At 38.5% G+C, this 144,179-nt stretch overlaps 2 protein-coding genes and 1 pseudogene across 5 annotated transcripts; 1 reads left to right on the forward strand and 2 right to left on the reverse strand.

Annotated features, from left to right (window-relative positions):
• Nucleotides 1-26,774: 26,774 nt before the first annotated feature.
• On the reverse strand, nucleotides 26,775-66,806 carry NXPE3 (neurexophilin and PC-esterase domain family member 3). 4 transcript variants are annotated; one of them, XM_036746898.1, is made up of 8 exons: nucleotides 66,650-66,806; nucleotides 63,209-63,343; nucleotides 61,830-61,908; nucleotides 57,718-57,995; nucleotides 47,718-48,472; nucleotides 46,223-46,296; nucleotides 33,403-33,609; nucleotides 26,775-27,407 (listed from the first exon to the last, which is right to left on the reverse strand). In XM_036746898.1, exons 4-8 carry the CDS (start codon nucleotides 57,808-57,810, stop codon nucleotides 26,857-26,859), a joined length of 1,680 nt encoding a protein of 559 aa, XP_036602793.1. In that variant the 5' UTR covers nucleotides 57,811-57,995; nucleotides 61,830-61,908; nucleotides 63,209-63,343; nucleotides 66,650-66,806; the 3' UTR covers nucleotides 26,775-26,856. The 4 variants fall into 4 exon arrangements, with proteins under 4 accessions (XP_036602793.1, XP_036602795.1, XP_036602792.1 ...); XM_036746900.1 differs by having other exon boundaries at nucleotides 33,403-33,606; nucleotides 61,788-61,908; XM_036746897.1 differs by having other exon boundaries at nucleotides 61,788-61,908.
• An 11,592-nt stretch (nucleotides 66,807-78,398) lies between these two features.
• CEP97 (centrosomal protein 97) lies at nucleotides 78,399-109,036 on the reverse strand. The gene is made up of 11 exons (XM_036744845.1): nucleotides 108,951-109,036; nucleotides 103,087-103,229; nucleotides 102,296-102,454; nucleotides 100,880-100,981; nucleotides 98,894-99,007; nucleotides 98,149-98,315; nucleotides 91,466-91,630; nucleotides 90,657-90,790; nucleotides 88,313-89,090; nucleotides 86,483-86,558; nucleotides 78,399-84,570 (listed from the first exon to the last, which is right to left on the reverse strand). The coding sequence occupies exons 1-11, from the start codon at nucleotides 108,994-108,996 to the stop codon at nucleotides 83,863-83,865; spliced, it is 2,592 nt and encodes an 863-aa protein (XP_036600740.1). The 5' UTR covers nucleotides 108,997-109,036; the 3' UTR covers nucleotides 78,399-83,862.
• A 15,588-nt stretch (nucleotides 109,037-124,624) lies between these two features.
• LOC118837174 lies at nucleotides 124,625-130,820 on the forward strand (annotated as a pseudogene).
• The last annotated feature ends 13,359 nt before the right edge of the window (nucleotides 130,821-144,179 follow it).

The raw sequence follows: 144,179 nt of genomic DNA on the forward strand, positions 1-144,179 counted from the left end.
AATATTTCATATAGTTTGTGGTTAAATAGAATTTATCTTTTGGTCTTATCCTATTGGGCTTTGTTGATAATTTACAGAAAAGAGGACAACTTGTATGGATCTACTTTTTTCAATCAATTTTTGAGTTGAATCTCTAAGGATTTCTAGATAGATAATTATATCATCTTCAAAAGTAACAATTTTGTTTCTCCTTTGCCTAAGCTTGTTCCTTCAACTTCTTATTAATGTCTTATCTTATTATTCATTCTTGTCTTTCTTCTCTTGTCTTATGGCTAGCCTTTGTAATAATACAGCAAATAATAGTGGTGATAATAAACATTCTTGCTTTAACGTGTATGCTATCAGAAAGGAGTTTAGCATTTCTCCATCACCTATAATGCTGTCTTTTGGTTTTAGATAGATACTATTTGTCATATCATAAAAAGATCTATTTATTCCTATGTATTTTGATATTTTGCATTTTTTGTCTAAGGCTTTTTCTGCATATATTGGTATGATTTTGCAGTTTTAATTTTTAATAATATAGTCTATTATGTTTACAATCTTTGGAATAGTGAACACACCCTGCATTCCTGGTATAAAGCCAACCTAATCATAATGTACGAACTTTTTGATATGTCGTTGTTGCTAATATTTTATTCAGTATTTTTGCACTGGTATTCATTGGCAATGTAGGTCTATAATTTTCTTTCTCTGACTTGTCTAGGTATTACTACTAAATTTGTCTAATAGAAGGAAATTGATAGCATCATTTCTTTATCAATTTTTGCAAATAGTTTATATAATATTGGAATTAATCACTCTTTTAATACTTGGTAGAATTTATTTGTAAACCCATCTGGCCCTTGAGTTTTTCTCTTTGACAGTAATCAATTTTGTTGGCATTTAACTGGGCAAAAGAGTTTATAATAATTTCCTTCATTTCATTTTCATTTGTTGCAGATTCTGCCTTTTTATTTTTGATACTAATAAATTGGTCTTCCGTTCTCTTTTTTCAAATCTGAGTAGGTAATGATTTATCTATTTTTTTTCAAAAAAATCTCCTAGTATTATTTGTGGGTCTAATGACTTTTTTGTTTTTAAACATCTTATTGTTTTACAATTTTCTATTTTGACGTTCTATTTGGGGCTTTTCATTTTTCGTTTTTCTAATTTACTAGTTATATACAACCTGGACAAGTCATTTCACCTTTCTATACCTCTGTTTCCTCATTTATACAATGAAGGTCTGGATTTGGTGACTTCCATGGTCCCTCCAGCTCTAAATCTATGATCCTATGAATTGAGTCAAGAATGGTCACTTCTTACTTTGAAATGTCTCTAATATTATCTCAAACACTTCCCTCTGCCAAAGAATAAAATCATTCTATTTGGTTATAGATTGTACTGGTTTACTACTGAAAATTAATTATATGTCCCCCCACTTCTGCTTTAAAAGACTTTTAAAAAAACTTCTTGATTTGCTATCTGTGAGTCAGACATCTATAAGTTTTAGATATGTAGTTTTATGCTTTAATAGCTTTTAAAGCTTAAAACTGCACTAAGACCTTTGGGACACCTTGTATAAACATTGTGGGGGAGGTCAAGAACAAACAATAAGTGTTGGACCAGTGTTTTTAGGAATTATTATTTTCTGCAGATCTAACTATAAATATTGTACCATATTAGCAAGAGAATTCTAGGAATCTCCTTTGCAGGTACTCTCATCACCACTAAAGATTACACTCCATCCATGCTTTCTCTGGCATGGTTCTTGTCCATGACCTTCTATAAATCTCCAGAGAGGATCTACCCAATATATTTGAGTCTTCTTCTAGATTCTTGAATGTTTTGTAGATATCAGTGCAATGCTCAGCCTGTCCAAAGGTGAATTCTCACTCTTATTACATGACCTCCTTTTCTGGTCACACATGAATCCTGTTATGTTTTTTATACCACTTCTTGCCTACACATCATTGCTAATTTGTTGTAGCCTACCCCTATCACATGTCTTCCCACCACCATTTGGGACTCCCACAGTTTTGATTCTTATAAGATTGTGATTTTCCAGGATAGAATCACATAGCAGCCCTTGGGTAACATTCATATTTGATGTTTTGGTGACAGTCCTGAAGTGTCATAGAGCTCCAGTCCCTGATATCCATCCAGCTGCTCACAGGACAGCTCAATGTCATTTCAAACATAAATTTCTAAATCAAATCCAATCCAAATACCCTTTTATGATTACTAAATAATCTCTGAAAATGACAAATAATTATAGATATTTAATCCTCTATCATGAATTTTAAGAAAAGACAGCTCTAAAATGAGAAAGCTCTCCATTCTGATTACACTTAAAATACATAAAATAAATTCCATTTTTTTCTTTTTGATTCCCAAAAACACTACAAAATGCTATCATTGCATGCTATCATGTAGTGCTGTCATTAGCATTACACATATACACACACGATTGTGCAGTGGAGTTAAGGAAAACTTGTGGCTCACTCAAAAACAATTTTTGCACTGTTATTTATTTATAATTTATAAAAGTTGGAGTTTTAATTAACATCAATACTCAAGTTTATTTTTTATCATAGTAGTTCTAGCCTCAAGTAAAAATGTGAGGTAAGCTAAATATTTTTGACCACCCTTAGTCTTCACATTCTTAGTACAAGAGCATGGGACATGGAATTGAAAGACCTAGGTTTGAGTCCTGGTTCCAATATTTACTTAGCTGTGTACCCTCGAACAAGTATTTACCCTCTCTAAGCCTCAGATTCCTTATAGGAAAAATGGGTATAATAATATTTATACTATCTTGAAGCTGTTGTGAAGATTAAATAAAATAGCATGTACAGAAGCACTTTCTTACCATAAAGCACTATGTAAATGCAAATGATCATTATTAATATCATCATCATTATGTGGTACCATTTCCTTTTTCCAGATTATAGTCTTATTCCATCTGGTCCTGAACATTGTCCAATATTCTTATATCTTTTTATATTAATACATTGTGTAAGCATTTATGTTAATGTTGAAAGCCTTTCAATAGGAGCTCAGAATAAAGTCCCTTCTTTCTGAAATAAAAAAAAATCATAGGAATGAAAAGGTCCCTGAAAAGTTATTTAGTACAGTGATGTCAAGCATATAGAAACAGATCCCTGAGGACTGTAGATTGGCTTTGAAAAACACAAATTAATATTTTCTATGTTGTATTGTGTTTTTATTTCTTTTGTTAAACAATTCCCAATGCCTGGCACCTCTGATCTAGTAAAATGCACCCATCTTTGGGCAAGGACTCAAATACAGGAAACACCAGACCCCAGAGAAGTCAGGAGTGTTGCAGGGAAAGATTCATATTTCAAGTAGAAGTTGGAGTAGATAGCATCCATGGCCTCTTCCAGTTCTTGAATTCTCTACTCTTTATAACCTTTATTATTGAGAATCACAGAACAATAGAATCTCCGAGTTGGAAGGCACATCATAGTCATCTAGCATGGAAAGTGGTTATCAAGACTGTACTTGAAAACCCCTCATGAAAGGAAAGCAATTCTCTTCCAAGGAAATTCATTCCAATATTGGAGAGTTCTGATTATTAAGGATTTTTTTTCCTTATATCAAGCCTAAATCGACCCTTCTAGAACTTGCATCCATTGTTCCTAGCTCTGTCCTCTGGGGCTAAACACGACAAACCTAATAATTCCTATTTCACATCTCAGCCTTTCAAATGCTTAAAGCTTACAATCACATCCCTACCTCTGCCAAGCCTTCTCTTCTTCAGGCTAAGCATTCTTAATTCTTTCAATGAATGTTTCTATTCTAGGACTCTAATCCCCTGGTGAAATTCTTCTGGACATGCCTAGGCTTGTCAATGTCTCTCCTAAAATGTAGCTCCCAGAACAAGTCAAAATAACTCCAAATGTGCTCTGACCAGAAGAGACTGCAGCACGACCACAATCTCCCTAATTCTGAACATCATGCAGGCTATGACTGGTCAGCTTTGAGCTGCTATGTCACACTGTTACTTCATAATGAATTTGCAGTCCACTCAAATACCAAGATATTTTTCACACAAAGAAAATCACAAGACTTTGCCAAATACTTTGCTAAAAAACTAGTATTCTATGTATATGTCATTCAACAATCATTTATTATAGTAACCCTCCCTAACCTAAAAGGAAATGAAGTCAGTCTGCCAGGACCTGTTCTTGATTTTTAAAACTTTTTTCCAACTAAAATCATTTATTTTCTCTCCTTCCCATATTCCCAACCCTCCTGCTCAGGGAAAATTTTTTTGAAAAACCACGTAACAAATATGCAGTCAAGCAAACTAAATTCCCATACTGACCACATCCAAAAAATGTATGTTTCATTCTGCATCTTGAGTCCATCACTTCTATGTCAGGAGGTGAGTAACACTGGTTGGACCTCTTCTTGGTTTAGTCATAACCTCTTGCTTCCTAGTCGTAAATCCTTGTTAGACTAACCATAAGGACCTGCTTCTGGGCCCAAGGAGCTGGCGCATGATCCCATTTCCTCTCCCTAAAGAAGCTATCTGTTCTGAACCCAGGCATGCAATTTGCCTGCATTCAATAATGGGAGAGCTACCCGCTAATGATAGGGAGTATGGACTCTCTTTTCTCACACTCTTAGATTCATTAAGACCCCCTACAGTGCAGGAAAAATTGCTTAAGCTTCAGGTTTAGGTTCATGTCTAGGGTTTCCTCAGAAGAGGAGTTTAAAAGGCACTCAATATATGTACAGTATGACTCAGGTATGGGACAAGGATTTATACACAGAAGGAATGCTAAACACGGAACATTCACAGAGTGTTACCTTTGGCAAAAACAAACTTAAAACGGGATTCAGTAACACCTCGTAAATACTGTTAAAATCCACTGACAGAGTGAGACTTAATCCTCATCAGAAAGTTAGGTGGTCTATGGGACTGATGGTCAGGCATTTTACTTTTCATCTCAGCTTTATGATCTTCATGGACTCCATTAGGTAAGCTTATACCTGGTCCCAAATTCCTGGTAAAATAGCCAAGCTTGGACTAAGGCTCCTATTGATGGCTGGCTTCTCTAACACAAAAGCTTCCCCTGACATAACACCCACCAGTTACATTCCTCTGATAACCAAGCAATCAATCAACATTTATGAAGCACCTACCAGGTGCCAGGCACTGTGATCAGCACTGGAATGATGTCTACCCAGTCACATCCAACAGCTCTGTGGGTGCCAACGCCATCGAGTGTAGTTTGTCTGTGCCTGGTGACTTGAATCGAATGAGGACAGCAATGTGCTCTAATCCTGAGTTTCAGTTCCCTACTAATCGTTGTTGTTCTATCCTTCTAGGGGAACAACGAATTTTCTTTGGCAGAGAAAATGGAGAAAAATTGAGTGGTTCTACCATCATGTCATCCACTGCGAGCAACGCCCCTTCTTCAATTTTTCCCCTTGCCTCCAAAATAGCCACACACACACACACACACACACACACACACAATTTTTATTTAAATCTCCCTCCTTCTTTGTCCTTTGTGTATTTAGGCTCTATCAGATGAGTGACACCTTGTGTCTACACTAGATAGAATCATATATGGTAAATGGCAGACAAAGTGGAATACGGACACAAAGTTCTAGCTCAGGATGAAGCAGTCCTTCAGAGGTTGTATGTAAAGACATCATTTTTTTCACTTCCCCATTCTCCTTCATAAATAGAAAACTGGGAATCAGGAGCAAGGATTGGGTAAGCCACCCACAATTTATGCATAAGGAAGCTACTATGGGAGGTGGCCCAGTCAAACCTGCTACCAGAACTCTCTGAAGAAACTCTCTCCCAAGCTTGTCATTCCTCAGAGAGAAGCAAATGGCTGTAAGGGTAGTAGAGCAAACACCTCTGTCTACAATTCTAGCAGTTATGCCCCAGCCTGTACTTAAAAAAAGTGGTCCCTAATCAAACCAGTCAAACAATCAAGTATTAATCACAAGCATTTATTGAGCTCTTCCTATGTGCCAGGCTGGAGATATAAAGAAAAAGAGGAAACAATCCCTTCCCTCAAGGAGTTTACATTCTAATAGAGGAGACAACATGTACATAAGTTAGTACATAGACAACAAAAAACGTAGCTGTAAGATCCAAAAATATCAAGCCACAGCAAGCATTATACCATCATCATTTCAACCATTTGGGTCTTAATGGCTTACCTATATTAAAAGTCCCCTTTAATAATGTGGGCACTAGGGGGAAGCTAGGTGGCAGCTAGATGACACAGTGAGTAGAGCACCGGCCCTGGAGTCAGGAGGACCTGAGTTCAAATCTGGCCTCAGACACTTGACACACTTATTAGCTGTGTAACCTTAGATATCACTTAACCCCAATTGCCCTGCCTTCCCCCTGGGGGAAAAAAATAATGTGGGCACTAATCTGTCAAAAATCAATATATGTACTTTGGTGAATCGGATTATCAATCAGTAAATAATAGTAGTTGCAGTCATTTACAATTTCTTAGTGGGTATTTTTGCTTCCTCTTGCATGCTTCTTTTTCTTACTTTTCTTATGCTGTTTATACTACTAAAATCCTACTCTGTTCCTTGATTGTGATATGAGGTGACCCTGGATTTTTTGAAGGCTGTGCCAGCAAAGCACAAGATATGGCAGATTCTGCTATGCTAGAAAGACTTCAAATGTGGTCCCTGAACCCCTTCTTCCTAACTTCTCTTCTTATATGGAAGGCATCTCCTCATCCATGCTTACAGTCTGAGAGGCATCTTCACTCCTCACTCTCCCTCAGCCCTCAGCAATTGCCATTGTCTGTCCCTCATGCCTGAAATGCACTTCTTCCTCATCTCTACCTTACAGATCCTCTAGCTTCCTTCAAGGATCAGCTTGTCCTGCCTACACAAGACCTTTTCTGATCCTCCAGCACCTAGTTCCCCTCCCTGATCCACTGAAATAATCCTGTGTTTACTGAGTATATATTTTGTATTTGTTTATACGTACATATATTGTTTTTGAGGACAAGAACTGTCTAGTTTTTATATTCATAACCCCAGTACCTAGCACAATGCCTGGTGCAAGGCAGGCATTTGATAAAGTAGGCTTGTTGATGGATTGATTAATTTACTTTGATTACCAGAATAGCTAAGTACACAGAAAGGCTCGGCGCCAGTAAGCCAACCTCTAAGTGACAAATCCTCAGGCCATGGCAGTTTGCAACCAAGGAGTCACCCTCACTCTTCACTTTCCCTCAGACTAATCAGTTGCCACATCTTATGCATTCTGCCCCCATCACGTTCCATATCTGTCCCCTTCTCTCCACTTACGCAGTCACCACTCTGATTCAGGCCCTCATCACTCATCACCAGGACTACTGCAATTACATCCTAATTGATCTCCTTGTCTTGGGCCTCTCCTCTCTCCAATCCAATCTCCAGTTTCCAAACTGAGATTCCTAAAGCAAAGGTCTCACCATGTCGCTTCTCTGCTCAACAAGTGCCAGCATCTCACCACTGTTTCTAGGATAAAATATGACTCTGACATTTAAAGCCCTTTATCATCTGCCTTCCCTTCCAGGCTTATGACAAATTACTCCCCTTTATATACTCTCTTCTAGTCAATCTGGTCTGCTCACTGTCCTTCAAACACAACATTCCATTTCCCATCTTTCAGTGCAGCGTGTAGCTTTGCAAAATCTGCCCTCCAATGGGGATGGGGCCGTGGATAGTAAGACGGGTTTGGCAGTCAGAGGGCCTGGGTTCAAATCTATTTACTACCTATGTGATCTCAGTCAAGTTGCTTCACTCTCTAGGGCTTGGTTTCCTCATCTGTAAAATGAGAGGCTTGGACTTGATGGCCTTGAGGTTCCCTTCCAGCTCTAAATGCATCATGCAGTCCTTGAAGTGCAGCCTTTCCTTGCTTCCACCACCTAGAATCCCTCTTATTGTTGTAGTAGTAGTTCAGTCATTCAGTTGCATCCAATTCTTCATGACTCCATGGACTTTTCCATGGGGTTTTTTTGGCAAAGACACTGGAATGGTTTGCCATTTCCTTCTCCAAGGTGTTCCCATTTTTACAGATGAGGAACTGAGGCAAATAGGGGTTAAATGATTTGCCCAGAGTCACACAGCTAGTAAGTGTGTGAAACCAGATTTGAACTCAGATCTTCCCATCTCCAGGCCCAGTGCTCCATCCACTGTACCACCTAACTGCCCCCCTTAGAATCCTTAGCTTCCTTCAAACCTGAGCTCAAGTGCCACCTCCAACATGACGCCTTCCCTGATCTCCTGTTGCCAGTGCCCTCCCCTCCCAAAAAAAACTACTCTGTATACATACTATATGTATGTAAACATATCATTTTCCCCCAGTAGAATGTAGGTTCCTTGAAAAGAGGGACTGTTTTGTTTTTGTCTCTATATCCCAAGCACCCACAATGCCTAGTACTTAGTATACGTTTAATGAATGCTTGTTAAGTAAATGAAGGTATGAAATGAAGAAAAAATAGAAGATGGCCTTTTGTCCTGTGTAGTTCCCTTCCATTCCTGCTAGGAGTGAGGCAGAAAAGGAGACAGAGGGTACTAAGAATCACATAGTGTTTAGATCATCTATAACTGTTGGCACTCTAAATATAACATGGAACCAATGAGTTGACATACTACTGGAAGAACCCTCACATGTCTTGACCTTCTCATGATCAATGAAACTAGAAGACAAAAGGAAGATGCAGCTAAATGGAAAGAATAAATAAAAGGACTGGTAAAGTTGGCTGTATCATTTGTCCAAAATCAAAAAGAAAAATAATTTCAAGAGATATTTAGTGGTCTCATACTTCCAAGATCACATTGAACATTATCAAAAGCTTTACCATCATAATAATCTCAACTTGTACACCAACATCTATTGCCTAGGTCAACAGTCGAAAAGATAAGAGAAATGCTACAAAAAGCTGTTAAACCCTCCCAATTAAATCAACATAGACTTTAATTCTCAGAGACTTCATCGTAAACTTACACATAAGGAAAGGTGGCAAAAGTATGTTTGAAAATATGTCTTGTCTTTAGGAAATGAGAGACCAGGGAGTTAGAAACTATGCAGAAGCCTCATATTTATATATCATAAACACTTTCTTCTAGAAAAGGATTGAGGTGCTGGACGTGGCAAGCATCAATAACATTATCTTCAAAAATGAAATTGACTACATCTTAAGAAACAGGAAATGATTAGTCATTGAGAAGGGAGTAATTTCTGAATCATTTGTTTGTGCACTGGAAGGCCATCTACTTGCTTAGGAAAAACTGAAATGAATGCCAAATTAGAAGAGAATTAAAAATCAGAATCCATAACATGAAATTAAAACTGCCCCAAAACTGATCTTTTAAAACAAGTTATTGTTGCTGAACAATGGGAAATGGATAAAAGAACAGGCACCAAAATGGACTATCGCTTCTTCCATAAGAAATTTAACCAGTGTTCACAATGAGATTTTTAAAAGCCTGGAAACAACCACAGCCAACAAACACTTGCTCTCCTTGCCAGACAGAAAGTTATAGCACCAAAAAGCAAGTCCAATTTAAAATATGAACTCTTGTTAAATCTTATAAAAGTGGAAAACTATGAGTAATACTGCCTCATAAAATAGTCAGAAGTAAAAGAGGGGAAAGAATTTACTGAAAACTTCCTGAGAGTTCCAATTATGTCAGGTCGTCCCAACAGCATTTAAGGATGAAACTGGAAGGAGAACACAGAAAATTAAAAAGATCTTTCAATATACCTATGGCTGTTTTGTCTAACTATGCCAGTAAAGACACCTCATTGGGATTATAACATCATAGTCCCAAATATGTTGTATGAGGAAACAGAAAGGGCAGTAAAGACAACAGATACAGTAGAAGCAGCTAAACCAGATGAAGTTTACACAGAGGATATCCTCATAGTAGAGGATATAATCAGGAGCTAATTCAAGGGCCAATTTTCAAGATATCTGAAAAGGAGAAAGATAAAAAATGCTTGGAAAAAATGGATCTCATTACTACCAACAAAAGGTGATTGAAGAAATATCAATAACAGACCCATATGCCTACTTTCTTATCTCTACAAAACCTTTATGATGGTGTCAAATTCAAATAGAAACAGAGGCCACTAAACCATATATGAGGATCCCAACAGTCACATATTGACTTAGAAAACCACTTATTAACATTATCTATATTCTACTGAATTTTTAATTATTTTGTGAAATATTTCCTAATTACATTTTAATTTGGTTCTGGGCAAGGATGGAGCCATGGTATCAGACAGACACCTCCAAAGTATATATTGGGAGCATATTTGATGAAGATATGGGAAGGAAACAAGTAAGATTTTGTCAACAAAATTCAACAGTAGACCACATCTTTATTGTCACACAATTGACCAAAAGGAAGAAACTATGAATCCCACTGTGTTAGTAGTTCAGTTTTTTTAAAAAATTGATTTGATGGAGCAAAATATCACCTTAGAGCTTTTCCAATAAGGCATCTTCAATGTATATATTAACATCATACCAGTTTCCTTGATAGACATTACAACAAAAATAATGTTGCTTTGACTGCCCTATGGTTATCCATATCGAATAAGGCATAAGTCAGGGAAATATAGCTTCAACAAAAGTATTTGCCATGCTCATAGGGAAGGTCCAGCACAGAATCCAAATCAAACAGGGATTTCCTTAATTCTCACTCATCTTCCCATATCTAATCAGTTGCCAAGTCTTGTCTATTCTACCTCCACAACATTTCTCACATCTGTTCCCTTCTCTACACTCTCACAAGTCTAATTCAGGCCCTCATCATCTCTCAACCAGACATTTTAACAGCTCTCTAATAGATATCCCTGGGGCAGCTAGGTGGTGCAGTGGATAGAGCGCTGGGCCTAGAGTCAGGAAGACCTAAGGTCAAATCCAGCCTCAGACACTTACTAGCTGTGTGACCCTGGGCAAGTCACATAACCCTATTTGCCTCAGTTTCCTCATCTATAAAATGAGCTGGAGAAGGAAATGGCAAACCCCTCCAGTATCTTTGCTAAGAAAACACCAAATAGGGTCTCAAAGAGTTGGATATGACTAAAACAACTGAACAACAACAATAAAACTGATATCCCTGCAAACAATCTCTCCCTTTTCCCCTTTCTAATCTATCCTCCACACAGCTGCTCCAGAAGCTTCAGCAGCTCCCTGCTGCCTCCAGGTTAAAATACAGACTCCTCTGTTTGGCATTTAAAGCCCTTCACAACCTGGCTCCAACCTATCTCTCCAAGCTGACTCTCCCTCATATGTTCTTTCTGCTAGCCTAACTGCCCCACCAGCTGTTCTTGCATACATGACATTTGAACTCTCATCTCTGCATCTTCATACACGCTATTATTCCCTGCGCCTGCAATGTTCTCCCTCCTCACCACCACCTCTTGGAACCTGTGACCCATCAAGATTTATTTCAAGTACCATCTCCTAAAAGAGGCCTTTCCTTATTCCTTATTCTCTCTAATCCTACATCCAGAAATTACTTTGTATACATTTAACTCTGTACATGTCATTTCCTCCAATAAAATATAAGGTCTTTGAGGGAAGGGATTGTTTAGTTTTTCAATTGTGTACCCTCAGAGCTTGGCATAGTAGCTGACACATAGTAGGTGTTTCCTGAATTGAATTCAACTGAACACCACAAATGTCAGTAACTCAAATTAATGAGACAACCTGAGGTGGGTTGAAATGGTTAGGGATCAAAGAGCATCACAAGTGAAGATGGAGAGGAAATTTATTAAATACTCATGTGCTGGACAGTATGCTAAGCACTTCATAAATAATGGTTCAATTGATTCCCACAACAACCCTCTGAGGAAGGTTGCTGTTATTATCCCTACTTATCCCTATTATCCCCATTCGACTATATAGTTGAAGAAACTGAGGCACACAAGTTAAGTGGCTTGCCCAAGCCACACAGATAGTGTGTTTCTGAGGCCACATTTGCACTCAGGTCTTCCTGACTCCAGACCCAGTGCTCTACGCCTAACTGCCTCCAAAAAGAGGCGCTGATAAGAAAGGTTTTTTTTAAAAAGCATGTTAGACATTGACTTCACAGTTTTGCCTGAGGGCAGCTTTGGTTACAGCATTGTGAGTTTCAGAACAACAGAAAGCATGGCTTTTCAAAATTTTTCATCTCCTCCCAGGACCTAACACAACGTTTTCTTTACACACTCAAAGACTCTGCTGGATCCATGATCTCATCAATTCAGGACTTTCTTCCAATAAAGCAGATAGCAATCCATCCCTGCCCACCCTTTCTACATGATTCTTTTCCATTTCCTCCTCTAAATTCTCTAGAAGAGGTCCATTCAATATGCTGGAGGCCTTACTTTCTTCTGACATTTTGAGAGTACCAATGGAATACTCAGGCTATCCAACTGACAGCCCTTACTATTATTGATACAAGCAGGCTATCTTCTATTCCTATCATATAGTTCCCTGATAAAATCTTTTTTTTTTTTTCTGATGACATCTCCTCCTCTTCTTTGGAGTTCCAGTTTGATGTTTCAGCCTTTATTCAACCCAGCCGGTACTTAATACATGTTTATTGAATGAGCTGAATTGAATTTCACAGGCACTCATACCATAGGCTATAGCTTCCATGATCCTTGCATTTTATTATAAACTATGTTTCAACAATAAAACAATAACAGCACCAAGGAATGGGAAATTAGTTCATCAGAAACAAGATGAGTGAGGAAGACTGGTATTTAACAAGCATTGGTAGAGATGAAAGTGTCACCTTCATCTCACTCTCACACAAGAGTAGTAAATGTTTAACAACCTGCTCTCTGGAAGATAAACTTTTAAATTTAAGTTGCATTATTAATGTTTTCTCTATCACTTTAAGGCCAGGCAATCAACAAAACAATAAACCAAGCTCTGATTTGTAGCATTTGCAAATGCTCACAATGAAATTTTAACAATCAGCTCTCCTGCACCACTTCACACTGACTCTAGCTGCCTCCCCACTCCCCATATACAATCAGTTGCCAGACCTTGTTGATTCTACCTTCACCATATCTATAGTATACATCCCCTTTTCTCTTTTGACACTGCCACTACTCTGGTACAGGCCCTCATCTTCTCAGGCCTGGACTATTGCAATAGCCTGCCCATGGGTCTCCTTGTCACAAGTCTCTCCCCACTCCAGTCCATCCTTCACTCAGCTAGCAAAGAGACTTTCCTAAAGCACAGGCTGGACCATGTCATCCCCCTCCTGAATAAACTCCAGTGGCTCCCTATCACCTTCTCTGTTTGGCATTCGAAGCCCTTCATGATCTAGCTCCCTCCTACCTTTCCAGTCTTCTTACACTTTACACCCCACCATGCATCTTTCTTCAATCCCTGGACTGGCTTCCTTGCAGTTCTACCAACAAGACACTCCATTTCTCAGCTGTGGGCATTTTCTCTGGCCGTCCCTCTTCCTCTTTATCTCTGCCTCCTGGCTTCCCCAGCTTCCTTTGAGTCCCAACTAAAATCCCACCTTCTAAAGAAAGCCTTTCCCAACACTTCTTAATTGCTTCCCCTGCTTAATGATTTCCTATTTATCCTACAGATAGCTTGTTTGTACACATTTGTTTGCTCGATGTCTCTCCCATTCGATTGTGAGCTCCCTGAGGGGAGGGATTGTCTTTTGTCTCTTATTTGGTATCCTCAGTCCCTAGCATAGTGCCTCATATAGAGTAGGTGCTTAATAAATGCTTATTGACTGGCTGACTGACACACAGTAAGCACTTAGACACATAGTAAGCACAAGCTAGGTGGTTCAGTGGATAGAGTGCAAGACTTGGAATCTTAATAGCTGCATGACCCTGAGTCAGTCACTTAACTACTCTGTGCCTCTGTCAACTTCCTCATCTCCAAAAAGAATGATAGCACCTAACTCACAGAGTGGTCGTGAGGACCAAATGAGTTAATAGATGCCATGTGTTTTACCAACCTTAAAGGTGCTCCATAAATGAGAGCTATTAATATTGTTGACATGGCACCTCCATAGAAGATACTGAATTCCATGTTCACGTGTGCACATATGTGTACTGCTCCCACTGAGAGGAGTAACTAAGAACATACATCCCAGAGTAAAAACATAACCAGTGTTAAATGAAAGAACAAAATCATGTTAAGTTAATTTATGTCTTATTAAAAGTTTTAACTTTCCAGAAAATACAGAATTTTGGAGCTGAAAGGGACCTCAGCAGACATCTAGTCCAACCCAGACCCCAAAGAAATCCCTGTTATAACATCCTGGGGGAGCAGTCGTTCAGTTTCCACTTAAAAATCTCCAATGAGAAAGAACCCTCCCCCTCTCAAGGCATCTCATTCTACCTGTGAACAACTCTAATTTTTAAGAAGTCTTTCACGGGATCAAGCTAGAATTCTTCTTTCAATTTCCATCAGCTAATCTTGGTCCTACCTTCTAGGGGAGGGAAGAGAAAAGGGAATAAGCTTTTATGTGGTACCTACTATGTGCCAGGCATGTCCAATAAGGCAGAGAGCAGTCCCTCCCTGCCTGCCTTTTCTCTTTGACACTTTTCCCTGTCCTCCCCTAAGTTCTCCAGAAGGGGTCCATCCAATACGCTAGAAGCCTTACTTTCCTCTGACATTTTGAGAGTGTCAATGGAACACTCAGGCTGTCCAGCTGATATCCCTTGTTTTTGATATGAACAGTCTCTCTTCTATTCCTATTGTGTCCCTGATGCACTTTTTATTTTTTACAAATATTATCTTACTTGATCCTCACAAGAACCCCGCAAGATAGAAACTATCATCATCTCCATTTTACAATTGAGGAATCTGAGGTGAAGTGACTTGCCCAAGGTCAGACAGTAAGTATCTGAGGCTAGATTTGAACTCAGGCCTTCTTGACACCAGGTCCTATACTCTATCTACTACATCATCAGTTGCCTGAATCTCTCTAGGGCTAAACAGACCAAGTTTAGTATCTCTCCCATCTCTATCTGTATCTGAAGATAGCTATCATATCCTCACCCTGCCACACCCCTCATCAACACTTCTTTGAACTGATCCTCATATGACATGGATTTAGGGCCTTTCACCATTCTGGATGCTCTCTGGCTTCTCAATGCTATCTTAAGCTGCGGCTTAAGAACAGAACTGAACACAATACCCCAGGTGTAGTCTGACCAGGGCAATGTACAGAGTAACCACATCTTTATTCTTGAAAGCTAAGCTGCCCTTAATGCAGACCAAGATCCCGTTAGGTTTTTTTTTTTTGGTTTTGGTTTTTGTTACCACCACATGCTAACTCAGACTAACTGTGCAGTCCACCCAAAACCCCAGAATTTTTTTTCAAATTGCTGTCTAACTATTTCTTGCCTATCCCTTTACCAAGGTAGCCTCTAGGTCTGGGATGGCTAAGGGAAGATAGTGTTCATGGGGGGTGGGACCAAGAAAGCTCCTTCTCTCTCCACATTCCTTCTTCCCCTTCCTTTCTACTACTGCTCAACCTTCATGCCAACACACTTTCAGCTTTCCCCCTCTTGAATGTATGCCAACCCCCATCCCCACCCTTGTGGGAAGGAGCCTAGAGTAGGTGCTGACCCTCTGCCCTTCTCTCCCTTCCTAATAGTCATGGGCCTAGACCCCTTTACCCCTTTGACTCTGGTTTATATCTACACAGAAGCTGGCAAAATGGGAACTAGCCACAATGAACCTTTCTGTTGAGGTGGGAGCCACCAACTATAATTACTTATTCATGATGGTCACCCTTCAGACACCTGGGTCTTACCATCCACTCTGCAGCTATGTCGTAGAAACCTAGGTTGCCACCCGCCCTCTCACTCTGCTCCCCAAACTGCCAGGTCATGCCCTCTCCCCTGAAGTAGAACTTCCTGGGAACCAGGCCTTGGCATTGTGCCCTCCAAACTACTGTGTTCTGCCATCCATGCTAACCATGCATACTAAGTACCTCTGGGCCTTGCCATTTATCTACCCTGCAGCTGGACCCTCCTATATCTACTGTCTTTCCCTATTAGAATATAAGATCCTTGAAGGCAGGAACTATCTTACTTTTGTATTTGTATACCCAGGACATAACACAATGCAGTAAGCATTTAATAAACACTTTCTCATTCATTCTTTCATCCTATACATCTGAAGCCAATTTTTTAACCCAGATGTAAAACTGTATGTACATTTCTCTCTATTGATTATATTCAGTCAAATACTCCAAGCTGTCAAGATGTTTTTGGATCCAGTGTGTGGTTATCTATCCATTCTAGCTTTGTGTCATAAGCAAATTTGATAAGCATATCATCCTTGCCTTTATCCAAGTCACTGATTAAAGTGTTAAATGGGTACAAAGCCAAGTACAGATCTCTAGAGCACTCCACTAGAGACCTTCTGGCAAGCTGACATTGAAACAATCACAAGTACTCTTTGGGCCCATGCCATTCAACCAGTGTTGAATCCATCTACATGCATTAATTGTCTGATCTATAACATTTCTGAAAGAGTAGTATGAGATATTTTATCAAGTGCTTTGCTAAAACCTATAGCATGCCCCTGATTGATCTCTTGGTTTAGTAAACAAACCTACTAGAAAAGAAAATAAGGTAACTCTAATCATGGCCTATCATGATATCACCACTTCCTTTTCTAGGCATTCACTAATCACCTCTTGGAAGGGTATTTTTAAACACACGCAGTAAAATTTATAACTATGATTTTTAAAAAATCCATGATTTGTTAAAAAACTATTTCCAGTGTTCATTTGGAGGACTAGACCAACAGATACCCAGGAAGTGACCTACTCTGGCCTGAAAGAAACCATCCACTGCTTTCATCCTCAGGAGTTCAGCAACAGGCCAATCAAGCCACAAGATCTACTACTGCCTCATAAGCTTCCTGTAAACCTGGGGGGAAGCCACCCTGTGAAAAGCAATAGCCAGCTGTTAACCCAAGGGAAACAGCTCTTATTTCTCAGAAACAATCAATGGTTGGTCTAGGAACAGTCTGGAAAAAAAAATTCTCCTCGATCTCATTGTTCTCCCATTTTTTCCTGTCCCTTTAGCTTCTTAAATTCCAGAAATCCAAATAGAGGGGATTCCAACTGTGGGATTATCTTCTATCGATAAACAACTAAGCTACCCTGGAGATCCTCAGCATCTATGTTCTAAAAGTAAAGCTGCAAAAAAAATTATTGTTATAGGATGTGTTCGGAGAATTGGGCAACTTCAGCATGAGAAAGGCCTCCCCTCAAAGATCATCTGCTTAAAGTGCAGGAACCCAACTCTGGAATATCCATGAAGTTCACTTGCCTCGTGGATTGATTATTCAGCTAACTTTCCATCCCAGGATGATTTTGTCCCCTGCCCTATAACCAGAATTGTCCTGGGCCATTCATTGATATCCACTGTCTATACGTTCATTAGTTTAAATAAGATATTATTAGAGAGATCAAAATGCTGCCCAAAAAAAGCTTATCATGCTATTTACATTCAAATTTAAATGATTTTTGCATAATCTACAGATTCAAATAATAACTATGATTTCTCTCCTCTATTAATGTGACTAAGGCCTTAGAAATTCTCTTCCTCCTTTAAACCCCCAAATTACTTATTGCCTGCTTTCATGAAGGAATAATACTTTACCTAGTCAGGAAACTTCTCTTTAGTTGCCAGTTTTAACATTAGCTTGTGTTTGTTACTAGTGGTGGTAGTGTTGTAGGTTGTGGTTGTTGTTGCTGTTATGGCAGCCAGGTGGCATAGTAAACGGAGCAGTGGCACTGGAATCAGAAAATTTGATTTCAGATCTGACCTCAGGCACTATACGACCTTGGGCAAGTCACTAACCCTCTGTCTGCCTCAATTTTCTCAACTGTGAAATGGGGATAATAATAGCAACTACTTCCCAGGGTTGTTGTGAGGCTCAAATCAGATGTTATTTATAAAGCACAGTGGCTAGCACATAGTAGGTACTTATTAAATGCTTGCTCCCCATCTTCCCCCCTGCCTTGTTGTTTAAATAAACAATTTTCATTTCTTGAGTAAGAATCTTCAAAGTCAGTTCCATCCAGGAAATTCTTCCTTATTTTATGTCCTTATTATAAAGGCATCTAGGTGATACAGTGGACAGAGTACTTAACATGGAAATAAGAAGACCTGAGTTCAAATCCAGCCTCAGAGATTTATTGGCTAAGAGATCCGGAGCAAATTACTTAACTTCTATCTTCCTCAGTTTCCACATCTGTAAAATGGGGTTAATAACGTACATACCTCCCAGGATTGTTGTAAGGATGAGATAGTATTTGTAAAGCACTTCGCAAACCTTAAAGTACTATATAAATATTGGCTATTATTATTTTTTCAAAGGATAATTTAATGAACATTTTCATATAGATCATTTTTATGAGTCTGTGAACTAGTAAGTCACAATCACCCTCATTTATAAAATTATCATGGAGACACTTGTCTCCAACTTCACAGGATTACAAGATTTACCTAATAATGCTTGTAAAGAATGTACTCTGAACGACTCCATTTAAAAAATTCTCTAAAATTTCACACTTTTTCAAATTAATACACACTGTGTAATAAACAGATGTCTTCCTGTATGGCTGTGTCTAAAGACATTAATTATATCACTGATTACAAACAAACTGTTACCCTAGAGATACTGTACAATCATCACTTTTTCTTTCGCCCAGCTTCCACCAGTCAGTCCCCTCGGTCTTCCCTTAGCCAATAGGAGCAGACACAATTCACAACAGAATCCAAAAGGTGAACTCATTCATTAAGTATTTCCTACAAGTCTGCCTCCCTTAAATCTTCGTCCCATGATCACACACACATGCACGCGCACACAAATCAGAGAGTTGCTCTCTACAAGTAACCACTGTCATCACAGGAAAAGGTAGAAAAACATTAGCATTTAAGATACTTTTAAATACTCTCTCGATATAAAAATAAAACAATACCTTCATGTCTGAAGAGTCAAGTCACACACATACCTAAAAACAAAGAATTTGTTTCCAGGTATAATCAGCGTTAATAAGCCAAATATGAGCCAGTGTAAGACGATCTGAGTTTCCCTTTGAGGTTACATGCTAAGCGGCAGCTGAGCTCTTTCTACTAGCCTGCTCCGTTGCCTAACCTTGTGTCAAGAAGAGAGCGATCTCTCTGTGACTCTTTGTATTCAAGAACTATCTTAATTCACCAGAAGATGTAAGATCGGGTGGGGGTGGGGGAAGCTCAGGGTTAGTCCGTACAACAGGGGGCATCCACTTATGTATATGTGACTGCGTGGGCAAACAGGAGGGTAGGGAAGGGGGGAGGGGATGCGATAGATTCTTGGACTTTTTCAGCTAAGTGGAAATTCCCAAGCTAGTACTGAATGAGTCTTGGACATTCCCCGGTGGGGCTTGCTAGAAAACCTGGACTGGAACACGCTACAAGGGAGTCAGAGAGCTATTTTTTTTAAATGTATTTTAAACAGTCAAAATTTGATGGTGTTAAATCGTCACTACTTCATTGGGATTCACATTCATTTTAAGTTTCATTCTTCTGGGAGGCTACCACCTACATAGTGTTACCATAAAAAAAATGTAAATATGAGGAAAGGTTAATGATAAGCATATAGGACCTCCTTGTATGCCTTAATTGACAATAATAGCTAGCCTTTATATAGAGCTTTAAGGTTTGGAAAGCACTTTTGTCATTTTCACATATATTACAGGTGGTGCAGTAGATAGGAGCATTGGGCCTGGAGTCAGCAAGACCTGAGTTCATATCTGGTCTCATACACTTACAAGCTGTGTGACCCTGGGCAAGTCACTTAACCTGTTTCCTCAACTGTAAAATGGGGATCAGAATAGCACCTGCTTCATGGGTTGTAAGGATCAAATGAGATAATATTTGTAAAAGTATTTTACACAGTGTCTGGCACATAATAGGTGCTTATTCCCTTCCCCTTATCTCATTTGTTCTTCATGGTGACACCCTGAAGTAGGTGCTTTACTTTTTCCTGCTACTACTTACTCTATTATTACTATTCCCATTTCACACATAGGAAACTGAGGCTGAGGGAGGTTAAAAAGTAGAAGACCAAGAACTTTTTAAGCAAGTCATTCATAAATCGATATAGTTTGTGATACATAATAAAAATCATGTTCTTCAATAGAACCCATTTTTCAAAGTAACATCAAATATCAGCTGGGACTTGATTTTGCAAACACATTAGACCTGGGAAGGGATTTCTTGTTAAATTTCTTTCAGTGCTAATTCTTTTTCCTTTTGCAGAGGGAAGGGGTGGGGTGAGACAGGCTGATACTGTAATATATTTTGTATTTCCCCCTTTTTTTTAAAGGGTCCTTTTCATGTTGCAATCAGGCTTTGTAACCACACAGGAAATGATGCTGTGTCCTTGTACAGAAACGGTCATCAGGCTTCCTTTATACTTGAAAGGGGCCAGTTTCCTCTTATTTAGCCCAGGAATTTTAAAGCAAAAATGGATTAAACTGTTTTCATTCTCTAAGTAAAAAATATTTCAGTTGCACTCTTGGTCAACAGGTTAAACTAAAAGGTGAAGTTTTTGACTTTGCCCTTCTCCACAATCCTTTTCTGTGCCCCTCCCTAATACATTCCCCACTTCTCCCCCTCCTTCTCATACCCTCACACTGTTGTCCCTATTCGGGCTACTGATGGGGAAAGTCAAAATTAATTTATACTAAGGTGCTAATAACTATGTGTTACCTCTACCAGGTATACACCCATTTTAAAATAATAGGAAGAGACCAATGTTTAGCACAACTCTTCAGTGTAGAATTTCAAGTATCAGAAACAAGATAATAGAAAAGATGCTTTATAATTGGAGTCTGTCTGCCTGGTAGCCCCCTCAGTTCTAATCTGGTCTCTGTCACACCCTAGCTGATCATTCCATATGCCTCAATATCATGATTTAAAGGATGTAAAAATAGATTTTTTTTCAAAATATGGTTTGAGAAAGATACTATACTTGAAAAAACTCTCATATTTTCAATGTTTAGATGACAGCTTAAGCAATGTTCTTTGAACTTGTAACGTTTTTTTTTCTTTTCACAGTTTCCCTACTAGAGGTAAAAAAAAAATTAGAGGCATAAAATATTAGAACTGGAAGGGCCTACAGAATTCATGAAGTCCAACCCCTTTATCTGAGAGAAGAGAAGAACTGAGTCCTGGAGAGGAAATTTAAATGACATACCCAAGGACACACAGGTAGTGGTAAGACTAGGCTCAGAACTCAGTTCTTTTAATTCCTAATGAACTATACTTTCAATGATTGAAGAATACCTAAAAGAAATTGGAAGTAGTCAAATCTCTGTGGCCTGATATCACAGAATCAGTACTGAGTTAAAAAAAAATCTTCAAGTTGCATCTAGAGGAGCAAATGAATATCTAAATGACACGAGAAAGACAATACAAAGTCTACTTTCATCTTAAATCTCCTCAGGGAAAGATGCCAAATCCATTCCAGTGTTATTTCTCACTAAATCAAGAAGTTCTTAAGTCAAAATAAATCTCTTAAATCACGATTTAAGTCCATTTTGAAGATGTAAAGAACTGATGTAGAATGAAGTGAGCAGAATCAGGAAAACCATATGCACAAGGACCACACAGTGATACAAGACATTCCATCTCCTAACTCCAGGCATTTTCACTGGCTGTTCCCTATTCTTGGGATTCTCTCCCTCCTGGCTTCTTTTAAATTCCAGCTAAAATCCCACCTTCTACGGGAAGCCTTTCCCGATCCCCTTTAATTCCATAATTGCTGATTATTTCCAGCAAATAATTGCTGATTATTTCCATTTATCCTGAATATAGCTTGTTTGTACATAGTTGTTCCTATGTCATGTCTCCCATTAGCTGTGTGCTCCTTGAAAACAGAGACTGTCTTTGCCTTTCTTTATACACCCCTCCTTTCTCCTCCCCCAGTTCTTAGCACAGAGCTTAGCACATAGTAGCTGCCCAATAAATGTTTATTGATTGACTAGTTGACTACCACATAAATAGAAAGAACAAAGAAACAAACAAAAAAGTGAAACTGAATGATGTATAATTATAATGACCAAGATTTTCCCCAAAGAAGTGATAAGAAAACCCCCCTTCTCTCTTATTTGCTGAGGTGGCTGACCTGTAGAGGTATGGAACTGTTCATATCGTCAAAACTGGTAATGTGCTGATTAGTTTTGCTAAACTATTTTTCCCCCCTCTTTCTTTTTTATTCATTACAAGGAATGGATTGCTGAGTAAGGGATGGGGAAAATATTTGGAAATAAAGGTGGTGTCAAAATAAAATATATATCACTAATTTTTTTGATTTTAAAAATAAAATATGTTTATTCTTAAAAATAATATTAATTTAAGTCTATCCTAATTGAAATCTCTTCTGATATAAGTACATTCTTGACTTAAATCCTTTTGTTTAGTTCTCAGCAGGCAGGGTGATCAGTAACACCCTCTTCATATGCTCTATTAATTAAATAACTTTTTTTTACTCTAACAACCCCCATTCCTCCAACTTTTCTTCACAAGAACTATTAAGAAGAAATATTACTTTGCAAACCCGAAAACATTATACAAAAGTCAGATACTATTATTCATGTTTTAATTTAAGTAATTATTTTATGTACTCTTTCTAGTTTCCCCATATCTTTTAAATGCAAGGTTATAAGTAATATTATAATGAAGGTTGGAGATTAATTCCTAACCTTTACACAATCATTGTCTTTTCACTATCAGTATCTTGGTACGTTTGCTGACCTTTCCCCCAGAAGTACTATGTTGCTTACTGTAAAAAGATGGTCTATCTTGCATAGCATTTAAAGGACACAGCCCAGAAGGTTACTGGCCCCAAATGAGTTTATCTCATTAATTTAAAAAGTCACTATATGTCAGTGTTATAATTCATATGACTCAATGATTAAAAAAACCCAATTAGTGATAAGCTGAAATAGCAGCCTTTTATTGCCAAACAACAGAGTGTATATGGCAGGTACATTAAATTTTCTGCTTCAGAAGAGACTGTAGTTTCAAACTTTAATATGGCATCCAAAATAATAGTAATAATTAAAAAATATACAGTTTTTTAATCTATGGAATTTGTCATCACAACTTTATGTGAATCATTAAATCTTTAATAGTCTAATAGTTTAAATCTTTAAAAAGTCTAAAACTTGAGAACATTAATAATAAACAGCAGTCATTGGTAATTTGTTGAGTAAATTATTGTAGCAAATTTAACTGAATCTATCAAATTAGACACAATCATACAGCGCAAGCATCAATTTAGAGTATTTGCTTTACAATCACTGCCTTCACACCATCAACTTTCTTTTGCTTCAGTTCTCTGATAATAGTGTATCCTGCATAACAAAAAAGCATAAAATTGTGTATGTGTGTAAATATACATTTTCTTATTTAAAAGATCATTAAATAAAATTTTGACTGAGTATAATGGCTTTTTCAAGGCATTTTACTAAGATCAAGAAGAGGATCTCTCAACACAATGTAGCCCAATGTTCTCCAGCATGCTCAGAAGATACAGAAATCATATCTTAGCCTAATCTTCTGAGATACTGGAGAAGAACATTCACTCATTTCATTTGGAGGTGCTCAACTATCCCTGATGCTGAGATTAGAAATACTCCTTTTGCAACCAAAGTTGTCTGTTCATCACCTAGACCAATTTACATATTACACTCTTGAGAATAGCAGTCCTCTGCAAAAGATTTTCTGAACAAATATATTATCTTCTTGGTTCTTAACTTGGGGTCAGTGACTTTTCTATATTTTGATAACTATTTCTGTACAATTGGTTTCCTTTGTAATCTTATGTATTTTATTTTTTACACTTATAAACATCATTCTGGCAATGGATCCATACACTTCACCAGACTGCTAGAGGGATCCATCTCTCTCTCTCTCTCTCTCTCTCTCTCTCTCTCTATCTCTCTCTCTCTCTCTCTCACACACACACACACACACACACACACACACACACACACAGAGTTAAGAAACCCTACTCTTTGGTCACAATATTGATGTGGTGAATGGATATTTCTGACATTATTGCCATTACTTTGAGATGGTATTCCCATGGCTAAGGAGGTACAAATTAAGACCTGAATTTATTAAAGCCCTCTCCTTGCTATCATATAAAGCTATCACATAAAGTAGAGCCTTTTTAGTCAATTCTCCAACTGTAGATTCCATATGGAGTGAAGGATGAAAAGGAAATCTTCATTCAATTTAATGCCAAGGAGGGAACAACATACAAACTCAGCTGGGTGTAAAAATCTATCTTACCTTATAGGGAAGTAGGAGGGGAGGGGGGACAAGAAAAGTGGGGGTGCTGATAGAAGGGAGGCAGATTGAGGGAGGCAGTCAATGGCCACAAGCAAGACACTGGTGAGGAGGGATAGGGTGAAAGGAGAGAGAGACAAAAGTATAAATGGGGTAAAATAGGATGAAGGAAAATACAGAGTTAGCAATCATAATTGTGAATGTGAATGGGATGAACTCTCCCATAAAATGGAAGCAGATAGCAGAATGGATTAAAAACAAGAATCCTACAATATTTTGTTTACAAGAAACACATCGGAAGCAGAGAGACACACACAGAATAAAGGCAAAAGGGTGGAGCAGAATATATTATGCTTCAGCTGAAGTAAAAAAAGGAGGAGTAGCAATCATGATCTCAGACAAAGCAAAAGCAAAAATAGGTCTAATTAAAAGAGACAAAGAAAGAAATTACATCTTGCTAAAAGGTACCATAGACAATGTATTAATAACAATACTAAATATATATGCACCAAATGGTATAACATCCAAATTTCTAAAGGAGAAGTTAAATGAGTTACAGGAGAAAATAGACAGAAACACTATACTAGTGGGGGACCTCAACTTTACCCTCTCAGAACTAATAAGTCTAACCAAAAATTAAATGAGAAGGAAGTTAAGGAGGGGCATAGAATTTTAGAAAAGTTAGATATGATAGACCACTAGAGAAATCTGAATGGGGATAGAAATGAATATACATTTTTCTCAGTGGTACATGGCACCTACACAAAAAAATGACCATGTACTAGGACACGAAACTTCATAATCAAATGCAGAAAGACAGAATTATTAACTGCATTCTTTTCAGGTCATGATGCAATAAAAATTATATTTAACAAAGGGCCATGGAAAGACAGATTAAAAATTAATTGGAAACTAAATAAACTTTGAGTGGGTCAAAAACAAATCATAGAAACAATCAATAATTTCATCAAAGAGAATGACAATAATGAGACAATATACCAAATTTATGGGATGCAGCCAAGACAGTACTTAGGGGAAAATTTATATTTCTCAATAAAATAGAGAAAGAGCAGATCAATGAATTTGGCATGCAACTTTAAAAAAACTAGAAAAAAATTTTAAATACTTAATTAAACAACAAATTGGAAGTCCTGAAAACCAAAGGTGAGAGTAATAAAACTGAAAATATTGAACTAATTGAAATGAACTAAATGAAACCACTGAACCAATAAATAAAATTAAGATGTAATTTTAAGGAAAACAACAATAAAAAAGATAAACCTTTGGCCAATTTTTAAAAAAAAAAAGAAGAAGAAAACCAAATCAGCATCAAAAATGAAAAAAAAGTGACTTCACCACCAAAGAGAAAATTAAAGCAGTAACGAGGAGCTATTTTTGCCAAATCGTATGCCAATAAATCTGACAATCTAAGTGAAATGTATGAATTTTTTAAAAAATGTAAATTGTGCAGATTAACAGAAGAGGAAATAGAATACTTAACTCCATTTTAGAAAAAGAAATTGAACAAATCATCAATGAACCCTAAGAAAAAATCCCTGGGGTCAGATGGATTTACAAGCAAATTTTACCAAACATTTAAAACAATTAATTCCAATACCATATAAACTATTTGGGAAAATAGGCAGAGCCCTACCAAATTCCTCTTAGGACACAGATATGGTGCTGATACCTAAGCCTGCAAGAGCAAGAACAGAGAAGGAAAACTATAGGCCAATTTCCCTAATGAATATTGATGCAAAAGTTTTAAATAAAATATGAGCAAGGAGATTACAGCAATATATCACCAGGATCATACACTATGACCAGGTGGGATTTATACCAGGAATGCAGGGCTGGTTCAATATTAGGAAAACTATCGGCATAATTGACCATGTCAATAACAAAACCAATAGAAATTATATGATAATCTCAATAGAAACACTAGAGATCATAGGCATAAATGGAGGTTTCCTTAAAATGATAAGTAGTATCTATTCAAAACCATCAGTAAGCATTATCTGTAATAAGGATAAGCTACAAGCCTTCCCAATAAGATCAGGGGTGAAACAAGGATGCCCATTATCACTTCTATTATTCAATAGTGTGATGGAAATGTTAGCTTTAACAATGAGAAGAAAAATAAAATGAAGGAATTAAAATAAACAGCGAGGAAACAAAACTGTCACCCTTTGCAGATGACATGATGATATACTTAAAGAATCCTAGAGAATCAACTAAAAAATTACTTGAAACAACTAACAACTTTAGCAAAGTTGCAGGACATAAATAAACCCACATAAATCATCAGCATTTCTATATATTACCAACAAAGTTCTTAAGTAAGAGATAGAAAGAGAAATTCCATTTAAAATAACCGTAGACAATATAAAATACTTGAAAGTCTACCTGCCAGACAAATCCAGGAACTATATGAAGACAAGTACAAAACATTTTTCACACGATTTAATGCAAACAATCCCCCTAGAAAGACTCCCCAAAGGGCAAAGCTAAGTTTTTGCTGGACACACAAAAGACAAGAACATGTCAAGCTGGTTCTTGACAATTACTACATCTGGATGCAGTTTGTGTGGCAGGTAGTGGGCGAGTGTCATCTCCCAGGCATCCACTAAGTACACGCCTACACCAGAGAACATCTTCCTTAGAATGGTGTCAAGCTGAAAGGAGAACCAGTCACTGTTGAAAAGGCTAACCTCAGGCCCCAGTTCCTGGACATTGGCTGTTCGGATAACTACCACAGTCTTTGGGCTCCGGTCTAGGAGTCGGATAACTGCCCGACGAATGTTCCTCAACCGCCGGATGTAAACTTCTAAGGGAAAGGTGCTGAAGTGAGACCATATGGCTATGGCCACCACGGTGCTCCTCCCTCCCACAATCCTGTTCAGTTCATTGGCCACATAGTGTAGCTCGTTGCTTAAGACAGTAGTGAATCGGATGGGAGGTCCATGACAGCGGTACCGCAGCAAAATGTTGTGTTTCAAGTCCACTGCGAGGTAGGGGCCCACATTTTTAGGACTGCCAAGGTTAAACTCCACCAAATCTGAAACATATATTTGCATAAAGATGTTCAACGACAAAAATAGAAGACTTTTCTCTCTTACCCCACTGACCTAAAGGAATCAAAGAACATCTATCTAAATAAAAGCAAAACAAAAGTTATCAGCTAGGAACCTCTAAAATGTAAATAGGAAGGATTTGTTTAAATAGTATGCATTTATTTACAAAGGAAATGGAAAGAGGAAACACTTCACCTGACTGGTATAGTTGAAAGAATATTTAATTTGGAGTGAAACAGCCTGCTTTGAAATACCAGTTCTGCCACTTATTACTTATTACCTTAGGTGAGTCATGTGACTTCCATGAGCCTCAGTTTCCTTATATGTAAAAAAAAATTAGTGGGCTGGCATCATCAATAAATCTCTGAGGTCCCTTACAGTTCTAAATTTATTATGCTATTACCTTATTACTCTAGCATAGTTGAGGACTGAACTTGCTTTAAAAAAAAAAGTTCAGTTGCTGGAAATGTGACCACTGAGGTTTTCTGCATCCATGGCTCCTCCTTAGAGGGAAAAAAAAAAACCTCATTTCAGTGTAACATTGTCCACCAGACCAAGAAATCTTGCTGTATTTGGTGGTTACTGTATTCAAGAAAACCAGCCTGGTACTTTCATTTTATTGTCCCAAGAAGCAAAATGAAAACTTTGTAAGTCAGATAGTCAACGAGCATTTATTAAGAGCCTGCTATGTTCTAGGTGCCATGCTAAGCACTAGGGAAACAAAAACAGGCAAGGAACAATCCCTGCTTTCAAGATGCTCACAATATAATGGGGGAAACAACATGCACACAAGATGAATGTACAGGACAAACTGGAAATAATCAACAGAGGCACAAGGACAGAGAATTAGTGCTGGGCACACAATAAATGCTAAGGAACTGCTCATTGAACTGAAAATGGAGGAAAGTATAAACTGGAGAATGACTAAACAAATCATGGTACATTAATGTAATGGAATATTACTGTCATAAAATATAATGAACATGATGAATTCAGAGAAGCAAAGGGAGATATGAAGTGGAATAAACAGAGCCAGAAAAATAAGACAAAGAATGATTACAATCATGTAAATGGAAAGAACAATGAAAATGAATACTACCCAACTGTACCTGATAAGCTTGGCCCTAGAGAACAGTTGAGAAAATGGACCTCCTTCCCTTCACTGCAAAGGTAAGGGACTATGGGTATGGACTACTGCATATACTGGTAGACATGGTCAATGTCTGATGGGTTGTGCTGAACTGCTTTTTTTTCTCTTTCTCTTTTATTCTTTGTTATAAGGGCTGGCTTGCTGGGTGCTGGGGGGAAGGTTCTATTCAAAAATGAAAGGGATATAAAAACAAAAGACTAATAAAGAAAAAAGAAAATGGAGCAAGGAAGCAATGACACATCTTTCATCTGTTGGTTTCATCCTATGGCCTGGTCAATTTCCCTAAAGGGAAATCTGTCTCTCAAGCAGGTGCAAAAAGACTAGCAACTCTCAAGCTAAAAGAAATATTTTCCTCCTTCCAGTCTCCTTATCTAAACCCTACCCTTTAGTAATAGTCCAGCTCACATACTACCTCCTCTTTAAAACCTCAGATTTTCCCAGCCCTCAGCAATGTCATAATACTCCTCCTCTGAACACCTACACACAGGAGTTCTTAGTCTAGGGTCTGTGACTTTCTCATTGTTTTAATATATTTCAATAACTGTATTTCAATACAGTTGCTTTCCTTTGTAATCCTAGGTATTTTGTTTAATGCATTTAAGAAGGGGTCCATAATAACAATATTTAGTACCTACATCAATTGAAGGGGGGATGGTCATTGAAAATAGACTTCATTTCCTCTATTATGCTTTCAAAATTAGCCAGCCACCCCATTTGATTTGTGGAATCTTCCGTACTCTCAGTCTCCTGGATCAATATTTATTAAGTCAATTTCAAGCCCAACAGTGTTCTGCCGCCAAATTAGTTTAGAAAATCTTGTCTTGGGCAATCCTTGGCCTCTCCTAATCCTCCCACCTAATTCGTTACTATTTACCTTCCAGCCACACTTAAACGGAATAAAAGTTGAACTCCTCCAAAACTAATAAATCCCAGTCTTCCTTCTGAATGGATCATGTCTGATTACCCGGATTACGTTTTACTTCGATAACAATTGGTGTCTATAGAACACGAAACCAATCAAGACAGTTCTGATGCCTTTCAGTGGTCAAAGAAAAGACCAACCAGTTTTGGAAGAAAGTTAAAGGCTAAATAGCCATAACCTTCTACCAGGCCTGGGCTATGACAATCTACTTTGTTCAGTACCTGGCATCTGTACTATAAGCTAACTTCCAGTGCAGATAGTTAATGTTTCTTGGTGGTTTTGATTCATGTTTTCAATCATTCGACAAATAGTGCCTATGCTAGGTAGTGGGGAGAAATACACTTGCCAAAGAAGATGCTGTGGAATAGCAGAACAAATACTGGCTCTGAAACCAAGGCACCTGGGTTCAAATGCTACCTTCAAAGCTTTTTTAACCCGTGTTACTTTGGACAAGTCACTTAACTACTTCCCTGGGCCTCTGTTTTCTCATCTGCAAAAGTAAGTTGCTGTACTAATCTCAGATTTCTTCCAGCTTTGGATCTGTGATCATATGGGCCTCCATAGGATAACCTATTTATTATCCTGATAATTACGATAATCTATCACACAGAGCTGAGACACGTGGCACAGTTAAATTTAAAACAAATTAAAATATGAAGTTTTTACAAGGTGTTTTGAGATCAGGTATTGGAGAAAATGCAATCAGCTCTGTAAATCAGAAAAAAGCCTCACTGAGGAGAAGGCATTTGGGCTGGGCTTCGAAGTACGGGTAAGCTGCCAACAGACAGAAATGAGGAAGCAGGTAGGGAATTCCACAGGTAGAGAACAGGATGAGCAGAGGTGGGAAAACATGGAATGTCTTAGAAAGATGGTAGGAGCCTAGAGCCTTGTTGTTGTTCAGTCATTTCAGTCATGTCCGACTCTCTGTGACCCCATTTGGGGTTTTCTTGGCAAAAAGACTGAGTGGTTTGCCATTTCCTTCTCCAGCTCATTTTACAGATGAGGAAACTGAGGCAAACAGGGTTAAGTGACTTGCCCAGGGTCACACAGCTAGTAAATGTCTGAGGCCAGATTTGAACTCAGGAAGATGAGTCTTCCTGACTCCAGGCCTGGCGCTCTGTGCACTGTTGCTACTTAGCTGTCCAGAGGCCTAGAGTTTCTAAGAGTTAAGTCTGAAATAACAGGTCACAGCCAGATTGTGAAAAGTATAGAATATAAGGTAAAGGATTCTGCTATATATCTGCTAAGTAATGGGGAGCCGCTGAAGGCTGATAAGCAGTGGAGTAATGATAGTGCTCCTGCACCAAGTGTCATTTGGGCAGCTAGGTGACACAGATCAAGCTCTAGACCTGGAGACAGAAATCTGACTTCAGATACTTACTAGCTATGTGACCCTAGAAGAGTTACTTAACCTCTCTTTGACTTAGTTTCTTCAACTGTAAAAATGCTATTATTTTATAGCACCTACCTTCCAGGGTTATTGTGAGGATAATATGCGATAATATTTGTAAAGTGCTTAGCATAGTGCCTGGCGCACAGTAAGTGCAATATAGTAGGTCCTATATAAATGCTTATTCCCTTCACCCTCTTCAACCCCACAGCCCTTGTGCCCAGAAATCTGTGTGTAAATGGATTAGAGAAAGATGAGACAGGAGACAGGGAAACCACTTAGGAGACTTGCAACAATTCAAGTGAGACTGAAAGGCTGATCTCTGATGGTACCAGTGGAGTGGAAAAGACAGATGGAAAAGTGATTAGTGATTGATTAAGCAAATGAATGTGTGGGAGGGAAAACAGGGAGGAATCACACTGTTTTCCCCAGCTCTGAACTCTCGATTTTGTGCTCACTGAAACTAGACTAGGCTCTATCACTGTAAAAAAAAAAAAAAGAAAGCCTGAGTTTCTTTCTCCTTTTATGGTAGCATCTACTTCTTCCTTCCCTTTGCAAAAATAAATTAGTAATTGCAGCTTTTCCCCCCCAAGCAACAGAGAGTATGCTTCTTTTAATAAGCATTCTGATGCAATAAATTAAGTGATGACCATATGCAATCAGACTAGAAAGAGGTTCATAACTAACCTTGGAATTCACAATACCCCCAATCTATCCCCATATTCATTCTCTACACACAGAGCTCTCCTAAACCATTTAGCATTTTACTTAATGGAGGGCATGGTTTCCACTCACCCAAAGCACCATGAAGCAAGAAGTAAAAAAAAACATGTGGCTGGCAAATAAAAAAAAAAGTTACTGTGTTTAGTCCTGATCCTGGATAGATGCTCTGGGGCTTTTAGTAGAGTGCAGAGGTCAGAAAGATTCCTCTAGTACATGTTAGTCCTCTCGCTAGCTGATCTACAGCATTAGGGCAGTTGAAAAAGACAACATGGCGGTGGTGGGCCATGCTGGGAGCTTTACTATATCACTTCCACCACGAAACTATGCCAATCAATCAATAAACATTTATTAAGCACCTACTATGCACCAGGCACTATGCTAAGGACTGGGATACAAAAAGAGTCAAAAGACAATCCCTGCCCTCACGAAGCTCACAAATCTAATGTCAATCCTTTTCCCTACTTGCTTCCCAGGTAAAGATGTAAACCAAAGGTCTAGAAGATGCCAACCTTTTGCATAATCGAATCACACAAACTTGGACCAAGAGATCATCTGAGAGGCAATGGAGTACAGAAGTAAGGGCACAGGACATGCAGCTGGAAAGTTTAAGTTCCTATCCTGACCGCCATTTACCAGCTATGACCATGCATGAATCATATAACATTTCTATGCCTCAGTTTCTTCTCTTGTAAAATGAGGAAAATGCCCTGACTACCTCACAGGGTTATTGTTGTGGGGAAGAAATTGGGTAGGTATAAGTTAACCCTCCACACTCTCACAACACTGGACAGCAATGTTGTGAGCAAGAAAGTTGTGACTGCAGACCTGGGACAACTGGGCATAACTTTGCTTCCAGGTGGATTGATCTAACACCTAGCTGTGTGCCCTTTGGGCAATAGAAGTGTCAAAGGGGTTTTTGAGACTTTGGTGAAAAGCTACTGAGACCCCCAGGGAACCTCCTTAATGACTGCTTTTTTTTTAAACTTTCTTGTCAGTGGTTTTTATTAGTTTTTAACTATTGGACTGTTTTTAAAAGCACCTTGAAAATTCCTTCTACCTGAGGGTACTGGACTGATTTTAGTAAAAGAGCTGTTTGATTAAAAGCTCTGGGTCGGAGGAGTCCACTGCACCAGAAGTAGGCTCCTAACCAACCCTCCCCCCAGTCCTCCCCACCACAGTTGTTATGAGAAAAGCATTTATATCCAATGGAGAACTATATGCATGTGAGGAACTATCATTACTCTTATAACGTTTTCGTTTCATCTCCTCACTTAAAAGAGGAAGAAATTGACTTTTTCAAGGTCACAGATTTAGTTAGTGGCAGAGTTAGAATCAGAACCCTGGTCTCTGACTCAGAGACCATATTCTCTGAGTCTCTGAGTTCTCTGCAAACCCACAGTTCCCTGCAAATCATTGTATTTTCCCCTTGTAACATCAGCTGCCAAATATTTTTCCTTGAACTAAGACTAGATAGCTGCCAACTACTGTCTGTTTTTTTAAACATTTTATTGATGCCTTTTGTTTTTATATCACAATCACTTCCCAATATTCTCTTCTCCCCCTCTCACCCCAAGAACCTTCTCCTGTATCAAATCAGTTAAGCAATACCAACTAAGACCTAAGACATCAATCTCTTCTGACAGCATGCACAACATTCTGTAGCCACAGTTCCCTTCCTCTCTAGTGAGGAGAGAAGGCCGGGTGCTTTCCCCACCCTACCCCTAAACACCTGGGTATATGTACAATTATTCCCTATATATCAGAAGAATTCGTTAGAAAAACCAAAGTACCAACCTGGAACAAATGTGATCAGATAGTCAAACCACTGTCTTATGGTAGAGTCACCAAATAAATAGATCATTTTTCCCTGTAAGCATTCTGTAATGTTGTCAGGTTCATTAAACTGGTGCATCTTGAACTTTCTAGGCCTCCACTGGTTTTTGTAATAATAACCAGAAGGAAAGTTTTCCATGCTTTGAGAGGGTTCAGTGTCACTTGCTTCTGGAAAGACAAAAGAAAATCGTTGAAAATCTCCTAGACACCAGAACAAGAAAATTCCCAGGGTGATGACATAAATGTAGCGATATACATGTAACTTTTTATTCCTGCTCTAACACCTAAAAGAATTCCCCCTTACTTTGACCAATGACACACAGAAGGCTCTGTACTGCACACAAGTATTGTTCTTACAGGTGTGAAGGTGATGATGCTCTGGGGAGAAAGGAAGATAAAAGCAGCTGAATTTTTCCTCTCAGTATGTACATTCTCATTATGGTTGAAGGAAATGGAAGAAGATCAAAAGAAGCAATTATGTGAATATAAGCATCAGATTCAAAACACTTGACAAGCACTGTTTCACTTCTCACCAGGGGCAGATGCCACCTTACACAGGCACTTTATAAATAGAGAAGCTGAATCACAGAAAAAAAATATAACTAGACCATAGTACACCAGTGATGAGGGCATAGAGATGTCTCTCATAGCCCGTCTGTTGTTCAATGTTTTATACATATGTAGCCTCTCTAGCTCCAGAGATCAATGGTCTCTTATCTAGTCTATATGCTTCCAGTCCAGCCTAAATCTAATCTATACCACACGCACCTTACATATTGGTCCTTCTGATGGACAAGAGGGATCATATCACTCCACTGCTCAAAACCATTCAAAGACCCTCCATTGTCCAACAAATATACATCAAACTCCTCAGACCGAGATTCAAAACCCTCCACAATCTATCCTCAGATTGTCTTTACAACCTAATTTCATTGTACTTCTCTTCAAATACTCTATGTTCCAGAGAAGCTGAACAACTCATGCCCTCGCCATATATATCCCATGCTTTCCTCTCTTTGCTCATCCAGCTTTATGTAACATCCTTTCTCCTTCCTCTATCTATATCCTACTCATCCCTTGAGGTCCAGATCAACTATCCTCCTTCAGAAAATTTTTCCTAACTAGAACCAAGTAAGTTTCTAGCTTCAGGTGACTGAAGGAGAGTGTGAATAGGATAAATTTCAAAGTACTTTGAAAACAATTTCTCTTGGATTTTTGTTGCAGGTTTACACTTGATTGCTTATATTACTCATCCAAATAGTTGTGTTTTTTAATGGGCAATTTTGAATTCTTTTACATCACTCCCTTCCAGAATCTGAGTTCGACATTTAAAAACACACTGAATGTCCACCCACTGTCTAGTGTTTGAAATCCAAATTCTTAAAAGTCGGCAAATAAAATGTAAATATATCTTCTTTCATAGAAACAAATGTATAACTGCTAAACTATTATCTAGAGCTCCTGGTATCATCCGCTTCTGTTTCTCATCCTTTCCAAAGAACTTTAGCTAAAAATGTCCCATGTGCCAGGTATAGAGTTAAACATCCTCCTTAGACATGTCACAATTTTTCATGGACTCAGAATCTAAATGTACATCTCTAAGGCACTAAGGTTCCATACAGGTTAACTACAGGCATTATTCAGGAACAAGGCTTACTCTTCTGTTATATATCAGATGCATTATTTTTAAGAATACTGCATTTCACATTGGAAACAGTAATTATTTCAATTCAATGTTAATTATATTTACTCTCAGAAGTAAGTCAAGCAAATCAATTCAATTACTGTACATGACACTCATTCTTAAGGGATGTGACAATAACAGAAAAGTGAAAACATATGCCTACATCGCCCCCCAATGGTCATCTGATGCAGGAGCCATATTCTGGATGCAACATCATTGTATCAGTCAAACTATAATTAGGCTGTGATTCATTTGTAAGTCAGCTGCTTAGAACTCAGGGGGAAATTTCCCAGAGTAAAGTTTTTGATGCAATCAGGGTTAAGTGACTCGCTCAGGATCATACAGCTAACAAGTACCCAAAGTCTAATTCAAACTCAGGACCTTCTGACTCCAGACCCAGTGCTCTATCCACTAAGCCACCTAGTTGCCCAAAAGAACAAGGTTTTAACTAACGGTTGGGTTCCCAAGCTATCCCACAAAATCCTATTTAACACATAATATAACTGAAATATAGATAAATGTATTTTGTGGAAGAAAAAATCAGTATTCTGCATTTCAAGCATATTTTCCCAGAGGCAAACATATTAACTAAATTAATTAGATGTGCAGAATGAGACTTTTTTTGGACATGGCCAATATGAAAATCTGTTTTACTTGACTATACATGCTCATAATAGGTCTTGTTTTTCTTGCTTTCTCAACAGTACAGAGAGGGGAGAAAGAGAATGCAGATTTGAATATAAAATAAAATTTAAGAAATTAATTCTTAGTATCTGTGCTTAGAGGGATAAAAATCAAAAGGGAAAGAGGTTCATCTTGCCTTTAAAAAGCTATGGGTTTTGTTTTGTTTTTTTTAAACTCTCTACCCAAACCATTTTTAAATTACCATTTTTAAGGTTCAAGAACAAAGATAAATTTCACTATCAAGATTAAGCATGAAGACAAAATCCAAGCAACGGTTTTGTCACAAAAGTGACAACTTTGGGTGCATCCTGGAGAATTATCTCTGCAACCTGGTCAAGACATGGATAAAGGGAAGCAAGTAGTGCTAGGACCACTGTATACCATGGGTCCTCCTCACCTCCTCTGCCAACATGGGTTGGGCTGGTATCTACCCCACCTCCCAACCTGAAACTTGATTGGGGATGGGAGGTGTTAAGGCATAAGCTATACCTCCCTTCATACAGCTTTCTGGAGCCACTGACTAAATTAACACATCTTCCTAATCATTTAAGACATAGAAAAGGGCCACGTTGGACTGAAGTCCCAAGAAACACCTTGCGCTGCTGATCAGATGATCTGTTTCCAATGGGAGAAGAGGGATATCTACCAGCTAAGTGCTGGGATATCTTTATTGGATATCCTTTCTATGCTATAGCTACGTAAACCTTCTTTTGTTAACTCTTGGACGATGTAGGAGTGTCTCATTTTATTCCAGTACAGGGTGTAAAGCCTAAATCAGGTCCACCACTCACTAGATTACATATTTTAAGTGGATTAATCAAGGCCTTCCAGTCCTTGTTGTTGTTCTGATATGTCCCACTCTTTGGGACTCTGTGGACCACACTGTTCACAAAGTTTTCTTGGCAAAGATACTGGAGTGATTTGCCATTTCCTTCTCCAGTAGATTAAGGCAAAGAGAGGTTAAGCAACTTGCCCAGGGTCACACAGCTGATAAGTGGCTAGATTTGAACTTAGGTCTTCCTGAATCCAGGCCCAGAGCTCTAACCACCAAGTCATCTAGCTGCCCCAGTCCTTGTCTTAATGTTACCTGGTCCTCTGTAAGAATGAAGGACATATAACAATTCTGTCTTGAGGGAGAATAAAGTTCCTCCTTGAACTATGATTTATTTTCCTTTTAGAAAGCGATTTAAAAAGAATATCAAAAAAAAAACCTTCAGATGAAGATATCAATTAAGTATTGAAAAAAGGTTTTCTATTCTGGTGGGACCAAAGACTTTAAAGGAAAACTGAGAAAATATGGCTTCTTAATGTTTTTAAAAGAGAGAAGCAGCAAGAAATTGAGTGTGCTTTAAGAGTTTCCATGTGCATGTACATATAGGCATATATATGTGTGTATGTCTATATAGACTTATACATAAATATATATATATATATACTGTAATTTGTAATAAAACATGGTAGAAAACAAAATTGATATAATACTGTCTCCCTTTCTTTCATGCCCTCTTCCCTCTATCTCATTCACATTTTGCCTTAACCTTACAGCACATGTAACGTGCCCCTCAAGGTGAGTCAGGATATCTAGCCACAGTCTAGAGTTGTTCCAAGAAGGATCCAGAAGACAGAATCAAAGGATCTTGGAATACTGTAACTGGAAGAGACATTAGAATGAATCCTGGCCAAGATGGCGGCTGGAAAGCAGGGACTAGCATGACCTCCCTGCCGAATCCCTCCAAAAACCTATGAAAAATGGCTCTGAACCAATTCTACAATGGCAGAACCCACAAAACGGCAGAGGGAAGCAGGGCTCCAGCCCAGGACAGCCTGGATGGTCTCTGGGTGAGGTCTATCCCACACGGAGCTGGGAGCCGGGAGGGGATCGGAGAAGAGCCCAGTGTGAGCGGCGCGGACCAACCAGACCAGGAGCTGGGCGGAATGTGCCCTACCACCCTGAATCAGTGAGCTGCGGCAGTTACCAGACTTCTCAACCCACAAACACCAAAGACAGCACAGAAGGTTAGTGGGAAAAGCTATGGGAGTGGAAGGTGTTCGAGGTTCAGCTACCAGCCCCGGGGGCAGCAGAGGTGGGGCAGCTACAGTTGTTGTTTCGGGCCCCAGGCCCACCTGGTGGGAGGAATTAAGTGGCAGATCAGAGCAGGAGTGCACAGCATGCTGAAGATCTAAGCCCAGTTCGGGTTGGGAGATCTTGGGGAAGGAGCAGTGCTGGTGTGGCAGAGCTGACACATTCCCCCCAAACGTGGAACATAGAACTCTTTAGTCTACAAGCAGTCATACCCTGCTGAAAAACTCAAGGGTCAAGTTAGTTGGTTGGGAATATGGCCAGGCAGAGAAAACGCACCCAGATTCAGTCTCAGACTTTGCATTCTTTCTTTGGTGACAAAGAAGATCAAAACATACAGCCAGAAGAAGTCAACAAAGTGCAAGAGCCTACACCAAAAGCCTCCAAGAAAAACATGAACTGGTCCCAGGCCATGGAAGAGCTCAAAAAGGAGTTGGAAAAGCAAGTTAGAGAAGTAGAGGAAAAATTGGGAAGAGAAATGAGAAGGATGCAAGAAAACCATGAAAAACAAATCAATGAATTGCTAAAGGAGACCCAAAAAAAATACTGAAAAATACACTGAAGAAAACAACACCTTAAAAAATAGACTAAATCAAATGGCAAAAGAGCTCCAAAAAGCCAATGAGGAGAAGAATGCCTTGAAAGGCAGAATTACCTAAATGGAAAAGGAGGTTCAAAAGACCACTGAAGAAAATACTACTTTAAAAATTAGATTGGAGCAAGTGGAAGCTAGTGACTTTATGAGAAATCGAGACATTATAAAACAGAACCAAAGGAATGAAAAAATGGAAGACAATGTGAAATATCTCATTGGAAAAACCACTGACCTGGAAAATAGATCCAGGAGAGATAATTTAAAAATTATTGGATTACCTGAAAGCCATGATCAAAAAAAGAGCCTAGATATGATCTTTCAAGAAATTATCAAGGAGAACTGCCCTGATATTCTAGAGCCACAGGGCAAAATAGAAATTGAAAGAATCCACAGATCGCCTCCTCAAATAGATCCCAAAAAGAAATCTCCTAGGAATATTGTCGCCAAATTCCAGAGCTCCCAGATCAAGGAGAAAATACTGCAAGCAGCCAGAAAGAAACAATTTGAGTATTGTGGAAACACAACCAGAATAACCCAAGATCTGGCAGCTTCTACATTAAGAAATCGAAGGGCTTGGAATACGATATTCCGGAGGTCAATGGAGTTAGGATTAAAACCAAGAATCACCTACCCAGCAAAACTGAGTATCATGCTCCAAGGCAAAATATTGACTTTCAATAAAATAGCGGACTTTCAAGCTTTCTCAGTGAAAAGACCAGAACTGAATGGAAAATCTGACTTACAAACACAAGAATCAAGAGAAGCATGAAAAGGTAATTAAGAAACAGAAATTGCAAGGGACCGACTAAAGTTGAACTGTTTTGTTTACATTCCTACATGGAAAGATGACATGTATGATTCATGAGACCTCAGTATTAGGGTAGCTGAATGGAATACGTATATATATATACATATGTTTATGTATATATGTAAGTGAATGTGTATGTATGTATATATCTATGTGTATATATATATATACATATATATACATAAAAGAGAGAGAGAGAGCAGACACAGGGTGAGTTGAAGATGAAGGGAAGATATCTAAAAGAAATAAAATCAAATTAAGGGATGAGAGAGGAACATACTGAGAGAGGGAGACAGGGAGAGATAGAATGGGGTGGATTATCTCCCATAAAGGTGGCAAGAGGAAGCAGTTCTGTGGGAGGAGGGGAGAGGGCAGGTGAGGGGGGAATGAGTGAACCTTGCTCTCATCAGATTTGGCCTGAGGAGGGAATACCATACATACCCAATTGGGTATCTTACCCCACAGGAAAGAAGAGGGAGGAAGATAAAAAAGGGGGGGTGATGATGGAGGGGAGGGCAGATGGGGGTAGAGGTAATCAAAAACAAACACTTTCGAAAGGGGACAGGGTCAAGGGAGAAAATTCAATAAAGCAGGATGGGTTGGGAAGGAGCAAAATATAGTTAGTCTTTCACAACATGAGTATTGTGGAAGGGTTATACACAATGATACACATGTGGCCTATGTTGAATTTCTTGACTTCCTGGGGAGGGTGGGTGGGAAGGGAGGAGGGGGGAGAATTTGGAACTCAAAGTTTTTAAAAACAGACGTCCAAAAAACAAAAAAAAAAAATTTGCATGCAAGTAAAAAGTAAGATACACAGGCAATGGGGTGTAGAAATTTATCTTGCCCTACAAGTAAGGAAGGAAAAAGGGGATGGGAGGGGAGTGGGGTGACAGAAGGGAGGGCTGACTGGGGCACAGAGCAACCAGAATATACGCCTTCTCGGAGTGGGGGGGAGGGTAGAAATGGGGAGAAAATTTGTAATTCAAACTCTTGTGAAAATCAATGCTGAAAACTAAATATGTTAAATAAATAAATTTAAGAAAAAAAAAAGAATGAATCCTTTTCATGGATGGCCTGTATCCCATCAGTTCCCAAGACCAATGGATCACAATGTCTTTGCACTAGTTCGTGGACAGAAAGTTGCTAACTGCCAATCAAAAACAGTTGAGCAAATTAACTTGGGAAATTTTCCTTGGGAAAGTCAAGAAAATAGACATAAACAGAGTAAAAGCAAAGAAGGAAAGACAAGCTAAACAAGCAGAAGGAAATCCTGATCTATGTCATGAAGTAGGAAGGTAGAAAATTTAACAAGGAAGAAAAAGCTAAGAGGGACAATTAAACACAAAAATCTAAGTAATATCTGAGGCTCTTCTTGAGGAATTGAATACTCTGAAGAGGAAACTGCTACTTAAGAGTCAAACCATCCTCATATAATCCACAGAAATCAACCAATAAGGGTCAAAAGAATAAAAGATAAGTAGGGATGGTGGAAGGTACCCACTGAAGGGGTTTGTTGTTAAGTTGTTCTTCAGTTATGTCTGACTCTTTGTGACCCATTTGGGATTTTCTTGGCAAAGATACTGGAGTGATCTGTCATTTCCTTCTCCAGCTCATTTTACAAATGAGGAAACTGAGGCAAACAGGGTTAAATGACTTGTCTGGACTCACGCAGCTAATAAGTGTCTGAGGTCAGATTTGAACTCAGGAAAATGAATCTTACTGACTTGAAGCCTGGCACTCTATCCACTGTACCACCTAGCTGCCCGTGGCTTTTCTTGCTGGTGTTGAGAGGTGCAAAGAGTAGCTATTGCACTAATAATAGAGAGGATGCTATCTTTCCAGGGCATGTATCTAATAGATGACAGAGAACCTCCCAACACTTGCTAAACTGGGCAATACATGTTTCTGGTGATACAAGAGAAAGATCACGGTGATCATACCAAAAGGAACCTAGGAACCATTGGTAAGGAATATGAAATCCTGGACTGAAATCTACAGATCTAAGGGGCACTGGTGGTGTGTATTCATCACTGCTACCAAGGGAAAACAAGGGGCTTCCTAAGAGTAATTCAGATTCAGGAAATAAGTAGCTGGCTAAGATGATGGTGGCTGAGAATAGGATTTGGATCCATGGAGCATGGCTTAAGAATGGCAATGATAGGCTTTTGACCACTGATGCTGCAGCTGGCAAATTCACTTAACCTCTCCCAGACTCAGTTTCCTCATTTGCAAAATGAGTGGATTATATAATAATAGCTAGAATTTATGTAATACTTTAAGGGTTTGTAAAGCACTTTACATGTATAATTAATATGGGCTAGTCAAAAATGTATTTACCTGGAGTCTTGCACATCCAAGCAAAAGGACTTTAAGGTGAAAAGATAGGTGGAAGGAAACTGCCTATATATTTGCCAATGTCAATATCAAACAATTACTATAACATAAAAAGAAGAATAGCAGCAAAGATGGTCAGTAAATACCAGAAGACAAAATTCAAGAAAAGAGCTAGGAATGAGACCAAGATCTTAATTAAAGAAGACAAGTTTAACCTCGATGTTCACTGAAATTTGGTAAGCCTGGACCCCAGGACTGGAATACGGCTCTGGAAGGATACATAGTATTTCCAAGGAACAGAATAACTAAAAAGAATAGCACTGTAAATGAAACAGATGTATTCACAAGAAAAATTCTAGGAACCAAAGGATGACTGCATGGGCGAAACCTATGGAAAAGAATTTGGACTATCTGGTACTGGCAAAAAGTACAAAACTTGATCAGTGAAACAGACTAGATAAACAAGACCCCCCCAAAAAATAACTGAAGAGTTTTATAGATCCCAGAATACAAGCTAATGGGGGAAAGACTTCCTATTTAACATGAATTACTAAGAAAACCACAAAGCAGTTTGGCACATAGTTAATATATGATTATCATTCCTGCTTTTCCTTTTTTGGTGTTTAGTTACCTGGAAGATTGAAACACTGAATCAATCATTAAATCAATAAACATAGCTCTAAATTTACAGAGGAACTCTCTTTACCCGTGCAAAGCAACACTTTCTTTGCAACACTGTAGTCTCAGAGAATTGTCTGAGGTACTGAGGACTTAATCTGTTTGCCCAAGGTCTCACAGCCAATATATGTCAGAGGGAGGATTTGCACTCAGGAGTTTCTGGCCTCAGTTATTACTAGTGTTATGACAAGTTTAAATCGTTTCTTGATCAAAATCTAGCTATGGATGTACAGATTCAGTCTGAGTCCTCTTGAGGACTTAGTGCTCTCTTCCCCTCTCAAACTACAATGTATTTATTTACCTGGATAAAAGTTATATGGGGCAGCTAGGTGGCACAGTGGATAGAGTGCCAGGCCTGAAGACAGAAAGACTCATCTTCATGAGTTCAAATCTGGCCTTAGACACTTCTAGCTGTGTGACCCTGGGCAAGTCACTTAACCCTATATGCCTCAGTTTCATCATCTGCAAAATGAGATGGAAAAGGAAATGGCAAACTACTCCAGAATCTTTGCCAAGAAAATCCCAAATGGGGTCACGAAGAGTCAGATACAACTGAAAAACAAAAACTTGTACCCTCCCAATAGAATGTAAGCTCACTGGGGACAAGGACTGTCTTTCATTTTGTCTTTGTTTCCCAAGCACAGTAGTTCTCAAACTTCTTTTGTATGTGGCACAACATTCTTTCCATGAAGAATTGTGGCACATTTAATATTTAAGTTGGCAGGAGAACCCTCTGGGGATAAAGCTGCAATGGTGAACTTTCCAACACCAGGCCAGGAAAAGCAGGCAGCAAATTTCAGCTCAGGGTGGGGTGGGGTGGAGGCTGAGGAACGTGGAAGTCTTCTGGAGAGGGGTTTTTGTGGCACATCTTTTAGGAATCACTGTCCTAATGCCTAGTACATTACCTTGCCCAGAGCACATAGCAAGTACTTTGTAAATTCGAACTGAATTGAATTAAATGCAGGCCCCCACCCCATGCTGAAGATCAGACACTCCACAGAAACCTTTGACAGGCAGTGTAGCAAGAGCATTGGACTTGCAGGGGAGGGAACAATACTTATTTATTAAGTATGCACCATATGCCAGGAACTGTGCCAAGCACTTTACAAACGATCTCATTTGATCCTCACAACAACTCTTCAAAGTAGAAACTATTATGATTCCCAGTTTACGGATGAAGAAACTGAGGCAAAGGTTAAGTGACTTGCCCAAGGTCACACAGCTAGTACTGCCTGAGGCTAAATATGAACTCAGGTCTTCCTTACTAGAAGTCCCAGCATTCTATCCACTGTACCACCTAGCTGCCTCAAGGAAAACTGACTGTTAATCCCTCCTCCACCACTAATTGTGTAGGCAAGTAACCCATCTGAATTTCCACAGCTGTGAAAGGAAAAAGGCCCACTCTAATGTTCCTTCCCAGTTACAGTATTCTAGGATCTTATGACCCTGTATTCTGGGGCCTTTCTTGGAACAACTCCAGACTGTGGCTAGTCATCCTGATCTACCTTGAGGGGAACATTAGGTGTGCCCAAAGGTTAAGGCCAAACGTGAAAGATGTGGCTATAAAAAAAAGTTGTGATCCTAGAAACACTATGCTAGATTGTTAGTGTCTTCAAAATCACTACTTTGTAAGTATACCTTAGTTTGAGCTACAGTGCTCCCTGGTGGTCAGTAGAACATATGTCATGCAGGTAATCCCAATCAAGCTCCTTCATGCTAAAATTTACTATTATAATGCAGTGCTTATACTTTGCACTTGCTCGCTCTGTTTATATTTACTATCAACTTCTCCTTTACAAAACTTTCCTATTTATCCTCATCCAGGGTTTGGTTCCTTCTCAAAATTCCCACTATCATCTTCACCAGTTCTTGAGATCATTTCTATCCCTCCTAATACTTCAAATACATGGTAGACTCAGTGTCGGAAACCTATAGATATTCCTATCATAAAACATCAAATCATTCCAATATTTAGACTCCTCTCAGGGGCTTTCCTCACAAAGGAAATCAAGGAAAGATGGCAGTCTGTTTCAAACTAAAGAGAGCAGAGAGCTTACTCATATAATCATAGGAAATCAGAGCTGGAAGAGATCTTAGGAAACCTCTAATTTGACTGCTTTATTTTATAGAGTACGTGGTGGAGAGAACAGTAAGTATGCATGACTGTTAGGCAATGCCGTCTCATTTTGGAACTTCTCTGGAAAGTAGCAAGGAGAAGATGTTTCCAAAAAACACTTACAAGCTAGGTACTGCTGGAAGGAGAAGGTGAAAGAGGGGATGGAGACAGTCAAAGAAGTGAGACAAGGGGTCTGCATACCGCGTGCGTGCATGCGTGTGTGCGTGTGTGCGTGCGTGCGTGCGTGCGTGCGTGTGTGTGTGTGTGTGTGTGTGTGTGTGTGTGTTAGGGAAGTCCTGTAAGCAGGAGGACAAGAAACCCAATTAGTGAGTGAGTCTGAGGCAGGGAAGGTCTTTGAGAGAGGGGACTGTTAGAGATCCTATTAGTGAGGGGAAACACTGAAGAACCCTGTTAGAGAAGGCATTTGAAGGATCTGTCATTAATCATATCATGTGGGAAGTGAACAGCATTCAAGGGAAATAAGACGAAGAAAGCATCTTAATGAGGGGAGAGATTAGGCTGAACCCTCTGAGCAAAGATACCAAGTGTGAGAAGAGAGAAATGTTGTTCTCCAATGGCCTTTTCCAAGGAGCTTCATTAATGCCATGCCAATCACTAATCACTTTTTCAAGATCCCAATTAAGCTCTCATCTAAGACAGACTGGATCTGGATTTCCTGAGTCCTTCGCACACCAGTCCCCCCCACCCCAAAGAAGAATACTAACCGATTCTCATTAATGGTAAGTTTTATTTGAATAACTCCTTTTTCAACAGAGCATACATTGATGTATAATAATTTTCCAACAAGCCAAAAGTTGCTACTCATTAGTAAACAGCTGAGAGCAACCCATAGATCTTATCTGAAAACTGGCCCCTGCCAATCAATCAGTTATTGTTTCCATGTTCACTTGAATATTTACGGATACTTGGGTAGTGGGACAAACCTGTTCTGAATTCAGAGAACCGTACCTGTTCACTCTCCCCCTTCAAACTTGGAAAGTCTCCAATCTTTCATCCAGTTAGAAGTCAGATTACCTAATGTTATATTGTTTCCTTTTAATTAATTGGCTCTATTTGATTGTTTTTAATTTATAAAAGTCTTACTCCTCACTGAATTTGGGGTCAAGGACTAAGCTGAAGAAGTCTGGCCCCAGTTTGTTGGACAACTGGAATACATTACTAAATAAATTGATATGCTCAGAAGGTTGGGGCGGGAGGAAGAAACGGCTGAGGATCCTTGTTACATGTGATATCGTGCACGATACTATTACTCATTTGTCCTCTTGCACAATGAAGTTTGCCACTTCTAATATATATGGAAGCTCCCTGGATAATATCCATGCATTCCTCTTCAAAGTCTCTACAACTAATAATATCTATTTTGCATTAACACATTTAATTTGTTAGCGTCTTTGGGGTTATTTTTCTTTCACTAGTTAATACTCACATTTTAGATACCACTTTTCCTTGGAAAATTTCCATTCTCCCACATATCTCATGAGCACCTTCAGATGCTCATGTGGAACAGAAGAAATTAAGTTACTTTCATATAAATAGAGAAAACAAAACCCAGGAGTTTACCCTAAACTGGTTTGTTCTGTTTAATCCTAAATGCTCTTTCAGTATCTTCATTTGTATCTTTATTTGTGCCCAGGGAACAAACAAATTAACAGAGGGAAAAAAGTTTTAACAGCAGTGAAAAAAGAGCCCCAAGTAAGTTAAATTAAAAATACATATTCCATTTTCTGCGTTCAATTTAACAATTAAAAGTAGTGTCACTGGACTCATTCCTTCTTTACCTTTTATTCCTAGGGGAATCACAGTCACCCAATCAGGTCCACTGGAGTGAATTGGCATTTTGATATTGACATCACTTGAAGAGGAAAAGAAATAATTATGAGCTGAGAATGGCAAACATTTGTTTTTTTCCAGTTGCTTATCTTCAATTGCAAAAGTATGGATATGAATTCATAGAACCTAATTTACTTTCAAATAAACTTACAAATGAAATATTAAAACAAAGCTCAAAGTAATACACTGTTCTCAATAATCAGCTAGTTTTTAGGATGCATTTAAAAAATAATTTGCCCACAGTCAGATAAAGAAAGCACTTTTCACACCAGGGATTTGAACCCAAGATTAAAGCCCACTTGTTTCCAGCAATAACTATTATAATGATCAAGTTTTCCATGTGCTTTCCCATCACACAGTACATAAAGCCAAGCAGTCTTTTAGAAATATTTAATTCAATTTTCAAGCTGCAAAAACAGTTTTTTAATTTACATGGAGAGATATAATTGAAAGGATAATAGTTTTGGAATCAAAGGACCTGGCGTCAAATTCCATCTTTGTGATTTAATATCTGTGATTTCAGCCAAGTCTCTTAAGCAATGTGGGCCTCAGTTTCTCATCTGCAAAATGGGAAGGAAGAGGGAACTAGATGATCCCTAAGTATCCATCTAGTTCCCAATCCATGATCCTATGAGTATCGCTCTCCCTATCAACTTTACATCATCATAGAATGAGACACTATATATCTTAGCAGCTAGCAGGAATTTGTTTTGCATATTTGTTACAAGGTATTGTTTTCCATTTTTTTCAGTAGGGGTGAGGCGGAAGGGACAGAAAATTAATGCCTGATGATTAGAAAAAAAGAAAATTTAATTTTAAAAAAGAAGCTGACAGGAGTAAAATGCAACTCTATTTTTTCTTAAGTAAGTGTGATTTTATTTTAGTGAATAGCTTTCTCCAGCTACCACCAAAGTCAATCTTCCTTCTCCCTTCCCACCCTTAAACAATGAAGGGAGGATGAAGGAATATTCACCTATCTCTTAGCAAAAATCAATATCAATATGCTCTGCAGACATTATTTTTGTAAGGACAAATATCAAAGCAGGAGGTATATATAGTGACAAAAAAACAGCAAATGGATTTACCAGGATCCACTTAATTTTTATGCAAATAGATAATACACATATGTAAAGCACATATATATAGATATGCATATGTACATATTCGTATACATGTGTGTACATATGTGTGTATGTATATAGTGACAACTATAAATCTGGATGCTCCTCCATGCTTACCTTTTATTTTAAGCTATATATGGTAAGATTCAAAGAAAACGTAACCATAGCAGGAAAACTATTATTAATAGTTATTACTAATAATTATTACTATATTCATGTAATAATATATTAATAATCAATTCTAATAGCAAAGGATGGAAAGGGTAGATTTATGAAGAACTGGCCCAAATCAGAAGCGATTACTCTGATTTATACCACATACCTTTGGAAGAAAGCACTCTCTGCAGTAGTTAGAAGACCCTTGAGGTACCCTCCTTTGTAATGGTTGATTCTGCTGCTACAAGGGAGCTTTTTCGGTTGGAAACAAAACCAGGGCTCCCCAGTGTAGAGATCTGTGAAGTTACACACAGGAAGGTTTCCTGGTAGACATACATTGCATATGGTGGTCTCTGAAATCCTCCCTGACCGGAAGAGACTTTTAAAATAGACCCTATCTGGCCTCACCTCCTGTAGATGCTGAAGGACTTGGACTGCTTCACTAGGGTGAACCAGAACTATAGACACGGTCACCTTGCCTGGCCAAAGCAAAGTAAAAAAAACTTTGTAGAATCCATTTTGGTAGTCTACAACTCTCCCCACTGCACCAGCCTGCAGTTTGGGTGAGTGGATTCTGGCCTGTAAGTAGTCTCCACCATACTTTTTGGGCCTCCCTTGGAAATCCTGTACTTGAACTAGCACCTCAAGCTGGCTTCCCACCTTGAAGAATGCTCCAGAGTTCAATATCACAAAATAGCTAGAGGAGGGGTCAGTGCTCTTCACAAACGGGACCAAATCCGTATATGGCTCATGGCTCTGCAAGGCTGCCAACAAAGAGTCCTCTTCCAAACGCTCCCTCTTAGACAAGGTTTGATGTTCATAGCCGCAGTATGGCTTTCTGCCAACTCCTGTTGCTTGAGGGGAACTCTCCTGCCCACTGCTATCAATGACGGTAGCTACAATGCTGTCATGATCCAAGTGCTAAAGAGCAAAACACAAAGAAACAAAACAAAAAAAAATTTCCTTCTATTCAGTCAAGTAAACCTCTAACATTGTGGAGGTTAAATTTTAAAGTAATATTAATGAATTTTTGGAAAAAAACTATCGTGTTTAAAAAGACGGTTGTTGGTTTGAATAAAAGGTGTCCCCTGAGTTTATGTTTTATGAGGATAGCTAATATATTACTATTAATTCAAGATGGGAGAAAAGGAATGGAATATCTGCTACCACCCTTATACTGGACATCTGTAGAATAAGAGAAAGTTGAAACAGAGGTTAAATGACTTGTTCAAGGTTATAGAGGTAATAAATGACAGAAGTGGCATTTAAACCTAGGTCATCTCATTCCAAATCCTGTGTTACTAACTATATATGCCATGGTGCTTTAAACCTACCAGGGTCATTTTCAGTTGTGATCTATGATTTGATGTTTTATCGACATACAGTTTAGTTTTTTGCTGCTTAGGAATTACTTCTCTCATAAAGGGAATGCAGAGCTTGTTCTGATCAAATGCAAACCCTGGTACTTTTTTTTCCTGGCCTCACTTTTCTTGTGAAAGACTATCTCTGCTCTAATTACAATTTTCTATACTATAAACTTCCATGTCCCTTGATCAACAGCAGGGAGCCATCCCTTGGCCACTACTTCCTAGATCCCTGTCTGTGACATCAGAGGTAAATGATTAGTTAATCATAACCCAACTTGCCCTCTCACACAGTTTTTCAGAGTGACAGAGCCCTAGCTAATACCAAGGTCTTTACATTCCAATGTGAATATTATTATCATTAATAATCTTTCATAAATACATCTAGAAGCTAAATGATTATAATCAAAAGAGAAACAGCATGAATACGGCATTGGACTTGGAGTGAAGAAGACCTGGGTTCAAAACCTACCTCAGATGCTCAGTAGCTATATGACCCTGGCCAAGTACTTCACCTCTCTTTACCTCAGTTTCCTCATTGTATAAAGAGGGAGTTAGATTCAATGACTTCTAAGGTACATTCTAATTCTAAAATCTATAATTCCATAGTCTTATTTCCCAGAAAACACTATTATCTGATTTTGTAGGAAATATTAGCTATCTTTCTTAGAAATTCTCTTTTTATAGTACAAATGTTTTTTTTTCCTTTTTTGGAGGGGGGAAGGCAGGGCAATTGGGGTTAAGTGACTTGCCCAGGGTCAAACAGCTAGTAAGCGTGTTAAGTGTCTGAGGCTGGATTTGAACTCAGGTCCTCCTGACTCCAAGCCAGTGCTCTACTCACTACACCATCTAGCTGCTCCACAGATAGTTTTTCAAGGTATTTTAAATCTTGTATTCAATTTTGTCACCCATTAATTCAATAGACATGTTTTGATAATTTATGATCAATGTCCTTTGGACATAATAAATAATTCTCTGGATTTCTAAAAGGTATCCTCCTATGATAATGCCTCCAAGGTGGTTACTCACTCCTGGAGAAAACCTAGCCTGTTGACTTAAGCAGTCATAGCTAGCCAGCTATCTGAGTCTTGGAAAAAATTTAAATTTAGGTATAAACCCACAGACACCAAATAAATGCCCTCTTGTCCAAAAAGGCAGTGTCACACACTGTCCCAAGGCCCAGAGGTTCCCTGGAGAGCCCAAACTAAGGATACTATAAAGGTTTTCTTCTTTTGAGGGCAGTCTCGAGATGGTCCCCTGGGAGTTCAAGGACCAAATAAACCAAAATAGAACTAGTAGGTAATTTAGGCCAAAAAGAGGAATATCAGTAGCTCAGGTAAATGGAAGTAGTCTCCTGCAATAAGGGAAAAAACACCACCTGATACCCCAAAGTGAGGAGGAGGCAGGTGTATTTTTTCAGAGGAAAGAAAGTACTGCAAAGACTGTATATTGCTATAAAATAGCATTTCTTAGATGCTCTAGGAGAGAAATATCATTCATAGTAAAAAAAAAATGTGTGTGTGTGTGTGTGTATAATATTCTTGATAATGTGGGTCACTGAAATAGGATTCTGTTTTTTGCAGGGAGAGTGAAATAATTTGTTGAGAAATTTAAGTTCTCTTGCAATAGTTTCCTTCCTGTCTAGAAAAATTATATGTAACTTTTAGAAATTTATTTTAACACTTCACCGGGCTAAAATACAGCATATCAAAGCTGCCCTGCCCTGCCCCAAATAACATAACGTTGTGACACTTCATTACTCTCACCTTGATGAGCACTGGGATGGCTAGTGTATTGGGCCTGGAGTTAGGAAGACCTGGGCTCCCATCCCCCCATTTTAAGTCTAATGTGTGACCCAGAATGTAAATTATACTCGGCATTGGTCTAAAAACCAACCTCCTAGCAAATAGAACTGTCTAAAACTGTAGTAAGTTGTCTCAGGAGAAAAGTAACCCCATCATAGGATGTGTTCAAGCAGAAATGAAATGATCACATGTCAGACATATTAGGAAGTGGACTTGCAATTTAGCTATCAGGCTAAATGAGCTTTGAGACCTCCTCCAGCCCTGATGGTCTATAATTCTTTTAATGGAATTCTATGATTTTTGTTTTACTAGGTCATGTTGGCTTACAGAAGCCACTTGGATAAAGTCCCTTTATGGAATCTCACTTGCTGAGTACAGAAAATAGGGGAGACGGGTGGGTAAAAGGTGGTAGGGAGCTATCCTGTTTACCAGTTGCCTTTACAGTTGAAATTCCAGGAGCCTCCCATGAGTGACACTGTTCATATCTTGGCCAAGCTAACCTCATTCTGAAAAGAAAAATGCTTTCCACAGTCTTACAAAAAACACTATTTTCTATTCATTTTTATCCTATCAGATTTCTCTGACAGAATTTATTAATTAAAAAAAGACACTTATCAACTCCCACCCACCCCCATCCAATGCTCAATTCAACTGTTTTCAGGATGATTACAGATTTTATTTAATGTACATTCCAGAGGCTTAGCAAATACTGTCATCAGGATTAACAAAGCATTTCCATGTTCCTTTCTAGCTTTAAAAAAAATGTGAATTTAACAAAACAAACAAAAAAAGAATGATATGGCACATCTGTTTCTCTGGACATTTCCAAAACACTCTGACAGCACTGTAGTAAATGGTCCTTCAAGCAAGCTAGCTATTCTTAGGGAATTCCCTTAGGTGCAAGCCATCTGAATCTACTGATGATGACATCTGTTCAGTAGCATAAACTTTATTCCTCTAAGGAAAATTTGGCAAAGGCTTTCTCATCACCTTCCTTCTCCTCACCCTAGTCAGTCCTTTCACTCTCCCCAGAAAGACTCTAGCCCTAGGGTTAGGACTCTTAACCTTTTTTGTGTTATGGACTCTTTTGGCAGTATGGCAAGATCTATGGATCCCATCTCAGAATAGTATTTTTAAATGAATAAAATAAAATAATAAGATTATGAAGGAAATCAATTATATTGAAATAAGCTGTCAAGAGTTTTAAAATAAATTTGTGGACCTCAGGTTGAGAACCCCTGCTCTGACCATTTAGCCTGGGGCCACTTCCTACCTGGGGACCACAATAGCTAGGGTTGCTAAGGAGGTTGATCTGCCTACCAATGTATTCTTCCTTTCCCAAAGACATTCTGGTGGGCTTTTTATCATACCCTACTTCTTTTAACTGGTTTTTAAAATTTTGTCATTGACTGAGGATCATACAGTGCTTCATGGGCATCATTCTATATGTAAATTCTCACTACATGGCTAGAGAAGGTGTAGGAAGTTGGAATAAATATGTTTTGAGACCAGGACATAGCCTAGAAGTAGCATTTTAGAATAAATCCTTGGTATTTATTTTCTTATTATTTGCCTTTTCTGGATTTTTTATGCATGCAGAATAACAATTACGGTTAACTGAGCCCTGAGATAGTAGGATTCTCTATAACTGAGGTTTTACCATAACATTATTAAATTAGTGGATCCATAGTAAGAGTTCCTGGGTTCAAATCCCAGATCTATTACTGACTACTGGCATGAAAGGATATTTTAGTTTACTCATTTATAAAATGAGAGATTTGGATTAGAACTGGGATTTTTAAACTGGAGTTCACAGGCAATCCAATTGTGCATACTCTTACACCCAGGAATACCATTTCTAGGTCTGTATCCCAAAGAGATTATAAAAAGGGTGGGGGGAAAGGACCTATATGTACAAACACATTTATAGCATCTCTTTTTGTGGTGGCAAAGAACTGGAAATTGAGGGGATGTCCATCAAGTGGGGAATGGCTGAACAAGTTGTGGTACATGAATGTTATGGAATACTATTGTGCTATAAGAAATAACAAGCAGGCAGATTTCATAAAAACCTGCAAAAACTTACATGAACTGATGCCAAATGAAGCGAGTAGAATCAGGAAAACTGTGCACAGTAACAGCAACATTGTGCAATGATCAACTATGACTGACTTAGCTCTTCTCAGCAACACAATGATCCGAGACAATTCCAAAAGACTCATGATGGAAAATGCTATCCACATCCAAAGAAAGAATTATGGAGTCTGAATGCAGCTAGAAGCACACTATTTTTACTTTATTTTTTTTCATTTGTTTCCTTTTGTTCTCTTCTTTTACAACATGACTAATGTGGACATACATTTTACATGATTACACATATAACCTATATCAAATTGCTTGCTGTCTTAGGAAGGGAGGAAGAGAGGGAGGGAGAAAATTTGGAACTCAAAATTTTATAAAAAGAATGTTGAAAATTATCTTTACATATAATTGGAAAAAATAAAATACTATTTAAAAAGTTTTTTTTAAAAAAAGTTCCACTGGGGGGAGAGGAATATCCCCAATAAAATCAAGAAGATTTTATTATTGCAGAGTATCTATAAATTATCAGCTTCAAGACCACAGGATCATAGATCTGGAGCAGGGTTTTAAACTTTTTAAGGGAGGTCATGGACCCCTTCAACAGTCTGGTGAAGCCTCTGGATCTGTTCTCAGAATGTTTTAAGTAAATAAAGAAAAATACATAAGATTAAAAAGAAAACAATTATACTGAAAACAGTTACTAAAATACAAGGCATCCCAAAAGTCTTTGTCTGATTTTTAAGCTTCATTGGCTTAAAACCTTATTATCTTATCATATCCACATATTTGAAGAGTCTCAGATAACAAAAATGTCCATTGGGGGTACCCAACAACGATGACAGACATAGAGATTTTGCCCAAATTCTTGGTACTCAGTCCCTTATTTCAAAGTTGAGGTGCCAGACAATAGTTATGTCAATCTGTCAATTTCAAGTGTAATTTTTAAGGCATTAAACCATAAAACTTCACTAAAACTTTTAGGACACATTGCATTTTTTAAAATAAACAATTTAATGAACCATAGGATGAGAACCCTTGATCCAGAGCAGAAGCGTCAAGCTGAAAAACAGATGCCACTAACCAGGATCCTGTGGGCCTCATATTAACTTAGAAAACCACAAATTAACATTATCTGTGCTTTATTGTATTTTAGTTATGTTGTTAAATATTTCCCCATTATACTTTTAGTCTCATTCATGCTGCATTCAGGAATGTTAAGAGCCATATGTGGCCATGAGCTGCATGTGTGACCTTTCTGATCCAGAGGATCACAGAGCTAGAAAGGACCTGAGAGATCACCTAGCCCAAATCCTCATTTTATAAGTAAAAAAGACCCAGCAAAGCCATGATTTGAACCCTCATCCTCTGATTCCAAATCCAATACCCTTTTTACTGCCCCATGAGATAAGTAAGAGAAAAGGAGAAAATGGCAACAAAAAACAAGAAAGAAAGAAAATTAGGATGGTGCCATATAAACTGGTCTGACCCACAGCAAACAAATTCCATCCAATCAAAATGTGAGGCATCATCATTTCTGCTGCAACACACAATTACAGTCACACATTAAACTGGACACCTGCAAACAAAACTGAACAGAACACAGGAAGGAGTAATTTTTAAAAAGACAATGGAAAAAAATTCCCTAAAAAGGAGAGATTATAGCCAAAGCTTGGGAACTTCTGCCTCATTTTAATTTAAAGAACAACACATTTAAGCTGCTACGCCACAAGTGAGGACAGTGAGAGATGTCAAACAAGTAAAGGAAAGGGGTCTGATTTTCACAGCCACAAAACAAATTTAGAATTGTAAAAGGTTGGCAGACATTTTTAGAGCCTATTCAAGTATTAGCTAAAACTTACTGAAATTAGGGACTGAGGTAGTCTATAATTGTGAATAGTTGAAAACCCCTTTCCCAAAAAGTCTAACTAGTTCCCTTTCATTCCATTCCAATGCTAAATTCTGATTTATAATCTGTTGAAGACTCCACTGAATCATATTTAAACAAAATAAAGTTATAATTCACATTTGGAAAGTTCTTTCTGGCTTACAAAGTACTTTCTTCAATAATACTGTGAAGAAAGTGGTAAGCATATTACTATCTCCTTTTTAGAGGTGAGGAAAGGGCAGCTAGGTAGCCCAGTAGATAGTGTGCCAGGCCTGGAATCATGAAAGACTCATCTTCCTGAGGTCAAATCTGGCTTCAGACACTTACCAGTTGTGTGACCCTGGGCAAGGCACTTAACCCTGTTTGCTTCAGTTTCCTCATCTGTAAAATAAACTGGAGAAGGAAATGGCAAAACCACTCCAGTATCTTTGCCAAGAAAACCCCAAATTGGGTCATAAAGAACCTGACATGACTGAAATGACTGAACAATGGAGAGGTGGGGAAGCTAAGGTGCAGTAGGTTGTGACTTGCCCATAGTCAAAGCTACTAAGTATCAAAGATAGAATTTGAACCTAGGCCTCTTAACTACAAAGACTTGCTTTCAACTTTCATTGTACTATGCCACCCAATGCCAATTGATACTGTATCTTAGACTAACAGAGCACTTTCTAGCTAAATACTAAAGTACTTTCACAGACATTGTTCTCAATGGCTTCACTACATCCATTCCAAAAAAAAGATCAGGAACTTCTGTGCTTCACTAGATGTGGCTATAAAATGAAGATGGGGAAACTTCCAGAAAGATGGAAAAGCAAGAAAGCACAAGAAACCTCCCTCCTTAACATGCCCTCAAGAAGAGATGGAGAAATGCTCCCAAAGTAGCAAGATGATCCCGAATCCTCAAAACAAACTTAAAAATTATCCAAAACAATGAACAAACCAAAGAACTTTAAGGCAGTGAAAGAATATTACAGAATAAAATAAGCAGAGAACAGCTACACCTACGGAATTAAAGAAACTAATGAAGAGAAAGGAAGGAAGGAAGGAATTGGATACAGTTCAAGAATCTTGGAACAATACAATAAAGGAAATTTTGTTGCTCAGTTATTTCAGTTGTGTTTGGCTCTTTGTGACCCCATTTGGGGTTTTCTTGGCAAAGAGAACCTGAGGCAAACAGGGCTAAGTGACTTGCCAAGAACCACACAGCTAGTTAAGTGTCTGAGACCAGATCTGAACTCAGAAAGATGAGTCTTCTTGACTCTAGGCCTGGCACTCTACCTCGCTGATGTGTGTGTATAATATTTTATAAATATGTATACACTCTATATATACATACATAAACTAAGAATTTGAGGTGACCAAATAAAGGCAAGAAATGTTTTTAATTCAATAAAGAGGAGTACCTCTTTGTTCACCTTTGATCAAATTGAAAAAAGAGTGATTTTAAATAAGGAACTGTATGTAAATTTATATATAAAATGTACTTATTTATATTTCTATACTCTTTATTTATTTACATATTTACATAATTTTAGATTAATCCATCAACACATTAAAATCAGATAGTAATTACATTTTAATCTAATTCAGGCCTCACTCAGGAGCATCATAGATTGCATAAGGCCCACAGGCTGCATGTTTGACACTGTTGTTCTAAGCGTTAAGTGCTAATTATGGGAGGCAGTGAACAGAGCTATAGGACACCACCTTAATAATATGATAAGGGAGGCTTATAGACTATAATAGTAATAATGAATAATAAGCACTTATGTAGCATTTTAAGGCTTGCAAAGCACTTTACTCATTTGAGTTACAAATTCAACTCTGTGAGGTAGGTACTAGTATTATCCCCATTCTATAGATGAGGAAATTGAGGTTTACAGAGACTTGTTCAAGGTAACAAAGCTAGAAAGTGTATGAGCCAGATTGGAACTTAGATCTTCCTCTCTCAAAGTCTACTGCATCACCTAACTTGACAGCAGAGAAGCATATAGTCCTATGGCCAACTATTATAAAATATTAAGAAATTAATAATAATAATAGCTAGAATTTACTACATGCCAGGCACTGTGCTAAACACCTTATAAATATTACCTCATTTCATCCTTATAACAACCTTCCCTTGAAATGTTAAGAATTTATTATTATTGTTATAGTTGAGGAAACTGAGGCAAAAAGACATTGAGTGAGGTCACACAGCTCATGTCTAAGGCCAACTACAGCAGTCAATCTAAAGTCTTCCATCTCACTTGAATCTGAGACATAATCAGTTGATGAATCAATTTCAGGGAAAGATCATAATTTCTTGAAATTAAGAATATGAGGTGACCAAATAAAGACTAGAAATGTCCTTGTTAAATTCAATAAAGAGGAGTATCTTTTGTCCACCTTTGACCAGATTGAAAGGAGAGAGATTAAATAAGGAATGGTTGGTTTCAGGAAGATAGTTTCTCTAAGGACGCACTCTGCATTTATATATTACTACTGCTCTGTTTGTTAATTTAAAAAAAAACCCTAAATTAAAACTATGTACCTTTGTCTCCCTTTGCTGTGGAATTTTGGTTTTGGGGGTTTTTTTGTTTGTTTTTTGGATCTCCATAAAATGAGTGGAAATTGCTGAGGGGAAAGAGAATTTCAATTAAGAGGGGGAAATGTTCTAACTCCACCCTGTGGTAAAAGCCAATCTGTCACTTTTAGAATTTCTGCCACTCTCAGGTACCCTGCTAACCCTTTCACTTTTACAGAATATCAATATGGTAATTATTTGTACTATACGCAATATTGCTCAGCTTTCTATATGTCCCTCTAACCTCTGTATACATCCCTGTACAAATCAGTTTCGTCAATCTTGGATCCTGAATACCTACAAGACCAGGGAATCATATGAGAAATCTTAAAGCAAAGAAATGCAACCACAGTTAAGTTCTCTGATGACCCTCTCATTCTCCCACGCCCTTACTCTCTAACACACGCAATCTATATCCCAAGAATCCTTGGGTCTCTGTTCTGTTGGAATGAAATGAAACTCACCTCTAACTGGTTAACATTGAGAACTAGCAGCACAATGGTCAATGCTGCCAGGAGACAGCAGAAAAACCATGGTTTGCAGAAATTCGTCCACATTGTCTACTTGTGTCTCCATCAGTCATGGTGGACACCATGCTGCCTTTGCTCCACAGAGGTCAATGTCATTGTTTCTCAGGGTTACAAACAAACTTCCAGGTAATGTTGCTTCTCTCAGTTAGGACATTCACAGTTCCTTGTATTCATATAGTAGATTTAAATAACAAATATCATTCAAAGAGTCCCTAAAGGAGAAAAAAGAAAGAAATATCAGCTTCAAGGCAAAATATGGACTTTCCATAAAATAGAGGACTTTCAAGTTTTCTCAATTAAAAGACCAGAGCTGAATAGAAATTCTGACTTTCAAATACAAGAATCAGGAGAAGCATGAAAAGGTAAACAAGAAAGGGACATCATAAGGGACTTACTAAAGTTGAACTGTTTTGTTTACATTCCTACATGGAAAGATGAGGTGTGTAATTCATGAGACCCTTCTCAGCATTAGAATAGTTGAAAGGAATATACATATATATAGACAGAGGGCACAGAGTGAGTTGAGTATGAAGGGATGATATCTAAAAAATAAAATAAAACTAAAGGGTCAAAGACGAATATATTGAGAGAGAAAGGGAGAGATAGAATGGGGTAAATTATCTCACATAAAAGTGGCAAGAAAAAGCAGTTCTGTCAGAAGGTAAGAGGGGGCAGGTGAGGGGGAATAAGTGAATTTTGCTCTCATCGTATTTGACTTAAGGAGGAATTAACATACACACTCAATTGAGTATCCCCCACAGGAAAGTAAGGGAAAGGGAATAAAAAAGGGGGGATGATAGAAGGGAGGGCAGATAGGAGGAGGAGGTAATCAAAAGCAAACACTTTTGAAAAGGGACAGGGTCAAGGAAGAAAACTGAATAAAGGGCGACAGGATAGGATGGAGGGAAATATAGCTAGTCTTTCACAACATGATTATTGTGGAAGTGTTTTGCATAATGACACATGTGTGGCCTATGTTGAATTGCTTTCCTTCTTAGGAAGGGTGGGTGGGAAGGGAAGAGGGAAGAGAATTTGGAACTCAAAGTTTTACAAGCAGATGCTCAAAAAAAAAAGTTGGTTTTGCATGCAACTGGGAAATAAGACATACAGGCAAGATAGAAAATCTATCTTGCCCTACAAGAAAGTAAGAGGAGAGAGGACAGGCGGAGTGCGGTGACAGAAGGGAGGGCTAACTGGAGAACGAGGCAATCAGAATACATGCCATCTCAGAGTGGGGCGAGGGTAGAAATGGAGAGAAAATTTGGAACTCAAAATCTTGTGGAAATTAATGCTGAAAACTAAAAGATATTAAATAATAAAAAAAGAAAAAAAGATTTAAAAAAGGCTTTCATTGAGAGCTCCTTTCCCATGGGCCACACCTCACGTCACTCAGATACCTTCCCCCACTTTCTCTGCATTCACATGTGTTTCACATGAGGAGATGGCCCTTCTTCCTTGACAAGGCTAACTGCTCTACCTACAAAAGTGATTTCATTCTACCTACTCTTCTCCAGCAGAACTGCCCCTTCCATCATGACCACTCTCTCACTAACCTAGTGGCTGCTTCACTGCTGTCTAAAAACATGCACATTATCTCCCATATCCTCAAAAAGCCCTCCTCTGCTCTGTCCATCCCTGCTAGCTATTATCCTATATCTCTCCTTTTCATGGCTAAACTCCTCAAGCAAGATTTCTACAATTAGTGCCTCCACTTCCTAACCAGATGCTCACTTCTTAATTCTCTACAATCTGGCTTGCAACCTCATCCTTCAACTGAAACAACTCTCTTCAAAGATACCAAAGATGTCTTAGTTGCCAAACTAATGGGCATTTCCAAATCCTCTTCCCTCTTCACCTTCCCAAATGGACAATATTGAACCCCTTCTTCTCCTGGATAATCTCTTTTCTCCACGTTTTTGTGACACAGATTTCTCCTAATTCTCCTCCTACCTGTCCAACCATTCCTTCTCAGTCTCCATTGCTGGATCTTCATCCAGGTCATGCCTATTAACAGTGAGTGTCCTCCCAAGTTTTATCCTAGGCTCTCTTATCTATATATTATGTGTAGATAATTTTCAGATCTATTTATACAGCCCTAACCTCTTTCCTGGCATCCAGTCTCAGGTGCCCAACTTCCAACTTGACATTTGGAACTGGATGTCCTGTAGACATCTTAAACTCAACATGTCCAAAATTGAACTCATTATCTTTTCTCCCAAACCCTCCTCCCTTCCTAACTTCCCTATTACTGGTGAGGGTACAACAATCCTCCTAGTCACTCAGGTTTGCAATCTGGGTGCCATCCTCAACTCCTCACTCTCCATATATCCAATCCACTCCCAAGACCTGTCAATTCTATCTTCCAAATATCTCTTATATATGCTGTAGTGGTAATAAATATGTTAATGTAGAATGAGCAGCTCTCTTTTGTTTTAAGCTTCCGTTCTCTAAGTAGTTGTTATATAAGTTGTTTATCTATAATAAGATAAGGACTTGAGTAATACAGTTTAGAGATGATGAATGGCATTTGAGTGACATAGTTTGACAATTATCCTCCAAATTTGGTAAACAACTACTGATGCTGTATATGTCTCTTTTAGTAAATAACTACTAATGATGTGTGGGTTCCCTAAGTATGATAAACAACTAATGAAGTGTATGTCCCCCAAATTTTGTAAACAAGTATGAATATGTATAAGCATGTGATAAGTAACTGATAAATGTTTGCTAATGATGTTAGGAAACTAAAACTCTGATTGATAGTTTCCCATCATCATAAGTTTAAGTTATTGGTCACCGATCAGAACCTAGATGTAATCTGCAAACACCCTTAGCCAGAACCATAAAAACTCACCAGACACTCCAGGGATCAGCCTGCTCCTGGGTCTTGACTAGAACAGGCTCCTGCACTCCCCAAACTCAGAAGGTTCTGTTCACTTGAGAACACTGCTAATTGATGAAAACTTACCACCTTGGAGGGAGACACACAGCCTCTGGCTAAGCAGAGAAGGAATATTTTCATGAGCACTAGTATGTGACACTTTTGAAATCAAATTGGTAGTTTGTTCCTAGAGGGGTTGATACCATGTATTGTTGACCGGTCAGTAAAGTTTGATTGTGTGTACTAATGCATGTGTCTTATTAGCATACTTCCATCCTTAAAAAGCATACCTAATTGTAAATTAGCTTTACTACTGCACCCTAAGTTACACATGCCCCCTTTTATCCTCTGACACTGCCATCACTCTAGTACAAGTCCTTATCACCTTATCCCTGGACTATTAAAATAGCCTTCTGCCTGGTCTCCCTACCTCAAATCTTCCCCTACGCCACTCCATCTTCTTCTATTCTACTATCACACAGATTTCCCTAAAGAGCAGATCTGACCCTGACCCCCCCAAATCCAAAAATGGCTGCCTGTTATCTCCAAGATCAAATATAAAATCCTCTGTTTGGATTTTAAAGCCTTTCATAAACTAACTCCTTTCTAGCTTTCCAGTCTTCTTATATCACACTCCCTTCCACATACTCTTTGATACAGTGACAACCGGTCTTCCTGACATTCTTCACAGAATACACTCCATCTCCAGACTTGGGACATTTCTGGTCGCTTTTCTCTATGCCTAGTATTCTCTTCCTCTTCATCTTTCTCTCCTGGGTTCCCTGGTTTCAAGAAGCCTTTTCCAATCCCTTTTAATGCTAATACCTTCCCTATAAAATTCTGTCCGATGCATTTTTTAAAATTATACAGACATATATGGCAAGAGAGGAAGAGAAGAGAGAAGGGATGGGGATGAAGGTGATGGAGCGATAGGGAGGGAAATAGGGAGGGAGGGAGAGAAAGAAAGAGAGAAAGAGAGAGAGAGAGAGAGAGAGAGAGAGAGAGAGAGAGAGAAAGAGATTGTAAATAGTTGTCTGCATATTGTCTCCCCATTATATTGTGAGTTCCTGGAGGGCAGGAATGGATTTTGTTTTCTTTGTATCTCCATAATTTACCATAGTACCTGGCACATAGGAGATGGTTAATAAATGCTTGTTGACTTGACCTTATTTGACTTTTTTGAACAACTCGTTCAGTAGATCCATCCATAAATACAGGCACTGCAAATGGACAATTAACTGGACCTGGAATTGCAAAGAAGGGAAAGAAGCTAGATTCTGAGAGCTGGAGAGGTGGTAAACATCAATTTTACTAGTATAAAGAACTACTAATAGGGAAATTTCTTCTTCCAAGGCAAATCGGCATCTGCTCTATAAGTTAGTCTTGGAGTACTGCTTGGGGGACCATGCCTGGGATCACACAACCAATATATATCAATAGTGGAACTTGAACAAACATCTTCCTGATTCCGAGACCATTCTCTATGCACCACATGATACTGCCTCTCCAGATTACATTTATGAAACTGAAAAGCTCTTTCACTGATCCCAAGCTTTTCTCCCAAATGAAAACCTTTCTTTCTTATATCACTAGTCCTGCAGTGATATTTAGATGGTTGCAAATCTAGGGAAACTATAATCTTAGCAGAATCAAAATTGTGGGTCACCCAAAAGTCAGTAAAGAGACAAATGGTGAGTACAATATATTACCAATGATAAATTACTTGTAAATAGTGGCATAAAAGAGAACAAAGAGATGTATGATCAGAAAATGGGGTTGGCCGTTCATGTAACAATGACGAGGAATAAGAGATAATCTGAATGCTGCATTGATATCTATATAATGTTAAGAAACCTAGAAATAGGTCCCCATCTTGGGGGGAGCTCCTCATAAAGGATTTATAGTATGACTTGGAAAAAATCACATAGGATAATAAGGCATAGATGGGTTATGAGCTATATTACTGAAAGGCATATATAAATAACGAGCTTACAGATCCATTTAACTATTAAAATATAAAATCACATTAGATTTTTAGCCTTTCACATCAATGTTGATTTCCTACTGCTCCAAAAAAATCACCAGAACATTTCTACCCAAAAAAGCCATTTCCTCCCATACTGTTTTTAAGTAACCGATTTTTTTAAACCAAGTACAAGCTTTTATATTTCAACCAATCCACAAGCATTTTTAAGCACTTATTATGTGCTAGATGCTATAAATACAAAGAATGAAACAATCCTTACTTTCAAGGAGGGAAAGCAACAAGTATTTATTAAGCACTTACTATGTACCAGGCACTGTGCTAAGAAACACTGGCCATACAAATACAAGCAAAGAGAAAGACAGTCTCTGTCCTCAAGGAGCTTACATTCTAATGGAGGAAGAAAACACACAAAAAAAGTGTTAAAAAAGGGGATGAGGAGGGTACTAGTTCATGGGCCTGATGCTGAATTCCAAAAAGTCAAAAGCATAACCACCAAGGGTATGAAAATTGGCTGGCCTGGGTCCTTCTTAAAAATGGAGGCCCTGGGAGGAACTCACCAATGGGAGAAGGGAGTCAGCATGGCAGAGAGATGTTCAAGGGTGAGAAGGCCTCATGGGAAGGATGGATGTTCCAGGGTGAAGAGGCCCCAAATTCTGAGAGAAGCTCCAGGGTGAGACAGCAGCTGAGGCATCCTGATGGCAAAGTACAAAGAATTTGTTATCATCAGCATCACCATCATCATCATCATCACTAAACATCTTTTATGAAGGTCTCAATTTTGACAATTTTTGAGACAATCAGTGTTAGGCTTTCTTAAGAAGGTCTTCTGAATATAGGAAGTCTGACCACCAATACCACCCCAAAAATCAATAGGAAGTTCCAAGCATAGCCAAAATACACGAGATATCCAGAGGAAGAGACAATGGAGAACCACGCTTGACTCCAGGGGCCCCTTTTCCAACATCCTGCACTGTTGGAAAAAGAGAAAAGCTCATATCAAAGAAGGTTCCCCTACCCCCTTCCTAAATCCACCTTCTCCCAGAAGAGAAATAAAAGCAATTGTCATAAAGCTCCACAACAGCAGCTATTCTCTAACTATGGGCAGTAGCCTCTCCTTCTCCTTCTCCTCCTTCTCCTCATTCTCCTCTTCCTCCTCTTCCTCCTCCTCCAATTGCTACACTATAATCTGCCCCCAGACTGCCATGGAGCTGACCCAGTTCACCACTCCCAATTCACCACTATGAATAGCCATGGTGCTGATCCCATCATTCTAGGTTGCCACAAATTTTTAAATAATAATTTTGTCATCAACTATAATAATTGTTCCTACTAGCATCTTGCCATCTGAAAAGTTGACATGTGCCATCTATCTATTTTCCAAGTTAATATAAAACTGTTGAACATGATGAGACTGATCTCATCAGATCCCAGGAGGCCCTGTCTAGTGTTTCTTCCAAAGGTTGCCTCTTCAAAATGAGTGAGCATCATGTGAGGACATACTTGAGGGACCTTCAAATAATTCCTGCTCCTATAAAACTTGAGGACAGGATAAGGGCCTTAATGACATAGGAGGACAAGTTATAGACCACCTGGCCTATGTATGGCCAAGAAAATACTCTAACCAGATATTCTCATCTACCATTTTGAGGCTTTACAGATGATTCTTAAGGACCTTGGTGACCTTAATTTAGGTACTTCCTAAAACTGGGAAGCACTGACCTACGACAGTATTTGTCTTGTCTTTTCTTCTATCTGGCTACCATATTTTAGATTTTACTTGAAAGGAAATTTTGTTAGTACTTTACCTAAACAATGAGGAAGGGAGAGAGATTATACTGCTGGAGAGTGAAACATACAAAGTCAACCCTGGACAAAACTGTAGAGAAATTATTTTTGGTACCCTACCTCTCAGGCAGCCCCTTAGAATAATAGGATTTCAAACTAAATAAATTGTTTCATAGAAAAGAGATTAGACAATCTGGTTAGCCCAGAACAATAACCAATAAGTAAAAGTTATAGGGAGACAAATTTCATTTTAACATAAGGAAGTCCTCATAATGGCAGGTAGGTGGTGAAGCTGATCGAGTGTTAGGCCTGTTGTCAGGAAGACTTATCTTCTTGAGTTCAAATCTAGCTTCAGACACTAACTAGCTGTGTGACCCTGGGCAAATCACTTAACCCTGTGTGCTTTAGTTTCTCCTGTGTAAAATGAGCTGGAAAAGGAAATGGTAAACCACTCCAGTATCTTTGCCAAGAAAACCCCAAATGAGATCACGGAGAGTCAGACATGAGTGAACAACAACAAGGCCTAATAATAGAATGGACTGACAAATGGACAGCGAGCTCCCTATCACTGAAGTTTTCAAGCAGACTGAATGACATGCTATTGAAGAGATTTGTGTTTCAGGTGAGAGTCGTACTAGAGCAAGGGATCTTAACCTGGGCTCTATGAACTTTTTTTTTTAATATGTAGTTTAATAACTTAATTTCATTGTAATTGGCTTCCTCTCAAATCCTATGTATTTCATTTTATGCATTTAAATCCATTATTCTGAGAAGGGGTCGATAGGTTTTACCAAACTGCCAGAGAGGTCCATGACATACACAAATAAAAGAACCCCTAGACCAGAGGATATCTGAGGTACCTCTAAAAGAACTTACAAACACACCTAACTGCCAACCTAAAAATGTCACACACACGTGCGTGCGCGCGCACACATGATAACAGGCAGAATGAAGAAATATACTAAATAAATTAGACAGTTCAACTTCATAATGATATCCGGGAATAGCATGAAGTCTGGGCAGCACCAAGACTTGGGTTCCAATCCTGCCTCTACTACAGACAATAAGTGTAATCCTGAGCGAGTTATTAAATTACTCTCTTGGCCTCAATTTCTTCTTCTGTAAAAGGAGTGGGGTGGGGAGGAGCTGAAGAAATGATCCCTCTGGTTCCTTCCAATTCAAGATCCTATAGTACAGTACTTTTTGGGGGAGGAGGGAGATATACCCATATAATTTGCCTCCCACTTTCTGGAATAAGGTCAATTAAACCTGAGCAGGGTTTTAGGAGTGCTTGCTGGTATTGACAGCAAGCTCTTCCTAAGGTCTCAAGAAAAAAATGTAGAAGAGGCAGGGCTGCTGTACTTGTCGGTCCTGACAAAGATATGTCAAGGATTCTTCAAATCCATATCTTTGAGTACAGCATAGTTCTCCCCTGCTCAGATCCCTTTACACACTCTTGCACTGACTCTTAGACACACTCTCCCTCAAATATTTCTGTCATCAACAGCACACCCTAACCCCGCTTCCCCCAAGGGACAACTCTGCTTTTAGAAAATCAGTGTGGCAAGGATGCGTGTTTGCCCTAGAGAAAAGAGAGGCAGAGGGGATTCCCGCTGCAAAAGAAAAAAAGGTGGGTGGAGGAGACCATCTCAGGAGGTCCTAGCCAGCTGAGGGATGGTCACAAAGTCTTGGCCTCCCAAAGGGTCCCCTAAGGCCTGCCCCCTTATTCCGAGTAAGGCCAACCCCCTACTCCCCTGCCCTGCCTCTCCTCCAGCTGAGTAGGTAAAGCCGTCACTACGGGTCTCCTTTTCTCAAGATTGTACTATATACTATATACCGAAGGAAACCACCCATACCATGCCTAGCTGGAGTGACACCCGCGAGGCGAGGCTTTAACCACCAGCCGTCCACTGCAGCCAGCCCTGCAGCAACAGCAGCAACAGCAAGCGAGCCCCAGGGGCTACTTGTGCCGCTAGCCCAGTGAGACTGGACAAAAAAATCGGAATAAAGAGGAAGGGAAAGCTAATGGGAGTCTCTAGAGGCCGCGCTAAGGGAGGGAAACGCGGCTGGGAACAGTAGAAGGGGCCAGGGAACTCCGGGAGTTTGCAAATGGGGATACGGGAAGGGGATGTAGTAGAAGCGAGAACGAGGGGTGGGGAGGAAGCCATTCAAGCAAAGCTCTTCATCTGCTGTCTCGGGGACCCGCTACTCACCACCTAGAGCGGCCGCTGCAGACGCCGCTGCCGCTGGCGGGTCCCCAGCTCCCATCCCTCCTGCAGCCCTTCACATAACCGCTGGGAAGCTCAGGAGCCGCAAAACCAACCAGGGTCGCGTCCAGGGTCAACCCAGAGCCTCCTCCAGCCTCCAGCCTCCTTCTACTTCCCGGTATCTCAGCTGCTGTGACCCCAATACGTCTCCCCTCACCCGTCCGCAGTCAAGCATTGGTTGGGTTCGGGAGAGGCGGAGCCTGGGAAGGTGATTGACAGTCGTGAATGAAGCTATGAGTCCAAGTCTGTTGAACTGAGGCTCAGCCGCTGCTGCTACTCCTCCCTCTTCCAGCTCCACAACGGGCTTGGCCTTCCCTCCTCCCCTTGGAATTACCTTTATCATCAACTCCCCACCTGTACTAACCTCCTACTTCCTGCAGCCGCTGCTGCTACATAGACTTACCGCTGGATGGTAGCCGCTCTCTCTTTCCCCTTCTCTGGGCTCCAGGTGTACCTATCATCTCATCCTCACCCGCAAAACACTTCAGCGTGGACCACTGGCTTGTGCTTGACGGGCAGGAAGGGTCATTATCTATTTCAGAAATGCATCTTCTGGTTGTATGAGTCTACGTAAGAACTAGCAGCTTATTTATTTATTGCACGGGAAAGAGTCTTAACCCCTTTCCTACTGCCTCCCAAAACAAGCACGAGTGAGTGGTCCAGTCGTGCCTTAGAGCTCGGAGAGCACCTTCGAAACCCCCGTTTTACACATGATGAAACAGCATCTTTTTTTGATTTGAAGCCAGTCCTCTTCAGCAACTCTTTACTTCGTTGTTTACTCTTGCTACATTTTGGCCAGGAGCCATACCTAGATGACTTGGCAAACTGTATCTAAATCCCCTTTTTAATTCTCAAGCAATTAAAAAAAGCTTAGATAAATATTAACAAACACTAAGAAGTATTTATTAGAAGTATAAGTAGCACTACAAAATTCAAACATTTTGTCTTTAAACTATTATGTAATATAAATTTTAACAAACTCTAACATTGAGAAACCTCTCTTGGGCTCACAGGATCCTGGAAAATACACCTACTCCCTTTCTCTAAAGGGCCTCTCTACAGTGGATCCAGGGATATTGTCCCCTTTTGGTTTAGTCCAGGGAAAGTTCTCTCTCTAATGAGAAGAGTGCTTTTTTCTTAAGTTCACCCTTCCATTGGTGCCCTGAGGGGACAAATTATTTAAAGTTTAGGTTTAGGTTCATATTCAGGATTTTTCTAAATGGGAATGTAGAAAGGTACTCAGTCTACAATATGAATCAAGTATGGGATGGGTATTTTATTCCTGTACACAAAAGAAATGCTAAACACAAAAAATTCAGAGCATGCATTAACAAAATCACTTAAAGAAATATTCAATAACTTGACTCCTGTTATAATCAGCTGAGAAGCTGATATGTAAACTTCATCAGAACAGAAAGCACAGCTGATTAGGCATTTTATATTATACTTTGGCTCTGCAATGTTGTAACAGCAAGCACCCTAGCATACCCAGGACGGCCTGCTAGCACAGGTTCTTAGATCTGCTTTTCTAGGAAAGACTGCTCAAAAAGTGGTTAACAATTCCACTTTTAATTACATTCACTAGTTCAGGGGAAGGGTCAGCACCCAGAAGGTCAGAGAAAATACAAGCAAACAAATTAGAATAAAGACCAACAGACAGGGCTCTACTGCCTGAACCAAAGCAATACTGCTATACAACTTTACATATACCACTGGATCAAGAGAGCCTTAACATCTGAGCAGTCGGCTAGTTCTGAACATACAGCTTCTCAGAGTCTCAACCAGGGAATCAAAAGAGCATTCTCATAAGCTAGCCCCCAAAACAAAATACCAACTCAGAGTATACATACACTTCTCAGAGCCAGAAGGGATCACAACCCTTATGACTCAGTACCTAATCAACTTAGTACCAAAAGGTGTGAAAGCCTTCCTACAAGCAAGCCTCCTCTAAGCAAGCTTCCCTTAATGGGCTCCACATGAGGCCTATAAATGGATGGGGAAGATCTCCATATCCCATTAACATGACAAATGTTCAAACAATTTTCAGTATCCATCTACTTGATAAAAACAGCCAGCCTTGCACCATTCTTCTTCTTGACCATGGTCATCTCCTCCAAAAAAGAAACTTTCCTTGCCATTAGTCAGCTTCAGCAATGGATCTCTGGACATATTTACCTCAAGAAGAATATTTGATCACCTACTCAGGAAAGGAAACAAATAGAAAAAGGCAGTCAGTACCAGACCCAACTTTACCTATCTGAGTTGCTCTAAGTGAGAATAATAGTGGGATGAAGGGAAAGAACTCAACGCATTCCTCCCACCCCCATCATGGAGAGACTATAGGCAGTCTATCTCTCCTTTTAACTGTCATAGCACCCCACCCCTGCCACTATCACTGGCCAGAGTGGAATGGGGACCAAGGAAACACCATACCACATCCTTTCAGTGCTGAATCACCACAAAGCCAGATGTGGGTCCCAAAGCTCCTAGTATGGTCACAAAGAACCAAGAAGGTCAACTTTAAGTATGCTACATGAGATACCTTTCATCACAAAAATAAGAATCATAAGGCATTTGTTTTGTTGTTGTTCAGTTGTTTTTAGCCATAACCAACTCATGACCCCATGTGGGGTTTTCTTGGCAAAGATACTGGTAATATTTTGCCATTTCCTTCTCCAGCTCATTTTACAGATGACAAAACTGAGGCAAATAGGATTAAGTGACTTGGCCAGGGTCACACAGCTAGAAACTATCTGGGGCCAGATTTGAACTAATGAAAATGAATTTTCCTGACCCCAGGCATGGCACTCTATCCACTGTGCAACTTAGCTGCCCCTTATTTGTTTTGTATCCCCTTTCTTAGTCTTTTATACTTAAGGTGTCACATTTATCTTTAGAAGTATTAAGGTCCTTTACAATTGCTTCCTGTTGTAAAAACTAAACCAATAGGTTAAGGTGAACAGAACCAAGAGAACGGTAACACCTTGACTACAATAATGTTAACAAAAACAACACTAAAACGAAGTCTATGACTGAGTGTAATGACCAATCTAGGCCTGGAGAAGAGACAAAAAAGCAAGTCCCTCCTTAAGTAGAAAGGTGGGGGACTCCTGGCCTGTAGTGTTTTATACCCTGTCAGTCGGGTTCACTTTGTCACCCATTCTTTGCTTACCTATTTTCTTTGTTATAAAGGAAAGTTTACTTGGAGACTAGACAATATATAGATAGAAATAACTAATATAAAAACAAAAGCAGCAATAAAGCTTACTTTAAGGGAAAAAAAGGAATTTCAACAGATTTTTAAAAAGGGAACTGATAATTTTGTGAAGTCCAAGGAGCATGTGGAGTACAAAATCATTTACTAACCAAAAGTGGAGATTTATCTTTCTTTTTGTTGTACTCCTCAATAATGTTATTAATAGTGCTGTGCCTGGGGTATGATAGAGAGAGAGACAGAGAGAGAGAGAGAGAGAATTTCTTGTTTTTATATCACCTAAATTTTTCCCTGTATTTTTCCTCTCTGTTCTCCCAGAGAACCATCCCAGATAGCAAAGAATTTTTTAAGGGAAAAAAGGGAAAAAAAATCAGCAAAACTAAACACTACATTCCAAAAACCTGAAAATAATATTCAGTGTTCCACACCTGTGAACCCTCCCCACCCACACACACACTTCTGCAAAGGAATTTTGGGGAGTGTCTTCTCAATGCTCTTTTTTGACGTCATACTTGTTCCCATAGTAGATTCTTAATCCATTCATTGATTCATTTCACAAAGATTTGTTAGCAAATCACAAGAATACATTAGCAGAAGCAATCTTGAATTGAATGACTTTCTTTTTTAAAATATTTATTTTATTCATTTTTTGTTACATTTTGAATTCCAAATTGTCTTTCCTCCTTCCCTTCCAACCCTACATTAGGGAATACCATCATTTGACATAGCTACATATATATGGAACGATATAATACATACTTCCATATATCAGTGTTTTCTTTGGAGGTAGATAGCATTTTTTTTATAACCCTACATTAGACAATACCATCATTTGATATATATATATATATATATATATATATATATATATGTATGCATGTATATGGAACCATACAATACATAACTCCATATATTAGCTTTTTCTTTAGAGATGGATAGCATTTTTATGTCTTTTTAGTTCATTTGAATATTCATATTATTCAGAATAGCTTAGTCATTCAGTTACTCTTTGAACAATATGGCAACATTCTCTTGGTTGTCACTTTTCTTACTGTGCTCTTTCTTTAAAGCTTTTTTCATTGCATGAATTGTGTCCTCTTGATGACTAATAAAGATGAACATGGTGGGGGCTGAACTATGATTTTGAGGGGATGAAGACCCACAGATCACCTTAAATCTCATTCATTTCATGCAAGTCTTTTGGTGTTTTTCTAAAATCATCGAGCTTATCATTTCTTATAGCACAGTAGTATTCCATCACAATCACATACCACAACTTATTCAGCCATTCCCCAATTTATGGGCATCCCCGCAATTTCTTTGCCACTACAAAGAAGGCAGCTGTAAATATTTTAGAATATATAAATTTTTTTCCTTTTTCCCTGATCACCTTGGGAAAGAAACCTAATAGTGGCATTGCTAGATCAAAAGACATACATGGTACACAGTTTAATAACTCTTTGGGCATAGTTCCAAATTGCTCTCCAAAATGGTTGGAACTGTTCACAGTTCTACGAACAATGTCCCAATTTTTCCATGTCCTCTTCAACATTTGTCATTTTCCCCTTCTATCATTTTAGCCAATCTGATAGCTATGAGATGGTACCTCAATATTGTTTTAATTTGCATTTCTCTAATCAATGATTTAGGGCATTTTTTTCATATGATTATGTATATCTTTAATTTCTTCTTCCAAAGACTGCCTGTTCATATCCTTTGGCCATTTATTAATTGGGGAATTATTCATAATCTTATAAATTTGACTCAGTTCTTTATATACTTGAGATATGAGGCCTTTATGAGAGAAACTGTCTATAAATTCTTCCCCAATTCTCTGCTTTCCTTTTAATCTTGACTACATCAGGGTTTTTTATACAAAAACTTTTTAATGTAATCAGTTATCCATTTTATATCCCACAATGCTTTCTATCTCTTGCTTATTCATAAGTTCTTCACCTGTCCAGAAATCTAATAGGTAATATGTTCCATGTTCTGCTAATTTACTTATGATATCTCCTTTTATGTCTAGGTCATATATCCATTTTGACCATATCTTAGTAAATGATGTAAAATATTGATCTATTATACCTAGTTTCTGCCCAACTGCTTTCCAGTTTTCCCAGCAAGGCTGAATGACTTTCCACCTGAGAGCAGGATCTTGATGGTCTTAGAGGGGTTTATCTCTGCTACTAGGGGTACAGTTCTCAAAGAGCTAATGATTTAGTCAAGTCATAGCCTTTATAACAATAATTATTTCCCTCGACCAATCTCTGTTTGAAGATACCCAAAGGGTATGAGGGGATGGGATGCAGGAGCCCACTACTTCACAAATAATTGCCAAGCAGAGCTGTCAACCAGGAATGAGGCTTTCTCTCCAGACCAGGGAGGGTCTGGACTTCCTGCAAGGTCACTGTGATAAATCCCTTTGAGTTTTCTGTTCCCTGCCCTGTCTCCTAGCTTCTTTCTCCTCAGCCCCTGATGTTCAGTGTCACACAGTACTCCAATATGGGTTAGCGTGTAGATAGCTATGCTTTTCCTTTCAGAAAGGAAGTACTATATAACTCAAGGAGAATTATAATCTCCTCTTCTGCTTTAATAATCTTTCTTTCTACTATAACATTCGACAGTGCCATTGACATACAGTATGTGGTCTTCCTGCCTTCTCTGGAGCTTCTAATTGGTTAAGACCAGTAATAATAAGCTTTCATTAAAGTCCTCTTCTGTAGCCCCATCATGGCACAGATATAATTCCAGATTCTTAAGGCTATGAGAGAATACAAATTCTGACAGGTCCTACCACCTGGAAAGGTTTCAAGTATGGATCCCATGACAAACAACTGTGTGTGCCTGTAATCTGAGAAACAACCTGGTTAAATTCAGAGAGTCTCATCACCAGGTTGGCTGTGGTGCTTTGTTGTATCTCATATTGCTCCACTCCTAGCATTCTATACTTAACCATGTTAAGCTACTTTCTGCCCCTTTCTGCCATCCTGTATGTTCCTACCTGGGCCTTTGCTCAGACTGTTTTCCCATCCCTGAAACAGCCTCCCTCCAACTTCACCTAATTCCTAATCCCACCCCTTCAGGCCATACATAGCACTTTGTTTTGTAATTATCTAATGTACTTACTGTGTAACACTATACATTATTTGGTGTCTGTATTTGCCTCAAATCCCTACTAGACAGTAATTTCCATGAGGTTGAGTATCGTGTCTTATGTGTAGCACCCCTATTTATATATAGACACCCCCCAAAAAACTGCCCTAGATTTAAGGTAATATGTGGGTCTTCATCCACTCAAAACCACAGTTCAGCCCCCATTGTGTTTATCTTCACTAGTAGGCATGAGGACACAATTCATTCAATGAAAAAATATCAAATGAAAGAGCACAGTAAGAAAAGTGACACTCAAGCATTTATAGATAGATAGAAAGGTAACATTTATGTAGCACCTACTATGTCCCAGGCATTGGGCTAAGCACTTTATAATGATTATCTCATTTGATCCTCATAATAGCTCTGGGATTTAGGTGTTATTATTATCCCCACTTTACAGATGAGGAAACTGAGGTATACAGAGGCTAAGTGACTTGCCCAGAGTCAAACAGCTAATAAATATCAAAGGCTAGATTCAGAACTTTCTGACTCCAGGGCCAGCACGCACACACACACACACAGAGGGAACACATGTGAAATGGCACACATATTGGCTAGAGTACATCAATGGATGGTCAGATATAAGGAATATATGTAACTGGGGAAATGCATAGAGGGCACACATGCAGGGAACACCTCTGGTTAAGGTAAATCAGTAGAAGGTATATATGTAGGGAACATGTGTGGCCAGAACATATACTTGGAAGAACATATATATATAGGAAGAATGTGCGTCCAAAGGACACAGGTTGAGAGGCAGCTCATCTTTCAGCTTCTACAAGGTCAATGAGGACTTCTAGTGATGTCATTATGTGATTTCTGCTGGACCTTCTCCCTGCCACTGGTTCTGTCACATTTGGATTGAGCATTGCATATCTCTGTGGCTCCTTGCCCTTTTTTTCTGAGTCTTTTGTCTCTGCTGTTTCCAACCCCTCTTCCTTCATTAGCTGTGCTCAACTGGGCCTCTGCTGAGACACCTCTCCCCCAGGAGGAGGAGGCTCCCCCAGAAAAATTACCCTAAATGCAAGGTAATCTGTGGGTCTGCATGCACTCAAAACTATAGCTCAGCTGTGACCGTGTTCATTTTTACTAGTCAGCAAGAGGACACAATTCATCCAATTAAAAAAAAAAATCTCTTTTTCAGCCTAGAGACCAGAGAGAGCTATTTTAGTGAGAAAGACAGACCTAGTCACAAGGGTAAAAAAGGATCCTCAGAACTCTTTCCCTCCATGAGAGAAAGATCAATCAGTTCTCAGAGTTTTAGCTGTTCACCACTTTTCTTTCTAGAAGAGAGATTGGCCATTTCCCAGAATCTTAGTCTCTAGAACCCAAACTCTTTTGGAACCTACACTAGAGTTAGCTAATTAAACCTTTAGGAATTTAATCTACCTTTTAACCAGGTCCTGACAGACTAACTATATTTCCTTTTGTAACAATTATCAATGGCTTCTTTGAGGTATAAACCTAATATTTAGTTCAAAGGAGTTACAAGGACTTTCTAATCATAAGTCAGATAGAGACTTGGGACAATGATGTAGATCCTGCTAACCTCAGGGAGTAGGTTAAAAGGCAGTGAATACAGACTCATCTTCTTGAGTTCAAATCTGGCCTCAGCCACTTACTAGCTGTGTGACCCTCGGCAAGTCACTTAACCCTGTTTGCCTCAGTTCCTCATCTGTAAAATGAGCTGGAGAAAGAAATGCAAACCACTCCAGTATCTTTGCCAAGAAAATCCCAAATGGGGTCACAAAGACTTGGACATGACTGAACAACAACAAAGTAGCTTTGCTGGGTCAAAGGATATATAAAGTTTAGTAGCTTTCCATTATTACTTTCCAGAACCCCAGATGAGTTCACGACTCCATCAACAATGCATTGAGACAGCTATTTTCCCTCAGCCCCTCTGGCCTGTCATTTTACTTTTTTTGCCAACTTTGCAAATATGATTGATGGGTATAAGGTGGTATGTCAGACTTGTTTTAATATGCATTTGTAATTGTTGATTTAGAACATTTTTATATGGTTATTTCTGGCCTAGATTTCATCCTCTGAAAACTGCTTATTTTTATCCTTTGATTATTTATCAATTTGGGAATAGATCTGATTCTTATAAATTTGAATTAGTTTCCTATATATCTTAGAAATGAGACCATTATCAGAGAAATTTACTGCAAAGATTGTTTCCCAATTTCTTGATTCTCTTCTAATTTGAGTTGCATTGATTTTGTTTGCCAATTGACTTTAAAGAACTATGTGTTTAAATGTACAGAAGAGAAATAATTATCTAATAGCTCGAGGAATTGCTGAAAATACCTACTGCAATCTGGTATTACCTCTGCTTCATATGGAATTTGGAAGCTCTTTGTCATAAAGATCAGATGGAGTTTGACCAAATGGCCTCGTACATTGAGAAAACCCTGGCTTTGGGGGGAAAGTGCATTGGCAGCAGAGGGGAGGGTAACATGAGGGTTTTTCTTTTTTGTTTTTAATGTTTAGCACTTCTTTTTTATAGGAATAAAATGTACATGTAATACCTGATTTATATCATACTTAGTACTTTTTTACTGTCCTCTTTTGGCGACATCAACCATAACTCTAAGCTATAAATAAACTTGTTTCCAGGATGCTGGGATGAGGTTATAATGAGGCAAAGAATATGAGAAGGGCAACCTAAATACTCCCTAAGGCTGAATCCATGCCTAGAACCAGAGCAGAGGGCCCCCTTGGTGGATAAGACAGCCACAGTACCCTGATTGCCATAGGCCCAGCAGCAATTCCTCAATGTTAGAGATCAGTACACTTTTAAATTTGTTTTTAAGTAAACAACTATGGTTTCCTGGTAAAACTTTCCTTTTAAAAGACTGAAGGCTTGTGCTCTGATTTCGGGGGGGGGGCAGAAGAGTAATAGAAACATGTGTCCATTCCAACTGGTCTAGGTCAAGAGGAGGTATACTGACAGTGGAAAAAAAAAAAAAGATTTTGGAGCCACTAGGTTTGGGAGTTCTGTGTATGAAACCATAAAATGCATACTTGTGATATTTTCAGATGACAAAACTGGAAAGAATAGGATGATAAAAATACTGGATGATAAAACCAGGATCTAAAAAATCTCAATAGGCTATAACAGTGGGGAAACCTAAAAAAGATGAAATTTAATAAGGATAAATGTGGAGTTCTATACTTGGATTCAAAAAATAAACTTCACAAGGACTGGATGAATGATAGTTGGTTAGGGAGCAATTCCAATGAAAAATATCTTGAGGTTTTAAGTGAACTACAAGCTCACTGTGATTCAATAGTGGAACATGGGAAACCTACTAGTATCCCCAGGCCATGTTGAAAAGTAACATCCAGAACCAGGGAGGTGTTATAGTCTTCCCTGCCCTGGGTGTTCTATTATGTTCTTGGAGCCACACTTTAGGAAGGGTATAGAGAAGTTGGAGCATTCAAAAACTGGACAATCAGGATTATGAAATTAGAAACCATGCTATATAAAGATTGCTTGAAGTAACTGGGAACATTTAGCCTGTAGAAAAGAAGACTTAGAAGGAACATGACAGGAGTTTGACCATTTGAAGACTATCGTGGCCACGAGGGATTACACTTGTTCTCTTTGGCCTCAAACAGAACTAGGTGTGATGAGTGGAAGTTATGGAGTAAGATTTAAGCTACATATAAGGAAAAACTTTCAAGTAAGCAGAACTATCCAAAAGTGAAATGGGCTACTTCACAAAGTAATGGCTTTTTTTCATTGGAGGATGAGATGACTACCACATCTGGGCTTGTAGAGGGTCAGGTGTGGGTTGGACTCGATGGCCTCTTAAGTCCCTTTGGACTTTTGGATGCTTAAGATTCTAGGTGGCTGGGTGAAATGAGGCTGTGGTAGAGAAGGGAGGGCTGATAGAAGAGAAGCAGGAATCCAGGGATTCAGCAGATCCATGGCACCACAAATTCCTAGACCCAAATTCTATCAATAAAACACAATTTTAAACATTTATTTATAAATGTCTTACCTGCCAGCAATGCCTGCTAGGAAAGAACACTAGGCTGTTAGAAAACTGGATTCAAATTTCAGGACTGGTATTTCCTGCATTATCATAGAATCTTAAGAGTTGGATGTGGACTGAGGTAGGAGGGACCATTTTGTTCAAATCATACGTGAAAAAGGTCTCCTCTACAAGATGCTCACCAAGTGATCTTTCAGCCTTTACCTGAAGATCACCAGGGTGCAGGAAGCCCATTACTTCCTGAAGAAGTCCATTCCACTTTTAGGTCATTGTTAAGAAGTTTTCTTTATCTCATGTCCTAAATTTAACTCTTTATAAATTCCACTCATTGCTCCTAAATCTGCCCTCCAAGGCTAAACAAAACTCATCTAGTCCTCCTTCCATGTGACAGCCCTTTAAATAAGAAAGATAGCAATCATGTCTGCAGTATTACATTCTTTCTCCTTTACGATGATCCTAGCTGGCTTTTTAAACTGACATTTCAGCATCCTAGCCACACTCCACTAGATTGTTCCCAACTTACCAATGTCCTTCCCTAAATGTGACATCCAGAGCTGTACACAATACTTCAGATGTGTTCTAGTCAGGGCAGTATACTGTGGGACTACCACTTCCTCCATCCTGAAAACTAGGCCCCTCCTCAGGTAGCCTAAGATTAAATTCGATTTTTTGGTTACACATCACGCTCTTCACTGACATTAATCAGACCCCTCAGTAACTAAGTTTCCTAACCTATAAAATGATTAAGTAATTACCCATCTCTACCTAAAGGACTGTCAGGAAAATTTTTGAAAAATATTTGAAAGTGCTTTGAATTCTTCATAAAAAGGACAGAATGTGGATTAAAATTGTATTACACAAATATGTATTTATCAATACTTGTAGTTATTATACACCTGTGCCCTTCCCTTCTACAAGCACACATAATTATTCCTGTTATTTTCAGTTACTCTGAGAAAGTGCCAAGCATCAGTCTGCCAGACTACTTCCCAGTAAACGTTGACCTCTATCACTATACTGAAGTACACTAAAAAAAAACCACTCAGTACAATATTATACATGTAATTTGTTTTGTATAACGTATATCCTTTGGGGCAGCAGCTGGATAGAGCACTGCGCATGGAATCAGCAAGATTCATCTTCGTGAGTTCAAATCCAGCCTCAGACATTTACTAGCTGTGTGACCGTGGGCAAGTCCCTTAACCCTGTTTGCCTCAGTTTATTCATCTGTGAAATGAGCTGGAGAAGGAAATGACAAACCACTCCAGTATCTTTGCCAAGGAAACCCCAAAATGAGTCAAGAAGGGTTGGACATGACTGAAACAACACAACAACATACCTCCTTTAATCATCAGAATCATGAATAAGAACAATTACTATTAGCAGTTTAAAAAAAGTCAGATTAAGTCTAAAGCAAAGATACAAATAATTTATTTAAAATTAGAACTTCAGAAATGCAAACTAAACATTTAAGCACAATATTAAAAGTCAGCAGTCATTAAAAAAAACACACACTGTAATCACTTTAACCACATACTTTTTCTACAGTTTTAGAGAAAAAAAACTAAAAATAAACCACAAGTTAATTTTTAAAACTCTATTATCTGCATAAAACACTTCTCCCCCCCAAAAAACAAAGAAATGGAACAGCAAAATGAACAAAGCCACTATAGCATGATTCCCCTATGTACTATAATCAATGGAGTGAACTGGATTCAGAATGGTATGCAAGGTTAAAAAGCACCTGATTTTCAGAAAAATGCAATTAAGTACGTGGATATTCTCGAAGGCTGCTTTTTACTTTTTTTACTGTCATTTACTTTATGAAATTTTAATATGGCACGATAGGTTCTATCTTGGAAAGCAAATTCAGAAAATCTTTAAAGTGTTTTTTGACTAAATTTTCTGTTTAACTCCATGCCAAAGTAGTTGCAAACTTTACCTAGAAGTGACTATGAGGAGGAACCACAGCATAGCAAATTTACTTCAACTAGATGTGTAATCATCGAAATAAAAACCTACGTATTAAATAGGCAAACCATCTTTTCACTTGGTTTATGAATGGGTCACTAATCTTTTTCATGCTGTATTTTCATGCTACATCCACTTCCTAGGAATACCTGCTCCTGTATTTTTATACTGTATCCATTTCATTGTAGTTACAGCATTTCATTTTTTAGATAGTATTGCTTCTGTCCTTCTTGCCTATCTTGATCTGAAAGCACAGTGGTAGTTTATGTATTCTAAATACAACTACACAAATCATCAGAATGGCCCACCAGGAATTAGACAATGAGCCCAATTCCTGAAAACGCTGACAAAAGTGGGAATAAGACAGAATTAAGGAGGCACACAGAAACACACCATAACAGAGGGTTTTGTTTTTGTTATTTTAACAAAAATATCATCCCTTCCCCACAATCCCCACTTTAAAATATTACAATTATCAAGATCTGTGGTATCTACGTTATTAAAGTGAAGAAAAATTATCTGTACACTCACAAGAACAGCTTTGTCATCAATCATTTATATTTCTACCTGTAGCATGCATGAGACTTTTTATAAGCAAATATACAAAATCAAACTAGCTTACATATTTGTTGACTTGCCTGACAAGTGCTTTCTGTAATAATTAGGATAGTTTGGACTTTCACATGTAGTTAGCGCAGTAAACCTTGAGGTCTGAAGTGATCAAATTCAAAGATTCACCAGATCTTTATTCTGATTAACAACATGTCACTTTTTATTATGAGAAGTTCTTCAATTAAGGTACAATTATATCTCATCGTGGTATCAGGACGACCCTGGGTTCTCAAAATCTAAGGCATCAACTCTAACAAGTCTTTCACTAAGCTGGAAAAGTTTCTAGTACAGGCCCAGCAATGTACATTAACTAAGGACTAAAATAGCCAAGTTCAGAGAGCTGACCATCAAATGATAAATTTTTTTGGCCCCAGCAACTTATGAAACTGTTTACTAAGACGTGGAGATATCTCAGTAGGAGTACCTATTCATACTGATGAAATTTCAGATCCTTGATGTTATAGAAGGATCCTTTGCTAAACTTTTACATAGTTTCCATTCTTTTTTATAATACATAATTAATGCAACTATGCTTCTTAGGTAAAAAAAAAGTGTTCTTATTTTGTTTTTGTTTTTTAATGACCGTTCTACCTTCAACAGCAAAACTCTGTTTTCCTTTCAAAGTCAGAAAAATAAACACAGGGAAACTCTGTCTACTCAGTACTGTAAAGTACAAAATTTTTTATATCAGAATGTTTAACCAAATCTCAACAAGCTCAGTTGTTTGCAATTGTTTCTAATGGACATGTACTAAATCTGTATAATTCTACAGACTAGAAAAAAATGTTAAGTAAAGTGAAGCAACATTGTTGAATTGCCCCTAACCCTCGACTAAAACACTTTAGAACAAGACCAGCGTATTCAAAGAACTAACTTCCGAAATACCCATCCTTTTCTGCCAGTTACCAAATCTTGTTAAACTATACTAGCCTCTTAACCCAATCTACTATTGCACTCTGTGACTTTGAAACCAAAAATTTTATAAAAATTAGTTTTTAACTATTTTAAACCCCTTGGGATATATTAAGCCTGGTCCACACATTTCCTACCTTCTAACTTTAAATTACTTTTAATCTCAACTGCATGCACGATAATTGTAAAGGTCCAAAAGAAGAAGAGGAAGAGACGTCTTAATATTCTTGTACTTCAAAACTTCAGCAAAGGTAAAAGAGAAATTAAAATATTAGTTGATGTGGTATTTTGCTAAATCTTCATGAAATTAAGTTCTTTTGAAGGTTAGTTATGAGTAATGAAATTCACATATCAAAAGAAAGAAAATAATGTGGATAAATGTTAATGTACAAATGAGCTTAGCAAAGGAAAAAAAAAGGTGTGAGCAAGCTAGTGTCTGATTAGGTAATACTGAACTAGGAAATTTTAGCAGCTTTTACGGAAAATTTTAATGTTATGAGAAGTAGAACATTGGCACTAGGGCAACACATGGTGGCTTTTCTCTGTCTAACTCCTGATAGGAAATTAGGCACTTAATTGTAAAAATAGAAAAATAGGGTGCATTTAAGAAGAAATCTAAAATGATCCATAAAAAACAATTAGCATTATCCAAAGACTGAAAAATCCTTCAATTGTTGTTTAACAAGAGACCAGTAAGACATGTTACCACTAGAGGAGGGAAAAAATTATATAATAAGCCCACCTAACGAATACAAACATATCACTACTGTGTTCACTCTAGGATTAGATAGCCAAAGAAAACAGATGGAAATTTTCCTTGGCAAAACATTCTAGATCCATAAGAATTCCTAACCTGAATGCTACTTATTCATGAACACAGAAAAAATAATTCCAGCACAAATACTATCAATGTTAACTGTATCCTAGGAGGTCTCAGTGTTTATTTTACATAACTCTAAAGAATGGATTCCCTGTCAGTTATAGAGAATGACAAATAGGTCTTCAACTTCTAACTTAAGTCTCATATTATTTTAATGTTCTAAATTGTTGTAATTCTAGGAATCTGATTAGAAATTATAATCTCTAGCACAGTTTGGTACTCTCTTCCTCCTAAAATTACTTTTTATATACTTTGTATTAATTTACTTGTGTACATAAAATCTCCCAACAGAACATAAACTTGAGAGTGAGAGTAGGAATTGTCTCATTTTTGGTTTTGTACCACTAGGCCTCACACACATTAATTGATGCTTTAAAAATAGTTGTTAAATGGAACTGAATCACAACTCTAACATTCCATAGATACCATGATTCTACATGGTTGTGGTTAAAAGATAATAGAACATTTTTTGATGACTTTCCAACAATTAAAGCATTTCCCCAAAGTTAGATTATGCCTATTTTGATTTACGGATCTACTTTTGATGACTTCAAATAAAATATTTTCTTTGTGCACTTGGGGAACTTTTTAACCAAATAAAGGGTGAAAGAGATGGTTTCCCAACACTACCACCACTAATTTCTCTCCAAAATGTGGGACTTTTTTTAAGCTGTGAGAAATATTTCCTTAAAAACAAAGATTAGGGGGGAGGCGGGCGGAGCTCAAGTTCTTCAATCAGTAAATATCTTCAAGTCTGTACATGCCTTACCCAAGAGCAGAATAAAAAGGTGATGGTGTATGGGCCATCTACTGACATCCATAGCCAAATCTAAGTACTAATTCCTCCCCCATCCCTCAAAAAAGGGGGAGAAGGTTTCCTATTTAAATAGAGGTGAAGCAGGATGGCATAATGGTAAAAAAGGAAATATTTGGAGTCAGGATACCTTGGTTTGGGTCACACCTCTCTTACTTACTAGCTGTGTGACCCTGGGCAAGTCATTTTAAAAAACAGATTTCACAAAAAAGTTTATCTGTAAAGTAAATATAATTTGAAAGACATCAGAGTTATGATAAATGTAGGGATCAGTCGTGACTTCAGAGGACTAAGTGTGAAGCGTATTTCAAGCTTCTCAGAGAAGAGCAGGCAATGGGCGCAGAACAAAGCACGTTCTCAGATATGGCTAATGTGTTGATTTGGCTGTACTTATTTGTTACAGGAAAGAGTTGTGCTAGGGAATGAAAGAGCAAGAATGAAGTGATAGTGATATTAATCAAGTATTTACAAACAAAATAAAATAAAATGGCTTTAATAATATTTTTGCTATCTCCAAATCCAACCAGCATTCACTAACTCCCTACTACATGCAAGGCACTATGCTGGGGATAAAAAAAAATTTAAAATGGGGTTAATGTGAGAAAAGTGCATTGTAAAGGGTCATATAAATAGGAACTTTTATTTAAAATATTGAAAAATGTACACAATAGGGAAACAGGTCAAGAGTGCTTAAGAATAAAAATAAACCTCATTCCAGTATGTTTTCAAATCAAAGAATAAGAACACATACAGTGGTATTATTAACAAATGGAATGATCTTTGTGCTTGCTTTTTCCCATCTGAGAGAAGGGTTTCTATTATTGCTTCCTTTAAGTAAGCCAAGCTACAGGGTTGGATGAAACACTTCACTGTTGAAGATCCTGTTCTTTTAAAGATATTATAATATTAATTAAAGATCTATTTCTTAAGGCAAATTAATGATCTTTACTGAAAAATTTCTGTAGTCTCATTGTGTCCTATTGGATACGCTTGCAAAGTTTTTTCCCTGACTCAAAAAAAGAAAAAACAAAGCAAGGCTGGAACCTTCCTGCTCCTTCAGAAGGTGAAGTAGCCAGCTTTTGTTTCCCCCTCAACAGTTCACTGTCCTGTACATAATTGGTTCATTGCATTGGATTTCTTTTTATATAAAATGTATTATATAATTATTTTCTACATTAACAAAAAAGAACAGAAGTTCTCCAAAATAATGCAACAACCATTTAGATAAAATTTCCTAAATTTGAAGATGCTTTAGTTGAATTCTCTTTGGAGGAAAACAAAGCCTTAGTACATTTCACAGAAGAAAAAGCTATTTTGATACAGTTCAATTATTAAGAAATAAAGTGCATATAGCTTTCAATATAAATATTGCTCTGCATCATATAGCTGAGTATTTCAACATACAAGATTAGCAAAATGCTGTCAAAATGAAGCCTCAATATGATATCTGAAATCTGGAAAACAAGAGATGAGAATATAAATTCTATATAAATTAAGAAGTTTTTTTTTAAAAACATACCTGAAAGAAAATATAAGGACAAGTGAAAATTAGGAAGAATTAAATAATTTCTGTTTTCCATGGCATCAGATACACTACACAGCAATACCAACAGGGAGCACCTGAAATGCAGAGTCACATTCTGATTGATGACCTTGAACTTCTGCATTTGATTTACAAGTGTCTGGTGTCTGAGGGGTGTCATCTTGCAAAGGAGCAGCGTTGTTATCAGCTATATTAGCAGCAGAAGCTGAGTCAGATAAGGAACATGAACTTGGAGCCGCCGAAATAATTTGAAGACCACCATCTTCTGTGCCATCCTCAAGACTGGTCCTCTCATCAGCATCTTCTAGCTGACGAACCGAAGTTAAATACTGTTCGAGAAGACTATTATCCTGTTCATTATTAGAGCCTTCTTTACTCCATTCATCATGCTCTTCACTGGCATCCCCTGTATCTGTATCTTTGAAATATCTAACTGTTTCTAAGGAATTCCCCATTAAAGAACTATCGCTCCCTCCAATGGAACTCTTTTCAGAATCAAATGAATACTGCAAGTGAACTTGTTCTGCAAGGGAGGAGTGAAAGCCAGAGTCTGGGAATTCAGGTATGACTTTCTCCTGGAGAACCTCAGCATCTGAAATAAACCAGTCAGAAGCACTGGCTGAAGAGGGCTCCTGACTGGAGATAAATAATGGAGAGGACTGGGAGGACAACAGGGTGCTGGATACGGGAGCACTAGATTGCCAGGCAGAACTGAGGTGCTGGTTCACTGTCTGCTGCCAATCTTGTAGCGACCTCACCTGCAAACGACAGAATGAAGTTTTATTATGCAATAAGAGGCTCGTAATTATGCACTGGACTTTAAAATACAAACATAAACTACCATCAGTAGGGCATGCACTTGAGTTATCTTTCCAGTAGTTATAGTGTCAATGTCCAGTTAGCCCAGTTATTAATGAAATCCAAGTGGTGAATTCAGCACAGCTGAGGACCATGTTTAATGACTGCAGAATATACTCCAACTTTCAACCACGGTATGAGCATCTTGGTCCCAAAGGGAATTGGGTGAGTGAACAGGGATGAACCAAGTGGAAAAATAATTCAAAGGAACAATGAGTCACTAGTATTACCTTTCTATGTGAAACATAGCACACACCTTTTACAAGTGGGACACAAAGCTATTAAATATGACAGATTAAATCCAGTGAATGTGAAAGCAGAAATTACTATACAATATATACAACTATAACAATGACTGGGATATGCAGGCAGGTAGAAGGGTTTTCTAAATGTTAATCAATGCTAGAATAAACGTATTCTCTGAAAATATCTCAGTAACTCCCAGCTCATGGCTACTAGACTCAAATCATATGAAGATTCTAAAAAGCCTATAGGTGAATTTCCTGCTACAAATAACATAACAAAAAGATTCCAAGCCTTGGATGATCGACCAGAGATCATCAAGCAGTATTTGACACAGTAAAATTTCAGGACAGAAAATAATTCAGATGGTTCCCTGGAAATAAGAGTCAACCTGTGTTCACTTGACAAAGCATCTTATGCTCTATTTCTCAGGACATACAATCATGTAACTATACACTTTTTAAAAAACTCAACTCATAGTCAAACATAAATTAAACAGCATCCCACAAAGTAGCTAGATACTCCATATGAAAACCCCTTAAATTTGGTTGTTGCTATTTCATGGAAGGAATGATACGAGTTTTCCTTATAAGTATATTATACCTATCAGTCAATCCCTCAGTCAACAAACATTTATCAAGTGCCCATTATGTCCCAAGCAATTATTACCCTAACCAATGTCATTTTAATGTTCATGCATCCAAAAGGGGAAAATATCTGCTATATACATAACACCATACTAGTACTGATACAAAATTCAAATAAAGTACTTCGTAAAACTCACGATCTAGTAAGAAAGAGAAGACGCGAACATGGATGATGACACTACACAAGATTACATGGTTAAGTGAACCGGAAAGATGTAAAACAAAGTACCATGTGAGGTCTGAAAGGGTTGGGTCATTACAGACAAGGGGCGTGGGGGGGGGGGGGGAGAGGCGGGGGAAGGCAGTGGCTGTAGTGGTGGCTTAAGAGGCTTCAATGGAGAAGATTAATCAAACTTAATAGCTCGAACTTAAAAGGATGGATGAGAATTAGTGTAAGCAAAAGCCAGAAGCAGAAAAGTATTCAGAGAATAGAAAGTAAAGTTTTTTGTTTTTTCGCCTGGAGCACAGAATAGGAGGAATGAGAGCAAGATGAAATAAAGACAGGCTCAATGGCACTCAACTTGGAGTGCCCTGAGTGCAAGGCAGGGAAGTCTGAGAATGTGGGCCTTAAGTTTGAAATAAAAGTCACTCATAAATTGTAATCAAACCTTGCCCCTGTAATGCTGTTCTGCCTAACAGCCTATTTTCATAGAAACTCTATGAGCCATTTCCCTTCTCCTTTGAATTTTATCTTCATTTTCTCATATTACTCAAAAAACAAAAATTTTTTCATTTAAAATAAAACTAAAATGTCACCCATTCAATCTGCTACTTCCACATAGGAAAATAAATGGCAATTAATGCACTTACTATCCTTAATCTTTGCAAAGGGTAGCCAAGGTGCCAGGGTGTGCAGACTTACTCCTTCTTCTCCCAGAAATGTATCTTTTGTTTACACGAAGAGTTAAATTAATGAGTTTACCTGGTTCCAAAGGAATCTCACAGCCTCTTCTTGCACAAGCTTTTGAATATGCTCTTCATCTCTTTCTTTTTTCAATCTACAATTAAAAACGTTCAGATTACTGACAGAAGGTAGAACTATGAACTTCTGATGAGCATAGCCAATGCATACAGTTTCAAGAGATTAATTTTCTAATAGCCCAGTAATGACCTTTCTACTTCTGTACCTCATCTTAAATGAAAACCTTAAATGGAAGCAAAATAGCCACGTGAACTCCTAGTAAATATGAATTAATATCACAACCAATAAATAGAAATCTTACTCACTTCTATATAGCATTCACTGCATAGAACAGTAACACAATTACAGTAACAGTTAACAGCCAGAATGCCATGCATAAAACAAAGTACTAAATAATTTTAACAATGCCTGTGAGAAACTGATTATAAAATAGTAATTCAGTATTATTCTGTCCCAACTAATGGATGCTAAAGAATGATAGATAGATAGTAGATAGACAGACAGATAGATAAGAGATAAAGAGAGTTTTAAATTTAACCTCTTTAAAGTTAATGAAAAAGGAACTGTCTTTCACACTGGGAAAGAATCAGGGGTTGTTCTGTGGGAATTGACTGATGTGTCAAAGCAAAATGAATCCCTAACATTTTTTTTTAAAGAAAATAAAGTTAATGAAAGGTCACTTAACAGGTTTCCCAATTGAACATTAATGAAAATAAACAGGTATATGTTAGAAACTTTAACATACCCAATAAAGTTAATCTGCCCTTTTAATATTTATTTTGGTATAGTTCATTCATGCCCCCAGGTGAGTGTAATATACTCAATGAATTCTTTAATCACAAAGGAGTCGATGCATTTACATTTTAAGTTAGGAAGCCTTAATAAATAACTTTATTATTCAACACAAACCTGTGAAATTTTAACTGTTTTATTTGATTAAGTAAATGAATCATGTGAGCTATGAACTTAAGAAGGGACTCTGCAAACTTTAAGTCTATTAAAATGTGACATTATTATTGTTAGCATCATTACAGAAGCCAATCTAAACAATAATCATATTTATTTTCTGAAAAATTATAGCATCTTCTGGCTTCCTGCTGTTTCTGGACTTACTGTCTGTAAGCCTTATGCTACGTACTGATTTTATTTCCATCTCTTCAACCAGAATCTAAAAAAACACAAGCTCCTTGAGTACAAGAACAAATTCATGTCAGTCACTCTGTCCACAGCACTTGCCAAGTGCCCGGCACATAATAGGCACTTAATAAATGCTTAGTGAATGACTGACTCTGACCCCTTTGAAATAGTCTTTTCTGCCCTTACTGTTCTTTTGCATGTCCAGAAACATTAATTTTCATGGATATGTAATTTCACTCATGTGAAATTTCACTCTCTTTTGCCATAGATCACAAGCCCTACTACTATGCCTTAGTAACAGGCCTTCAAGAGTTGCTCTCGCTGAGAAATTTATTACCCTGTAGCCAAAAAGGTAATGAGCTTGTTCAGACTTATGCAGGCTAGCTTCGGTCAACAGACACACAATCCGGGGCTGGACCACATTCAAAGACTTTCCAGCATGGTAGGGCCCAACAAAACATACATTCCAGCGACATAGCCCTCAAGAGCCCAGATTATCTCCATATCACAAAGAGGCATCAGAGGAAGACCTAAGTGTACATTTCCAAAAAGGAAATCCTGTTGTGCACAATAAGTTGTGCACAGTAAGTTTAACCTGTATTCCAGATACAGAGTGATAACTCAATCTTCCAAGACAAAATAAGACCTCTATTCACAAACTGGGTGCCGCCAGAAATAGAACTTCCAACCCACCTCCTCATTTCATCTGTTAAGCAAACAATGTGCTCTTGCATTCTCCTCAGCCGTATTTCATAGCGCACTTCTCTGGCTCGAGGATGGTAGTTTCTGATGTAAAATCCCCTCCAGCAGGCCTGGAGCTTGGTAGCTGCATCATTCATTCTTTGAAGTATGGTGGAATCTTTGTCCAAAGCAACAGTTCCCTCAGGGAAAAGCCTGCAGGGAACTTTTTCTGAAATGATTTGAGACAAGGTGCCTTCATTAACAAGCTGTGCACCAGAAAGCCTGAATCCGCCTGTCCCAGGAAAGGCTATGGGGGGGTGACTAACACCATCTCTTGAGACATCACTTGCTGCGGCCAGCTCAGGGCAGAGGAATATTCCATCTCTGTCACTGGTCTCTGGGTTTCCCTCACCATTTGCTGGTTTAACAGAACTCTCTTTTGAAACCCACAAAGCTTTTTCTACTTCCTTGTCCACATCCTGGTTTTTCATTTCTTTCAGAGATTCAATCACAGTGCCATCATCTTCCAGGTCCAAGTTTATACCATGTAATCTCAGCTCAATAGTAGGGGATACTGGGGATAATCCCGAGGCAACAGGCATAAAAGTGGACTCTGAAGAGAGAAGACTACAGTTCAGCTTGTCTTCATCTGTCTGAATGTCTTCTAGGTGTAGGTCATTTCGAGAAAACCTTGTAGTCTGTACTGGGGCTGCCAGGTTACTCTTAACAGCATATAAATGATCCTCATGGACACTTGCCCCAACCCAAGAATTTACTTGAATGACAGGTTCTAGAAGACACAAAAATAGTTTCATTTGAATTACTAAGAATATGAATGGTCAATTTTTGCCTACAAATTCTGCATTAACATCAAGTATCTAAAAAAAAAAAGCAAGCAATCAAATAACAGTGATTCCCCAAACCATAATGTTTTCTAAAAATCCAATGACCTCATAGTTCTTAATAAGAGCCATCAGACTATATAAACAGGGTGGTATTTTCTTATTCCAAAATAATGATGCTATAAAAAAATTTTTTTAAATAATTTAAACCAAAAGAACAGTTCTCAAAAGAATTGCAAAAAATAATCAATCAGAAGTATAATCATTCCAAACCACCAATAAGTGAACTAAAAATCAAAAGCACTCTGAGATTTCACCTTATACCCAGAAAATTAACAAAAATAACAAAAAAAGAGAATAGCTCGAGTTGGAAAGACTGTGGAAAGTTGGCCATGTTCATGGACTCCTACAGCTGTAATAAGTATGTATCAAATATGCCTATCAAGAAAAACAGATTCCGGGGGCAGTCAGGTGGCGCAGTGAGTAGAACACTGGCCCTGGAGTCGGTAGGACCTGAGTTCAAATCTGGCCTCAAGCAGCTGACACATGTACTAGCTGTGTAACCTTGGACAAGTGACTTAACCCCAATTGCCCTGCCAAAAAAAAGAAAAAAAAAAGAAAAACAGAGTCCAACATTTGCCGTGTCCAAAAAATATATGTCTCATTCTGCAGTCTGAGTCCATCCATTACTTCTCTATCAAGAAGTGGGTAGTGTGCTTCAGCACTGGTCCTCTCCAATCAATGGTCAATCATTGCATTAATCAGAAGCCTTAAGGCTTTCAAATTTGTTTGTTCAGTGCTGTTAATTGTATAAATTGTTCTTCTTATTCTGCTCACTTCACTCCGCATCAGTTCACACAAATTTTCTCAGGTTTCATTGAAATGGTCCCTTTTATCATTTCTTATGTCACAGCAGTACATTTATATTCATATACCATCATTTGTTCGCTATTCTCCAACTGATGAGCAGCCGCTTATTGTCATTTCATTTTTTTTTTGCAACAACAACAACAAAAAGAACTGCAATAAATATTTTTGTACCCATGATGAGTGCTTCCCTTTCTTTGACTTCTTTGAGGTACACGCCTAATAATGGTATCGCTGGGTTAAAGGCTATGCAGTTTAGTAACTTTTGGAACATAGCTCCAAACTGCTTTCCGGAATGGCTAGACTAAATTATAGCTCCATCAATAATTTGTTAATGTGCCTGTTCTCCTGCAGGCCCTCCAGAAAAATTGATTAGTTTTTTTGAATTGGTATTTTTTCCCTCACTTTCTTATACTTTATTACAAGGGACAGTTTGCTGGGCAAAGGGACTGAGAGGGATGGTTTTGGAAATCAAGGTGACATAAAAACAAAAGCTATCAACAAAAATTTTAGAAGAATTTAAAAATAGAAAAGCTTGATCTATATTTTAAAACCAAAACCCTAATAAAAACTAAAACATGCGTACATGTATTGTGTGTATGTATGCACACATGGGCACCCTTCACAGAAGCACATGGGAATCTTACCACTTTCCAGGACTATTTGGCTCCCTGGAGGTGGATCTGAGGGCTCAGGTGCAACGGCTACCTCTGTTTCACTAGCAGTTGAAGATGAAGATTCTTCGTTTTGGTTTTGGCACATCAATTGCCTCTGGTGAAGCCTAAAAACCAATACCATATCAATTTAAATTACAGTTTACATCATGTGGCAGCTCATTGTTTCAGATCAGGTAGCTTCCCAAATTTCAAAGCCTTTCAAAGCCTAAAAAACAAAGGTTAGAAATAATTCTCCACATGGCACTTAGATACATAAAACCCTTTAAAGCTTTACCCAGCAACAACCTAACCTCTACATACAATATGACTAAATGTTTTCTGTTGTCTTCATAAGCAAGCATTTAACTCCACATTTGGAAACATTAATTGGGTAAACAACACTATAAGTATATATTGATATATACAAGCATACACACTGTACCTATGCATTTATAAGTGTGCATGTGTGTATGTAGCTCCCTTTCACTCTCTGCCTAACTGGACCTCTTCCCCATCAGCAATGAAAGGCAATGGAGCCCTAAGCTGGACCCATACTAGGGTGTCTCCACTTCTGTAACCCAACAGTAACAAGGAGTTCTGAGTGCTCAGTAATGGAAGGTGCAGCACTTGGTGTGGGCATCAGTCAACAAGCATTTATTAAACACCTATTATGTGTTAAGACGTTATGCTGGGAACACTTTCACCGTATGCTGGAATTAGAACTACTCACACCATATGGCTGAACTGCGAATGCTTTTTCCTTTGGAATCTATCAGCTGTTACACATTTGACATGCTCACCTCTGTTTGCTCAGTATCTTCTCCAGTTTGGCATCCTCTGCAGTTTGAAGGCCCAGAGTAGAGGTAAGAGGACAAACGGTTGCCAGATATTGGACCAGCTGAATGTGTTGGCCAGGTCGATACGATCTTCCTTTGCCTTGACTGTAAAGCCACTCGGCCTTCAAACTGAAAAGATAATGAAGAGCAGTCTAGGATGGCATGGCCCAGTATAAAGAATTTTGCGATTGCTGACCTTCTCTTCAAACCTCATCCTCATCTTATGATCTCAAGACATGCTTGCACCAATGCAGCAGTACTACAGAACAATCAAATGTCCAGACCATGGATAAAGCCTGAGGACAACTCTGACTCTTGGAGTCTTTTGCTCATATACTTAATGCTTATATACTTAGTGCTCACATATACTAACTGCAAATAAAAGTCTCAGTGATCTTCTTTAATTTGTTCACAAAATTCACAAAGAGTCTTAAAAACTAGCCTATCTGGTTTGCTCTCCTTACTAATTACATTTGAAACCATATTTCTAATTGCTAAACAGCATTAACATTGATTGCAAATTTGGGAGTATTTTTGTGGCAACTGCACCAAAACAAAGATGGAGTTCTATCATTTTGACACAAAAATCTATTCTCATTCTGAAAACTATTACAAAGATGCGAGTCCTCTTGAGCCTTTTAAAAGGCACAATTTATGTCCACATCACCACCAATACACATACTACCTGCCCACTAGAGGCTCTGCCACAGATATAGGGAAAAATATAATTTTCCTAACTTCTTAAGACTCCTAATATATACAACTGCAAATATATTGGTCTCTAGGACATAAAATATAGTCAACTTAGTTCACCGTGACTTGTCTTCATGCCAGAATGGAAAAATTGGTTCTTGGTTATGTGGTTGACTATACTAAACTGAGGTGACCATCTAAGTTCTGGTCTAGTTAACTGTCAAGACAAGCATGAAAAAGTTTTCTCTGTCTTCATAAAATAGTGCAATTATAGGATCTAAGTGAATCATTTATGGACCTATAGGACCAGCATCATAATGAGGAAAACCTCATCTTACCATACATTGTGTTTTACAATTCTAGGGAAGACTGGTTTACCTTCAGGAAACTGCAAACCTCCTTTAATAAACCTAAATTTTTTTCCCAGAAACCAAGATCCAACTTTTTAAGACAGAAAGGAAACACAGTACTGTACATTAGAATAAGCCCTGATTCTGAGGTCCAAGGGCCTCAATTCAAATCCCATTTCTGATGACCTTATGTGATTTCAAGTAAGTCATTTAACCTCCCTGAGCCTCATCTTCCTCATCGGTAAAATAAGGGGGTTGGACTAGTTACCTTCTCATGTCCTCTCCAACTCCAGATTCAGGACTCTGATACTCTAATGGGGTCGTAAATCATAGAATATTATCATCCACAAATAATCAAAAATGTGTATCACTAAGAGAACAATGGAGGAGCACAAGATGGGTGTGATCAGCTTGCAATGCACAATAAATACAAAGCTAAAAAGAGGAACCTCAGTAAAGGATGCTGTTGAGGAAATGTATGTTCATACAAGAAGACGGGCTGACCACTGGGGAATAGTGAAGGGAAAGACAATGGGATGCCCGTGTGCTCCAATGGCCTTCTGGCAATATGAGGAGAAAGTGAATGAGACACAGGGCAGATCTCCCAGGAGGACTGCAGGGGAGGACATGGACAAGCACTGCACACGATGGTCAAGCTCAGATGGGTTGTGATATGCATCACTGAATAAATGAGCATTTATTAAAAGACTTATCTCATGCCTGTCACTGTACTAAGTGATAAATACAAATACAGAAGGTAGACAGACCCTACCCTCAATGACCTTACATTCTAATAGAGGCAGACAAGAGGTATAGGGGAATGGTGGCTATGGACAGGTGTTTTGGTTTGGGAAGTCACAGGGATGGTAAGTGGAACCAAAGAAGAAAAGGAATTGATGAGATCCCAGATCCACTTAAGTATGTGAGGTATTTACCAATGTTCATGTCTTCTCCTTACTGCAAGCTCCCCCAGTGCAGGAACCATGTCTAAGACAAGCGTTCTATGGCCTTGGAACCTGCACAGCAGTGCTCTCTGCATACAGATTGTCTGACATATATCAGATTTGTTAAGAGAGACAACTCATGACAAAGAATATGCCATTTCTATTCCTTTTAAAAAGTATCACTGTTCTCTACAGTTTTGCTCCCAATATATTTCACACTCAGGAACATAAAGTCTACTTAGGGGATAACTGCTATTAAAGTATGGAACAGAGGTCTCTAATGTGTAGAAAGAGTTCCAAATAACAGTCAGGTTCTGGTGAACTCAATAGATATCACTTACTCTTGTTTATGCTTAAAGCCTCAAGCCAAGCATCAATATCAGCAATTCTGAGACGTTCCACTATTCAAAGTGTCTCAGGTATAATCATGTAGTCAACATTCTGACCACCTGAATCTATTAAAGAAATATAATGAACACTAAAGAACTACTGAATTTTTTTGTAACGGTGGAGAGTTGTAGGCATCAAACAAAAAGCATTTATTAAATACCTATTATGTGCTAGACAGTGTACTGGGAACGCTTTCACTATACACTGGAATTAGACCTACTAACACCATAAGGGTGGTGAGCATTTTTACAAGAACCTGTATGTTCTTGGCAATACGATTTAAACTGAGTGCATACAAAATCAAAAACTCATTCCCAGGCTCCAGAGATCTAAGGTTAAAGTGTAGACCAGGAAAACTGCTTGAAGATTTTATTCACCTTATTACTTCTTTTACTCCCAGGGTCAAAATTATAAATAGATAGCTTGCTTAAAAAAATTAAAAAACCCACTGATGGATGGCCTGTCCAGCTATGTAGATTCAAAACAATACTGCAATAATTGCCAAGTTTTGTACAAAATGCTTAAAGAGAATCCCAACCCAAAAGAAAATTATTTGGAAGTACCGACACTTAGACTTTGTATAACTATGTTCTATTTTCCTTAAAGTCCCCTTTAGCTTCAACTGGTTTAAATGCTCTCCAAAATCCCTACCCCCATAAATTCTCAGGTACCATGGCCATAAGAATGTTATTGACATCCTGAGTAGAGGAAAAAAAGAGGCATTTCAGAAATGGACTCTATCATCCACACACACTGAAAATAACAAGACTGAATTAATAATCGAACTCCCTCAAACACAAACTAAACAATTACTAGTGTACCATCCGCTGCTAAAAAGGGGAGAAATCGCCCTTCTAATGTAGGCAGTCCAGGACTTAAATGAGTCACTTACCTACTGACGCCTATACTCTGGCTAAGCAATGCTAAGTCCATTCTACTCTCTGCCTTCTAGCAGCATTGTCAGGAATATTTCAGACAGAGAATGAACAGGGAAAAGAGAAATGAACGCTTGTGGGAAGAGAAAGAGAAAATGAGAGGAAGGAGGAGAGAAAACCACTTCCAGCCACAGCTGCTCATTCTACTAACCAGCACTGGTCAAAGTAACCAGTAATAAGGGAAAGTGGAAGGAAAGAGGGAAAAACAAAGAAAGAAAAGAGGGTCACTGAGGCATCTTTTTTTATTTTTTTTAAACTGAGAGAGAACAAAAGAAAGGCTGGAAAGAAGGTCACGCATACAGGACAGCTTTGATAGCTGTAAGCTGATCTTATGACATACTTAAAAAGGAAAGCAAGCTATACCTCAGAGACATCTGCAGTTTCACATATAATTATCTTTCTCTTTTCTACCACATAGATGCTAATGCCTGTTCTATTTGGTGATCATTAAGTTCAAAATAAAAAATATAAATGAATTTTTAAATTGTTTTAAAGTAGAGGAAAAGATAAGACATTGTTTCTTTTCCATGCCCTTTTTTGGAGGGGGGAGAGGAGGGGATAGTTAAAGGAGGAGAAAGAGGGGAAAAAGCCAAAAAAAAGAGCAAGAAGGTAACCCTACTCGACCCCCTCTCCTTCCTACCCCCCATCCAATTTCTTATTCCAGAACACTATTGCCCTCCACCAATTTCTCACCCCCTAATCCTTTGGGGCCCCTCTCCCTAACCTACTCCTGGTTTTATTGGGGCCTTTGATGTAGGCTTGGCATTAGAGATATCCCTACTGCCGGAGAAGGTGTGTGGTGAATGGAGGGAGGGGAAGTCCTCAATTTCTACTGTCAAGGTAACAAGCTGGAACACTAATGACATTTTCCCATAGAAACACATTTAAACATGATGGTGAGGCTCAACAGTACTGTACTTCAATTGCAATACAGGTTACGGAGGCTTCTGCGGAGTGCCCTGGGGAGCTAATCACCAGCTGAGGTTTTGAGGAAGGGAGGAATATGGAGGAAACCTGCATGTTTTAAGCACCTATTGTTTGCCAGGCACTGTGCTCAGTGCTATACAAATACTATATCATTTGATCGGCCAACAACCCAGTGAGGTAGGTGTTATTATCTCCGTTTTGCAGTTAAGGAAACTGAGACACAGAAGTTAAGTAATAAAAAGCTAACATTCATACCGTGCTTACTTTGTGCCAGGTACTTTGCTAAGAGCTTTACAATTATTATCTCATTAGCCCTGGGAGTTAGTATCCCCATTTTACAATTGAGGAAATTAAGGCACGTAGCGGTTAAACGACTTGCCCAGGGTCACACAGCTAAAGAGTATTTGAGGGAAGTCCTAAACTGAAGTCTTTACTGCAGTTAAGATAGTAATAACTACATATTAAAAGTCACAAATGGGCAGCTAGGTGGCGCAGTGAGTAGAGCACCAGCCCTGGAATCAAGAGGATCTGAGTTCAAATCCAGCCTCAGACACTTGACTAGCTTACTAGCTATGTGACCTTGGGCAAGTCAGTTAACCCCAATTGCCCTGCCTTCCCCCATCCAAAAAATAAAAAGTCACAAATGCTGTGCTCTACTTGCATCAGATAGAAATGTTACACTAAATGTTCCCAGATTTTATACTGTTTCTCTTTAGAACTATACCACAACACTAATATCTTTTTTTAATATCAAATGCACCTTTTAATATCAAATACACATCAAATACACCAATGCCACCTTAATGCTCCCATTCCCACTTGTAATAACATCAAGCCAAGTAGTCCAGCTCAGCCCCCATTCCAATTCCTCCTTCCTACCCAGCTCAGTCTAGTCTCTAATTCTCATGCCCAGGGCAAACTCTGCCTGAGACCACCTGGCCAATTCTGGCATTCCACTGGGAATTCTAGGCTGCTCAGCTTTATTTCTACAGCATTGCCTCCAGGTAATGACTTGTTTTTGTGGAATCTGTTGATGAAATTATACAAAGTACATCTGTGGAGTAAGAAATCTGAAAATCCAGAGAGAAACTGTCTTCTATATCTAGTACTCTTTTATATACTATAAGGATTATTTACATACTTCTGCCACATAAAATGGGAAAATGTTGTTGAAATGAACGGAAGGAGAAAAAATCCTGAAATGTGATTTGATGTTCAAGTTAACAAAACGATTTTTTAAAAAAGGATGCCAATTCTAAAACTGTTAAGGAAAAAACCAGAAGGAGTTTGGGAGTCCCGTTTCCTTTTTCTTTTCTTTTAACTCTCTCTTTTTTTTTTTTAAAGATTTCATCAATCCATCTCACTCAGGATAGAATTTGCTGGGAGTACTCATGGACCTGACTCTGTTTCCAACCTGAATGGATTTGCCCCTCCATAGGCAACTAGGTGGGGCCCTGCTCCTGGAGGTTCACCATACTAACGCCAAACTGTGAATCCCCAATTTGCATAGCCTACTGTGGCTCAAAACTCCTGAGCTCCAAAGATCCACAAGCTTCAGCCTCCCTGGTAGCTGGGATTACAGGCATGTGCCTATTTTCTTTAAACAGATTCAACACCTGAATGTGAAGATAAAGTTCCATATCCTATCACTAAAGAATCCTGCTCCCTAAAAACAGCTGAGGTAGAAAAAGGATTAAAATCATTCCAGTTTTTAAGGTCTCTGTCCAATTTAACTTTCATCACAGGCTATAGTCATCATGATTCTGCAGAGATATCACTGTACTGCCAAAGAAAAAGCCCCAGGGATATTTTTTCTGTGGTTCCAAAAAAAATCGATTTAGTAGAGAGCTTTCATTATTCTCTAATTTTTTTTTTGGCTTGACCATAGAAGTCTACCCTTAATGCCTCACTCAAAAAAAAATCTATATTTAACCAAGACTAGATTAAAACTAAATTCATCTATACATCCTCACAAAATACTCTGCTCATTCATATTCACAGAGTACACCGTGCTGAGAAACAAAAAGGGATGGCAGAATTCTGATTTCTTCAAGAACTAGAAAATATAAGGGAAAAAAATAGCTACATTCTGTGCTTAGAATTTAAAACTGTACCCAAAGCCTGTATCTGTTAAATATATTGAATCTTTTATAATAACAAGACCCTCTACAGTACAGAATTTGCTATAACATGTTTAGGACACAGACCCGTGTGACTTAGTTATCAAAAGTACAGGAAAAACACCATTAAGAGAGAACCATAAATAGTACCTAAGTGACTTTTCAGTGACTTTCTTTTCACAGTGTGCATTTTAAGAATTGTATAATTTATCCATTTCCTGTTAGCTAGGAATAAAAAGCCTTTTTATTGATTTTTATGATGTGTGATGCTAAAGAGGTTATATTCACCTTTCCTTTTGAGAAATCACATATCCATCTAGGACTTTGAGGTTTAAGCACCAGCTGACAATGTATGGCCGATAGTCAAAGCCTGGAATGGAAGGTGTGGCCATCACACAGGGATTGTTCATGATTGACAACTGTTCCAATTCAGAAAGGGACGCCAAGAAAGAAATCTGGAACAAAGGAGATCTTTGTTGAAACCAAAGAACTACTTAGTGTCAAGCACTGGATTTCTGATGATTCACATCTTAACAAAACTGGAGAAGGCGACAATTTCTCTATTGTTCTAAAAATGGGCCACCCTCTGCTCTATCTGCTAACTTTAAAAAAATCAGCAACAATATGGCCATCTGTCCCTGCTGTACTTGGACTTCAATTATCCCTTAGAACGGTATCATCTATCAGTTTCCCTGACACAAAGAAACCAGCGTATTTGTAAAACCATCTATGGTAACTGAGGGAAAGGTATACTCATGGTGTCAAACTTCTGTTACCCAGATGGTCGCAGATGGATTATTATGGGCTTAACGTATTAAAGTGAATGAAGTCCAATCCTACACTGATATATTGGGATAAAGGGGGGATGGGAGGGAAAAGAAAGAAGAATGAAATCACATACAAAAAGTAAAAATGATTTTTAAATTCCTTCAAGGTGTTGGAAATATGAAACAATCTTATGATCCCACCCCACCCTCTCTACTGGATCTTTTTTAAGCTCTCTCCTTCACATATATGGTTATCAAATGAGTACCTCGTTTAGGTCTCGTATTTCATTCTCTGCCAGTGAAAGGATAGCAAGGTTTCGAGGTAGACAAGCTGGAGCCATTCTAAGAGAGGTGATGATATTTCCATGTAGCAGGAGAGTCTTTAAAGCAAGACCAAACAATAGATACCAATTAAAGCAGTGCAAAAGAAAATCTACTTCGGCAGTGTTGCAATATTGTCTAAATTTGATGCAGAGATAATGCTGTACAAAGCACAGAATTATAAAATGTTAGATCTAGAAAGAACCTTAGATAGTTAGTCCAACCCCATCATTTTACAGAGGAGAAAACTGAAGCCCAGGACTTGCCCAGGATCAGTAACTTGCCCAGGGTCACTCAACCAGTTAGTGACATGCTATGAGATTTATAATCACATCTTAGTGATATACCTTTATTTCAAATCAAAACAGAAAAACAAATGCATTAGAGAAATCATAGGTAAAGTAAAATTTCTCTTTAAATATATTACTTGGCAATTTTAGTCATTTTTTTAAAATTCGAAGTATATGATCAATAGAATACATGAAGGAAGCAGAAAGTAATTCCTAAAGTTGAGATGATGGGAATCAATTGATCTCAAGTCAACAGAAATTAGAAAAAAAAGACTGAATTTCTGGAGTTCTGACAATGTGTCAACCAAACCTTTTTTTTTTAAAAAAAAGCTATTTTAATTATCCTTAGTTTATTTATTAGACTCTCTTTTCATCTATTATCTAAAAAATCTGACTGCCTCAAATCTTTCATGATAATTAATAATAAAATAATAAATAAAAAAATAAAATAATAAATAATAATAATAAAGATGATTTCTACTAAGAAAGGTGGAATAATTGAGCTAATGTTATTTACTTCAAGGTTGAATGACTCCACCAGCTGCTAATGATCCAAATAAGGAATAAAGATGAAAAAAAAACTATCTTAGAGATAGTCTCTAAAAAGCAATGATTTCCAACTGTTATTTAATTTCCAATTACCTTCCATTCCATAAAAGTCCCACAGGGCATATGTTTATCTTTAAAAAGTAAAGAAAATAAAAATTAATCTTATCTTTAAAATTTTGGGTTTTTAAATGAATTTCACAACATTAAGATAATTGCAGAGGTCCGAGAGTGTCACAAAACTAGATTTGGGAATCACTGCTCTAGAAATTCAGTCAAATCAAGGGTTTCATATTGTATTCTAGAGGCCAATAACCTTTATTGGCTCAAGAGAAGGAAATGCCATCATGTACAGACAAGAGATGAAGATTATCCTTAGTTAAGAATTGTCAACTTTTTATCCTGTAAGATAAGGTCTAAAAACCAGGGGCACATTGTATACAGTAATGGCAACACTGTACAATGATCAACTATGAATGACTTAGCTATTCTCAGCAATACAATGATCCAAGACAATTCCAAAGGACTCATGATGAAAAATGCTATTCACATCCAGAGAAGGAACCTATGGAGTCTGAATGCAGTTCTAAGCACACTATTTTCACTTTTTTTTTTATGGGTTTTTTTCTTTTGATTTGTTTCTTCTTTCACAACATGACTAATATGAAAATATATTTCACATGATTGCACACGTATAATGTATATCAAATCACTTACCATCTTAGGGAGGAGGGAGGTGAGAGGAAGGGAGAAAATTGAGAACTAGAAATTTTTAAAAAATGAATGTTAAAATTTGTCTTCACATGTAATTAGAAAAAAATAAGATATCCTCTTTAAGAATGTTGCATTTAGAAAAGAAAAAAAAGATCAGGCCTAGACATTAGCTTCAGATACAATTCCAATACTCAGGGAATGGTGAAGAGAACTAGAAGGGAACATAGAAAGGGGAGGAAAGAAACAATTTTTCAAGGAATCATGAAAATCCTAATTTTAACTTCTCATAAAGAAGAATGGTTTTATACTGACCAAATCATGAATTCTCAACATAGTGCCTTCAAATCTCAAAGAAGCCATGAAGTCAGAGGGTACACTTACCTTCAGAGCTATCAGTTTAGAAATATCACCTATTTGGGATATGTTATTGTCTGACAAATCAAGGTGTTGTAGAGCTGTGCAGTTACTGATCTGGTCTATAGCCTACGATAAGAAAAACATTAATTATATTAATTTATGCATGAATCCCATAAAACAAAAAATTTCTTTAGTTGACAACTACTAGAAGTCTCCTCTCCTGACTCCTTCCATAACTACTGGAAGCAGGGTAGATAGAACCTGGAAAAAGGGACTCTGGGGAAGAATCAAAGGGATCATGCCAATGCAGTGGCTATGGAGTTGACCTTGGAAGCAGGAAGCCCTAGGTTCAAGTACCACCCCTGACACATTGTGCTGCAATGACCCTGGACAAATCTCTTAACTTCTTGGCACTCCAGACAACTCTTTAATACTATGAGAGGCAGTATATGGAAATGCTAACTTTATTTGGTATTTGTTAAGCTTGGAATAAATTTTTTAAAAATATTTTAAGTCTATAATTTACAGAGAAAACACTGATCTACTTGAATAGAGGAAGATTCTCACCATGAGCTGAAACCACAAGTCCAGTTAAAACAGAGAGAGACAGGGAGAGGTGGAGAGAGAAACAGAGAGACAGAGAGACAGAGAGAGAGACAGAGAGAGACAGAGAGAGAGAGAGAGAGAGAGAGAGAGAGAGAGACTGAGCAATGGACTCCCATATTGTGGCACATTTAACAAGGTTTTTAGAAAATCTCAGAACTAAAAGTCTCATCACATGGAAATATGTTTTGTATGACTGCACACGTATAACCTGTATCAAATGGCTTGCCTTCTCAATGAGAGAGGAAGAGGGAAGAGAGGGAGAGAATCTGGAACTCAAAAATTTTATATAACAAATGTTAAAAATTGTATTTACATGTAATCAAGAGTAAAAATAAAATATTAAATTAAAAAAGGGGAAAAAAAGCTAGGAGTCTTAGGTCAACCCCCTCACTTTACAGATGAGAAAACTAAGTCCCAGAAAAATGAAATGACTCAGCCTAGTTGGCTGGCAAAAGAAGCAGCACTAAAACTCTGGTCCCTGGCCTCCTTCTCCAGGGCTTGCCCCACACTATGTTGTATAAGCCTTAAGGCATCTCTATCTGAAACTAATTTATAAATCCTTGGGAAGTTTGATTTTAATGGTAACAAATCATTCCACTAAGATGTCTTGTTTTACTATAGACAAATCCTTCCTCTGACAGGTTTGATTTTAATGTATCACTTTATGTATTTTCATTGTGTTTTTTCAGTACCTAAGTATTTGAGTACCTGGGATATGACATACACAGTAAAGAAAGGAAAATGTAGCTTGTTTGCTTCCACTGAAATGACATCTAAAATAATTTTTTCAAAGGTTCCTACTTTTCTAGTCTCTACTTTTTAAAAACTGTTTACCTTCAGATTATTTCCTGCCAAATTCAGCCATTCCAATTGTACTAGCTCCTTTAGCCCCTCCACATAGCCAATACTATTATGAGGCAGGTTCAGCACTCGGAGCTGGGTCAGTTTGGCCACACCCATCATCCGAACCAGTCGATTATTGGCAACTGACAACTGTGTAATGACCAGGAAAAACAAATTATTCTCAGCAACGATACGTACAAACTTCAGGCTGACTTTAAAACAAAAAGAAAAAAAAATCTCCTTTTGACCGTTACGCACAATTCAAATCTTACATTTGTTTAGTTCTTTCTGTTCACATGTTTTAAAGACCTTTTCAGTATTTTCTAAACATTATATAGTATACATTGTGTTTCTTCATTTCCAAGCAAAACAAAATAAAAAATGGAGAATCGTAAACAAGATGCAGAACAAAATGGAACAATTTGTTACACAGGCCAAGAAAATTTTCATCATAAAAGAGCAAGTTTTTAACCATATATTGAGAATGGGAGTACCTTGGGAATATAGTATAATATCAATATATTGTCAATATAATTATTTTGTTATATTAATATTCAATTTATTTAATATTATATCATATCAATGTAATATATTATCAATATAATTACTTTCACTTTAATAGAAATTTGAATCACTTTAATAATTATTTCCAGACTGGTATAAAGTTGGCATGGATGTTTTCATCATAAAAACAAGCTGATCTTGCTTTTTTAATGTCTGTAGTTTTCCACAGCAATAAGTTCCTAAATCAACCATTTTCTCAAGTATCACATAATACTGACCTGTATTAGTCTTCGGCACTTCTCAAGATTTTCCAGTTTAATAATCTGATTTTTATCAAGAATCAAAGTATGTGTATCAGCATCACAGGACAAATTCGGACCCAATTTCTGTAATCCTTGGCCTGACCAATCAACCACTGCACCTTGAAAAATAAGGGAAAACTGTTAGAAAATAAAGTCAGCCGGATAATTTTGCATAGAGAGATTAGTTTTTGAACTAGACTGAGAACAAAACTAATATTGGATATTTAATATGAAACTGCATTGAGATAATTGTGAAGTTTTACACTTAGGCTTATGTGAAAAGACAGAAGTTTCAGGAGACTAAGAATGCAATGTGGGCCCAAAGTGTGATGAGTCACAGCCCATTACAATCTTCAGTTCTATTATTAGAAGTACAACATCCAGAACAAGGGAAGAAATCCCTCCAACATAAACTGGATTAGTCAAACCACATTAAAAATATTGTGTGCAGCTCAGCAAACCTTATTTTAAAATAAACAGAGGTAAACTAAGGGAGTCAAATACATATCATAAAGGAGCAGCTGAAGAAACTAGGGATATTGAGCCTGGAAAGGGGAAAACTGAAGAGTAAAATAATCTTCAAACATCTGAAGGGCTGTCAAGTAGAAGACTTATTCAGCTTGGATCAAGAATTAGGACCAAGAGGATGTAATTAAGAGTGGGCAAGTTTCAGCTTAATGAATTAAAGAAACATGGGGAAACCAGCGGCTCTCTCTAAACATGGCCATAAACTCCAGATCCAAAAAGGATCACCCTTCCTAACAATTAATAGTACTTTCAAACCATAGAATGAATGGCCTTTAGAGCCATTCATCAGTAAATAAATGATAAAAGGATATGAAAAGTCAGTTCTCAAATGGAAGAAATCCAATCTTTCAATAACCATATGAAAAATATGCTACAAAGCACTAATAATTAGACAGATGCATATTAAAACAACTCTGAAGTTCCGCCTCACATTCATCAGATTGGCAAAGAGGAGAAAAAAGGAAGATGACAATTGTTGGAGGAGCTAAGGGAAAACATGGCTACTAATACACTACAGAGCTATGAATCAGTCCAGCCTTCCTGGAAAGCAATTTGGAACTATACCTAAGAGGTCACTAAACTGTGTATATTCTTTGATCTTGTGATACTACTCAAGGCAAAGAGATCATCCAAAGAGACTGAAAAAGGAGGAATAGAACCCATAGGAACAAAAATATTTATAGCAACTATTTTTGTTAAAAATAAAGGGGGGAGGGGGCAAAGAATTGGAATCTACAGTGAGAATGGCCAAAAAAATTATGGTATATAAATGTAACAAAATATTACTGGGCTGTAAGAAATGATAAAAGGAAGACATTCAAACAAACCTGGGGTGACCTGAATGATCTGATACTGAGTTAAGGGAGCACAATTTATGAAATAATGACAACAGTGGAAAGAAGCACAAATTTGAAAGACTTAAGAACTTTAATTCAAAATGCATGATTCCAGAGGACCAAAGATTATACCTGATTTCCACCTCTTGGTAGAGAGATGGATGAACTCAAGGTACAAAATGAAATGTGCTTTTTCAGACATAGTCAACGTGGGGATATTCTGCTCCATTGTATCTATTTGTTATAAGGATGGTTTTCCCTCCACTTTTTAATGGGGAGGGAAAAAGTAGAAGAGATAAGGTTGCTCAAAAAAAAAAAAAAGAAAGAAAAAGAAAAGTAGGTCAATGAATTTTTTTTAAATAAGCAGAAGGCCAAAAGGAAACACAAATAAGATAGATTTGAAAGTTATGTGTTGAATTTACTATACCCTTAAAAGGAAAAACAAGCTATATAAAATGAGAAATTTTCAGTTATTAAACTTATTATCCATTAGTACAATCCTCTTCTGTGATATTTTGTATGTGGAAATGCTAATTTTGCATGCTTAAGTTCAGAATTTTAAAAATAAATAAAAGGAATAAATGGTCTTATAAGATAGTACAGCAGCTGGGTGGCACTGCGTATAGAGCACTGGGCCTGGAGTCTGGAAGACAACTTGCAGAGTTTAAATCCAGCCTCAGAACACTACTAGCTGTGTGACCCTGGGTAAATCACTTAACTCTGCCCCAGTTTCCTCATCTGTAAAATGAGCTGAAGAAGGAAATGACAAGCCAATCCAGTATCTCTGTCAAGAAAATCTCAAATGGAGTCATGAAAAATCGGACACGACTGAAAAACTACTGAACAGTACTCCCTTACTGGAGAATCCACTCCTCAAGTGGGGGCTAGATGCTACAGCAGGGATTCATGCTTCAGGGAAGGATTGTGCAAATTACTTCTAAGGTACCAAGCAACTCTGATTCTAAGAATTCAGGTAATCTTACAAAGAACAATGTTTTTTTTCAATTACTCAGTACTCCTTAGGAATTAGCACACGCTACTATCTGACATGGATATTTTTGGTCCAAGCTTCTAAAATGCAGTATTTTAGCAACCAACTCCACATAACTTCCAAACATAATTTTGTGGTTTTGAAGTAGGAACTTTTAAAAAATCACCAAGGTTAAATGGAAGCAAAAATGAAGTATCAGTAATTACTTTTCAGTACTTCTGCCCTTTTTATCCCTAAAATGGCTGTATTAGTTGCCATATAATCTACTTGATAAGAGAGGACTTGTGAGCTAAGCCACCTTTAAAATGTCATAATAAATTTATTAGGAATGGCTCTGAGCGTCCATGGAATTAAGAGGTAAGAGAATAATCAGTGCTAGGCACAATGTAGATACATAATAAATACTTAATGATTTATTATAGAGCAATTAGGAGTCAAAGGAAACTTGGAGATCATTTAGTTCAGCAAGCTTATCTTTTAAGTTTTTGCTGCTGCCTTTAATTTTTTCATTAGTCATTGCTCAATACACTATCTCCCCCACCAATTGAAATCTCTCATGTGACAAAGAATAACAGTTAAACAACAAACAGTGACTACATCTGATGACCTGCAGAATTCTGAAGATGTGGCCTTCTACCCTCTACTAAAAGAAGGGAGTTCCAGCCCCTCATTTTATAGATAAGAACAAAGAGGCCCAGGGGAGGAAGAACATCTGCTCAAAATTGTTAAGTAAAGATAAACTACTTCTAAGATTCTCTCATAACTCTTTAAAGCTTCAGTTTCCCCATCCACAACATGAACCAAAGTTGCCTCCCTGCAGATTTCTATTTCCTCCCACTTGCTGCCTAAACTGTGGGCATTGTCAGAAGTGTGCTGGTAAATGTTTAACAACTGTCTCTCTGGAAAAGAAAATGTACCCCAACAAGCTTCTCAGTTTAACCTGGATAATTAACATTTCCTTGTGTCCTTAAGTCTAGGTAATCAATAAAACTATAAACTAAGAACTGATTTATTCCTAAATGCTCACACCGAAAATTTAACAACTGTCTTGAAAGCCAGTTCCAGCTAGCTCTAACACACCCCTGTCATTTGCAGCTATAGATCTTACTACTGGCCTTTTCTTTGGATTTTTGTCCACTGTGAACTTCTAGGCATGTCAACTGCTTTTGATTCTCCTTCTCTGTAGCTTCTCTCTGGTAAGGACATACTATTTCTCCAGTTGTTTTTAATTTAAAGCCCTTTGGATTAGATTTGTATGACACCTGATAAATTGTTACCACCCTTTGTCAGGAACGTTCTATCCCTGACCAGTAGTCAGTCATCCCTTTATTTTAAGTCACGATCCAAAAATCCAAATCCCATTCTCAGATACCACCTTCTTACTTAGCTGCTAACTTTCCAGATCAATTTTTCTTTTCTGTATATGTTGCTTTTGATGGGGAATAATGAGGAAAACATGCCCATGTTTAGCATGTGGTTTTGTAACCTTTAATAATATTGTCTAGGTTCCTTCTCATCGTGTTATTTGTAGCCAAACAGCATAATCACTACAGAATCACAACAAAGGCATAGTGGTCATCCATTTTGACAAGATTTGGAAGGTTCTCTGCTATGTTTTGGACACTTGTCTCAGAAAGACAACAAACCTCTCCACTGTTATTATCAGGTCGACAAATAGCTAACTTAGAACTCCTTATCGCTTACCACCACTATTTTTCTCTCCTTCCTCTGACTTTTTACTAGATGATTTCTCCCCTGATCACTTCTGTGGCTATACTTTAGCCTGTGCTGGAGGACAAAGATCCACTTTTCCCTCACAGAATACCTTCCTCTCCTTCAAAAAGAGCCTTAAATCTGTTGCTGATTTTAACTCCAAGTATAAAGTTCTCCCTTTTCCTTCCCTTCCTCCTCTATGGAACATTTTTCCACTCTCCAACTTCCTGACAGTATTCAAGTTTAAAGGAAGGAGCTTCTATTATTCCTCTTGGAATATTTAAAGTAAGGGCAGTGGGAGTTAGAAGTATGTGAACATATGTTCTGCCAACTCTAGGGGTATGGATGAAATTATGGAATGAAACGCCTCAATTAGGTTTTCTTCTATATTTTGCCTGGCTGTTTTTCTAGGCATAAGCAATTGACAAAAGTTGGAAAAGGCCAAAACTATAGTTTCAAATTCACACAAACTGTGGCATTCTAGAGTTCTATCTTTACGTCTGTCACAGCATGTATTCCAAAATCTGCTATAAACATATTCTAAAGGAGGCAACAAGTTCCCTAAAGGGTGTATTTATGTTGGGGGGGTGGGAGGAAAGAAAATGAAGATTCGCCTTCTCCACAAGGATGTTGGTAAACAAACACAGCATGCTTGTCAAAATCACAAATAAATTAGACAATTATGAAAAGACTCATTATGCCACAGCCAAAGAAGACACGTGAGGTTTATAGCCTATTCTAACACTGGGATCTGTGAGGAAATGGAAAAAAAACTGGGAGGGGGGGGGGCACCTGGGGAGAAGCCAAGCTGTTGGACCTCAAAGACGGTTTTACTTGTTTTTAGGGATAGCAGGAGGAGGGGAAGAAGGAGGTCTTCAGAGAGAAATTCTTCTAATCATACCTACTGGCCACATGGTGATGAATTTTTTGGTCATGGCCACCTCTCAGGTTATGATTAATTGGGGGGTGGGGAAGTGGGTGAACTGTATGGTGCTCTTTCATCACAAGAGCCTCCATGATGCTGTGGAATAAGTCCATTGGATCAAAAACCCTCTACGGACAACCTTTGATGCTGGTGCCTCTACCTTCTGCCCTGATCCAAGCAGAAGAAGCTGGGTATATAATCTCAACCTCTGCAGTCCCAGCCAAAACAAAGGTGACTGGCCCTCTGCCTGCCTGGGCAAAGGTGGGGATGCTCTGATTAAGAAGGACCCCATCCCGCCAGCGTGCAGCCAAGGCCAAGCCCCAGCCCCCTGCACCTGAGGACCAGGTGGGTCCATGAGGGATGCTCCCACCCCAGCCCGCCCGGCCCCCGCTTCGTCAAAGTCATCAGCGCCCTACTACGGTTAGATGATGAACAAGAGACTTGGGGCAGAGCGAAGGGAGTGAGTGTACGTGGAAGATGCTCCTGCAAATTTGGCTCTTCCCTCTGCCCAGGCCACCCGAGTCCTTAGGCAGAGAGGACTCTTCCCCGACCCCAAACAAGCAGCGGGACCAGCGCGGGGCAGGACGAAGCCCCCTGGGAGCTGTAGTCCAGCCCCTCTGGCCCTCGCCTTGTCACCGAGGGAGCTACAGAGCGCGAGAAGACTACAACTCCCAGAAGGCAGCACACCCCGCCGCCCCAGCCGCCAAGCCTAACTGCAGCTAGAGAAGAGACGAACTGAAACGCAGCGACAAAATGGGGAGCCGCCTGGACCCTTCTGTGGAGAGGGGATTACTGGAAGCGGGATTGGCGAAAGGATCTTTAAACTAAAGGAACAAGACACTTTTACCTTCTCCTGGTGGTAAAGCCGCGTCGCTTCGCGCCGCCGTCGCCATACTTCCCGCTTGCTAATACCAGGCAACCGACTTCCCGAAGCTCTGTGGGGTATGTAGTCTAGTTGGGCTAGCGCAAAACTACTATTCCCAAGATGCACAGCGCCCATCCCTCAACACCCCGCTCCCAACCCCCTCCCCAGGGCTAGTGGGAAGGGAGAGCCCATTGCGTTCTGATTGGTAGAGAGGGTTTAATAAATTAAAGTAATATTGGAGTCCAGTTTTACAGCTGGAAATGACTTAGAGAAAACTTGTGTGTAGTTTAGACAATTGGCACATTGCTTCCTATACCTGCTACTTCCTCCCTACATCCCGTACTACGTACCTCATATTGAAAGCCTTTTCAATCATTACAATGTGCTAGACCTTTGGTTATCCCAGAAAGGGAGCGAAACAACGGAACATCATCCAACATGAAGATCGCACCCCTTTTAATGGTTGTCTGTAATTCTCTAGACATACTTAGGAGATATCTTCTTGAAGGTGATAACTGAATAGTCATGGTAGGTGTGTGAAGTTAGGGCAATGATTTAGTAATATGAATAAAAGGGAGAGAGAATATGAGTCAGTTGGTCCTGAGGAAGGGTATGTAAGAGTGGAAGTGAGGTAGTGAACAGGAGCTTTAGAGACCACACAATTTTGAAGTATGGGGAGGGAGAAGACTTCAAGGAGCATAAGGAGAGAGAGTATGACTTAGCCAAGGGCAGAAGCTGATGTACCTAACCTCTGCACTGAGCCCTTAAAGACTTTTTTTTGCATGTTCTAGTTTCTTGTTTCCTCCTATGAAGTCATACCCATTTGGGGGAACAATACAAAAAAAAAGCTAGATGAGGTTCTGTATATCTGGATGACACATTTCCAAGCCCCTTTTAATCACCACACAATAATAAGAGAACCCAAGGGAAAAGAAATGAACCTGATGCTTGTGTTATCAGTGGCCACAGCTCAACTGCCAGTGAAGTATCCATGACTCCAAGCCAACTACATCCAGCTGGGAAACTTCATCCACAGGAAATTGTTCTTCTATTTGGACTGATGATCATTTAATATTAATTTAGTAACCCCAATAAGAACCAGAAGAAGAGCCTGGACCTAACAGCTTCTTTGTTCTCTGAGTAAACACGGAGATCCTGGGTTGTAATTTCAACTGATACTTTGTCAACTCTCTTGTCTTATTGTATTTACAACCTATTCCATTGAGGAAAGTCCTTTTCTTGTATCATGGTTAAACATACATGGGGATCATAAAAGTGAAGTAATGCAGGCATGCTGCGTTGGGACTAAAAAATCTATTTAAACCTTCTGATTTCTTTGTTCAGGCAGTCAGCTTTTGTCTGGCTCCTTACATGTATGTATCCGCTAGCTTTAAGGGAATAAATAATATGAATTTACATATCACCTAGTTTGTTTGCCTACTTTAACCAAACTTTCAGGTTATATTAGGAAGGCAGAATTTATTATTTCAAAGAGAATCTCATATGTGCCTAAAAGGTCCGGAACCGCAGGATATAAGGAATTCTCTAGGCAGAAGGCAGGAGAACTAAAGCATGTATTTACACTCCACAATAACAAGCCCACAAACCAGCGTCCCCATTTTGATATTTTCATCAAAAGCTTCCAGGCCCAATAAGTCCGCCTTAAAAGGGTAACCAAAAGGCCACAGAGAAGCGAGATGGTATAAGGCAAAATCGTATACATGCTTCCCCTCTACAGTAAGAAGATTACCCACTAGCCTCTAGTCAGCTCTGCTACTGGCAGCTCAGCTTCGGCTGTAGGTGTCTCTGGCTCCAACCGGAAAAGGAAAAAAGGAGGATCTTCAAGCTGTCCTCTCCCCTCTTATAGAGTTTTTGACATCATCAAGCGCCGCCTGAACGACCAGGGCCGATTGGTTCTTGACTTGGCCCCTCCCCTTAGCGTAGACCACGTTAACACACCTCCCCTCAGCCAGCCCCACGACTCATCACACAGGAAGCTCTGGTCCTGCCCCGGAAGAGCAAGCGTCCAGGGAAGCTCAACGAGGCAAGCTGAGTCATTCAAAGAAAACAAAGTCCATTCTGGCTACGCAGGTCCACAGTTATGGTGCCGTGGACTGCGGATGGAACTGATGGAACCGGGACAAAGAACTGCAACCCAACCTCGCCAATGCTTCAGGCACTTCAGGATTCATTTTTTCCTGGAATCTTGGCCTTGACAAGGTTGGGGTAAATTGTCCCTATTCCCAGCTTCCAAAAGGACTCCCACTAGTTGGTTGAAGTCCGAAATTTCCCTTTAAAGCTAGCTTTTGAGGCTGGGGACCAATTCGCGTTAAATTGCTTTGAATTAATTAGGTCCCCTTTGCAGATCGATCTTTGAAAATTAGTTGGGAATGTTTTCACCTTGGGTTTGCTGAGATGGCTGAGTGAGAACAAAAGGCAGAAGCCTCTTCCCTTAAGGCTCACAAAGCTGCTTCAGCATCTCCCTCAGTATTGGCTAGTTCCCTCCACCTCACTCTCCCATCTTTTCCAAGGACTCTGGCCCTAGCTGTTCCTCTGTTCTTTCCTCTGTATTCCTTGCCTCCTTCCTCCCTCCTTTCCCCTAAAGGCTCTGATTCAGGGGAGGATAAACGTACTTTGTCCTTACTCCTCGGCTTTCCCTTACCTAGCCCTGAGGAGGATAACTTTGTACCACTGCTGCCATTGCCTCCTTTCTCTCCCCTTTTCCCCCCTTCCTTTAAAGGCTTTGTTCTTGAGGAAGACAGCTACACTCTGGACATAGGTTATGGAAAGTCAGAAAAATTAGGGATGCCAAGGCTTCCCCCAAAGACCATAGAGGTGCTCCAAGTAAAAACTGCAGGATCAATCCCCATCAGATCTTAAATCTTTGCAAATTCCCCAAAAAACCCCTTTTCTTGGAACAATAATAGCCAATTCATGATGAGGATTTCCAACAAGCCTCTAATTCCCTCTCTGTCGTTAAATTGTGAACTCAGTTTGTATTTGTCCTGTTAATTGTCAATTTGTCTGTCAGTGTGTGTGTGTGTGTGTGTGTGTGTGTGTGTGTGCGTGTGTGTGGTGTGAAATGAGTCTATTACTTTGTAAAATTTGAAATGCAGGCAACCAGAGATTTCAAAGGTTGCAGCTAGGGAAACAAAGACTCTTTTCTTTGTAATTTCTGGTCTGGCCAACCTGGAATTACAGTGGAAACAGAGCTAAAAACATTTTAGCAGATTCTGGGATTGATCATTAAAAAGTTTGGAAACTGTTTAGTTGGAATTTGGGAGAGAACTCCTGAGACTGTAGATCATTCCAGGAGCTCACTTGTACTAAAACACCTCCTCCCAATCCTGATCACTTATCATTCCCCACTCCCTCCCTGGAGTTAAGAGGGAATCTTTTCCCTTAGATTTAAGTGAAATGTGTTACTCCTAATTTGATATTTAAGATAAGTCAGAATTTATTATACCATTTGGCACTAAGGCAAATTGGGAAAATGCATAGATCTGAAAAAAGACACTTTGAGTTTCCCAGTATGGGAGAGAAGGGTCTAGGCGCCACTGGATCTTTTCCAGAGTCCTACTCACCTTTGACTGCCAAATTCAAAGGTCTCACTTTCAAAAAAAGTTTTTAAGGAGTGAACACAAAAGTGAAATTTACTTGAGTAAAAGAATAACTAAGATCTTTCACCCTGTTGTCCTGTCCCTGACTGAGCCAGGGCTGCAATAAAAGTTAGAGCAGCTAAAACAAACTGCTCTCATCCCAGATCAGATAAGGGAAGAGAGTAATGGTAGGGAATTTGAATTACCCTCCCCCACCTGGGAAAAGAAAAAGTGGAGAGGCATAGCAACAATATTGGGGACTCCGCTGGCAACAACCCTGGACCCCTGGTCACTCTAAAGCCCATAGCTTTAGGCAAGCGAAGGAACCTCTCCTCTCAAATCCCCAAGTCCTTGCTCCCACACCACTGAAAACTGGAGCTTTGCTCCAAGTTCCCCAAAGCCTAGCAACCCCTATTAGGAGGCTCAAAGTTTCCTTAGGGACCTCCTCTTTATCCACCAAATCCTCCTCCTCAATGACTCCTCGGACCTTTAATTCAGGTGCTGGACTCCTCCCAGCACTCCCCGGTCCTTAGTCCCTCTCTCTCCCCTTTCCCAAATCCCTGACTCAACCACCCTCGAGTCCACAACCAGGCTCTGCAACTGTGAGGAGAAAAGAAAAGCCTCTGCTCTTGGTAAACTTGACAATTCTCTGTTCCAGTTGCAAAACTGTATTTTATCTGTTTGACCTGTTTCCTTATTTGTAAAGGGAAAATAATCATGGTTATTGTTATGGGATGAAAATGATATAATGATTTCAAAATGCTTAACATCATGACTGGCATATGTTAGAAACAACATTATTTTTTTAAAATGTAATTGTTAACTTTTGAGGTGATTTTTGAATACCAAGGGTGATAAATTGAATAATTTCTATATGTGATAATCTGGAAATGCAGTTGATGTCATCTGAAGTTTATTATTTCCATATTTCTAAGAGTGCATTGTATTTCTAAAATTCTCTTAGATTATGAAATTTGAGAAGCAAATTTAATCTGATTTTGATATATGTGAATTGGGTTTTATAAGGGATGTTATGAAAATTTGATAATTTGAAACTGTTATATTTGGTTATAACAAGTGATAGTTAATAATACTGATATTTACAATGAGAGCAGATTTGTATTTAAAATCCTGTCTGTTATGATGGTTTAAAGTTATAACTTCAACATATTAATGATGAGATGAATGATTCTCTGTGCAAAGTGATTTACAAATGCATTTACCTAAACTGATAATGGGTAGTTTCAAATTTTACATACATAATAATGTTTAGGGCATTGCTACATTTCTGTGGTCTAAAATTTGTTAGAATTGTATTGTCGGGGGAAAAAGATGAATAGGTTAAGAACCTGGACAATTTCTGTAACTTAAGAAATTATAAGCTTCCAAGTTTTGTCTTTATTTAAAAGGAAGTTCAGTTAAAATTGTTTTTGCTATAAGTCTAGTATTTATACAAAGGCCTTGTTTGGGCTCTCCTCTTGTAATTTCTGTCAACTCAGGATACAGAGTAAACTGTTAAAAATGTGATTTTATAGATAATAATCTTTTCTTTTACAATGCTAAGAGTATTGGGCATTAGAAATTAAAATGTTACCACTAGTGATTATGAATCCAGATTTGATTTGCTCATCCAACTGGTCACCTGATTGATAATTAATTGGTTCTGTTTCAAGTTTTAAATACATGATAATTGCTTGTGGTATGCTTATATTTCTAAATTTTCTTATATTTTGCACCTTGATTAACATTGCATTACCTATGTTGTTAGAAAAACAATTCCTCTTATAATCTAGATATTGTTAAATTAAGAATTGTACTTAATTAAGAAATTGAGGTTGTTAACTGAAACAAGGATTTTTGGAATCATCTAGTCATGAATTCTTATCAATCTTGTGAAAAGTTTTCTATGTAGAGGAATTCCTATGGAATAAGTTTTAAAGTCCTGGTAAACTTTGTTACTGTTATAAGGCTAATTTAACTGGGTATGTTTTTCTTAACTTATAGAAACTAAGTGTCCTCCCCATTGCAACACCTTTTTGACTAAGGAGCTTTGTAATATCTAGGAATTCTGTATAATACTTTGAGAATGAGGACATTTTGCACCAACTTAGTTAATGAATTCCAGTGTTTAAAGGTTTAAGGAAGAAGAAAGAGATTTCTATCATTTGAAAACTTTCCAACTAATTTTCTTCATAAAAGTTTGGTGACTATTCCTCTTAGCATCAGGATAAATTTTAAAACTGTTTTAAAAGGGGAAATACTTTTAGAAAAAAATGTTTAAAAAATTTTTGTGATTTTTAGAAGGCCTACTAAACTTTCATTTGCAAGATAATTAATTGCTAAATTAATGTAATGAGTTTATAGATCTTGCTGTTTTGATATGAATTTGTAGTTCATTCCATGGCATAAGCAAGAGTTAGAACTTACTGTATGTGTATAAGATTTAATTCCTGAAGTGTCCCTGTCCTCCAGAATGAGTAAACAAGGACATCAATCCATCAACCTGTGACGTTGGTTATTAACCTCTTTGCTTTGTTGAAGCTGGAATGTGATTCCTGTACAGACAGTTATGTCAGTAAAAAGTATTAACTTATGAGATATCTTGTCTTATGGTTGAAATGTAAAGGAAGGCTGAATAATGGGTTTGAGAGATTTGGAAAGATAAATAAAGGTTTGATTGGAAATATGAAAGGCAGATAAGAAAGTTTAGGGACAAAATGGAGGTTAGCCTTCCTGTCTCCCTAGAAAGTTGTTCTGGATCCACTTGCAGATGGTTTAAATAAGTTGAGAGAGTATGAGGAAGTATTTTAGAAGACAGAAAAGTTATGTAGCTTGATTTGATAATTAATACTCAATGAAATTTGGGACAGTCCTATCCGAAGGGTATTTATTTGCTATTTAAGACTTTGTGGGACTATAATTTACTATTGTTTTAAGCTCTGATTACAGGGATAGGTGTCATAAAGCCAGTAGTAGAATGGCATGCACTACAGGCTGAGATCTTCTAAAGGTGTGTCCATGCCTGGGAAAAGTTTTAAAGACAACCTTGGACACAGCCGAGGTAGGATCTTCCTGACTCTATTTCCCAATTTCACTATTTCCTTCTTAAAAAGGAAAAATCCCCCACCTGATTACTCCTAAGCCCTGCTTTCAGCATCTAGTGACCACATGATTGGCTATCAGATATGACTCATGCCTGGAATCAAACAGAGCTAAGGAAGTTCTTTCCTTCTGTTAAGATATATGATATTGTCCCTCTTTTCTTTCATAGCAAATTTATATTATCAAAAAGTTTTATAAGCACAATGCTAAATCTATTAGGTAACAGATGGATTTTGGAATATCTCTGAATTGCTATGATGGGATGCAGGGATGAATTTTGACCTATGTTCATGGCCAAATAAAAAGGAGGAAATGATTAGGCCAAGAAATAAGACAAAGATGTAAGGTGATAGATGTCTAATTAAAAAAAAAGGGATAGTAAATTTTGAGAAAAAGCAATAGGATCAGATTGATTTTTCTAAGAATTATATATGTATATCATATATATATATATATATATGATTGACTTCCAAGATTTATCATGTTTTGATAATAAGGTCTCAAATTTGGATTTTTGTACAAAAATTGTATAAGATAGTGGTAAAGGTGAAATTACATCTCCTTTATTAAAGTATCTGTCTGATAATTTTAAAAGGAAGATGAGTTAATTTTATGGTTAGACCTGCACATTTTAAAGGATTTTTATACCAGGTACAAAATTTAGGTAAGGACAGAAACAGCAAATAATATATATAAACTGAAATTCTCTGAAGTTTCAAAAATGGAGAATCAAAATTTAAGTGATTGTACTAGGTTATATTAAGTAAGAATTATCTGGGAATTTCTAGATCTGAACCAGAGAAACAGAACTCTCCTTTAGAACTGTCCTAAGAAAAAGACCTTTTTGTCAAAGAAAGGATATCTAGGGACCAGATAACTACATCAGGCATTTGGAATTCAAAAAGTGCTGCTTAAATGGACATTGGGAATAGGTAACTGGGATACAAGGAATTTAATGTTGGTTAACATTGTTAATAATGATTGCATTACTTTGTATCGTTCATGTTTAAGTTTTCTTGGTTATCTAATGTGTAAATGTAAATCTCCCATCTCAATACCAGTCTATTGTGAACCATCTAAATGGTTTGGTCTGTTCCTGACTTAATGTAATTGTGCAATTTTGTGAATTGTGAGAAAAACTTTATTGCATTTGTTTAAAATCAGCCCTGTGTGGCTGGGATGCTGAACCATTTATGGCACTGTGTGAACTTAGCCCTTCATGACTGGGAAACTGAAACATTTGTATGTGCCTTTGGTCAAGGACCTATGTTGTGCTGTTTTTCTCTCAATTATCAAATCATATGTGTTCTGGGAGCCCCTGTCAGGTCTGACTACTCCTATAGCTGACAACTAGTGGATATGGACCCCTTGATCCTTCTGTCACATCTAAAGATTGCCCCTGCTCCCAAGTGGACATCTGAGCCCATAGGAGACCTTGCCCTCCAGTTTCAAAGGGGCCTGAAAAAGACGACATCAGACGTAAGACAGCTTTCCCAAGAGTCCGGACCAGACCTAAACGAAGAACTGCTCTTTCCCTACCTAAGTCCCTTTCTTATTTTATTTAGTTGTTCTATTTTTTCCATTATGCTCCCTACCCTGATCCCCCTTGCAACTTGCTCCCTCTGTTTGTTTACAATTACTGCCCCATCTCTGGGGATGTCCAACCACAGGAAAAAAAATAAACCTGAATCTACCTAGATAAGGATTTTTAGAACTTCACCCCTGAGGAAGATAGAGGTTTTTTCCATACCTTCCTTGGTCTATAGGCAAAACTTTCACCTTGCCTTTGACCAAAAGGAAGAAATGATGATCGTTTAATATTAATTTAGTAACCCCAATAAGAGCCAGAGCGTGAACTAATCAACCAGAAAAAGATCCTGGACCTAACAACTTCTTTGTTCTCTGAATAAACTCAGAGAATACCTCTTCCTATGTCAACAAGGCCAGATCAGGCTGACTTAAGAGCATTCTTTCCTCTTAACTCTGTGGCCATTAAGGATGAGACCTTTAACCCGAAAAACTATCTTGAACAATGCGACTTTTTCTTATCTTAATATTTTATGGGCATATACTGTGTTATGGCATGTTAATGGTAAATTAAACACAGAGTTCCTGGGTTGTAATTTCAATTGACACTTTGTCAACTTTTTATCTTATTGTATTTACAACCTATTCCATTGAGGAAAGTCCTTTTCTTGTATCATGGTTAAACATACATGGGGATCATAAAAGTGAAGTAATGCAGGCATACTGAGTTGGGACTAAAAAAATGTATTTAAACCTTCTCATTTCTTTGTCCAGGTAGTCAGCTTTTGCCTGGCTCCATACATGTATGTAACCACTAGCTTTAAGGGAATAAACAATATGAATTTACATATCATCTAGCTTGTTTGCCTACTTTAGCCAAACTTTCAGGTAGACAGGACTTTGAGCAGAACAACATCCACTACAGCAGGCAGATCTTTTCCACGAATATGTCTCCTTGTCTGGCACTTAATATTGATGAGTTGAAGATCATTGAACAAAGTGATTTCTGTGAGTATATATCATTCAAGGACTTTAACCTTAATTTATGAATAGGTAACACCTCATTTGAAATATGGCATAGGGCTGTATTTTTCTCTACCAAGTAAAATGCATTTTTCTGTAATCAATAAACAATTAACCCAGAAATGGTTCAGATTTTGCCTTTGTATCCCAGTACTTAGCACAGTGCCTGGTACATAGTAGGCACTTAGTAAATGTTTGTTGACTAGTAAATGGATTCTCTCCTTTCTCAATCAGTTGACTGTAAAGATGTGATCTGCTATAACCAATCATTCATAAAAGCATGCCCTCCATGTAGGCAGTATGGCATGGTGGGAAAAGTGCTGGCCTCAGAGTCAGGGAGACTTGGCTTCAAGTCACGGGCGCATTTAGGGTTAGGGTTCTAAAGAACAGTGGCTCTATGGCCTGGACAGGGGGAGGGGGCAGTTGTCTCTTAACCTTGAAGTACTCTGTACAACCTGTGAGAATATAGCCTATTCAGAACAGTTTCTCATCCACATTGATGGAGGGAGTCCCCGTATTAAGAGTTCTCTATGCCAAAGAACTCAGCTAGGTGACACAGTGGATAGAGAGCTAGGCCTGGAATCAGGAAGACTCATCTTCCTGAGTCCAGATCTGGCCTCAGACACTTATTAGCTATGTGACTCTGGGCAAGTCACTTAACCATTTGCCTCAGTTAATGAGCTGGAGATGGAAATGACAAAACACTCCAGCATCTTTACGAAGAGTCAAATACGACCGGAAAATGACCCAATAACAACAAACAAAAAAAAAACAACCATATACCCAGACCAGAAAGACCCTTGATATATTCATAGACCTTTCTCTTAAAGATCTTATAGAGATAGAAAAGTAGGCTTATGGGTTAGTACTTGCTAATGTCAGCCTCATTGCCCTTTTCTTTAAAGTCATAATACCATCTATTATCCTTTCCATTCTTTTGTGTTCTTCCTATCTTTGAAATCTGCTAAAAATCAGTCCCTAATTTACATAAACTAATATAATAATGCAAAGTGGAGTAACCAAAGCCCAGAGGAATATGAGGAGACCCCTTCTCCACTCTTCTTTGCAAAGGTGGGGGGTGGAGGGTTGTGAATTTCCACAGATGTGGATCATTGCACATATTATCAGATTTTTTAATGTAGTAATTGGTTTACCAATTTTTTTTCCTACTTTTCTTTTTAAAATCCCTTATTAAATGTGACTGAACTCTGGGAGGGGTGAGAGGAGGGATTTGTTGTTCAGTCCTTTCAGTTGTGTCCAACTCTTTGTGACCCCATTTGGAGTTTTCTTGGCATAGATACTGGAGTGGTTTGCCATTTCCTTCTCCAGCTCACTTTACAGGTGAGGAACTGAGACAAACAAGGTTAAGTGACTTGCCCAGGGTCATGTAGCTTGTAAGCGTCTGAGACCAGATTTAAATTGATGAAGATGGGTCTTCCTGATTCCTTGTCCTGTGTTATATCTACTGTGCCACCTAGCTCCCCCAGGGGGTGGGGGGGAATACAAAGGGAAATTTAAATGATGTAAGAATAAACTGTATCAAAATTAATTTTTAAAAACCAATCCCTAAGTTAAAATTGTGTCACTTCCAGTACAGATTTTCTTCTGCACATATTTTTCTCAACCTCATCTTCTAGGATTTCACTTCATTATATAAATTTTAACTTTATTTTCACCAAATTCATAAATTTTCACTTTATTGTATTATTGAACCTGAGGTATTGAGTCCAAATGTGGGGATTCCACTGTTGGCAAATCTTTGCCATTTTTTTTTGGTCTATTTGTTGTCTGCCTTAGAGTTGTGTCTGCAATAGAGGCCTCACTACCCTGAAATTCCCCACCCAACAGGCATTGAACACTCAGATTCAGTGGGGGAGTGAGAGGGACTATATTAGCCTCAAGCCCCCATTCAGCGCAGACTTTATTCATATACCAGACAAATCATCAGAAATCAAATAATAATGCATTTAATTAAACTCCATTGACAAAATAATTAGCCAGAAAACCCAAGTCATAAAATCTTTCTTAACCTCTTCTTAAGTCAGTGGAAAACAATTGCCCATTATAATAGGAAGAAATGAACAAATCACAAAGGGGAAATTCAGGCTCTGAAAACAACAGAGGTTGGGGAGCTAAGTGGTGCAGTGAATAGAGTATGAGACCTGAAGACCGGAAAACTCATCTTAGACACTTACTAGCTGTGTGACCCTAGGCAAGTCACTTAACCCTGTTTGCCTCAATTTCCTCATCTGTAAAATGAGCTGGAGGAAGAAATAGCAAACCACTCCAGTATCTCTGCCAAGAAAACCCCAAATGGGGTCACACGAAGAGTTGGATACAGCTCAAACTACTGAACAAAAACAGTCTTGTGTTGTCCCTGGAACAACCTCTCCATTAGTTCCTTAGTCTTTCAGTTGTAAATTGCTTCATATTCCTTCTCTCCAGTTATCAATCTCGGGAAGCTCTGACTCCTCAGCAGTCACTCCACCATAAAGCCACTAATGCTGCCTCTGGCTGCCATTCGTCCTTCTGGAGAATCTGTACTTAGCTCATTCAGCTTTTTAGTGCTTTTTAAAATCTTTAGCCTCCTAAAATTAGTGCCTAGAGGCAATATTTTTAATGATCTCTTTAGATTCAACTGCCTAAGGGCCTTAGGTCTCAAATGTTATTACTCTCTTAGAGTTTGAGGCCAGTTTGCTTAGGAACTATTCCATTATTTTATTTGGTTTGTCTTTTGCTTTTGTGTTGTTTTTTTTTTTCAAAACCTACCTTACAAGTCCACCCAAGCAGCATTTGAAAATGGCCTGACTATTGCAATGAGATATTTCCTCACTCATTTCCACAAGGGTCTCCAAGCCATACAACAACTTGAGTGAATGACTTTATTTCACCTTTTCCTTTTGCCAGGACCAGGTAGCATGCTTCTGCTGTACTGTCTGTATGTATCACACTACGGTTTTTAGAGGCTGGAAGTAAACATATACATACACACACACTTACATCTATACATGTGGATGGAGTGCCAGACCTGAAGTGGGGAAAGCATCCTTTCAAATCTGGCCTCAGCCACTTATGAGCTGTGTGACCCTGTCAGCCTACCTCAGTTTCCTCATCTGTAAAATGGGGGAAATCAGAATACCTATTTCCCAGGGGCTTGAGGAGGATCTAATGAGATAACAATTGTAAAGTGCTTAACATAGAGCCTGGGACATAGTAAATGCTATATAAATATTATTAGCTATATTCCTGAGATGATCTGCTCTCCATTAGCTCTCCTATCTAAGCACTCCTCAGTCTCCTTTGGGAGAACTTCTTCCAAGTTCCATTCCCCATAAGCCAATCAGCCCAGGGTTCAGTCTTGTCTCTCTTCTCTCTCTGCTCTTTCAGTGATCTCATTGGGTCCCATGGGTTTAATGATCATTTCTACACTAGGAAATCGAGACTGGAACTATGATTTAATTAGTACAGGAAAATCCCATATGAGGAATTTCCCTATGTCAGTACAGTCCGGCACCTTCTCTATGACTAAAAAGCTTTAGAGTCCCCTCATTGTTTGTCCTTTGTTCTTAAAGAGAATTGATTGTCATTCCTCTATTAAGAAACTGTCAAGGGGTCCCCATTGCCTGTAGACTAAAATATAAATTCCTTAACCTGGCATCTAAGCCCCTCCACAATATGGCTCACTCCTGCCTTTCCAGCCTTATTGCAGACCAGTTTCCTCCAATTGTTCCAGTTAAATTGACCTATTAGCTATTCCTTGAAATCTGTGCTGCCATCTCATACTTCCATGAATTGACACAAGGTGTTCCCTATGCCTGGAATGCTCCCACCAGTCCCAAATCTATTTCCTGGAAACTTTGTCTTTCTTCAAGGCTACACTCAGATGCTACTTCCTCCATGAATCTTTCAGTGATGCCCCGGCTGTCCTTTCACTCTTCTCATTACCTTGTATTTACTTATAGTCTTTTGTATTTATCACATTCCTCACCTCCCCAGGATGTAACCTCATTGAACACAGAAACTACTTCATGTGTATCTTTGTATCTCAGTGCTCTGGGCAATCTCTAAGACTATAAATTGCAGAGACAATGCTGACTATCCCCTCATATCTCTAATCCCCTCATATCTCTAGCCCCTAGCACATAGTATTACTTAATTTTTGTTGAATGGAATGGAATTGTGCCATCTTTTGCTCAAAAATACCAAGTGACTTCTCATTTTCTCTATTATAACATCAAACTCCTTAGCTTGGTATTCAAGGGTTTTCATGATCCAGCCTCAATCCATCTTTCAAACTTTATTTCCCACTCTTCTCCTACTTACTTTTCCTCCAGATAGCCAAAGCTATTCACTGTCGTTCTAAAATGCCTTGCAAGTTTGCTACCTGCCCTTGCTAGCACTATTCCCCTGACAAAATGCCCTTCTTCTTCTTCTATACACTTTTGTATCTCCTACTTTTCTTTCAAGTTCTAACTCATATTCCATCTTCTCTACATGGCTAGTGGATAAAGCATGGATCTGAGAGTTTAAACTTCAGTTACTAGCAGTGCTACTCTGAGCAAGTCAATTAACTCTTCTCAGCCTTAACCACTCACCTGCAAAATGGGATAATAATATCACCTTCCTTTCAGAGTTGTTATAGGAATCAAATGAGATAAGATTTGTAAAGTGACATGTCAGAGTTGAGAGAGCTGGCGCAAATGTGAAAGAATTCACTTAGACCTTCTCTGTAGCCACTGGGAGTTTTACTGACGCAAAAGCAGCCAGCCCGAAATTTAGCAAGGAGCTAAACAAAGCCTCTGATATGGGAAAAGAACCAGACTTATATAGAAAGAAAGCTATACAGCTTATGGAATGTTGATGTAAATTTTAGGGTTTCTAATAGGGCTTGGAAATTTAGGGACAGGATGAAGAAGATGGATGACACAAGATGGGAGACGGGAAATTTAATGACCCAGGATAAGGGGGAAGTTTTATGGTAATAAGAGAAAGAGACTCCAGGGTGCTTTGAGGTTACAGAATAAACTAGGGGCTTCACAAAGTCAACTCTTAATTTTAACTCTTAGGGCACTGTTTGTATCCACACCAAAAGTGCTTTGTAAACCTTAAAATGCTATGTTAATTCTAGCTAGTATTACCTAGTTTTTATTCCATGAGGCCTTTCAAAAGCACCCCAACTCAAACTCATAGCAATCACTCCCTCTTAATGACATTTAATTCTATTGCCTTCCTTCTGTTGACTTTCCAATTTATCCTCTATGGAGCTTGTTTGTACATAATTGTTTACATGTTGTTTCTTCCAAAAGACTGTGAGTTTCTTGAGAATAGGAACTGTCTTTTGCCTTTTCTTTTATTCTCAGTGCTTAGCACAGTGTCTGGAGCGTAATCTTCCCAGGCACTTATTAATGTTTATTGATTGACTGACTTACTCTCTTGTCCTTTACTCCCAGGCCATCACTCTGGGTTCTGATTTACCTCCTTCCCTTCACAGCTGTTAGCGAGAATCTTTTCGAGTACATATATTTCTTTTACGTATATAACATGAGTCTTGTGCACTTGTAATCTTAGTTTTGGCAATAGAATGTGTCTTGGCAAATTATATCCAACTACCTACACTCACATTTATCATGCATACAGAACTAAAATATTCATTGATTGATCCTTCCTGTTGGGGAAATTTTAACTTGACACATATGCAAATCACTGCTCACCAAAATGAGAATGAGCTCAGCCAGACAACTACTTGTATAATTTAGCTTTCTTGAAGTAAATCATACACATACCCCAAGCCACAAACAAGTCCCATTCATAGAACATGGAAGACATTCATGCATGAGAGGGAGAAGACCTACACAGAGGGAGACTATTAGGAATAGAAGTGCAAGCATCTTGTATTGGACACACTTTGAAGAAGAAAAAAAGCAAAGCATTAAAGATACCTTTCTGTGGTGCTAATGTGATCAAAGATCTTCCTCCGACCATTCAATAGGACTCAGGTGGAGCTGGTTAAGGGAAGCTTGCTTAGGAGAGGCTTGCTTGTAGGCAGGCCCATACCCTTTTGCTATAAGGTGCTAAGCCTCAAGCCTACACAGGGCATACATGTCCTGTGGGTAGTCATTAAGCTCAGACTAGAGAGCTGTGGAGACTAGAGAGCTGTGGAGACTAGAGAGCTGTGAGGAGAAGAAGAAGAAGAAGAAGAAGAAGAAGAAGAAGAAGAAGAAGAAGAAGAAGAAGAAGAAGAAGAAGAAGAAGAAGAAGAAGAAGAAGAAGAAGAAAAAGAAGAAGAAGAAGAGAAGGAGGAGAAGAAGGAGGAGGAGGAGGAGGAAGAAGAAGAAGAGAACTGCGAGAGAGGACAGATAACTGGAAGAGACAGAGAGAGAGAACTGAAAGGTCTCTGAGGAGAGAATGCAGGTAAGCAGACAGTTAGGATTTGTGAGTGAGTGTTTATAGGAAGGCCCTAGCAGAAGGGAAGGTTACAGGATGGCTTGGCTCTTTGTTGTGATACTGTGTTTTAATCTCCTTGCTGCTACATTGAGGTAGACTTACTGATTTTGGGACACAAATTACTGCTATGTTGAATTGGGGTTATTGGTTCTGGGATTTGGTGCTCTGGTGTCTAAATAAATGTTTTACTTCTTCTGCCTTCTATACAGACAGTCTCTTATACTTTGTGATTCCGAACTATGCAGGCATATTCATGGTGACATCGATATCATGAATCTTGCCTTTCTGATACACTTTCCCAGGGTCCTGTTAAACTGTTGTTATTGGAGTATGTTGTAGCTTCTGGCTTGAGAGAAAAAGCCAGAGAACCTCTGAGCCTCTTGGCCTCAGGAAAAAAACAAAACAAAAACATGCCTGAGCTCCAAGAAAGAGGAAAGAAAGACAAGTATCTTCTGAGCTCTTCTATAAGTCTTAAAGATAAAGAAGCAAAAAAACCAAGTCACTGCTCTCAAAACAACAAGTCTCAGGAAGAAAGAAAGAACAAGTGAAAAGAAAGAAAAAAAACTGTCTGTGTGAGGTAAATAAAATGTGAAGACTTCACAGGGAAGATATGTATAAATATATATCTATATCTATACTAAGAAATGTTTAAAAATCAAGAAATAGGGAAGTGGAAAATTCCGCTGAGGCTGTGAGAGTCTGATGGCTCAGCCTCAGGGAAAGTTTACCCTGAAACTTTTTGTTCTTTCTTCTGGTTCTGGTTTAAAGATTTGCTCAGTAAGAACAGGGTCACTGTGACTTGCTTTCCTTTACTGTAAAAGTACTGTAGAAGAATGGAGAGGGTCTCCCCCTCCCCTTATCCTATTCTCCTTCTTCAGATTTATAGTTGTCCCCTCAGTTGTAATCATTAACTAAGGGAATGGGAATTGGAGTTTCTGTGCCTCGATTTCCTGGTTCTTTGTCTAGTTTTTCATTCTCAGATTGTAAGCCCGCCTCCCAGCCAATGGTGAGAAGGGTCAGAGGTGGGTGGGAATTCTCTTGCCTTAGGTATAATTATTGTTGCTTTGCTCCTTGTACTCTGCCTCCCTTGCTAGATCTGTTCTGGCAGAGGATACCCTATTCTCGAGAACTGAATAAAATTTATTTCTGTTCCCACCCTGAGATAGCTCCTTATTATAAATTTAATTGGTGAGGGTCTTTCATCTCACACACTGCCTCTGCTCTTCAGAATATATGGATTTTTCTAACTGCAAAAAATTAGAATTCATTGGCACTGCCTACTTTCCCAGGATAGGAAGTCTTAGAATTATTCTTTGTTTTTACTTGTCTCTGTATTTCAGTCTGACCATGAAAGTATTTGTTTCTTTTCTACATACACAATCAATCAATAAACATTTATTAAGCAACCACTATATTCCAGGCATTGTGCTAAAAGCTGGGAATACAAAGAGGCAAAACACAGTTTCTGCCCTCTAGGAGCCTACAGTCTAACAGGGAAGACAACATGCAAACAAATATATACGAAGCAAGCTATATAAGGGGATAAATAGGAAATAATTTAGAGGGAAAGCACTAGAATTAAGAGGAGCTGGGAAAACATTCCTGTAAAAGATAGGACTTTAGTTTGGACTTAAGGGAAACCAGAGAAGTCACTAGGCAGAATTGAGGAGGAAGAGCATTCTGGGCATAGGAGATAGCCATAGAAAATGCCAGAAACCTAAAGATGAAGTATCTTGTTTGTGGAACATCCAGGAAGTCAATGTCACTGGATTGAAGAGAATGAGTTAGGGAGTAAAATATAAGACTGGACTCCTTCTAGGACACTTAGTTATCTTCTTCAAGGACCAACCTAACTTACTGTGGGAGGGAAAAGGACATCTGTGGGAAGTTAATATAGATTGGATTTTGTTAAGTTTTGATCTGGAAATAACAGACTTACCTTGAGTAGTTTGGGGCACTAAGTTCTTTTAATATTGTTTTAATCCTAGGTAATGTTTAGTCAAAGAATTTTTAGTTCATATAATTGATCTTTCAGCTATTTGAAGGGTATACTAATCAAGTCTATGGTCAACCTGATCAGGGGGACAATGGGAGGAAATAATGCTATCTTGAGAAAATCCCGGAAAAGCCACTTCTCCAGACCTTCCCACTGCTCCTAAAAACCTGTCTGGAACCAATTACCCACTTAGAGGTACCATTCTCAATCATTACAATGGCTTCAGGATTCCACTCCCCCTCCATCATCTATGCTATCTCTCTTGTCCCATTTACTATCAAACACTTAGAAAGATTAGTCTACTTCATCAACTTCTTCACTACAAGAACATTTATCAGTTCCTTGCAATCTGGTTTTTGATCCCAACACAAATCTATTAAAACTTCTCTCAAAGGTCACTAAGGACTCATCAATTGCTAAATTGTTTTATTCTACATTGTTTCATTCTAAATTTATTTTTTACTAGTGTTATTCTAAATTGATTCTAAATTGTTTCATTCTTTAGCCTCCTTGAGTGGACTAGATAGCTTCTACAATCCTTTCTAGTTCTAAATATATGAGCCTATGAAATTAACAAACAAGGAAAAAATGTGCTTGTTTAGTGTTCCCTTAACAATATGGCCTAAGTTTCCATTACCTTTGCTTTGTTTTCTTTCTTTTTCTTTGCTACCACAAAGGGTGCTGCTATGAACATTCTGACATATATAAAACATATAGTGAACCTTTGTTAAGATCTTAGATTTTCTCGGGGTATATGATCAGTAATGGGCTTGTTAGATGAAAGGATATGAATTTTAAAGTCACTTTTCTTAGATAATTCCAAATTGAAACCAAGGAACTAGATTACTCCATAGATCCACTAATAATGCATGGATGCACTTGTCTTCCTCCAACATTGACTATAACCTTCATTTTTTTTTATCTTTGCTGGCATATGGTGTGAGGTGAAACCTTTGAGTTGTTTTAACTAGTTTTTCTCTCTTATTAAGTGATTTGGAGCATTTTTTCTTGTAGGTATTTATAGTTTGCAATTCTTTTGAAAACTTTTTGGGGAATTGTTCTTGGTATTATATTTCTGTGGGAATTCCTTATAAATTTTGAATATGGGATTTTCGTTTCTGGTATTTGGTGAAAATATTTTTGCCACTCAATAATTTCACTTCTGACTCTCATCCTCATTGATTTCATGCATGCAAAAATGTTTTAATTTTGTGGAGTCAAATGGCCTATTTTATCTTTTCTTTTCTCCTCTATCCCTAGTTTGATTAAGAATTCTCCCTCAGCTGTACTGATGAAAGATGCCTCAATTTGTTTTCTTTCTTTTTTTCCCTTTTATGGTTGACTTTTTATATTAAGGTCACATATTTGAGTTTGTTGTGGGAGATAATGTAAGATATTAGTCTAAACCTATTACTTCCAAGGTGCTTTATGGTATTCTTAGCAGTTCATGTCAAAAAGGGAATGCTTGCCCATGTAATTTATTGGGCTTATAATACACTGGTCTATTGTTTTCAACTGCTGCTATTTTTTGCTTGTCTATATAGTCATTTCTACTCATCTATTTTTCATTTTTTTAACCAGTAGCAAAAAAACAAGTTCTAATGAATACTATTTTCTAACATAGTTTGAGATCTGGGGTGCTATACCCCTTTCATTTGTACATTTTAATCATTATTTTCCTTGAGATTTGAAACAGTTCATCCTTCAAAAAATTTATTATTTTGTCTTGCTCTAAAAAGTATCATTTGAGGATCATGCTGCACTGTCAATGTAATCTTTCTACAATGTCCCTCTCTGTCCTGAATGCCTGATGTGATATCCCAAATCAATCTAGTCTCTTGGGTTTTTAACTGCTCCACTTGACATAACAATTTCACAACAAATACTTTCACAATTCAGGTTACTGCCTCCCAACCCTAGTTTCAGTGCCTGGAGTGTACTGTCCAGGTAAAAGCCAGGGGCATATGAAGAGGATAAGTCTACAAAAGTAGATGCTGCAGAAGAATAAGACAGTAAATGAAAAAGTGTTAATTCTACGGTCTAGATTGTGTATGCAAAGAGAATTAGAGATAACAGAAATTACATTGGGATGGGATCATGAGGGAAGTGTCACAGGAGACGTCTGATTTGATCTAGGCAAAGGGGTTTCCAACAACATAACTTTTGCTGGGTGAGTTATAGAAGAAACTAAGTATCCCAGGAAATGGTTCCATGGCCAACACCCTAAAGCATAGGTGCCAAAATATGACTTGCAAAGTTACATTTAGTCCCTCCATAGAACTGGGTCATGTTTAGTTTGGGTCCTCTGTTTATTTCTTTGCTTGCTACTCCATTCCCATGTACTTTGGGGTCACATTGTTGCTTCATTACAGTGTCCATTAAACATTACCAAAGGGTTCAAAGATATTTAGTTAGAAGATAACCCTCAAGGTGTTCCTTCCCCAAAGCATTTTACATATTTAAAGTGGGCTTCTGAAGACAGAAAAGCCTTGGCTAAAATGTCAGGAGCAGACTTGAACTTAGATCCCTGTTTCTTAACCTAAACTCTACTACAGACCCATAAGATGCTTAAATTCTCCACTTCAAATTTCTTTGCTCACTCTAGCCCCTGACAGAGCCAAAACTAGGAATTCTGTCATTTGAGGCCAATAGTTGAGACAGGGGAATGTTTAAGGGGCAGTGACCCTTCTTTATGATTGAAGTCTTTAGACAGAGGTCACAGGATATGGAAATGCCAAGAGAAGTCCAGAGTATTTAAAGAGAAAAAAGTGATTGATAGAAAAGACCGTGAATTACTTACCAACCTTTTGGGGGAGAAGGAAAGGTATCTGGATGTCCATAAATGAGTGAACCCTAGGGTCTTGACAGGATGAAATGAAGTTTAAAGGAGGAGAGGTAGTAGCTGAGTGATGGGAGCAAGGGGAATCTGAAAGGAGCAATGGGGAGCAAGATGTCTGGCAGCTCCTTTTCTGGTTTGTGAGAGGGTTTGTGAGAGAATCATATGACTATAGATCTAAAGCTGGAAAGGACCCTACTAGAGGCCATCTATTCCAATCCCTTCATTTTACAGGAAAGGAAACAGGTTCATGGAAATTAAATGACTTGTCCCCAGTCACACAGTTAGTAATTGGCAGAGTCAAGATTCAAATTCAGAGTCTGTGACTCCACAGCATTGCCATATCTACAAGCTTGGAGAAGGTGCCAAGAGATAAATGTTTTTCAGAAGAAAGGTTTCAATGAGCACTAGAAGGTGGAAGTGATTGTACTCCATGGTCCAGAGGACCCCAGAAGAGGCTCTGGTTTCACAGATCAGAGTTTATGGGAGGGGAGGTGTCTGACCTCACTAAAGTATCAGATTTGTTCTCTCTCTCCACTGGAGTAAACTCCCGGGAAATCTCTTTAACAAAGTTTAGGTACAGCTTATGTCTAAAATCTTCCCAAAATTGAGTAATAGGAGACTGTCAATGCTAAAGCTTAGGTGCAGATGTCCTATCACATCAAAGGGGCTGTGATGTTGTAGGCGACTGCTGTGCTTACAATACAATGCCAGCCTGGCACACTGGCTATTAATATCACCTTCCCCACTACTGGTCCCTTTGAGTTACATGGCACTACCTTTAAGAATTATTACACAGCCTTCTTGAGTATCCATGGACCCCAACTTGGTTCGCTAGTCTGCACACCCAGTCTTTGAGACCACTGTTTAATGCCCAACTCACATAATGGGGAAAGAGCCGAGTACTAGGTGTCTATACAAGTATCAAATGCTGGGCAAAACGAATCAGATATTGGAGCTCTACTTTATCCTGAGGCAGTCTTCCCCACTGTGACTGAACTACATGTAGGAAGAACTAAAGCAGGGGTGGGGAACCTTGTTCTATAAAATTTGAATTCAGTCAAATGGCCACACTTAAGGATCTAGAAGGCCACATGTGGCCTCAGGGCTACGGGTTCCCCACCCTTGAACTAGAGTTTGTTAACAGAAGCAAAAACTCTTCATCAGCCTTTACTAAGAGGTTACCCCACCTAGAAGTTGAGGAGCAGCCTGTACTCTTCCTTCAGCAAGCCCTCCTAGATGCAAACAAGGTCTCTTCTGAGGAGCACCAGATGAGGATGTTCACCAAAATGATGAAAGCCCAACCACACTACTCTTTAATGTGAATGGCCAACCTGCTCTCCAACCCATGGGTCCCAAAATGTTGTTTGGCCTTCAACCTTGGTTCAAGGCTGAGACCCTTATTTTAACTCCTGCTGAGGACAGAGTCCATCCTCAAACAAAAGAAACCCAGTATCCCTTGTCTGCTCCTAGAATCTTTTTCTCCTCTTGACTTCTGGTTGAAGCTGCTGGGGTTTTTGGTATTAATAAACAGTTTGTACATAAGCTCTGAGTGGAAGCTACTTTATTTCCTGGCTACATCTTGAACTCTGAGATACCAGCTTTCCCTCTTTTCCTGCCTCAGCTTCACCAGAAAAAAATACCAAAATTATTTACTGAGAATCAATATTTACACAGTATTGACAAGGTCTATTCCTTCTAACTGCTTTCACATCTCTGGATGTAATAAATCCACGTCACTGGATACTTTGTTTATAGCTCTGCTTGTGTGTTCCCTAAATTGTAACATGTAACTTCCTACTGCGACTAATAATGTGCTTATTTGAGCTGGGATCAATCATCTCTGCAATATAATTGTTGCCCACATCCTGATCATCAGTACAGTCTTTCAATTTTTTTTAAAGTGAGCAACAGGATTGCCTCCCACAAAAGTACTCAATGTATAATATGAAGTTCAGGTATGGAACAGCTTTTATTTTTTCTACCTCTCCCCTCCCCTCAAAAAAGACACAAAGGATGTGAAAGTATACATGAGGAAATACCAAAAACATGAAATAAAACATAAAATGCTCAAATACTCAAATAGCCTATTATTTTCATTATACCCTGTAAGATAAAGAACCTTTGTGGGACTGTTGAATAGATATTTCATATTCACTTCAGGCCTTGTCTGTGTAACTCATAGTATTTATTGTAGATGGTTGGCAAAGTCAAGATCTCCTGGGCAGTCAGGTCAGGGCTTTCTTTGATCCTAAGATCATAGATTTAGGGCCAGAAGGAACCTCAAAAGCCATTTAGTTCAATCCTCTCCATTTATATAAAAGAAAACTTGGGCCCAGAAAAGTGAAGCGATTTGTCCAGGGTCCTACAAGTAGTTAATTAATGTCAGAGATACAGGGTGACCTGGCAATGGTCTTCTCCTTTGAGAATCACATGGTTGTGAAAACCAGCTCCCTCTGTTCAGTTGATGTCTGAATCTTGAACTCATGAACTCTTGATTCACATGGCATTATCTTTACATGTAATTGTAAAAATCAAGAAAATACTATTTACAAAAAACAATCAAGGAAGATAGACTCTTGTCTGACGAATGTCTCCTATAGTTTATGAAAGTAAGCTATAAAAGAGCTCCACCTCTCTCGGAGCCTTCTCTTTTATAATTTCTCTCCCTTAGACTTCTAATAGCAGTGGAAGGAGGTGGTGGGAAGAGAGAGAAAGGATTTCTCTTCTTTTTGCCTTCACACCAAGAGAACTAATGTCAGTAGAAGTCCATATCAAAGGGAGATGTTTCTTTTTTTTTAAATAATCATCCAAACGACATAATTTCTAAGGCCAGAAACATTGATTTCTCAAGATAACATGTCACTGACCTGTGAGCAGAAAATGAATTAGAAATGCAGAAGAAAGCAAACAGAATTTGGAGGTCCAGGGGCTCCAGGTTTAGGCTTGATAGAAACATACATCTTACAGCAACCAGTAGGGAAAATTGAAACACTCCCAGAGATACAGACAGGGTTGGGATGCACCTTTGAGAAGTGGGAGCAGAGAAGAATGTGCATTCCAAAGAGGTCTGAGAATTGATCACTAAGCTGTGAAAAGAATGTACCTGAGTTGCTGGCCTAGCAGAGACACTCTATCCGGGAGAAATAGTATGAGAATACGATGAGAAATGAAATGACATCAGGGATCATTTTTTAAATGCTATTCCTTATGAGCCTCCACTGATGTGCTGCCTCGCTGATTATCAGTTTTTGTCAATTATCAATCAGGGACACCCATATATTCCCTATTTATATGCCTCACTACCAGCATACTCTCAGTTTGGGGGCCCTCTTCCATTGGAAGTTGTGTGAATTTGTGAGAAAGTAAGCCTCAGAATAATAGGGGAAATGGTTTTGTAACTGCCATTCTTATTAGGCTATCTTAACAAATGTCTTTATTTTAAATAAATTATGTCTTTTGGATGACTATTTAAAAAAAGAAACATGTTTCCCTTCAACATGGATTTCTGCTGACATTGGTTCTCTTGGTGTGAAGGCAAAAAGAAGAGAAATCCTTTCTCCACCTCTACTGGAAGTCCAAAGGAGGGAAATCATAAAAAAGAAGGATCCAGGAGAGAGGTGGAGCTCTTTTATAGCTTACTCTCATAAACCATAGAAGGGGATATTTCTCAAGAAAGTCCATCTTCCTTGACTTTTTTTTAAATAGTATTTTCTTGATTTTTCCAATTACATGTAAAGATAATTTTCAACATTCATTTTTCTAAGATTTTGAGCCCCAAATTTTTCTCCCTCCCCCCTCCCCAAGGTGGCAAGTAACCTGATGTCATCTTCCTTAACTTTAAGTTGACAGTCATCAGAGGCAGCCCCCAGTCACTAGGAACCAATTGGGAACTCCTTGTGTCATTCCACCCAGGTGCTATAGGAGGAGCATCTGGCTCCGTGGGAGATGCTGTCCTTCTGACAAAGGTCCATGCCCTGTAATCTACTCTTGCAGATGAAATTAAGCAGGAGGACTCCTGGGAAGGGGGAAAATTCTTGGAACAAATAAGCACTGTCAAGCAAAATGAATCCACACAGGAGCTGTGTCCAAAAAAAGTACTTCTCTTTTTCTCTTGTGTCTATCACCTCTTAGGAAGGCAGTAACAAGTTTCATCATTGGAGGTCTTCTGGAGACCATTAAAACACTTTTTAAAATATACAGAAGAGAACAGGAGAAATTTCAGAAGGAAACATTAATAGTACTATTTTGAAAGTGATGTGTAAAATTTATATACTTTTTTTTTTAAAAAAGGAAGCTTTGTGAATGGAGAGTCATGGTTTCATAGAGTATACTTTTTGTCTTCTACTGTGAATATGGAATTCTCTTTTTTGGTGTATAAGTTCAGAATAAAAAAATAAAAATGTAAAAAGTCATGGAAAGAAAATTTTAAGTGTGGCAATAATATAGTTTTATGGTACATAAAAATTAGTATAGTATATTCCTAAAGTGCCAGCTTTAAGAATGAAAGACTTTGGGTAATAAAAGTTTTTGAATACTTGGTAAAAACGTGCTGTGCACTGTCTCCCCTCACCTTCCTCCAGGTGGCTGTTTGGAAAAACCGAACACTAAGGTCCTCCCGGTTTTTGAATTTTTGAACAACAAGGTTACTTATTCAGCCTACTGGTAAGGTATCCCTGAGTTGGACAGCTATATTTGTGGAAAGACAAGATGCAAGAGAAATGAGCAGGAGATACCTCTTATTCTGCTGCAGGAATTTGACAGTTTAGAGAATTCAGACAAATAGCAAGAGGTAGGGAGGGGAGTCAAGTGTAGTTGTGCTACCTTCTCCCCAGGAGAGCTACTGGCTCCTTTGCCATTCCCCTTTCATTCTATTCAAGGGGCAGTGATTAAATGAAGACCTAATATGTAATTTCTAAAAGATTTCTATTTTTAAAATTAAAATTTCAGTCTACTTATTTTATTTCTCAAATATTTAATTTGAAATTTTTGTGCTGTGGGAAATTAACATAGAAGAAGGGTAATAAGCCAGGCAAATGCTATTATCTGGTCCAGAATTTAAGATGATTATGGAAACGATTATCCACTAGCCACCTGTGAATAAAAGTTACAATCAAGGTGTTAAATACTTCGTGAGTTGGTCCAATGAGGCTTTTATAGATCTCCTCTAAAGTGCCACTTCTTAATAAAATCTTGTCCCAGGGCCAGATGGCAGCCCATAAGCTACACTTGAGCTATCCTAAACTACAGCTGGAATAGGAAGAGACAGTCAATAACTTTTTTCATTTGATTTCTTTGCACATTTTAAAAGGCCAGGAAGAGGTGAAAGAGTGAATGAATATCCTAAGAATAAAAGTACCCCAGGATTATTTTGCAGTTACCTTTGGATGATAAGTATTAGGAAAATTTCTTTTTTATATTAAAAACTATGCAGAAGAAAAGGGCTGCTAGGTGGCACAGTGCCAAGCCTGGAGTCAAGAAATTCAAATTTGGCCTCAGAAACTTACTAGCCATGTGACTCTAGACAAGTCACTTAACCCTGTTTACCTCAGTTTCCACATCTATAAAATGAGCTGGACAAGGAAATGGTAAATCACTCCAGTATCTTTGCCCAGGAAGCCCCAAATGGGGTCACAAAGAGTCAGACTCAAATGAACCACAAAAACAAAATACAGAGGGAAACAAATAATTTCATGTATTAATTTATTTCATCTTTTCACAAGCTCCCACAAAGGTGCCACCTAAAGAAATCTGTGAAGTCTATGAAAGTATCTGCTTCTTGAATTGATGGGAGATGCCTAATTATTAACCAAGTGAGTGTTTAATAAAGCTTTGATTAACTTTATGTGTAACCCAGGGCTAAAGCCTACGCATTTGCAATAGACTCTCCTCATGGGTGGAGAGAACGATTACTCATAGCTCCATACTGCTCACGAGGTAGAGCTAGGGAGACGTAGGGAGAAGAGAGTTGTTCTTCTGGTTTCAAAAGAGGATACGTATGATTCCTAGAGAGGGAAAAAGACTATGGGAAGAACAAGACATATAGAAAAGCTGGCACCTCAAGCATATCCCTATTTTCAGCCTGCCCCATCAGAGACTTTGGGAAATTTTCCTGTGGGTGAGACTGGGTACTTGGGTACTCTATGCTTGATTTGTCTCATTTTCTATCTCTTTTTGTCTCTCTGTCTGTCTAGGTCTTTGTTAAACTGAAGATAATTCATCCTGCCACCTCTTCAGTGAGAGAGCCCATTCTCCCTATGTTTTGTCTGGTATATTTTCATCTGCATAATTTCTCTGACTTCTGTTTACTATCTGCTTGGGTAAAAGGATTTAGTTACTAGTCATTATATGTGATGGTCTTTGTGTAACTAGCATTTGGTAGGAAGGCAGTCGAACCTTTGGATATAGCTTAGGATACACCTTCCTCATTAAGAGATGGTGACCAGGATAAGCAGCTTGGAACTAAAAGTTGTTTCCCCTATGCTAGCAATACTGGGGCGGGGGCGGGGGCGGGGGCGGGGGCGTGTGTGCGCGCGTGCGCGCGCGTGTGTGTGTGTGTGTGTGTGAACTCTAGCCCGGTGTTCCCTCTTGAAGGAAGGCAGAGTAAACCAACCACGTGGCCCCAATCTCCCTCTCACCTCCTGGCAAGAATCAAAGTCTTCCTTGAAAAGGGGTGGGTAATATATCAGATTGCTTGCTTTCTTGGGGAGAGGAGAGAGGAAGGAGGGAGACAGAAAAAATTGTAACTCAAAATCTTATAAAAATTAATGTTGAAAACTATTTTTACATGTAATTGAAAAAAATAAAATGCTATTTACAAAAAGAAAAGGGTTGGGTAACACTAATGCACTGCTGATAGACATGTGAATTTATCTAGTCATTCTGTAGAGCAATTTGGAACTATGCCCAAAGGGCAATCCAACTTCGCATACCTTTTGATCCAGTAATACCACTATTAGGTCTATATCCCAAAGAGAGCATAAAAAAGGGAAAAGGACCTACATGTACAAAAGTATTCATAGCAGCTTTTTTGTGGTGGCAAAGAAATAGAAGTTGAGGGTTTGCTCATCAACTGGGGAATGGCTGAACAAATTGTAGTATTTGAATGTAATGGAATACTATTGTGCTATAAGAAATGAGGAGTGGGCAGATTTCAGAAAAACCTGGGAAGACTTACATAAACTGATGCAAAGTGAAGTGAGTAGAACCAGGAGAACATTGTACATAGTAACAGCAACATTGTTTGATGATCAACTATGATTACATCTTCTCAGTAATACAGTGATCCAAGACAATTCCAAAAAACTTATGATGGAAAATGCTATCCACATCTGGAGAAAGAACTGATAGAATCGGGAATGCAGATCAAAGCGTACTGTTTTCACTTTCTTTTTTTGTATGTGTGGTTTTTTTTCCTTTTGCAAACTAAATTTTTTTGTGAACTGATTCTTCTTTCACAACATGACTAATATGGAAATATGTTTCATGTGAGTGCACATATATAACCTATATCAAATTGCTTGCTGTCTTCGGGGGGGGGCGAAGAAAATTCAGAACTCAAAATTTTATAAAAAATGAATGTTAAAATTGTCTTTGTATGTAATTGGAAAAAATAAAATGCTTTTTAAGAAAAAGAAAGAAAAAAAGGGAAGGGACAATAAGATTCCATTCACACTTCTCTGAAGTCCACATTTAGACTGACCCACGTGGACATACACATAACCTACAAGAACCACACACACACACACACACACACACACACACACACACATCAATAAGAGCTAAGTACAGTAGCTAAGCCAGGTGAGGAGCGAGCCATGAGCAGCAACTTGCCTGATTTACAACCCAGAAGTAAATCAACTCATCAGCTGAAATACCATAGTCCAGAAACAAGGGAGTGACTAGTCCAGTGGCTATGCCATACACAATGTGAACTCAATAGGTTAAATTTCTGGGCTAAATATTACCACTTTAAGTTTGAGCCCATTCTTCCCAAAGATGGGGTGACAGAGGGGGTAGGAAATGGACTTCAATGCAGAGAAATTTGAGTTAAGAAGACCAATTAAAAGCCTATTGCAGTGGGATGTCATGAGAGTCTGAACTGGAATTTCCTCAAAGAGAATGAGAAGAATTTCAAATTTACATCTATTCCTAATCTGAAAATTATATCTGAAAAAGAATATTCTGTTACCATGGTGATGGTACAGTGCATATGTCTGCATGTGCATACACACATAATAAGTCCTAGTGAAAATATATTCATTCAGAGTTCTGAAGAACCCAAAGAGTATATATTTTATAGTAATTAGCCTTGAGAACAACAATAAAACATCATTTTTTCAGTTATAATAAATCATGTATCTCATTACATACTGAAAATTCAGAAACATGTACATCTATGCATCTTTCCAAATAATAGTGGCCAATAGGCCAATGAGTATTCTTCCTGCCTGACCTGAAAGAGGTAATTGATAAAGCAAAAGCCCTGATTCTATGCAAATATTCATGACAGCATTATTTGTAATAGTAAAAAAATCAGAAACAAGCCCCCAAACATAAGCCCCCAAAACTGTAATATATAAACATAGTAGTGTATTCTTGTCCCATAAGGAATGAGAAATATGAATTCAAAAAAACATGGGAAAATTTGTATGAAGTGATGAGTGAACCCAGAACCAAGAGACCAATATCTATAATTGCTAATAAAGTCAATTTTAAACTGTGACAAAAATCTGTTCAAAAATATTCAACAACATTGGTACTCACAAAGTATATACATTCTTTCTTTTAACAAAGGAAAACTACTGAAGTATAAGATTGCCTAGAAAACAAAATTAGAAAGGGAATCATAAGGTGATGTAGCATCTCTGCCACCTGCTGGGAGCTGCAAAAAACTACAGGAGGAGCCAACAATGAAGAATTGCCAGAGGCAATGCGCTTTCTGGAAGTACTACCTATACACACAGAATGCCAAAATTAAAAAAGAACTTAGAGATCATATGACCCAATCATACCTATCATTCCCCTGCCTCAGTAAAAGTGAGAGCTCAGAAAGACCTTAGTTTAAAAAGTCCAAGGTCTCCCACTGCATCCAGGACCAGCTCCAGTTGTCCTGATCTCTATCTGACCACTGGACCCAGATGGCTCTGGAGGAGAAACTGAGGTCGGTGACTTTGCACAGCCCTCCCTCACTAATCCAATTCAATTGCAAGTCATGACATCATGGTCCTCTTCAAGAACAAACAACAAACAACAACAGGAATCTTCAGGGATCTTTGCCTACATGGTAAAATATAAACTCCTCAGCCTTGCATTTTAAAGCCTTCGCAATATGGTTCCAACCTATCAAAGTGATTTTCCTAAACTAAAAGCCTGACCATGTCACCTCCTCTCTCTCCTTTTCAATAAACTTCAGTGGCTCCCTATTAAGTGTAGGCTTAAATATAAATTGTTTTCTAGATGTTGAAGCCTTTCACATCCTGGCCTCTTCCTGCCTTTCCAGTCTTCTTACACTTTACTACTCTCCACACATTCTGTGGTACAGAAGTAACTGGCCTACTGGCCATGCCTTACTCCATCTCTGTTACTTTGCTTTGACTGTCCCCTGTGCCTCAAACTTTCCCTCTCTTCATCTCTACTTCTGGCAAATAATGGTTCCTTCAAAGCTTATTTTCTGTGCTTCTTTCTACATGAAGCCTTTCTTTATTCCCTTGCTGCCAGTGCCTCAAACATAATTTGTTTTATTTTGTATATATTCTTGTAACACATTTTCTGTGGCCACTCTTCCAACTCCTTATTTCTAGTAACAGGTCAGGTCCCCAGAGAACAGCTGCTATATCTCCTCTCAAAATTCAAGGGTTGGCCCTGAAGGTTTGTGGGTAGTTTTTTAATGCTATTCCTTATTAGCCTCCACTGATATACTGCCTCCCTGATTATCAGCTTATACCAATTAGCCAGACTTAATTAGCTTTTAGAAAGGGGCATTTATAGGGGCGGAGCCAAGATGGTGAAGTAAAAGTGGGGCTTGCTTGAGCTCTCCCCCAAATCCCTCCAAACACCTGTAAAAATGACTCTAAACAAATTCTAGAGCTACAGAACCCACGAAATGACTGCGTGAAACAAGTCTCCAGCCCAGGACAGCCTGGAGGGTTGCCGAGAAGGGTCTATCCCATTGTGCTAGGAGCAGAGAGCACAGTGGCCACGGGCACAGACCAGGCCAGAGCAGACCAGGTGGAGCAGGCTTCAGCACTGAATCACTGGTAACTGTGGCAGTTTCTAGACTTCTCAGCCCATAAATGCCAAACACAGCTTAGCAGGTCAGTGGGAAAACTCTGCTGGACCTGGGTGAGAAAACAGCACAGTCTGGCCCCAGCCCTGGGCTGGAGCTCCTGGCCCACAGATAGTGGGAGGATCAAGCAGCTGATCAGAGCAGGAGTGCACTCTTTGGTGACACTGAGGATTCCCTTGCTTTGCCCTGCTTGGATCTGGGTCACAGTCCTCATTGAGATTTTCAGCCCACTCAGAGCTACTGAACTGAACTGAAGTTCAGACTGTCATCACCTATTCCCTGAACTATTGCAATAGCCTTCGACTCATCCACTCTACCTCAAGTTTCTTCCCACTTTAATCCATCCTCTACACAACTGCTAAGATGATTTTCCTGAAGCCTAGCCCTACCTTGTTATCACCCACCCGCTCAACTCAACAAACTCTAGTGGCTCCTTATTGCCTCTAGGATCAAGTATAAAGTTCTTCACAACCTGTTCCCCATCTTCCACCGCCACCCCACCCCTACCACTTACCTTCATAGTCTTTTTTTTTTGACACAGTATTCTTCTCCATGTGTTCTATAGTCCAGCTACATGGGCCTCCTTGCTGCTCCTCACATACCACACTTGTTTTCTGTTCTTGGTGACTTTGCACTGACTATCTCCCATGTCTGGAATGCTTCCCCTCTCCCTCCATCTCTTATCTGTCCTGGCTTCCTTCAAGATTCAGCTCAAATTCCACCTTGGGCAGTTTCCCAGTTCCTTTAGTTACTTAAAGACTCCCCTCTAAGGTTATCCTCCATCTACCTTTGTGTATATTTTGTATGTAACTAATTATTTATATGTTGTCTTTCCCATCTGAATGTAAGCTTCTTGAAGGCAGAGGCATCTTTTATTTTTGTTTTTTGGTATCCCTGACAATTGGCATTTAGCACAGTGACTGGAACGTAGTAAGTGCTAAATAAATGAATGATCGATTGACTAAAATCTCCAAATCTTTTTTTCAGGCAAACTGCTTGTTCTCCTGTTGAGGGTTGAGGGAGCTGAGGTCCAGGAACCCCAAGACTGGAGTTCCTAGATGCGGTCATTGAGGGGGAATGCCCCTCAAGGACCCAAGCACTGGAGAGGGTCAGGGCCATCCAGAATGAATTCATGATCTCAAGCATTCTTTAAGTCAAGGTGGCAAAGATTTATTACGCTTTACAGTGGGCAAGAGTTCTTAGGGAACCTGCAAACTTAGAAGGGCGCAGGGAAAGTTTAAATACAAGATTTGGGGAGTGAAACCCGTCAATTAGGTGTTATGGGGTGGGATTGGGGAGTGGTTAAGGGGTGGTCAGTTCCTAAAGGAACATGCACTTTTTGTATCTACTGCGCAGGTATCTTACCCAAAGTTTACTGGGAAATAGCCCAAGGGAGGGCTACCTGGGGGAGTGGTTTTGACCATGAAACATCACTAATTCAACCATCAGTCAGGGTTGACTGGAAACATCCAAGTGACTTTCATCAAATGTCTTGTTAGACAAAATGAATGTAAGGGAGTATACATTTGACTATGTCTAGGATACATATCAGTAAGGTCAGTAAATAGCAAATATTGTTATGTCATAGTACACAGCCAATTAGCATGTACACAAGGAGTCAGACCAATAAATTCCATACGTGCAGCTGGCCACACTATCAAGAGGAGAGATAAGTGTTTTGCTAAGGCATGCTACCCTTGAACTAGAGAGAAACTGCTGGGGCCAATGCTTTGAAGCTAGGGAGAGATGTGATTTTAGAACTGGATGTGATTTTGGAATTGGGGTCTAGGCACAGGCACCCAAGCAGAGGCTAAGGAGAAATGTAAGAAATAGGGTCCAAGCACAAGCACTCCATGACACCTAGGCTTTTTATATAATTGAGCCTCTACAGGCTTCTGGAAAGGTGTTGGCAGGTGGTACTATTTTCCATTGGTTCTGTTATGAGTTTGTAAATAAAACTTTTCTAGAGTTTTGTGAATTGGGTGCTTGAAAGAGAAATTAATGACAATAAACTGGGGTGTTTCACATGTTTTCTAGATTTTTCAGGCCAGAGGTATGAAATCCCTAAAAGTATGCCTAGACCTTTCATGTCATGCATCGCTGACACAATGGTTCCAAGTGATAATTACATTTTTAAAGGATGTGGTTTTTTTTTTCAAAAATTCTGATTTTTTTTTTTCTGTACCAGATGGGAAGAATCAGATTGAAAAGACAGGTTCATAAGTTTTGAGTCCTATCTTTTATACTAAAGAATCCATATAAAACATCTATAATATATTCACTCTTGAAGCAAGAAGCCTATCCACACCTTTTGCTATTCTAAGCATAGCTACTTAACAATTCAATTGATAAAAGGAAAACATAATTAATAGCACACTTTAATTCTGTATACCATCTCCTTTTAATAAGACATTTGCAATTTAGCCAAATTACCAATTTTCTCCAGCTGGTGGGAAAGGAGGCTGAAATAAGAGATTGCTTTACTGGTGCAGAGGCAGGGTAATCTTGCTTTGCCCTGCTTGGATCTGGGTCGCGGTCCTAGTTGGCAGTTCTTGGGGGTGGAGGAGCGCTGCTGTGGCACAGCTTGTGGTGACTTTGGAGTAGAAGTACCTCTGAAAACAGCAGCCCAAGGCCCCTAAAACTTGGGACAAAGTACTTTATACTCTACAGTCAGTCATACACTGACAAAAATCTCAAGGGTCAAGTAGTTGTCTGGGAACATAAGCAGGCAGAGTAACAGGACTCGAACTCAGATTATAGAATCTTTTTTTGGTGACAAAGAAGATCAAAACATACAGCCAAAAGAAGTCAACAAAGTCAAAGAGCCTACATCAAAAGCCTCCAAGAAAAATATGAATTGGTCTCAGGCCATGGAAGAGCTCAAAAAGGATTTGGAAAAGCAAGTAAGAGAAGTAGAGGAAAAATCAGGAAGAGAAATGAGAGTGATGCAAGAAAATCATAAAAAACAAGTCATTTTAGCAATGATTTGCTAAAGGAGACCCCAAAAATAGTGAAGAAAATAACACCTTAAAAATAGACTAACCCAAATAGCAAAAGAGCTCCAAAAAGCCAATGAGGAAAAGAATGCCTTAAAAGGCACAATTAGCCAAATGGAAAAGGAGGTCCAAAAGACCACTGAAGAAAATACTACCTTAAAAATTAGAATGGAGCAAGTGGAAGCTAGTGACTTTATGAGAAATCAAGAAATTATAAAACAGAACCAAAAGAAAGAAAAAATGGAAGACAATGTGAAATATCTCATTGGAAAAACCACTGACCTGGAGAATAGATCCGGGAGAGATAATTTAAAAATTTTTGAACTAGCTGAAATCCATGATCGAAAAAAAGAGCCTAGACATCATCTTTCAACAAATTATCAAGGAAAACTGCCCTGATGTTCTAGAACCAGGGGGTAAAATAGAAATTGAAAGAATCCACCCATCACCTCTTGAAAAAGATCAAGGGGAGGGTAGAAATGGGGAGAAAATTTGTAATTCAAATTCTTGCGGAAATCAATGCTGAAAACTAAAAATATTTTTTAAAATCACTAAAAGAAAACTCCTTGGAATATTGTAGTTAAATTCCAGAGTTCCCAGGTAAAGGAGAAAATATTGCAAGCAGCCAGAAAGAAACAATTTGAGTATCGTGTAAACACAATCAGGATAACACAAGATCTAGCAGCTTCTACATTAAGGGATGGAAGGGCTTGGAATATGCTATTCCAGAGGTCAAAGGAGCTAGGATTAAAACCAAGAATCACCTACCCAGCAAAACTGAGTATAATACTCCAAGGCAAAATATACACTTTCAAGCTTTCTCAATGAAAAGACCAGAGCTGAACAGAAATTTTGACTTTCAAATACAAGAATCAAGAGAAGCATGAAAAGGTAAACAAGAAAGAGAAATCATAAGGGACTTATTAAAGTTGAACTGTTTTGTTTACATTCATACATGGGAAGATGATATTTGTGACTCATGAGACCTCTCTCAGTATTAGGGTGGTTGAAGGGAATATACATATATATAGACAAAGGGCACAGGGTGAGTTGAACATGAAGGGATGATATCTAAAAAAAACAATAATAATAAAATTAAGTGGTGAGAGAGGAATACATTGGGAGAAGGAGAAAGGGAGAGATAGAATGGGATAAATTATCTCACATAAAAGTGGCAAGAAAAAGCAGTTCTATTGGAAGGGAAGAAGGGGAAGGTGAAAGGGAATGAGTGAATCTTGCTCTCATTGGATTTGACTTAAGGAGGGAATAAATAACATACACACTCAATTGGGTATCTTATCCTACAGGAAAGTAGGGGGGAAGGGGATAAGACAGGGTGTATGATAGAAGGGAGGTCAGATGTGGGGGGAACTAATCAAAAGCAAACACTTTGAAAAGAG

Source organism: Trichosurus vulpecula, chromosome 2 (genome assembly GCF_011100635.1).
Source record: "Trichosurus vulpecula isolate mTriVul1 chromosome 2, mTriVul1.pri, whole genome shotgun sequence".
In the NCBI taxonomy this organism is placed as follows: domain Eukaryota; kingdom Metazoa; phylum Chordata; class Mammalia; order Diprotodontia; family Phalangeridae; genus Trichosurus; species Trichosurus vulpecula.

Bases quoted from the DNA above. Each gene is read 5' to 3' on its own strand.
- NXPE3 (XM_036746899.1), bottom strand. From the start codon at position 57,810: ATGTGGACGAATTTCTGCAAACCATGGTTTTTCTGCTGTCTCCTGGCA. The intron at 48,473-57,717 runs GTGAGTTTCATT...TTTGCTCTTTAG, and splicing joins TCAATGTTAACCAGTTAGAG to CACTTGGATCATGACAGCAT. The intron at 27,408-33,402 runs GTTGGTACTTTG...TATATGTTTCAG, and splicing joins TCTGATCACATTTGTTCCAG to ATTTGGTGGAGTTTAACCTT.
- CEP97 (XM_036744845.1), bottom strand. From the start codon at position 108,996: ATGGCGACGGCGGCGCGAAGCGACGCGGCTTTACCACCAGGAGAAG. The intron at 98,316-98,893 runs GTACTCATTTGA...CCTTTGTTCCAG, and splicing joins AAATACGAGACCTAAACGAG to ATTTCTTTCTTGGCGTCCCT. The intron at 84,571-86,482 runs GTAAACTCATTA...TGTCGTTTGCAG, and splicing joins TGAGATTCCTTTGGAACCAG to GTGAGGTCGCTACAAGATTG.